This window comes from Cyrtonyx montezumae, unplaced genomic scaffold (assembly GCF_038088225.1).
Source record: "Cyrtonyx montezumae isolate F1298 unplaced genomic scaffold, pur_monq_1.0 scaffold_35, whole genome shotgun sequence".
Classification (NCBI taxonomy): Eukaryota; Metazoa; Chordata; class Aves; order Galliformes; family Odontophoridae; genus Cyrtonyx; species Cyrtonyx montezumae.
The window spans coordinates 329,245-451,140 of record NW_027072040.1 but is presented as its reverse complement, the minus strand read 5'-3'; the positions used below and the strand labels follow the sequence as shown (position 1 = coordinate 451,140).

The following is a 121,896-nucleotide window of genomic DNA, read 5'->3' as shown; positions in this document are numbered from 1 at the left end:
GGGAGTCATATGAGAGGTGGCCAAGAAGAGTAGTCTAAAGAATTAACTGGGATTTTCAGCATGTCTTGGAACAGTCACCAAGGGCAGCAGTGCGACGCAGGAAGGCCAGCACTGCGCCCACCAAGGATGCTGTCAGAATGGGCACCAAAGATCCCAAGGGTTTTATCCTGGGAGGGACCTTTGATAAGTGATGTGACCCAGCACTCAACCTGCTGGGTCAAGAATGAATGGGGGATAATGCAATGAATGGTGAAAAACGATGGTGGTAAACTAACTGAGAAGTTATGGGATTGTCAGAGAGAGACAGCTGTGCTGCTGCAATCCTTTCAGCTTTCTGATTGTTGGCATGTTGGTCACACCAATTGTTGGCTCCTTGCTGACACCGAGCGATGCCCACGTGCCCCCAAGGTCTGATGGCACTGGTTGGAATATGCAGCCTTGGAAATCCGCTTGATTTTCAGTTTTGCTTTCTGCTCATTTCCTCCTCCTCTTAATTGAATTCCACGAGTAAACCACCACTTGATGTTGCCCCCAAGTTTTCTCCTATCTGCTTGGTCTCTAGCTAAATTACCGCCAAACCAATTAAAGACCAGAATGATACTGCAGCAAGCAGGACTGCTGCTAATCTTCCGGTAGATTGCAGCTTATGAAAGTGATTGAAACGGCTGGAAATTACATTACTTGAAGGAGGTCAGCCTTCGAGTTGTAAGTAGCATTTTTCTTTTTTAATATGTGGCCGCTTCAGTGCTAATAATCTCTTGCAGGTCAACAAAAGTCAAGACCTGGGTGAACCAGAGAGAGAAACTCCTGAGTGTCCTTGGGTTTAATACCGGTCCGCAAAGAGCTTAGGAGAAAATGACGAAAGGTTTTGTGTCCTGCAGTAACTATGCTCACTGTCTCACAGGGGAAATTGGTTTGCAGAGAGAGGAAGGACAGAGATGGCTAATGGGCATGTTACAGGCATGTGGGCAATAAATTACCTTGATTGTCCTCTTTGTGCTGGCCATGGGCTAAGTGCATTTACTGGTCACCGAATGTATCGCATTAACCTGCTGCATACAGTATGTGGCTGTTTATCCTGCCAATTACTGCAAATCTAATCAGCTTTAGCCGAGTAAAAATAGAGCCAGTTTCCGTGTGGAAATCAAGAGGCACAAAAACAGCAGCAAAGAAGCTGATCCTGATCAACGAGCACATGGGTGGAGAGAACCTGAGTGCCGGCAGCACATCGTGGTGCGATGCCTTCACCCTGCTGCCAGATTGTCCTTCTTGGGGCTGATATCCTCCTCCATCACCCATGGGAGGAGCTGGGGAGTGGGGGGACTGCAGCCACAGTTTCTCCCCACACTGGTGTCCCACTTGTGGGAGTGGATCCCTAGTTTGAGTGCAGTGCTGTGCGGAAGGATGGAGACGGCTTTTGTCCACTGCCATCTTGGATGCTGAAAATAAACCCAAGGGAAAGCATTGCTGTTTCTTGTCTTCAAACCCAAAAGTCTCACTCGCTCTTTTATTTTACTGGATTGCTGTGCTATAAATGTCTGGGAGCTGCTTGCTCACTGAAAAACCGAAACCTTGCTCTAGGGCAGCCCTTTGCCTTGCCCTTCCCATCCCTCTGCCATCAGGGATGTAGCAGCAGCATCTACCCAAACGGACTCGACTTCCCCAGCCACCCACATCCCTCCCTGTTTTCACAGAATCCTAGGTTGGAAGAGACCCACGAGGCTCATTGAGGCCAACCCCTGGCACCATACATTACCACCCCAAATTCAAACCCTATTTCAGATTTCCACCCCTCTACTCTGCCTGACATCCACCTTGGCATAGCACAAACCCCAGGCTGACCCATTTTCTGCTGCTGAAAGGTGCTCATACAACCAAAGCAGCCTGCCTTAACTCAATGGAGCCCAACCCTATGTTTCAAACCTTTGAATTCTCTGTCTGAGACCAAGGAGAGGGAGCACTGCCGATAATTACGGGACAGCTGTCACCCGCGCCTTCCTGCTGGTTTTGTCAGGAAATGAGGCTGACATAATGTGATGAGAAGAAAGCTGCTTTGGGAAGCCATTCGGCGTGCTGGTTTCCATCTCCATCACCACAGTGTGCCCTGGCTGCTCTGCCCACTGCTGGTGGAAAGGCCGGGGAACCCATGGGAAACCCATGCCCACCACAGTCCTGAGCTAGGCTTTGACCTGCGTGAGGTATTTAAAAGATACACAACTGTGGGGATGTTTTCTAGAAAGAGTTTATTATTTTTTTCTTGCCTTTTCTTAATGGACACAAAAAGTCTATTTTTTCTTTAAGTGCTGGCACAGGTTGCCCAGAGGTGATGGATGCCCCATCCCTGCACCCATTGTCAGGATGGAGGGGCTCTGAGCACTGATGGAGCTGTGGGTGTCCCTGTTCATTGCAGGGAGTGGCACCAGGTGGCCTTGAGAGGCCCCTTTCAACTCAAACCATTCTATGGTTCTATACCTTGTGCAGCCAAAGGTTGCATGCATAGGCATTCTGTTTTTCTCATGCTCCACTGCGCTGAGAACCAAAATCGGATTTTGCCAGTGGGAAAACTGAGGCAGGGACCATGTCTTGCTCTTCACCACCTGCACCGTCCCTTCAGCATCTGTCAGCACTCAGATCCCCAGATTTTGCGGCAGTTTCTCCTCCCCACCTCTTGCCATCCTCAGCAAAGCCCAACACGAAACCAACTGACTCAGCTCTGAGGTAGTTTGGCACCAGATTAGACAGACGGGATTATGTTTTCAGTTTAATGGAGATGCTGATGTACTTATTTCTATGTGAATAATGAATGTTTGGAAATGCTTTGAGCACTGCGAATTGTAAGGACAGTGTATTTTACTGTGCTCAGAAAGCCAGTGGCAGTAGTTTCCCAGAATTGTTTGGACTGTAGCAATAGAGATTTATAATTCATAACAAAGAAGAAATGTCTTTCATTGAAGCAAGAAGACACAGCGATGTAGAAGAGCTGACGTTACTCATGCTCTGTTCTTATGAAATGCAGTCATGCAACAGCGAGGATATTTTTTTCTGAGTGGACAAACAGCCACGTAGGGATTTATCCCATGTTTGTGTAGGTTTTCAAACAAGATTTCCTTTTTTAAGTCCCGTTCTTTTTAGGGCATTTAAGCAGATGCAGCTTGCACTTTGCAATCTGGAATAGCACATCTAGACTGCATGAACACATGAAGCTCCTTTGCCTCCCAAAAGCTGGAGTGGAAAATAACACACATCGTGCAGAACAGCAAACCTCCAGGAAACTCCAAACTGGATTCGTGGGGTTTCAAGATCTGCTTAAGGAATCAGCAAGCAGCATTCAGGAGCAGTTAACAACTGGTGGTATTACATGGCACCTATTAACATGGGATAATCCAGGGACGAAAGAAAGGGTGAGGGATAAAGGAGTGTCACCCTAGGACGGCGAGACACGAAGAAATCAAGGCACAAGGACCTGAAAGCACCAGATTAATTCAGCCATCACTGTCACAGTACACAGGAGGCAGCAGGGATGGAGCAGAAAAGGATGTTTCAGTTTTCACTGCTTTGGAATGCACAGCTTGGTCCTGCTGACACAGCATCCCATCAGCACTGGTGCTGGGAAATCCTCTGGTGTGGGGGAAAATGCATCGTTGCTCATTGCAGACAGAAGGAGAGGTGGGAAACAGCTTGAAAGCTATGGAGCTGAGGGTCCATAGGATAATCCCGAGTTGGAAGGGACACGTAAGAATCAAGTCTGTTTCCCAAAGGACAGAAGTTAACTCCTCTGTCTGCTGTCCTGCTCACTCCTCATTAGCTTTCAATTTCCTTTGCTTTCCAAATGCTTTCCTCCCAACCATAGCTCCCATTCCCCAGCAAGGCATGACCCTGCCCTTCACCTTCCTTCAGGATGAAGAGATTTCTGGGAGCCTGTGCATTTCAGATGGAGAAGGGTCTCAGACTGAAAGACAACACTGAATGAAGATCAATTCAATTTCCTCTTTTTCTCCAGTGCCCCAGCCTGGCACCTTCCTTAGTGAGCTGAGCAGCACACAGGGAGCTGGATTTTGAAAGTAAGGGTGCAGTGGAAATGCTCAGTCACAGCGTGAAGCAGTGATGGAGCACCTGGTGGGAAGGCAGGGCCAACCCAGGGGAGCTCAGCTGCATGCAATGCAATGCACCTGGGTGACTGGAAGGGCTGGAGCCAGGATCCACCCCTTCCCAGCCCTCATTTAAGGATTGGTAGTGGAGGCAAGGGGATCTTGTTGGAGATCCCTGTGTGTTTGAGGCCCTTTGAAGGTAAGCAGCTTCTTTCCTTTGTTTCTGTGGCTGCTGCATTTGAATGTGCCCTCACCTGCTCCAGCCTTGGACTTCGCTCCTATGCTGTTATTGCTAAACTTTTCCTCGTGTTACAAAGGTGCTCAAGTTGGACTCTGGGGTGGAAGCCTCCAGGTTATTTCTTTAAAGTCACCTGCAGGCAACCAGCTGATTCCCAGAGCTGCCATGCCCTTAGTTTGAGTCTTTAGCTCTGGATTTATTGACCCATCACTCAGCATCTGAGTGCAGCAGAACATCATCTGCTCTCACTGGTGTTCTTCATCCCTATATCTGTATGTAAGTCTCCAATGCTGTTATGGCATGCAACGAGAGCAGCTGTGGGGCATATTCCAACCAGAAAAAAATCGTATCTGGGAATAAGTGGAACCTTCTGGAATGATGGGTTTGCACTGGTGTCTTGCTCTTGCTGTGCCAGCAACAGGTCCCAGTGTCTCAGAAATCCCTCTACAAAGCAGAGCAGGTAGCTGCATGTTGCCCAGGGTTTACTTCCATCTTGAGTGTTTCCTATGTTTGCTTTCCTGGCCAAGCCTCAGATTTGCCCCTTGCTGTGCAGCACACACTCCCATCCACAGGGATTTTCCCTTCCTGCTCCAGAGCGCTGAGCTGTGCTGCTTTGAGCCAGGCACCCCTGTGCTCCTCCCCGAATACCTGTGGTTTACATCTACACCATAAAATACATTGGGATCACTCTGGGCAGTGTAAGAGGACACCATCCTCAGGTGCCTAGTTCCACGAGTTGCTGTTCCCATGAGCTGCAGCCCAAAGATTTGCTATTCCTGTCCCATGAAACTGGAGTGCTGCAGAGGTGTGGAAGGGGCCCTCAGCACAGCAGGAAGGGAGCAGTAAGAGCTCCCTGTGGGCCCCAGCTAAATGGTTCCTCTCCTATTGATACTGTGACCAGAATGATGGCCTCAGCAAAATGCAGCCCTTGGCTGAGTGTACTTTTATTGCAGGATTGCTGTCCCAGACTGTCTCGCTTGCTCTTCTGTGACCTATTGCATCATGCATCAACCAGACATGATTCCTGGCATGAGATGCACCGGGAGGACCAGACTTGTCTCTTTCTGGAGCCCTGCCCTGTGGTCATTGCCAATAGTTTGGCAATGTCTTTGTTGAGAGGAGGAGACCATGTTCTCTCAGATGTTTGGGAGCCACTCTATCCAAACGTGGTGAGTGATAACCATACAACAATATTTTCTGGATCATCATCCACTAAGACTACACCCAATTTTTTTTAACTTTTTACAGTTAATACTGTGTATTTTTTTTAATAATGGTTTTCCCTTGACATTCAAACAGTACTCAGAATCCCAGACAGGGTAGGAAGCCCACACCTGGTTGAGCCACTTTTCAAAACCCATCTTCACGTGGATGCAGGAGAGGCACCTGGCACTTCCCAGGCTGCTAGGGATCGGTGATCCGAAGCACAGCTGAAGCATCAGCCCTTCCCTGTCTGCATTTCACTACAGCCATCCGGTAGCTGTGGATGGCTTGACTGGGCAGTCCAAGCACTGAGTCCCAGAAAGAACATGGATTTGTTGAGTCTCCAGATGTACTGGATAGAGTCACATTTCCCGTGATTTCTGGGGTCTGCAGCAACAGTAGGTTCCTGGCACCCTCTAATGGAAAAGACGAGTCACTGACTTGCTGTTCTGCCAGCCTGCCTTTCTATTTTTAATTTAATATCCCAGTAATCACTCCCAGCTGGGCAAGATACAGCCCACACCAGTGAGGACCCGCGGCATGAGCTGAGCAAATGTCAGGGCTGTGCAGGGGAGGAGTGACAGCCCTGAGCCCGGGGTTGCTGCTTTACTTATGGAAATGAGAGGCAAGACCTAATCAGCTCTGACATTTGTGCCTTGGTTGTGAATTTAAGACACGTGTTGGTGGGCTTGCCATGTGTCTGGTCCTTCCTATGGTGGCATTTTGGGGGTTATTGTTCCAAGCCTGGCTGCTAAATCTTTGCCTGTGTTAAACTGGATGCTGGAGCTGAACAGAATTACTGTTTTGATTGTATGTTTGTTTTATTTTTTTAAAGCTCAGTGCTTGTTAGGCAGTGAGAAAGGTGGTCCCATAAGCAGCCCTTTGGCAGAGGTCTTGCTGGCCATGTAGAGCTGCCTTCTTGGTGGAAGGATGTGATGGTTAAGGGATCAGGGTTTTGGTTTCAGCATGCAGATCCCAAGTTGGGCCCTGTAAGAACAATAGCTCCTAAAGCTCTGTCCCACGTACTGCCCTGACCAGACATTGCCCTGCAGGCTGTCCGTGGGGCTTGGCTGATCCACACCAGTCCCAAATCTCCGGGTTTGTTGCTGCATGTAAACTGATCAAATGTGGTGTTTCCCTTTGGCAAAGAGCTCCAGGAAAACAGTGACAACGTAAGGCAGCACAGTGCCCTGAGCCTGGCCAACATGCCATTGCTAACAGAGAGCAAAACTGGGGCTGCCAGGTGACAGAAACCCATCAGGGACTGCTGTCCTTCGGGCTCACTGGGTGTGGGGGATGCATTTTGTTGGGAAGTTTAAGGCAGAGCTGAACGCAGGGCTCTGGCTGGCGCTGGGATTCAGCAGCTCGTTTCTAAAATCCCGTTAAAATTCTTTCACTTTTAGACTCCCGGTTTCCACAGCAACAAGACACACAGCTCTCTGAGGAGTTTGGGGCTATAAATAAACCCTGGATCTATAGTTGTGATATTAGCTATGAGGGCTTTGAGGAATTGCGTGTGGAGACAAAGTGAAAGGCTCAGTGCTGAAAGGAAGCACGTTTAATGAGGAAATGATGGTTCCCAGCTCGGTTTGGATGGTGACTTTGAACAAAGGAAAACCACAAAGCACAGCACCTGGTAAGGTCCTGCCTTTTTTAGGGTGGCACTGATGTCAGTAGAATAATTGGAAATGGTGCCCTGCAATCTCTGCTTTGCACAGTGTTTGAAGCAGCTCTGTGTTTAAATGGATTTCTTACAAACAAGAGGTGGACTTTGGCCACTATTTTGCAGCCCCAATCCTTCTGGGGAAGCAATTAAGCAGGCAAGAGTGGGGCAGACCCTCATAGCCCCATTCTTATCGCACGTTGCTGCCTTACAGTGACCCCATGGCTCTGGTGTAGGTTCCATCCCTGTTTAGCAAAGGGCTTTCCATGTGCTAACTTGAAGCACAGCTCTCGATCCTAATTGCTTCCCTGAAGTGGGATCACTGTGGGTCACAGTCAGAGAGCAGGAATTCGGTCTGCAGGACCTAAAGGAGAGCTGCCCTCACCCTCAACATCAGCTCGTAAGCAGAGCTGCAGTCCCAGAAGGAAGGGTAAATATGAGCTGTGTTGGGAGCAGGGAGGAAATTAAATAGCTATCACATGGCATACAAACAAGCTTGTCAGGGAGAGGGAACTGGCGGCTTGGAGCTTGCAGAACAGATTTGTATACAGTAGTGAGGAGGAGGAGATGAGGAAGGAGAAGAAAGGAAACACAAATCAAAGAGTTATTTGGAGTTTCCTCTCTTGCAGACAGAAGGTCCGTGTTATTCAAACAGATGTACTGCGTGTCACTGGTTTTCTTCTGTTTGTTATTTTAGGGATGGTCTTAAGAAGAAAATAAATTCCACTTGAAGGCTCTTTTATATCCATTTCAGGCAGCCTCTGGAGAGAAGCCCAAGGAGTGGGGCTGGGGAGGTTTGTCCAGGCTGAGCAGTGCTGCAGCCCCTGCAATTATGGACCTGCTGGGAGTAACCCACTGCAGCACCCACTGCTGCTGCTCCACTGGCAGAGATCCGGGAGGATAAGGTCTGTTGGCACAGCAGTGGGCTTTAGAAAAACCTGTGCTGTGCTGACACGGGGCTGCTGGTCTGTCAGCCTCTCCTCTGTGCCCAGGGAGATCATGGAGCAGATCCTCCTGGATGCTATACATGTGGAAGAGAGGGAGGGGAGGTGGGGTAACCAGCATGGCTTCACCAGGCCCAGTGGCCTTCTACGATGGCATAACTGTGTCAGTGGACAAGGGAAGAGACACCAATGTCATCTATCTGGATTTCAGTGATGCAGTGCCCCTTAACATCCTGCTCTCATATGGATTTGATGGGTGGAGCTGTCTTACCCAGCGAGTGGTGGTCAGTGGCTCAATGGAGGTCAAGGAGGTGGGGCTGTGAGCACCTGATGGAGCTGTAGGTGTTGGACCTCCTCAATGCAGAGGAGTTGGACCAGGTAGCCTTTAAATTGGCCTTTAAAGGTCCCTTCCAAGACCGCTGGTGCTTGTCTTCTCCTGCAGTTAACCGATTATAGTAAGACACAAGAAGTTGGAATCAATAAATAATACTAAGAGAAAAAGACATTGCAGAGGAAGCAGGCATCGTGCCCAATCTCCGAGGGCTCCGTCCTGCTCCTGCTGAAATCAAAAGGAGCTTTGGAGTTGGCTGCAATGAGAACAGGAACAGTCCTTAAGGCACTAATTAGTACAGCTGGCTGAATAACGCATAACGAACGGTTCATTCAGCTAATTTCATCTTTTTTTTTTCTATTCATGAATTGCCTGTGAACCAACTCCAGTTTTCTCATTCTAGTTGTCGTTCTGAAGTTATTTGTGTGCTCCTTCAGGAAATAACCCCCAGTGTGCAATTCCAGCACACGTCGCAGCATGTCAATATTTGATGTTTGCACAGAAGGGTTTGATGTGAGGGGCAGGTAGCGGGGAGGGCATGCAGCATTATCTCACCAAGCTGATAGTTCTGTAGCTAGTGAGCATAGCATGGGTTTCAAACCTTGCAAAGGAAGGCTGAATGTTGTATTTATTTTCAGTATATATTTGTGCATGCTCCTGGACTGGTTAGTTGCAATTCCAACCGATTGCAACTGAGAGGGGAAGGATATGATATGAAAACACTCCAAGGAATGTCAGTGGAATATTTGAGTAAACGCTTCCAGACTTTATTTTCCAAATGTAAAACTATTTGGCCGCAGCAAAGACTAAATCAACGCTGTGGAAGGGCTGTTTCCAACATCAGATGAGCAATGCCAACTGTGCCCTGGGAGCTGCTCACCTGTCCTGAGCTGCTGGGAGGGCACCCATGGGGGACTGGATCCCAACGTGGCAAGGAGCTGTGCCATCTCTAGGACAAGGAAATGGAAAGTGATTGCAACGTGATCTTGTTTTGCCAACTCACCCAAATGGGACTTTCTGGGTTGGGGGGGGGGAAGATTAACGTAGGGGGGAATTTGGAGCTGGAGCCAAAGGGGAATATTAGGGCTGTGGTTGGGAAGGGGGAGGCAGGGATAACCAAGGATGTGGGTTTTTCTGCAGTGGTTTCTGGGATGAGTGCAAGGAGGAAGGAAGCCGGGGGCAGCATTTTGGCAGCTGGGGGCTGTGGGTTTTTTGTGCTGAAGCAAACCCCGTGAGGAGCCAGGCAAAACCAGAGGCTGCTGCTGGGGCCGAGGAGCCGCAACCCAGGGGGCAGCTTTATTTAGTGGGGCGCAGCCGTACCGGTGATGCCTTCAGCTGGAAAAACACCCTGAAAAATCCCACTGTCAGGAGGTGTGTGTGCCCGGCAGAGGGCAGTGTCACCCACCCGCACATCGCTGCCATGCCAGCACCCGCTTTGCTGCCGCTGCAGCCACCTCTGAGCCCAGACCCAACTGCACACGCTCATTTTATGACGTGAAAGACAAGGGATGCTGCCGGGCCCACATCTGGCCTCTTTTTTTTTCTTCACTACTCCTTTTTCTTCCTTTTCCCAAAGCTCACGTGATGTTTTTCTATGCTCTTCAAAGCCGGGGCTTGTTTGTTTTTTCAAAAGCAAGGCTTCCAACCCCAGCATCTGTGAGAAACCCTACAGGAAATAACCCGTGTGCACAGAAGTACTCGAGTGTCTACATGCCATAGCAATATTTTTCTTTCCCCTCCATATAACCACGCAGATGGCACGCAACCCCATTGCTTGCTGCTCATTGCATCCTGCCAGAAAAGAGAGCTTTGGGATCAGAAGACTGAGGCCCCATGGGGTTGGGGGGATGGTGGAAAAGGGCATCGGGCAGGTCAGAAGTGGGAGGTTTTGCTTTTGGGTACAGGGAGTGAGCTTTTGGAAGAAGGCAGCCAGGAGGGGACCGCGCTGAACCACGTTTAAGATGCCCAGAAATGCCAAACAGGCAAATATTTCTGCCCATTTAATGACAGGTGTTGAAGAGCTTCCTAAAACAACCAGGGAACTATGAAGAGCTCCCTATGAGGAGCCCCATGGGCTGAAAGCTCTGGGTATAAAGTAGAGCTAGGCAGTTAACAGCAGCCTACATGAAGTTCTCCCTCTCATTTCAACAGGTAGAGATTCTCGTCCCCTTTTCACACCGTGGATGGTTTATAATCCAAAATATCTTCTCTTACATAGGACCTGGTTACCTGCTTCACACAAAACAATATCATTTTCATACGCCTTTGGACATTCCAGCACTGCTGCACTGAGTCCAACACACACAAAGAAGAAATGATTATGGTGGATGTGGCTGAGGTTGCTTCGCTGTGCGGCTGAAGGGAAATGGAGTGATCCAGCTGGGCTCCTTGTGAAGCAAGATCAAGGAAATCTGAGACCAACTACACAGACCTTTCAGTTGACAGGTGAGAACTAAAGGAGACATGTCCAGTGTTGGAAAAAAAAAAAAGATGGGCCAGGACATTCAATAACAGCTTCTTCGTCTGCTGAAAGTGTGAAAAGAGGAAAATAACTGTACTCTCAGTTATTATTTACCAATTATTCTGGCAAAGAACGTTTCCCAGCTGCTTGTCTCAAGTTTGCAGAAGGGGAATTGACACAAAGAGAGACAATGGAGGGAACAGGATGGTTTTGGTGCCCAAAAAGCTGCTCTCCTCCAGGCATGTGGCTGCACACCAGCACGACCTTCACTCGCAACCTGCTGTAACGTGAGCTCCCACAAAGCTGATTTATTTTGCTGAGGGTGGTTCCCTTGCCTTGCCTGCTGGCTAGCCAGGAATTCTTGGTGGCTTGAGACAGATATATCATGCTCTCTTTGGTTTCCAAGGGCTTCATCCAACGCCGTTTTTGATCAGAGGAAAGGCTCCCAGTTCACACACTGCACTTCAGATTAGAGATTGCCTTACTGCTTGGCATCAAGATGGACAATTTCTGATGTCTATAAAACACAGATTTACTCTTTAGCAGCAAAACTTGCATCAGGCTTGCATTCAGGCTTAGACCTAGTTCCCAAGCAGAAAAGTTTACACCTTCAACTTCCTACTGACTGGGCAACCATCAGGTACCTGAATTTGAGCACACTGTGGAGCTTTCAGCATGGATTAATGCCGGGTTAAAGACAACAATATAGGCAAAAGAGCCACCAGAGGACTTGGCATCTTTACACTGACTGCCTGGCCCCTGCCTCATTGCAATGCAAACCTTTCCTAAAGGACTGAGAGCACTTCCTCTGCATATCCCTTCCTCCAAGGGACAATACCGAGCATGGCAGGAAAAGGAAGTGCATATGGTTTCCATTGCACGATGGATCACTTGCAAGGAAAGAACACAGAGAGGCTTTGGGATTTTTCAAGGGCCCTCTCACAGCAGGAGCCTGCCACACAGAAGCAGAGCTGTGTAGCTGCACAATATCTGACATTATGCAAGCCCAGCGAGCTTCCATCCACCGCTTACTCTCGCATTTCAACGGGACCTCAACGAACGCAGTTTGATAGCCCGTGCTATTCCAAAGGGAAATAAAAGAAGGATAAACGAGCAATATTTGGAATTTCTGTGGCGCAGTGATTCATCTTAGCAAGGTGTATAATGAGATTTCCGATAAGCCCTTGCCTGGAGGAGTAAGTCTTTCTCTCTTGTGTGATACCAACAAGAGCATTCACATGGCGCACGTAAAGCAAAACAACTTTCATTTGCACGTCCCACAAAGTTCACAGATGGTCGGCTCAAGACAACGCTTATAAAACTTATAAAAACATCAACGTTCGCTCTTTTATTTATCTCTGTTGCAGCAACGCTGCATGAAAGACACAGTCCCTCCTCCAAGAAGATTGCAATCTATGAAAATGAAGGCTGGCATCACGCTCTGCCTGCCTGGGGCTGCACTGACTAATGTTATCCCTGGCTGGCTCTGCTTTAAGATCCCCACCCGCATCGTTTGCATGATGCAGGTAAACCCAGCTATGGGTTATTGCAGCTCTGCTGCAACCGAGTCCTGGGGAAAAGCACGATGAGAAATGGAAATCGTGTCTCTGCCTGGGTGCAGGCAAACCCAGAGGGCAAGAAAGCCGCTTCAGGAAGAATATTGCATGCATGGATGCTGCCAGCCAGAACTGTGGTTTAGAAGGAAAAGCAGAAACCTGGGGAAAGGAATCACTGCTTTGGGGCCTTTACTATCTCTGTTGTTTCCGTGCTGTGTTTGGAGGCGACCTGAAATCAGCTGGCAGAGCTGACTCTGGGCGCAGAGCTGCTTGCTTGGTTGCGGGATGTGAAGGCTGGTGGCTTTGTTTGGGTTTGGCACCGTGCATCCTGCCCGTGCCGTACGGAAAAGAGCTCTGCAGGGAAGGACGTAGCGCAGCAGGGCGGCCCTGAGAGAGGGGATCCCCGAGGGGGAAGGTCAGATGATAAGTCAGTCAGGATGAGGAGCCCTGAGGGGACAGGAGCACAGGGACAACCCCGCTGCCATCACCACGGCCCAGTCGACGCCTCAGAACGCAGCACACCCCCCTCGCCACCCGACCGCCCGCCACACAAAAGCCGCCCGCTCCCGCCCCTCCCCTATTCAATCAGCGGAATGGGGCGGGGCTAAACGGAGAGATTGACAAGCTCCCGTCAGCCCCACAGATGGAGGGAGGGAGGCGGGGCGTAGCGCTCCGATAGCCAATCAACAGCCGCGAGTAGCCGTCCGGACCAATGAGCAGGGCGGTGGGCGGGGCCTCGCCGCGGGGTCGGGCCGGGAGTGGAGGCGCTCCGTCGCTCCTTCTCTTGGCTCCCCGCTCCGTGCCGGCTGGGACGCCTCACCGCGGGATCCCTCCGCCGCGGGTTGGTGTGCGTGCGCCGTCCGCCTCCGCTCTGCCTTCAACGAGAGGGATTCTTTACCGCGCGGTTGTGGCGCCGGGGCGGTTCCGGACAAAGCGACGTTGCGGGGCCCAGCGCTCCGGGACGGGCACGGACGGAGGAATGGAGCGGCTGAGAGAAGGAGCCGCCCCGTGAGGGAGCGCCGAGGCCTGCTCGGGGCCTGCCGGGCGGGGACCCCGCGGCCAGGCCGCGCCTCGGCGCTCGGGCCTGCACCCCCGGAGACCGCCCTCGGGGGGGGGGAGGGCCTCGGCCGGGCCGTGCCCGCCGCGGGGGTCTGCTCCGGAGCGCCGGACCCCCTCAGCCCCCGAGGGGGGGGGCCGGCAGCGCGGAGGGGGCCGCCCAGGGGGCGGTGCGAGGGGTCCCCCCGGGGCGCTGCCTCCCCAGGTGTGCTCCCCGCGGGCCGGGGGCGGGCGGAGCACCATGGTGGAAAAGCGCTGCCCGCGGTTGCAGCGGGACGGGGTGTACCGTTGGTTCTCGGAGCTGCCTTCCCCGCAGCGCGTGGAGTTTCTGTGCGGCCTGCTGGATCTGTGCATCCCGCTGGAGCTGCGTTTCCTGGGTGCCTGCTTGGAGGACCTGGCTCGGAAGGACTACCACTCTCTGCGAGACTCCGAGATCAAGGCCAACAATCCCGCCGACCTGGGCAGCCTCACCAACCTGACGGACGAGGTGGTGCGCAGCAAACTGCTGGTCTCGCTCGCCCTGCTGGGTTCTGCCCACCGTGAAGCTGCAGGGGTCCTTTTCCGGACCCTCACCCACATCGATTCCGTCATCAACAACTACGGGCTGCAGCTCAACGAGGGCCGCACCGGGGATGAGTTCCTGTTGCTCTTCACCATGGCTTCCAACCACCCCGCTTTCAGCTTCCACCAGAAGCAGGTGCTGAGGCAGGAGCTCACCCAGATCCAGAACATCATGGCCAGCACCAGCAAGAATCCCAGCACCTCTACCCTCAACTCCATGGCAACCTATCCGGGCTGCCATAAGGTGGGTCACACGCTGAGATGGCTTTGCTGCGGGGCACCGTGCTGTCACTTTCAACCTAGAAGCGTAAAATGGCTTAGGTTGTAAGGGACCTTAAAGATCATTGAGCTCCAACCTCCTGCTGGGGGCTGGCTGCCAGCCACTAGATCAGGCTGTCCAGGATCCTATCCATCCCATCCTTGGGCCCCTCCAGGGATGGGGCATCCCGAACTTCTCTGCACAACCTGTTCTAGTGCCTCACCACACCCTGAGGCACCTGAGTTTCCCCCTTTTTTGTTTAAAGCCATTCCCTCTTGTCTTACCATTGCTAGACCATGTAAAAAATTGATCCCCTTCCTGCTTACAAGCTTCCTTCAAGTACTTCTTTCTCTTATTACAGGCATTCTTATAGTAAATGGCAGTCTGAGGGGTTGACAGGTCATCATGGTTGATGCTGGGGGTGAGAAGAGGGGGTGTGAGGAGTTTTTACTCAGTGAGAAAGGGTTCACAAGCTGATCGAGAGGCTGCAGTATGAACTTCAGCTGTTTGTTCCTGGGAATGCTTCTGCTTCCCTGCTTCTGCCAGGTGCATGGAAATCCTGTGGTTTGGTAGGGGAGCATGTGTCATATCTCACGGGATCAAGCATCTGTCTAAAAGTATTTTCCTGGGAGAACTTGGAAGGGAAGGATCATCTTGGGAAGTAGATGTTCAGTGGCAAAGGCATCGTGGTGAGTCTGGGTTTGGGGCAGGCAAACGTTTGGATTTTCTGACGTTAAAGAAACATGGTGGTTGTTCATCACCCTGGACCATCTAGGCATCGATCCTTGTGTCGGAGGTTCGACATCATTAACTTGCTATGCACGTTCACTTGGTAGCAATTAAGCTAGGCAGTATCGTTTGAAAGCGTGCTGTCGGTAATGAGATCCGTTAGCGAGCACCGAAGTGCTCTCAGCCTGCCACCAGCTCGGGAGTCAGGCTGCCCCACTGACTGCGTTTAACCTGCTTGGAAGTTCAAACCGAGTACCAAGGAAGTGGGTGTGTGAGCAGTTAACAGCCTGCAGCTCCCGAGGCTGCACTGACTCAGCCAGCAAATAACCACCTTACCCTTCTGCTGGGAGAGGCTGTGTATACCTGAGGGCTACAAAAATCTCTGTATTGGAATAGTATCCTAAATAAAGCTGCTGCTCAGGGCTCAGCACGGGTTCCATTGAAGTTAAGCACTGAGTGTCAGTCTGAGACAAGAAGTGCATGCTTACTCTTCTGCTGGATGCAAATTTCCTTCTAATGTGGGGCTTTTTTAGATGCTGCTGTTTTTTTTTGTTTTTTTTCAACTTTCATTGAGAGTTCTGAAATTTATTTCTCTGTATCTTCCTTTTCTGTGTCTTTAAACAGTGCTTATTCCAGAACAGAGTAAGGGAATGCCCCTTTTATTAACTTGAAATGGCTGTGTGAATAAAATGGAGATGGAAACAGTCTTTCGCATAGAATGGGTGTTGTTGAAGCCAGGATGAGCTTCCTGACAGATAGTTACTCACATCTTCCCTTCTTCCAGTGAAGGACCCTGAGGTTGAAAGGCTGCAAAGTTTTCCCAAAATAAGATGAGCAGGGAAGGTGAAATTACATAGGCAGGAGTGTTTTTCTTAGGTGGTGCCTTCAGAGCTTCAGAAATAGTGCGTATTTCATGGAGGTGGAAAACTCCAGTGCTACTGAAGTCAGTTTAAGATGGATGGAGAATCCATCCCATTCCTCCTGCCAGCACTGAGCTGTACAGCACTGTCACTTGGCTCTTTTGCTTCTGTGAACACATTGAAGGATTATCTCTCTAAGAAAAAATAAATAAGGCACGTTTGTTTTAAGAAATGGGTTTTGAAGGAAGCTGGTAGCTAAATGTATCATGGGCTGAGAGGGGAATGGAAGAGGTGATTTACTTCTGCAGTCTCTGAAATGTGTGTTTTGCTTGAGCAGACACAGCTTTCCTTTTTTAAGGCTGCTGAACTCTTCAGATGTTGATAGCTCGGTCATTTTGCTACTTTTAGAGTGAGTAGCTGGCTTTGATCAACAGTTGGATGAAGTAAGTGGAGAAAAACTGCCTTTCTCCATTCAGCTCTGAATATGCACAAATAAATTCCAGCATGTTGGACTTGAATCTTATGATGCTACCAAGCTACATTGTGACAATACTTGTAACATCACCTAGAAAACGAATAACAAGGCAGATGTCAAGAGAAAGTGAGCTGCCCTGGGCTGCTGCCTGCCAAGTCCTGTGCTCCTCCAGCTCTTCAGACCTGGAGCACAATTCCTTCCTTGGAGCCAGCACTTCCTCATCACTCAGCTGCTTTACTACAGCCCGAGTGACACTAAGCTGGCACTTGGAGACAGTGCTGTGACATCACGTGCTCTGTGCAGCTTGGGGTCTGTTCGGATCCACGATGACCTGCACGTGACCTGCTTTTTCAGGGAGACGTGAGTAAGAAGGGTGTGTTGTTGGACACTACTTTTTGCAGTCAGTTCTACTGACATACAACCCAACTTGATACTAGCTACAACCTTTTCTGCAAGGATTTGGAGCTTGCAATCCATCTCCCATCCCTCTCAACTCCTACAGTGAAATAGCTCTGAAAAGGTTGCATATGATACAGTCAGTGGTGTAAACAATTGATACGTTACAGTAGAAATCATGGTGCTTGGAGTTGCTTTGGAGTGGGTAATCCCATTTCAGCCTGGCTCGTGATGCAGGTCTCTGCTTTTTTAGTTGCTGCCTGCAAGGAGGCACACAACAGCTCCTGATAACTTTTTGCTTAAAGTTTTGCACTTCAAGATTATTCTTGGTTTATATCCATCTTAAAAAGATGCAGAGGAGAAGGTGGCTGTGACTGGCTGTAAGTAGGTCAGTCATTATCAGCTATGTTGTTTCCGCTTGGTAGTACAAAGTGAACATTGAGTTTGTTTGCCCTAAGGAGGGAAGCACCATCCTTCTCTGTGGAGCAGACTGTAGTTTCAGTTTGTGAGGAATTTCTGTGCGTTGTCCTGTCCTGCATTCTCTTCTGCTTTGGGGTGGTGGCAATGCTTGCAGGACTTGAAGTGTGGGTTCCACAGACTTCTTGTTTGCATGTGTCCTGTGGGTTTTAAAAGTTGAAACAGCATAAATTGTCCTCGGATGAAGCCTGGGCATCTACTTAGAACCTTGCCTTTTAAAACTTCTGTTCCTGCAGGGTTTGTATTTTTAGATGAAAGTGATGCACCAGAGCTTTCAGGCTGTTTCTGCACATTGGAATATCTTCATCAGCGGTCTTTTTTTACCTGTGCTGTGAAGGAAGCAGGAAGGTACCTGAAGGCTCATTGCTGTGCTGAGAGCTGTGGCTGTAGCTCTTTTCATAGTGCAGGGGCTAGAAGCATCAGGGCGCAGCAAAACCGTGGCTGAATGTGTGACCTACAGGGAAATAAGCATCTCAAAGTGTCTCCAGGTGTCATGCAGATATCTGTCCTGTGTAACTTGCATCATTTTTTAACTATAGGTGAAAATGTAGTGCTTTTAATTCATCCTTGGTTGTTTTGGGGGGATTTAGGGATGCAGTCCTTACAGATCCCATTATACTTTTGTCTTGTACCTAATGAATCCAGGGACTTACTCAGACACTGGAACTCAATGTGATGTGAATCTCTGCACGGACTAATGTTTTCTATGAAGTTTTGTATCATCAGCACTGAGGAAGTTACTTCTAGAAGGAGAAGGGAAGTTGCTTGTGCTCCTGCTACCTTGTATTTCTGAAAGTTGCTTAATTTACAAACACCATTCTGTGAAACAAGGGAAGTAAGATGATGCTTTGGCTACTTAGCACCTGCTCTGATTGCTGGCTGTGATGAGAGCTGGCTGGGGCTTCGGCTGCAGAAGCAGGGTCATAAATAGGTCTGAGCACTGTTTGCAGCTGAAAGGAAATAAGTTGGTGACAGTGCAGTTCTGTGGCTGTTCCAGGTTGATAGCTTGTGAATGGGAAAAGAGCTCCTGCCCAGTTAGCTTCCAAATACTGCACCAGTGTCTATTTCCAGTTTATAGCATAAGGTGCTATTTTTTCAGCTGTGCTAATTCCATAGGCTTATCTAAAACTTAGAAATCACAAAAGGCCATTGGAGTTGTGAATTAGTCTGCTCAAAAAATGGACTGTGCATCCAAACACTGCGGGGAGAGCAGTCAAAAAGAAGGTCATGTTGAACTTGTGTTTTCCATGAGCTGTATTCCCTTTTCTTGTGCAGGCTGAATGAAGCTTCACTTTAGGGATGCATTCCAATTTACTCTTTTACCTATTGAGAACCTACTAAGCATAACATATTGGAGACCTCATCTCTTCTGGAGCAGAATGCCTGCCATAAGGTGCTGTACACGGTGAACTGTACCAGGTTTGTGTGCAGATCCAGCAGTAGGTGACCACACCTAACAAGCATTTCAGTGTCTGACTTCAAAGGTACTGAACAGCATCCTTGTTTGGAAGCATTTAGCCAGTTGGTTTAGTGTTGTTTGTTTGGGTGGGGTTTTTTTAGGAGTTTGAACTGGTGGAACTGAGATCTTGTAGTTCTTCATTGATCAGGTACAGGCACTGCTTGCTGGCAGGATGGAGCACTGATTTCCTCTTTGGACTCCTCTTAAATATGCAACAGTACAGAAGAGATTGGAGTGCCAGTTAACTTTTCCATTAGGGAAATGCTTAGGGTCTCATGGCTTGGATTACACCAGCAGTCTTCAGAGCTGGGTCTGACCATTCTTCTGCCTTCTGAAACTTCTGTGCACAGCTTTGCTTGTTTTGCTCGTGGGGTAAGTGCACATCTTTGTGCTAAGCAGTCTCCAGGCCTTGCAGATGGCATTCATGCACAGCACAGTGCAGTTGAAGTCCTGGTACTGTGCAGTTGGTGTATGTTCGTGGTGTTAATGAGTTACCTGCAATTCTTTAAAGGCTTTTTAGTGGAACTTAGTCTGTACAGTACGATCCAGGCTTCTTTGGTCCGTCTGTTCCAGTGAATTTGTGATGGAGCCTTGTAGCAAGTGGGTGATTATCCTGGAGTATTTAAGTACTGCACGCCTCATTTCATCCCAGTAATAGTCTCACAGGACAAAAGCAACCAATCTATTATTCTGCTTTACTATGAATTGCCTTCTCACCATCTTCCTACAAGAGCTGCTGTTGAGAAACATGGACACATCCCACCTGTGTCTGGTGCTGCTTTTTTGGTGGGCACTAAGTGTTGGAATTACGTGGGTTTCTAGCAGTAGCACCTTCAGCTTCATTTTGTTCCAACATTGCAACTAGGTGTGTGTAAATGTAAGTGTGGAGAAGTACTGAAGGCCTCAGTGGCTATGTGAGAAGTTGGGTGTGCCTGTGGGTGTTCCTGTAACCTTCTGGGGGAAGATCAGTAAGGCCCTTAATCTGCAGAAGGAGTAATTTTAGGTACTGGGAGGTCTTCTAAAAGATTTGGAAACCTGAGCTATGTGTCTGTTGACAAATAGCAGCTTATCAGAATAAGCATGCAGGGGCTGTATCAGTGCCATCAAGCTGCAGCACTTCTGCAAACGGGATTGCACTGTGTTGAAGACTCTGGTGTTAACCTCAAAATAAGCTGCTGTTAATGCTCCCTAATACCAAACTGGTGGGAGTGAATGGAGTTGACTGGCTTATTTTTTTCCCCCTGGACTTCAGTGTTCTGAGTCCTGAGTGCTCTGTTATGTGTTATCTGCACTGGCCTTAGATGTGGAGCTCAGCTTAAAACTGTGAAAAACCTTTGGGAAAGAGGACTTCTGAAGGCAAATAATAGCAGGGATGCTTCTGTTGGACTTTCCTGCAGCATCAGTTGGAAAATGTGTTCCTTTCAGCTGCAGCCATAGTATCTTGCCGAGCTGATTCTCAGATTTTGCTCGCTCTCTTTGTGTGTAGTGGATGACCTGAATTTCATGCCCTGATAGGTGTAGAAAACAATATTTTATCCCTCTTAATTGAATTTTATTTTTTTGAGCAAGTTCTTCCCTTAGATCTTGGATCATTGTTTCCTTAAATTATAGGTCATGCTACATTTTAGGTAGCAGGCATGTTCATTTGTTAGCATTGGCCCTATTTCAAGCTAAATCAGCAAACACTTTGTTATTAAACCATACATTTTTGCTGTTCCATTGAGTTATTCTTAAGGGAACGTGCAATGGTTGTCTTCATTTCTAAAAGGAAAATAACAACTCTCACCGCATTGTTTGACCTCAATCAGTCCTGGTATTTTCTTCTGAAAGACTTTCCTGTGTTAAATAGATGCTGTCCCTGGGGAGTGCAGCAAAGAGTGACTGCATGTGGGGCCGTGGATTTGCTGTGTTGTGCTCTGCCTTCAGCTGGCCTGCCTGGTGGCAGAGCTGTGCTGGGCAGCAGCTGCTGGAGGAGGCAGCACTTGTTGAGGGGACTGCTCCTGGTGAGTTTGCTGTGTGCTTCCTGATGAAAGAAGCTGAGAAAGCACTGCAGAATCCTAAAATAAATAAATAAGTAAAATCTGTGCCTGTTGGTACAGCTGATACTGAGATGGAAACTGTTGAGTTCTGAAAAAGATGCTTGAAGGCAGAAAAAGGGAAAGATGTGATAGTGGCTGAAGTTCTGGCAGTGGCTGCTGGTACCTTGATGTGTTTGATGCCCTCAGAGCAGCAGGGCTTGTTCCCATGCAGCTGTAGGGCTGCTGTCATGTCACCCAGGGGCCCTTGGGGAAGGTTGGAATGGCTTTGCTAATGTGGACAGCAGGAGTAGGAAAATTCCAACTGAATCTCAGCTTGTCACTAGTTAAGGTGAAGTTTTTGCTTTTCTCGATTATGGCAGCTGCTTTGAGATTTCAAGAGGCAAGCCTGCTTTTCATTTGGAAAACCCAGAGTGTAGCTGTGAACCAGGTGCTTTGGTATGAAAGGGAGCAGACACGAACTTGAAGTTAAGTAAAAACCATTTAACAATCTCTGCACCCGTGTGAGTGTGCAGGGGCCATTGCGTGAGCTGGAGCTGGTGTTACATGGCTAGTATCTTAATGATGCTATGGATGGTGTGTCACAGGCCTCTCCTGCTCTCTGGCCCTCAACAGATCCCTGTGCCAAGGGTGAAATGAGGTACAGTGAAGAACCTTTTAGTGCTTTATCTCTCCAGCATTGCTACTGAATTTGATTAGTCTTCGTGAGCTGTTTCTGCTGATGATCTCAAAAATAATGTTATTTGGAAATCCAGACCAGTCCCTAGGTCTGATTCTGTGCCCTCTTAGACCTTGAATGATCTGTGATTTTCCTTCTGTGTGCGTAAAGCATGCATGAAATGGCAGGTCTGCAGCTTGTTGTGATGCATAGCCTATTCCTGTTGCATTTGAAAGGTTACCACCTTTGCTGCTTACTCTTACTGCTGTCAGAAACCAACCTGTACCAGTTGCAGAGCAGCAGTCTTACTCTTTAATGGTGTACAGTGGTTTGTGCTGAACCCAAGCTGGGGATTGCAGAACTGTGCAGAACAATGAGTGTTCCTCCCAGCACATGCCTGAAGTTGAGTTTCTGCAGTTTGCTTTGGCCAAATCCTCACTGAGCAGCTACAGTTCATCTCTTACCAGTGCTTCTCCCCCCCCTCCAAGGACAGCTTCCTCTGCACTTCAGAGCTGATGGATTATTGCTCTGGTTTTGCTTGGCCTCAAGTAATTTGGGGAAAAGCACTGCTACATCTTTGGGAATAAAACTGCTCTGTGAAACGTTTTTCCTCATTCTACTTTTTGGAAACAAATCCAAGCCTTTGTGATATTGGTATGTTTTAAGTCAGTGGAAAAACTGATCTGAAGTTTGGGACAAAAGTTTTGAGCAGGCAGAGATTCAGTGGCTCTAACACCAGTCAGCTCGCTAACGAAGCCCCATTTGGAACTAATCAGAGCTCTGTGTTTGTTCCGGGCCAATTTGAAGCTGCTTTTGATGTGTGGCTGAATCAGATAGTGCATGAGCTCAGGCAGTAAGGACATATGGGCTGGATTATTCTTTACTGAGTGTATAAAAATTAAATGTTTATGGAAAGAGCTGGAGGTTATTTATAAACAAAATGCAAATTCTGAAGTGCACGCCACGCTTATTGTAGGAATACTGGACAGGAGGGAGTATGAGATAGGAGCTAACACATTGTGATGCAGACTGCTCGCTTAGGGATTTTTTTGGATCCGTGTGGCTATGCTTTCATTCCCTTTCAAGTGTTATTTTGATTTGCTGATCCCAATCTTTGGAACCTGGCTGTTTTGGGTAACGTGGTTTTGCCTGAATCTAAGGCTGCAGCTTACCATGTTATTTGGTTGCCCTTGGGAGTCCTTCCCCTGGCAGCGAGCTGCTGGGGTTGCTCAGCCCACTGCAGCGAGAGCTTAATGAGCTCCAGGAGAGGCACAGTGCAAGGAAAGCTCACTGGGGAAGGCTGCCATTGGCAGGGGGATCTGAATCATCTCCTCCTTCCTTCAGGCTTAGTTTAATGGCTCGTCTTGTCAATGTGAGAGCTTGGTGCTACGTTTTTCATGCTGGTGAAAGGCTGTGCTGGAGAGGTAGAGAATTAAACTTTTCAATCCAGAAGCAAAGTAAGAAAGGAAAGCGGGGATTGCAGTCCTGCTTTCCTGAGACGTTCTTCTGTCTTTCTGGTTGGCTTCTTTGCATGTGTAAGTTTTTATGTGTCTGTAGCTATAGCAAGTCTTCCACTTGTGTTACTGCCTTAAAACGCATGTGTAAATCTCTGAATGTCAGTAGTAGATGGGACCTGCAGTAGCTAACTGTAGAGTCAGGGTCGTGCTGGCTTTGACTTGTGTTGTCTTCTGGTTGCCGTCGATATGTAAAGCCAACAGCACGGTGAGCGTGTGCATCTCAGCGTGAGTCGTCCCAGCTCGTGGCACTCTGTGATGTGAGCAGGGTGTGAAGGAGCCTTGCTGCAGGGAGCAGGTCTGTGCTGCTAGTTATCCTGAGCTGGGGAAGCTGGTGTTGAGATGTGTGTTTTCTGCTTTGATTTGTCAAAGACCAAAATGGATGTCCAGTTCTAATTACAGCTCTCCGGGATTTCAAGCTCTGCAGTACTGTGGGATTTCACATGAACTCAGGATGTGGAATTGAAATTGAAGTAGTGCATTAGTTTGAGTGTCTTTGTTAGCCTTCACTACCTCTTCAAAACACATTTTCCTCTTTGAGATGCTTGCATCTTTGTGTTCAGTGCTGCTAATGTAACTGTTCATCCGCTTCTCATTACCTAAAGAACAAGAGAGTAATTGCCTTGCTTATGAGGCAGGCAACAGCTGACTGTTTTGCCAGGAGTAATAGATGTGTTTGTGTTGCTACATAACTGTGAATGGTCTTGTGGACTGCAGCTGAAGTGGGCAGTGCTCAGTTCTGCTTTTTTGAATATCTTCTGTTTGTTTATATACTTTTAAGTGATGCTGCAAATCGGTTTCTTATGCTAAATGTACACGTTAAGCCATGAAGCCTGCTCTGACAACGATGCAGCCTTCTGCTTAGGTGTTCTCAGCAGTCATTTCTCATCAAAAAGGCCATTCAAACAGCAGAGACAAGAATTAGTTTTTCCCTAAAGTGGGTTTTGTTCCTTGTAGTCCACGTGAAAGGAAATACTTGGAAATGCTGTCAAGTCTGCATCTGTATAGGTAGGTGATGTAGCATAAGGTGATGGATGTTTTCCAGGAGCCCTTTCTCTCTGTGTTCTCTCATTAAAAAGTGAAAGACTGCGGTGTGGAGAGCTTAATAGCCTCACAATGTCTGTGCGATTGACTGCTCTGTGACTATTCTTTAAAAAAGAATTATACTCTTAAGTAGCTTTGTAGATTATCTCGGCTAATCTAGATTTGCGAATAGCTGCTGACTACAACAACTTCCCTGGGCTGTTGCCTGTGGAATATCGTTGGCATTGCTGCTGGGTTTTGGAAGCTTCTACCTCCTGCCTGCCTTCAAAGCAGCACCTCTCGCTGGAGCAAGGTGCAGCGTTTGAGCACCTGAGTTTATTACATCAGATTTTTGTGTTTTTCTTTCCAGGTCACTGCAAGGTCCGAGACCCCCATAAACAGTGTCAGTAACAGTTTGGAAAATGTCCTACATACATCAACACATTCCATTGAGGAGTCATTACCCAAGAGGCCTTCAGGGAAACACTCCAAAGGTGTGTCCTTTTCTGCATGCCTACTTCCAGTCGGGGAAAGAACACTTGTATCTCTATGGCATTATTTTAATCTATAGGAGACTGGAGTTGTGCCACTTCAGTTCAGGGCTGGGTTGAGCACAGGACGTTGGAGAGGGGCTTTTTTAGAGAGTGTTATTCTATCAGTGAAGTATGGTCAGCAAGACATAAGTATGCTTATTCTGATGGGAAATAAGAACGTTTCCTAGGGGCTGAAAGACTCATGGAGCTCTCACCAAATACACTACGGAGCGAGTCTGATACTCCTCCTCTCATTCTCATAATAGAGATGATGTAGATTCATCAAATCTGTAATGAGACTCATCAAGATTCATATCTTGAATTAAGTATATGGCAACAAGTGTTACTTCATTGAAGACATCTATAACAGCAGCTGGGCTGCTGCTTGCTTCCACTTTGTTTCCCAAGAACGTTTAAGAAACGGGTGAAAGAAGAGGGGAGCACAGAAGAAGGAATTTGAATTTGCAGCTTTCTTGGTACTGGAGCATCCTTAGATCCAACCTCAGAACACCCAATATTGGTACAAAACAAGCCTTGTTGTATGCTGACCTGGCTGAGAACTGGGCTTGACGGATGTCAGTCAGCACGTTCAGTTTGCACCCTCTGGGCTGTGACTATAAATACTAAAGCACCTAGGTTAAAGTGTGACTAAGAGTATTCCTGTTTAACATGCACAAAAGGCACTGTTAAGCGAGCAAGGTCCTTGAACTGTGAGCTGCTGTTCACACAGAACAGTTTTTGTGAACTCTTTATGGTGTTCTTAAATACAGTTTAGTACAACTTAAGTCGAGATCAGGAATTTCTGAGTGTTTCTTCCACTGTGTGGAAAGAAGGGGTCTGATGTAGACTGGAAGTAGTTAACCATCCCAGGAGCTGTTGTCACCCTCCTTTTCTGTGACATACTCAGCTATAATCCCAACGGCTGTAAGTAGCAATCATTTTGTACAGCAGAGTCATGCTGTAAGTAGCTTCTTCTCCAGCTGTAAAAGCTATCAGGGTAGGGAAAAAAAATGCAGCACTAAGCAGAAGCGTGGCTAGGTCTGTGGCTTTCATCTGATATAAATAGGACAGGGTTCAACGCTGTTTTCATTTGTGCTCAGTGATTGCAGTTCAAGTACCATATATGCCAAGATTAGTCATGGTACACTGTGAAAGTTAATTGTCTTCCTCGGATCTGTTTTTTCCTTATAGGATACCTGCTTAGTTTTCAGAGAACATAGCTTGTTTTTAATGTAGAGCTTTCCTTACTGGTAGTTGGTAGAAGGAGCTGCGGAACAAATGAAGTTGTTTTTTACTGACTGATACTCTGCTTTCTGGTTCACTAGCAGCAAAAATTACATTGAATTCTCCATTCTCCGTGATACCCTGTATGGTATGGAGTTCTTCCTTCTGAGGTTGGAGTACAGTTGGTTATTGGCTAGCCTTGGGCCAGTACCATGCTCTACGAATTTCTGACTCTCTTAGCAAACGCCTCCTGTCTTAATTCAGGAAGATCTACTGACTTTTTAATCTGGAGTGCATGAAATTCAGTCTCAGGAGCAGAGGATGGACAAGTTGCTTGGCCAGTTGTGTAATTCTTGTCTGATGCAAGACTTGCTAGAAGAAATCAACACGTCTTGAGAGGACAACTTCTTGTTTGTGGTCAGAAATACTGAGCTGCTCAAGTTTGCATGTTTCCTTTGGCAAAGCACGAGAGCTGGAAGTGCCTCAGTTGAAAAGGCTGTAGCTGAAATGGAAGAAAAATGAGAGGTCTCACTGAAGATGTGGTACCATTGTGTTTAGTTGGATTAGAGGCAGCGTGTATTAATCTGATGAGTGTTCTACTTCTGACTTGTAGAAATGTCAGTAGTAGTGCATGATGTGTGGTAGAACAGTGGCTGGATTTGTAGTGGGCTGGGCTATGAGAGCTCTTAGTGGCTGTATTTCCCCGAATCCATGTTTTAAAGCGACCTGATAGCTTCACATTTCATGCTCTGCTATGAGAGAGTGCAGAGAAGAGTGGAGTTCATCTCCCAGTGAGCTGTTGTAGCCCATATGCAAGTTTAGGAAAAATGCATGTGGCCGTTGGCACTTGGCAGTGTAGATCTCTTAGGAAGTCCAACATCTGTAACATGCAGTGGGAAAACTGTGCTTTTCTTACTCCTGCTTGTTGTCAGTTATTTCAGATCTGTTTTCACAGATGTGGAAGTCATCTTAAATGGAGGTAACTTTGGGAAGCAGAGCCTGTCCTCTCAGGGGCAGTTATGCTTGTAGGCTGCAGGCAGACTGGCAAGGCTTTGAGGTATTGACAGATCTCACTGGTGAAGGAGAAGGGAGACAAACAGGCCAGGATCCGTGCAGCTGGAATTTCAGCAGGGGTGTGCTGCTGCATCTTGGTTTCTTTTCCACTGTTTCTAGAATGCAGTGTGATTTTTAATACGCCTTTAGCACTCATCCAAACAAAGCAATCCAATTCAAATGCAAGTGGAGCTTTTTCAGCACACTAGCTGAGTACTGTGATGCTGTCCTCCTCTTGTTGCTCTAGGCTTTTTTCCACTAGACTACAAGAATTGAAGCACTGCAAATATAACTGCAGTAGGTGTCAATGTCTGGTTGATTCCAGTTTCAGAGGTGCAATTTCGTGCTTGGAATTGCATGCCTGGTGGGGAAATACTTCCAGCAGCAGCATAGGGATGGCTCCTGCTATATGCAGGCCTGTGTTTCTGAGCACAGTGCCTGTGCAGTAAGCAGTGTCACTTGGAGGAGTTCTGATGAAGGTACCAAAGCTTGGTTTAAGGAGCTCACTGGTTATAGTATATTAACCAGCAAGTTTTGTTTTGCAGCCAGTCCTGCTGTGGTAGCTAAGGGAATTTCAGTCCTTAGGCTAAAGTCCAGAAGAAGATGTTTGAGCTATGGGAAGTCCCATTCACAGAGCTAATTAGTAACGAGTGTACAGAGCTCAAGTTCTGACCTTCTGTGGCCATTCCCAAACGAGAGTAGTTACAGTAATCAAATCTGAATGGAAAATTCAACTTGGGGGGAAAAAGGAAAAAGAAAAACAAGCACAAGATGGTAATTTCCTGTACAGCAGAGATGTTATGAGTTACTTACCGTAATGTTCCAAGGAGGATGATTTGGCCACTACATGGATAGCACTGTAGGCAAGTAATGCTTGGTGCATGTGACATTTTAGCAACATATTAAACGTGGTCAGTGACCACAGCATATTTTCCAAAAGCAGAGCGGAATAAAGTGCATCACGCCAGATGCCGAAGCGCAGAACAAAAGGATCTTTATAACAAGGCAGTGGAAGCTGCGAAACGTTGCAGTGTGATGACTGCCATCTAAGGGTGCCATTTCTCATCATACTCGGTGAGATTCTGATTCGTCACGGCCCGTTCTGTATTTTCAGCAGTGGAAGTTCAGGCTTGGTGTCTGTAAGATGCTCGTTACTATTATGAGGCTTTGCAGGTGGCACTTAACGCTGTTTTCTTCCACCAAGCAGTCTGGAAGATGGTCCAACTTCCTGCAAAGTGACAAAAATTCCCCTAGTCTTGCTTCCTGTGTACTTAAATCATCTTTCCTTTCTGCTGTTGCTGCCTCCGAGCCGGGCTGTTTTCAGATGAAGCAACTGTTGAAATGTGATCCTCACGCAGGGAAACTGAATCAAAATTCCTGCAACACATGCATCTAATGATAGGCACAAACTGCCTTCTGTGGCCAGAGGAGTGGAGCTTTTAGGTGTCGGGTGGGTACAGTCAGCCTTATTCCACAGTCTGTACTCCATTTAGTCGTTCTGCTGAGCACTGTAAAACTTCTGCCTTAATTGGAGTTACACTCTCAGTCCCCATGAGGGATCCTGCAGAGTCTCAGCGTGACCCAGGCTGGAATAATCACAGAGCAGCACGTGAGTGTAAGGACCAAAGGAGCCGCAATCTGTGGGCATGAGGAAAAACTCGAGAGGAGACTTATCTCAGCAATGTATTGATTTAATTTGGGATAAGTGCTAGGACGTGAAGCACATGCTTGTTGGCAGCAGTCCCACTGACCTCAGGTAAGGGACGGGTTGCAGGAGGTAGAGCTGGAAGTTGGCAGACGTGCGTGGTGCAAGCAATCCACTCCTAACCTCTGGTTTGCCTCCCAGTTTCCCCAGATTCATCCTTGAGATCCTTTGGGTTCAGGTCCAGACTTCACAGCTCCCTGTTCTGTGGCTGGGTCGTTCTATTTTTAGGTGAATACATCATCTCTCACAATACTGGGTCAACTACTGTTCGGGTAGGGCTTAAAGAAATATTTAGGCTATGGTAATCCTTCAGAAAAAATCTCTCCGTACCAACTGTATGTGATTTTTCAGCTGTTTGTGTGGGTCTTCGAAGCAGAACGAGCTCTATTTCTAAAGCCCAGCAGTGTCATGTAAGTGTTAAATTTAAGTGGTAAATCACACAAGGCGTTACATACCCGACTTACTGTCTCTAATACACAAGTTTGTGAGTCTCAAGTATTTGGAGTTAATTCTAGCAATCAAATCCAAGGATTAGTGTACTTTAAAAAAAAAAAAAAAAGCAAGATGTTTTGCTGTTGCATATTTTCCTCATTGCCTGAAGATGACTGCATATTAAGAAACTTCTTGAAGGCTGCGTGCTGCATAAATCATGGAGCCTGGGCTTCTGCCACTGGAGTTCAGCTAAGGTTGGAGGTGTAACTTTGGAATAAAGGAAGTATTAATGTTTGAGTTTTTAATTGGAGATGAAGTGCAGTCCTGGAGGTTTCTCTGGTTGTGTGGTTGCGTTCTGCCTCGTGTACACAGGCATGCAGACCCATGCTGTGTCCTCACACCGGAGCCTGAGCTGCAGAGCTCACTCCATGGCAGTGCCTGAGCTCCTGGGGGCAGCCTGTTGTGCATCCTAGGTGCTTGAGCACAGAGCTCCCACGTGGCATTGGTGTGCTTGAAAAATGAGGAGGTGGGGGGAGCAGAACATCTCACGAAATAGTTCACCTTGCCAGCAATTTGCTCTGCTTCCCTGCTATTACTGCAAATATTTCTCTGCTCTGCTTCCCTTCTTTCGAATACGAAAGGGACCTCATTCTGTAAATGACAACGCTCAGTTTCCACAGGAGTGACGATGATTTCTCACGTTCAGTGCTTGGCATGGAGGGAACAGATGGGCTACAGAAAAGAAACAGCAAATGGAATAATACTTAGACTGGTGAGAGACCTTTTGCAAATAGTAGCTCGTTATTCTGACTGAAGGACATACATGTGCAGTGAGGGGGAGGAAATTGGCAGTATTTAGTTGTTTTTTTTCTTTAAGTGTGTTCTGCACTTTGCCTACCAGCTGGTGCCAGGCCTGAGTCATAGGTCAGAAGGCAGTGGGGGGGCTCTCAGACTGGGGGTGAGCTGGTGGCTTGGGGGGGATCCTGTGCAGGAGCTGAGTTCTTAAGCTGCAGGTATGGCTTTGCTGGTGATTTGCTGTGGAGTCTCGTTTACCTATCCATCAAATCAGGGTGGTCCTTGTTCCACATCAGGGTTGGCTTAGTGCTTGTACAGCTCTTCAGGAGATAGCCCTTGGCTTTGTCACAGTGTTCAGGGTTTTCCCAATGGGCGATCCAAAAAGTTCTTTTGGATGTGTTTTATGGGCAAGAAGAAGTTCTCCTCTTTAGTTTTGCTTGAGTACTTAAATATTCCTTTCTTAAACGTGCTTCCAGCTCATGTCTTCCTTTGCTGATAACCAAAGGTGATATTAGCACTCGGGTTGTTATCGACAGAAACAAAACAAAGAGCAAAGCTGAGAATAATCAGAGGGAAATGTAGTGTGTTGGATTGTCAAAAGGAAGCTGAGTTCTTCAGTTTAAAACAGACATAATGCACATCTTTGTAAAGCTCATCTGTTGAAAAATGCCAGGGCAGAGCCAGATATTGAGGCCTGGATTGAGAGATTTGACAGCTGGATGGGTAACGGAGGCATCTAGAGTCATTTGAGGGTGGATGCTGAGAGGTAATTTGAGAACAGGATCTTCTGGAGGGATTGCAGATGGTGGAAATCGGGGCGACTTCCAGGGCTCACACCATCCTCAGCCTGCACTCCCCTGGAGCATTTGGTGCTAGCTCTGTGTTCTTGGAGCTGGAGGACCTGTGGCTCTGATCCCCGTGGTGTATCTGTTTCTGTGCCGCACGAGGAGTGGAGGAAACAAATGGTCAGCTTTGGCATTGCTGAGATGCTTTGTCAGATTTCACTTCTGATTCCATTGTTCTTGTTCTATGCAGGGAAATCCCAGGTTGTAATGACACAAAGCAACGATTTTGCTTAAAGTCAGCACGGTTTCTCAGATGTGAGGGGACTGTGGAAGGTTGATGCTTCATTTTCTTTCTTTTTCTTTTATCTCCCTGGAAGAAAACAAACAAAAAAAGAAAAGCAGTGGACTTGGTGCATTACTTCACCGCCTGGAGTGGATGCATTTCATCAGCGGATGGTGCAGATGCTATTTTTAACAGTAACTCAGAGGGGGTAGCCCTGCTAAAATTACATCATTAATATACACAGCTGAAAGGAAATGGCACAACAGTGCCTTAGAAGATTCTCTATTGTGTCTTCCACTCCTGTGGATGAATTATTCAACACACATCATTCAAGCAGAGGAGCAGTTGGGCTGCCATGCTTGCAAAGCATGCAGACTTCCTCTTATGAAGGAGTAGGTAGTAAATTACCTGCAGAAAAACATAGGTATGACACAGGTATGAGTGGCTTGGAGGGCTACAGGCTTGTGTTTCTTCCTTTTTCTGCTGTTAAATAGTTGAGGAGCTTGCTAGCTCCCCTGCTATTGCAAAGGGCAACAGGCAGCTAGGCCATAAACTGTACAGGAGATGAAACCCACTGTTCTGCAAATGGGAGAACACAGAGGCCAGCATGGACAGTCAAAGCTTCGAGATGTTGAGGCTTTAGTGATTGAGGGCTTTAGTTGTGTTTTTTTTTGTTGTTGTTCTTTCTTTCAGTTCCTGTGTGTTATCATTGGCTTGACAAATACTCATGAAATCTGCTTTGGTCTTCTGTTCCCTTTTGTATTTGCTTCGTAGATGTGTTAGAGGAACAGTTGTGTCACAGTTGTACGGTATCTCAAAATAAGTGCTGAATTATATCTTTATTCTGTTTCTTTGAATTACTGGTCAAATCTTGTCTGGGATCCAAAGCCAAGGAACAGTGTTTCGTAGAGAGGAGTGAAAGGGAAGCAGAATATTAAAACCTAAGAGCAGAGACCTGAAAACGTACAAGGCCATAATTGCCAACAGAAGGAGCCCCTCACAAAGGTGGCAGTGCAGAGGGGGATTTGTTTCTTGCTGAACTGAGCTCTTGAATGCATTTGTGGCTCTTGGCAAGACTGCCTGTACTGAAGGCTTTGTCTATTCCGGATTAGTTCCTGGGTCTGGTGTTTGTACATAGCATGCTTGCAATATATTTTTTCCATTAAGTTTTCATACTGTAATACATCTGAAAAATTAGTAGCTGATGCCAAATTACTTTGCCCTTGCTGCTCACACTGTCTTCTCATTGCAGCCTTGGTCATGAGCTTCGAGAAGCTGATACTGCCATCAGAAATGCAGAAGGGAGCACGTGCTTACGTGCACGAGCACCGAGCTGTGCTGCTGTGGAACAGCTGTTTCACATAAGATTTGCTGCATGTATTTGTCCGAGTTTGAACTGCACATTTCTGTGATGTGTACACAGCCAGAATCTCTGGGCAGAGTTGGAGCAGCCGCCATCTGATCTCGGTGCTGTTTTATCACCACGCTGCCCTTCAAGCCAGGGCATGCTGGCTGAGCAGCTGCTGCTGGGATCTCACTGACTGTGCCCCATCTATGTTGGATATATGGTTACATGCTGCAGCCCACAAAGTCTGTGTTCAGCTGTGCTGCAGGGGAAAAAACAAACCTTTATTATATACATGAAATATAGTTTTCTTCAACAAAAATTTTCTTTCCCATGTTCCCTATCCACCAAACCAGTTTTTTCATTAGCTCAGCTGTGCTCAGATGGCATCTGGGGTTAGTTCAGTGCTGTGCTGGGGCTGCTCCATTTGCCTGTCTGTATTCAGGGCATTGCTCCACACTTGAAGGCAGATAGCAGCTCCAAAAGGTTCCCAGCCATGCTGGCTACCTGAATGTGTCATGGTTCTCTCCATCTGCTTTCCTTTTTCTTCCTAAGCTCGGTCTGTATCTGTTCCACAGGCTTTGGCTGTGTTAGGGCTGTTTCCCTGGTGATGTCTGGGATCTAGTGAAGCACAGATTTTGGTACTTGGGTCCAAAACTGAGCAGGGAAAAGGTCTGTGTTACCAAAAAACGTTTTGCATGGGGAAAAAAAGACTTTGCACCTTTCATTTTATAGGTGAATATAGCATTCATATTCAGAATGCTGCCTGGCTTGTCTTCAGCTCACTGAAGCATCGTCAGACTGAAGAAAATCCTTTCTAGGGAAGAATAAACCAGCATGATGCTTCCCGAGAATGAGTAGAACTCCTTTTAAAAACTATGGAAAAAAGCCAAGATTGTGTTTAAAAGCAATCTATCGGGAACAGTAAGTAAAATAATCACTCAGGCAGATCAAACTAGACTAAATATACAACTGCAGATTATTTATCCAGTAAGTAAAAATATTTATATACCACACTGAACATCTCTCTCGATTGCAGAGATATTTTTACTAGAGTGGACGACATAATTAGATTTGGACAGTTTGTTTGTTTTAATTGCTTATGGTAGGATATATGCTAGTGGTTACTGAAGCTGCCTTCAAACACTGTTTGTGCTTATGGTCATTTTTGCAGATGTTCTTCTCAGGATGAGCTGCACGTTCCTCTGTGTGCTCTCGGTAAATCGCAGAAGGAAGATGAGTCACGAGGCCAGGCTTTAAGCAACTGAAGGGCATAGCTGCATCAGTCAGGAGATGCAGCTTCGCTTTTGGAGCTGCTCATTAAAACCAAGTTATGGTGTACGTTTTACCTGTTGTGAAATTGCTCTGAATTAACATTGCTTTTGCAGCCTGCCTTGGCTTTGCATCGTAGCTCTCTTCCTGCCCTGAGATTTATTGTATGTATTTCAACAGCATATCCTGGGTGAGTGTGTGCTTCAAGGAGCAGTACCTGCCCAGTGCTGTGCACTGGGGTTCAGACTTCGCAGCAGAGCTGTTACGGAGGTACATCCAGCACAGCAGCCCTCCCTGAGTCAGTCGTTCTGTAGCTTTATCTGGTGTTAGAAAGGAAAAGCCACTTTAAGGCAGCATCTCTTCAGTGCTGTGGAAGGCAGTTCAGCAGCAGGAAGGCAAAGGTACGTTTGGCCTGAAGTACTTGGTAAGAGAAGCCTTCCGGTTGGCGTCTGAAGCTGTGTCTTGCTTCTGAAAGCAGCTGGCTGATTCTTCTGGGCTCTGTGTTTTCCTGTCCAGATGGAAGCCTTCTCCAGACGGCCCTTAAACCTTTGAATGCCATGAAGTTGCAAAAGCATTCTTTAGGTTGATTGCTTTTTGTGGTTGGCTGAATGCTGACAGTACCGTTCAGCATTACCCGAAACAGTGCACAAATTCAGCTAAAAGCTGAGATGCACAGACTTGGTTTTTTTCTCCATGTCTCCTTTTTTGGAGGACAGAAGGTCGCTTAGCTGGATAAGCCCAGTTGAGGAAATAGCTGGCAGATGAAAACTACTGGTTAGGGGTGAGCTGTGCAGTCCCAGTGCAGCACGCTTCCTCGGCGCTGCCAAGTGTGGGCTCGTGTTCTTGATGTTTAAAAAAGCTGTGATTGTTTCCTGTGGAAAACTGCAGCTCATGGTCATCAGCCTGCAGAGTAACTTCTCAACTAAACTCAGTGCGTTGCTTTTGATTTCGGATGTTCTTTACGTTGGAAGCATTTCTTCCACTGATGTCCCCTGCGTGACATGGGTGCTGCTAACGAGCTTTGTTCTGTTCGTGAAGCTTTGATTTCCAATCTCTTCCTGCCTATTTTTGTACAGTTCTGAGTTTCCTTTTCCAGCAGGGACTGTGATTAGAGCAAGTCAGCCCTGGTGCTGACTTCTGAAGACTGTTTGTAGCCCTTAAACTCAGATCATCCTGATGAGGGTTGCTTCTGCTGCTCTGGAGGGAATGTTGCTTGCTGTGCTGTGGAGTGTCTTTATACCTGCTTGTCCTGATAAGAAATTAGCACAGGTTCACAAGACATCATCAAATTAAGTGAGCAAGGGGCGTGTGTTGCTGCATGGTGCTCATCAGCTTACTGTGAGATCACTTAGATAAAATGCTCTCAATGAAACTGTTTACCCCAAATTCCACTTGAAGGAAGTATTATGTTTATCTGCTGAAGTAGTTCTCCCAGTTCTTGATAACCAGGAAAGCCTTCAGATGGAGTTCTCAGGTAAATGTGTCACTCTCAAGAGGGTTTCAACAACGTTTGTGTTGCTGTGGTCGTTGCTAAGTGTCAGTGATACTGTGAATGTGCAAATCTTCTGCTGTAACAGTGTGATTTCCTGTGCAGCTCCGAGTGGTTTAAATGCAGGGAGAACCAACGAAGATCTTAATGCTTTTTGGTACCAACCACGACTTCGTGCTCTCTTCAGGGGAGAGCACATAAATCCTATGCAACTTGTGGCTCAGCTGATAGACTTCTTGGCAAAAAGCAGCTTTATATTTGCATGCAGGCTTTGGGATCACTTGAGTGATTATCTCTTCGCTTGTTTTCTTAGTCTACTGTGCTATGTGAGAACAGGTTAACCTCTTCCTAAATTCCCATCTCAAGTGTCCAGAGAATGAGATGCCTTGTTTCCCTCTTTGCTGATACAATAACAACAGGTCCCTCATACCTGGCACACCAGTGTAGTCAACTGCAGGGAGAATACTCTTCCAGATTTGATTTATTTTCCAGAAATAGTAAAACAAGATCATTCTTCAGAAGGAAGCTCTCATTTCCTTATCCATCCTCCCTCTCTTGTAAGGAACACTCGACCCAGCTCTCAGTGCTCTCGAATGGAGCAGACTTTCCCTCTGGATCAGCCATAAATAGCCGAGCTGGTAGCAGTATGTGTGCTTGTCACTTAGGCTAAACTCAACTCCCGACACTTGTTAATTGTTTAATACATTTGCATGTAAAGGACACAAGGCACAGCTTGCCTCTTCCTTCCTGAAAGCAGAGTGTCTGTAAGGGCAGGCGTTCCTTACCGGGCATCTCTAGGTATTGTTTGTACTCTGCCCTGTCAATATTTTGACGCACCTTGGATACCTTACAAGTAGTTGGTGTGTCTTGAAAGACTCCAGGGTGTGCTATTGCTGGCTGTGGAGCAGAGGGAAGTGCAAGCAGAATGTTTTCTGGGTTGTCCTGGTAGTGCCTGATGCTTCAGCACCTGCTCAGCCTGGCCTGGAAGTTTGGCTCAGGTTTGTGGGTGCAAGGCCTCAGGGGCACAAGCTTTTTCTTGGCTTCTGTGGCAGAACTGTGGCAAGTATCAGGGTGCTTTGACTTGCTGGAAGGGGTTGTAGGAAATACATGTCTGGTCCGATCTGAGGTCCTCAGATACTGATACGGAGCTCTCAGCAGCCTGAAGGATGCTCATCAGTTGCTGAGCTCAACTCCCACTGCTTCCAGCTTGCTGTCCATCTTGCAGATGATTGAGCAGCCATTTCTCTTTGTGCTTTGAGAATCTGGTTCCCTCTGGGCCTCCAGCATTACCCTTAATGAATAATGTAAGTGCAGAAAGGTGGGAGACAGAATGCAGCTAGGTGGTCAGGAAGCACGCTCTTGTATGTTTGTGACAGAAGAGGATATATTTGCTTGTGTGAGGGAGAATGTGTCTTGCTTCCTTCAATCTCCACCACAGCTGAGATAAAAAGCATTGCAAAAGATGAGATATGTGAATGCACGAGGCAGTCAGAACGCCCTCTCGAGTGTCTCAGCTCAAATTCAATTGAGCAGTTGATATTTGTCACCTTGTAATTTCCTTTGCTTTGTTGCTGTAATTGTTTTGAAACGACCAGATTAATTATTTTTCCCCGCATTGTTTTTTCTTGGTTGTTTTTTTTTTCTTTGCCTGTGTTTAAGTACTGATGGGTCTGAGAGCTGGGTGGGGAAGCTGTGTGGGTTAGATTCTGTGGCGTCACTCAACATTACCTTATGTCTAATGGACAGCAGCAATGTATAGCTTTTTGGGTTGCTTTTTTCCCTGTTTAAACTGTAGCCCTTCTCCTTTCTGTCGGGAGCTTTTGAGTAGTGCCTGAGCTCAGCACGATCTCTTGACAGCCAGATTGTTACCATCTGAATTCCAGAGAACAACACTGATCTTCACACCTACCTTGGGTGCTTTAAGAAAAGCTGTTCACATACGGAGTAGCACTTAGTTTCAGATGGTGTGGTAGGCTTGCTGGAAGTTGCAGTGCCTTCCACTTGAACCCAGTTACGCAGCTCTGTGATGTGCTGCTGGCTTGCAGCACCTCAGCTTTCATCCAGCGTGGTACAAAACAACCTGCAGACTTGTGATGTCTGTAAGTCAAAGGGAAAACATTGGGATGAATGGTATTGATGCACTGTTGGAAGATGGAGTGGGTATTTGGTTTTCAGGCAGCCCGTGTTAGTGCTGAAATACTGGATGTTATTAAATTGACACATGGTTCTCCTGAATTTGTCTTGTTCTTCAGAGAGGAACACAGATTCTTAATGTGGACTGAGACATTCATCCCTCTGGTCCTTCTACCAGTTCACAATGCCTTTCTCCAGAAGTTGAAGCTCAGGTAAAACACCTTCAGGGCCATATTAAAGCGCCTTCTGAAATGAATCGTTTTCCACCGTTGCCCACATTGCTGTATATTGCACCTGTCCTTGACCCACGAGGAGTGGCTGGCTCATCCTGAGGCATGAATCCCTTGGCGTGGCTGCTGATGCTGGGGAGGAGAAGGTTCAAGATCCCTTTGTGCAGAGGGAGAGGCCGGTAGGGGCTGTGTCACAAAGGCCAGAGGGCTTCACACCTTGTCTGGAGCAGGAAGGAGCTGCCTGGCTTTTTACCTTCTCAGAACATTGAACCAACCAGGTGACACTTGATGTCCTGTGCTTCAAGTTTTGTGACTGCTGTATAAGCCCTTGTGAGCTGGGAAGCTGCTGCCTGCTAATAGCCATGCTGGCAGCACATCTCAGAACGTGATCCCTGCTGTATTACAACAAACTGTAAAGGATATGAATTTAATTGTGTAGTGAAATTGCTTCGACCTCTGTCTGACAGTGTTTCAAATACAAGCCTCCATACTTGAGAGTCAATAGCTACGTGAAGAGGATTTCTCATTTGTGTTTGAAGGATAGCAGCAAATAAAGGAAAGCAAATACCTCCCCCCAGTAAAAGCCTTAGAGAACTTGCTTGTGGAAACTGGTTCACTTTACATACCATTAGGAATTATCTGGATAGTTGTACAGCCATAAGGTGTTTTTAGGGCCAATGAACTCCATTCATGCTCTAGAACAGTAATGGGGCAGGGTCACTGTGCACAGTGCACTGTATATCTGTCACCGGTTTGCGGGACAGTTCGACCCGGTACCGTGACAATTGAGGCAGGGGACCCACGGGCCCACACCCCGGGGAAGGGGAAGGGGAAAGGGAAAAAGGAGAAGGGAGATGGGCCCAGGAACAAAACAGTGGCAACGATCTGAGGAGGAAAGCTAATTTACTAAACAAGATATCAGAAAGGAAAATAACACAATATAATATAATATAATTGGAATTGAGGCAAATGAATCAAATAAAATGAGCAAGAGAGAGAGTGTCCGATAAACCGAAGGCCTTACGCTAACGCTGAAGGCGGACGGCTGCAACAAACACCCACTGCCGAGCTCGGTCCCGAAGGGAAGAGAGAGTCCCGTGACTGCAGACAGTTTTTATCTTTCCCTCTGAGCGTAAACACGTAAGAACGCAAAGCATCGCAAAGTCCTCTGGGGAATGGAGTTCTTCTTCTCTTCTGAGACAGGCATACCTGGAACTATCGATGGTCCACGGAGCTGGAACATTAACTCTTTAACTCTAAATGCACTACATGATGTTATGATGTGGAATACCAGTACCAAAAATCATAAAACCATGACATTCCACCCCTTATTCAACATCATTACATCATGCTTAATATATATATATACATAAACAATGATTAACAAGCATTAAATACAAACACATACAACATACATATATACATATATACATATATACATAGTAATAGAATTACTGAGGGCGCTCTCCCCACATCAAATTCCCTTGTGGTACACACTGAACATCCCCATTCTTCTGCATCACCCACCAGGTAGACCCAGGTCCCTGAGCAAAAACAGTCCCACGGAGAGGTTTGCCCTCTCCAGAAGCTGGAAGAACCCAAACCGCTTTTCCCAACATGTTCTTCACATGTACTACAGGAACCTTATCTCCTTCTACAGTGGGTAGAGAGCTGGATTGGGCAGGACCATCGCGATTGATGGATCCTCTGGTGTTGACCAACCAGGTGGCTTCTGACAAATTCTTCTCCCAGTGCTTAAATGTTCCACCACCCATTGCTTTCAACATTGTTTTTAACAACCCATTGTACCTTTCAATTTTACCAGAAGCTGGTGCATGATAGGGGATATGATAAATCCACTCGATGCCATGATCTTTGGCCCAAGTATTTACAAGAGAATTTTTGAAATGAGTTCCATTATCAGACTCAATTCTCTCTGGAGTGCCATGTCGCCATAGGACTTGTTTCTCGAGCCCTAAGATGGTGTTCCGGGCGGTAGCATGGGGTACTGCGTATGTTTCAAGCCACCCAGTAGTTGCCTCTACCATGGTGAGCACATAACGCTTACCACTGCGAGATCTTGGTAAGGTGATATAATCAACCTGCCACGCCTCTCCATATTTATACTTTTGCCATCGCCCTTCCTCCCAAAGAGGTTTCATCCTCTTGGCCTGTTTAATTGTGGCGCATGTGTCACAGTCATGGATAACCTGTGTAATAACATCCATAGTTAAGTCCACCCCTCGGTCTCTAGCCCACTTATATGTTGCATCTCTTCCTTGATGGCCTGAGGTCTCATGGGCCCACCGAGCTAGAAATAATTCACTTTTGTGTTGCCAGTCCAAGTCTACTTGAGCCACCTTAACTTTGGCAGCTCGATCTACCTGATGGTTATTTTGCTGCTCTTCAGTTGCCCGGCTCTTAGGAACATGAGCATCTACATGGCGCACCTTTACAACCATATTCTTTATTCGGGCAGCAATGTTTTTCCACAGTTCAGCAGCCCAAATAGGTTTACCTCTCCGTTGCCAACCATTTTGTTCCCACTGTTGTAACCACCCCCATAAAGCATTTGCCACCATCCATGAGTCAGTGTAAAGATAAAGCACTGGCCACCTCTCTCGTTCAGCAATATTTAAGGCCAGCTGGACAGCCTTTACCTCTGCAAATTGACTTGATTCTCCTTCTCCTTCAGTGGCCTCTGCAACTCGTCGTGTGGGGCTCCACACAGCAGATTTCCATCTGCGGTGCTTACCCACAATGCGACACGATCCATCTGTGAACAGGGCGTATCTCTTTTCATTGTCTGGTAGTTCATTATATGGTGGGGCCTCTTTAGCACGTGACACCTCCTCAGCTGGCGTTGTTCCAAACGTTTTACCTTCAGGCCAGTCCATGATCACCTCCAGGATTCCTGGACGGTTGAGGTTCCCCATCCGAGCTCGCTGTGTAATCAGTGCAGTCCACTTACTCCAAGTGGCATCAGTAGCATGATGGGTAGAGGGAGCTGTTCCTTTGAACATCCAGCTCAGCACTGGCAGTCGAGGTGCCAGGAGGAGCTGTGTTTCAGTACCGATTACTTCGGAAGCAGCTCGAACCCCCTCGTACGCGGCTAAGATCTCCTTCTCAGTTGGAGTGTAGCGCTCCTCAGACCCCCTGTACGCCCGACTCCAGAATCCAAGGGGTCGGCCTCGGGTCTCTCCAGGAGCTCTTTGCCACAAACTCCAAGTGGGACCTTCCTTTCCAGCAGCAGTGTAGAGGATGTTCTTTACATCCTGTCCCGTCCGCACTGGCCCCAGGGCCACGGCGCGGGCTATCTCCTGCTTAATTTGTTCAAAAGCCTGCTGCTGCTCAGGGCCCCACACAAAATCATTCTTCTTCCGCGTCACCCGATAGAGAGGGCTCACAATGAGACTGTAGTTTGGAACATGCATTCTCCAAAAGCCCACTACACCCAGAAAAGCTTGGGTTTCTGTCTTACTGGTGGGTGGAGACATGGCAGTAATTTTGTCAATCACATCTGTAGGGATGTGACGACGTCCATCTTGCCACTTTATACCTAGGAACTGAATTTCCTGTGCAGGCCCTTTCACTTTGCTTCGCTTGATAGCAAAGCCAGCTCGTAGGAGAATTTGGATAATCTGCTCTCCTTTCTCAAAGACTTCCTCTGCTGTATTGCCCCATACAACAATGTCATCAATGTATTGCAGATGCTCAGGAGCACCACCCTGCTCCAATGCAGTTTGGATCAACCCATGGCAAATGGTTGGACTGTGCTTCCACCCCTGGGGCAAACGGTTCCAGGTGTACTGAACGCCCCTCCAGGTGAAGGCAAACTGTGGCCTGCATTCTGTGGCCAGAGGAATTGAAAAGAAGGCATTAGCAATGTCAATGGTGGCATACCACTTGGCTGCTTTTGACTCCAGTTCATACTGGAGTTGTAACATGTCCGGTACAGCAGCACTCAGTGGAGGTGTGACTTCATTCAGGCCACGGTAATCTACCGTCAGCCTCCATTCTCCACTGGCTTTACGCACCGGCCATATGGGGCTGTTAAAAGGTGAGTGAGTTTTGCTGATCACTCCCTGTCTCTCTAGCTGACGGATCAGGTTATGAATGGGGAGCAAGGAATCCCTGTTGGTGCGGTACTGCCGTCTGTGGACTGTTTTTGTAGCAATTGGTACCTGTTGCTCCTCCACTTGGAGCAACCCCACAACAGACGGATCTTCTGATAGGCCAGGTAAAACAGATAGCTGCTTAATGTTGTCTGTGTCCACAGCAGCTATTCCAAAAGCCCATCGGTACCCCTTGGGATCCTTAAAGTGCCCCCTTCTGAGATAGTCTATACCGAGTATGCATGGAGCCCCCTGTCCGGTCACTATAGGATGCTTCTGCCAGTCTTTACCAGTGAGGCTTATTTCTGCCTCCAACACAGACAATTCCTGAGAGCCCCCAGTCACTCCAGAGATATAAATCAGTTCTGCCCCTTTATAACTTGAAGGCATTAGAGTACACTGTGCACCAGTATCCACCAGTGCCTCATATTTTTGTGGTTCTGATGTGCCAGGCCACCGAATCCACACAGTCCAATACACTCTATTATCCCTCTCCCTCCTCTGGCTGAGGGCAGGGCCCCTCTATTGGTTACCTGTAGTGACAGGAACAACTTCACTGGTCGTTGGTCTGTGTTGTAATTCTCTCACCCGTGCTCGCAGTGCAGGGGTGGGTTTTTGATGCCATTCCTTCATATCTTCTCCATTTTCACGTAAGTAACTCCACAGAGCCGCGCGTGACATGAAGTTAGTGCTGTCATTTGCTCGAGCAGGACGGCGTTTGCTTCTGAAAGCTGCAATCTTTTCAACCCTATCAATCAGTCGGGATACTTTCTCTAACACGTCTTCCATCTGTACTTCTAACCTTGATATGGCTGAAATGGAAGCGTGTGATGGTGGAAATTTTTGTTCAAAGTTTTGAAGTGTAAGAATCAGTTCAAAAACTGGGGGTTTTCTGTCTTGGTCCTCATATCTGTTGAACGTTGTCACTAGTGTACCGGCGTACCTTTCTGGTGCTGTTTTTGAAAGCTTCTGACATATTTCGGGTGTACTCCTTACTTTCTCTGGATCATGGTCCCGATCTTCAGGATCAAACGTGGGATCATACAGCATTTCCGCCACAGCTGTTTCTCTCAAATACTGGATGCCTTCCTCAATAGTTTTCCATCTTTTCACTTTAGGTGCCAGGTCACTCTTGTAGGGATATCTTTCCCTCACAGCTACTAACATTCGTTGCCAGAGGCTGGCGATTCCATCCATATACCGGCTGATCCCTCTGTCGACAGCTGGGTCACGGGCAATGTTTCCTAGTTGGCGAGCTTCATTACTGTCGAGGGACACACTGTTGGCCCCGTTGTCCCAACACCGAAGCAACCAAGTGACAATACTCTCATCCGGACGTCGAATAAACTCTTTTCTTGAGCCTTGAATCTCAGACATTTTCATGGGTCGACGAAACGTGGTAACTTTGACTCTCTCATCATCCTCATCATCACTATGTCCATGCCTCTCACTTTTCTTTGTTGCCTTTCTTGGTGGTGGTGGTGTTGAGGACCCCCCCTCGCCTGGATCTTCCTCTTCTTTCGCCACCTCTTCTTTGCGTTCTAGGCGTGAGGACACACGTTTCCATTTCTGGCCTTCTACCGGGGCAACTGACTTTGATACTGGTGCTTCCTTTGGCTGGTCAGATGTGCCTGGGAGGTTTTCCTCTTTGGCCTGAGCCTCAGTTTGGACACTCTCTCTCTCTCTCTCCCGAACAGTATATATGCCTCGGTAAGCATAAGCCAAGCCCCAGATAAGCTGTTCCACCTCAGATCTTTCTGAGCCACAACACCCATTACTCAGATACAGGCCTAGCTCCTCAGGATCCTGCAAGTGTTCAGGAGTAAAATCCCATGGCACCGGGGGACCCCATGCTTCTAATTTCTTTCCTAAAACTCTCCACTTTCCCTGCCATTCAGCATTCTCTGTTTCTGGGAAAAGCTTCCTCCACATGGTGTAAAGTGCCATTATAAGGGATACATTCAGGAGGACCGATATCCCAATCGTTAACATAGTCCCTAAGCTGTAATCTTGAAAATTCATAAGGAACTGAGAGGAGAACCTGGACACCCATTCAAATGTTGTTTGGTTTGTTAACACGGTATCGTTTGTTACATTAGCCGGGGTGCCCAGGTATTTGGCAGGTGCCTCCATCACTGCTTTTAGTTTGTCATATAGGGACCAGGCTCCATAGATCAGACTGGCAAGCTTAACCAAGTTCCAGTACGTTTTGAGCATTAAAAGGGAAAAAGCAATGAAATACAATCCCTGTAAGGGCAGTTTTAACAGAAACAGTAAAAACATTTTTTTTTTCTTTTACTCAAACAAGCTGGCAGCACCCGAAAAGTTTACAAATATTCCAGGAGAACTGGCAGTACGCCTGGACTTCAAGGTCGTGTTTTGCCGTACAGGACCTGCAGTACAGATAAGCTTCCGAACAAAAGACAGAGATTCACTCTAAAAATATGTCTCTGCCCGGCTAAGGTAGCTAGTCGTGCCCCACGTTGGGCGCCAAAATTGTCACCGGTTTGCGGGACAGTTCGACCCGGTACCGTGACAATTGAGGCAGGGGACCCACGGGCCCACACCCCGGGGAAGGGGAAGGGGAAAGGGAAAAAGGAGAAGGGAGATGGGCCCAGGAACAAAACAGTGGCAACGATCTGAGGAGGAAAGCTAATTTACTAAACAAGATATCAGAAAGGAAAATAACACAATATAATATAATATAATTGGAATTGAGGCAAATGAATCAAATAAAATGAGCAAGAGAGAGAGTGTCCGATAAACCGAAGGCCTTACGCTAACGCTGAAGGCGGACGGCTGCAACAAACACCCACTGCCGAGCTCGGTCCCGAAGGGAAGAGAGAGTCCCGTGACTGCAGACAGTTTTTATCTTTCCCTCTGAGCGTAAACACGTAAGAACGCAAAGCATCGCAAAGTCCTCTGGGGAATGGAGTTCTTCTTCTCTTCTGAGACAGGCATACCTGGAACTATCGATGGTCCACGGAGCTGGAACATTAACTCTTTAACTCTAAATGCACTACATGATGTTATGATGTGGAATACCAGTACCAAAAATCATAAAACCATGACAATATCTAATGGTTCCCTTGGCTCATGGCAATCATTTTCCAAAGGATGAACTCCCTGCAGCAGGTTATATTAACTGGTGAAGCTCAGACTAGATCTTTAGCCCAAACAGGTCATGCAGCTGTCAGCACAACATCCATGTGTAGATTTAAGTTGGTTATTAACCTGCACAGTAAAGCAGAAATGAGAAGAGAAATAGCTTTGTTTTATATTCATAGGTTAATCCTGTGTTGCTTAAATAGCAGCAGTGCTGCAGTTGACCCTGGACTGTGCAAGTTACCTATTTGCTCCTCACTGAGCTGTGTCACCCCCAGCATGCTGATACCCCGCACGACATCCATTCCACCAGGTCTTTCCAATTACAGACCTCAACTATGTATTCCAGTCAGCATTTGCTGCATTTCAGCTGCGATCACCATTACCGGTGTCCTGAATTCTCTTAAATAAGTATACCGAGGTGCACTTATTTTCTTAAACCATCAGGAAAACCTCTGAACTGTGTGCTTGCTTCGGCCTCCCCGCTGTTGGATGGCTCATGGACATCTGGCACACAGAAGGGTTCTTCCTGTGGTGCTCAGCATACAGCGTGGTGGCACTGAGGGCATTTCAGAACATTGCAGAGGAATGCTCTGAAGGCTTGAAATGGAGCAAGCCTCTGCTCACAAGATCCAGGAGGGAGCAGTAAGTCACGAGCTGACGTTCTTCGTGAGCTTAGGGATTTATGTTATTGTAATTGGGAGCTGCGTGAAGAACGAAGGGCTGAAGATCCTAAAGGGGATGTTAATTCTGTATTTTAAGGGCTAGCACAAACATCTGCAGATCTATTTAAAACTCGATAGTTCTAAAAATGTTGGCTGCAAACAAATAAAACTCGAAGAGGAGTTTTGTAAAACAGCCAAGTCCTGGGCTGTAATGCTTTCAAATGCCGGGGCACAGCAACAACAAAAAAGCATTAAAATGGAAAAGATAAAGGCTTCCTGCCGTGGTGGTTTTGTGTGGAGGAAAATCAAGCTCCATCGTGGTGATGGGGCACTCTGGTTGAAGTCCTGCTGTGGGGAATGGCAGCTGCAGGGCTGATGGGGCAGGTTGTCTGATAGAACGTCGTGGGGATTTGGTGGTGGCCCTGTTCCACTGCTCAGCTTGTGTTAGCAGGGAGGATGTACGTGATAGATGCACTCCTGAGGCATCAAAATGGTATAATGTACAGATAGTCGTGACAATGAATAAAAACACTGAGTGTCGTAGAGTCATTAAGGTTGGAAAAGAGCACTGAGATCATCTAGTCCAATTGTCGGCCCATCACCACTGTGCCCAGAAAGCATAGCTCCCCAGAATCTGTGTGTCAGGGCTCTGGGTTTTGCTTGTTTGAGCTGCTCTGTGAGCATCCCTCTGGGCACTTGCTGTGTGCTGCTGAGATTCCAGTGGCTTTCTTTTAGTGTAATTGCCTTTGAATTTATAAGCCAGCGCAAACGGGCATTTTATAGGCAAAATTCTGTGTGTCCCTGTGGGTGTAGTCAAGAGGCAGGAGAATATGCAGGGGAAATAGGAAGTCAATAAATAGTTGTCATGAAGTTTAGTATGGTGGGGTTTCTGATCTATGTGGGAAATGAGAATGGGATTTCGACTGCCTGGTGTGTCAGATCATGTGCTCGAAGGCTGCAGATCACCGGTGGACATGGAGGCAGTGGTCTGCTCTGGTAGTCAGTCCTCTCCCTGTGGGATACCTCTATGTGGAAGGGACCCGTAAGGATCATCAAGCCTGAGACCTTGGGTTTGCTTACAGCTGACCTAAACAGCAGTCATCAGAGCTGACATTTCCCATCACTCTGCAACCAAGGAGGAAACGTGATGTGAGGGCTAAGCACCAAACCCCCCTCAGAACCACACCCCAAAGAGAAAGAGGTTTTTGCCAGCTGTAGGCATGGTGTGCTTGTGTGTTCTTCATATGCTGACAGGCACCACCGTAAGGCCAGGAAGGAACGTAGAACTTTGCATTTAGCCTCTTGCCTGAGAGCTGCTGGGACAAAACCTTTCCACTCTGCAAAACCACAAGGAGCAGCTGCCAGCTGGGCAGGAATCCCCTTCCCCACCTGCCAAGCGTGGTGTGCCTGTGGCTGATGGCCATCGGGCACACGCCGAGCAAAGGAGTAATCCCTTTTGCATGCATTGAGGAACGTCCTCCTCACTCCTCTTCTCTCTTTGCTTTCTCACAGTGAGTGTTGAAAAAGTGGAACTAAAGGGACTGGCCCACAAGAAGAATGAGAGAAACATTGAATATTCGTTTGAGGTAAGTACTGGTGCTGGGCTGCTTTTGCCTTTGGAAGAAGGGAGGATAATACTAAGAAGGAGTTAAAGAAACGTGCTGGCGTTGGTAGGTCCCAGGGATGGGTCTCACGGAGCTCCCTGGGGATAGGTGCTAGTTTAAGATCAGTGATTGGTAAGTGGACATAAATTGCTGTTGGTTAACACGTGTAGATGATACAGAGATCGTCTGCTAAGTGGGACACAGAATAAATGATTGTAGCACAGCCAGTCGTGGCAGAGTGGGTATTTATGGGGAAAAGAACCGTGCCACAATTGCAGGAAATTGCATCTAGGGATGGAATGCAAAAGGTAAAAAGAATTTGAGGCTCAATGCTGACAAATGTGAATTTAGACTCTCAGTGGAGTACTGTGTGTGGGACAAGATCAGAACGGTCATTTATCGCTGTATTTATGGTCGTTTATCTCTGTATTCAGCAGTGAGGGGAGTGTGAGACTGTGGCATATGGTTCTGGCATTGCTGGTTTTAAAAGGGAGCTGAAGAGTACAGAAAATAGCTGTGGAAATTACTCAAGCTTTGAGGAAAATGCCACGCAGTGAGAGACTCAAAGCACTCCGCTGCAAGATGACTTGAGCATCCTAGAACAGCGTTCTCTCAAAGGGAAAAAAATATTTGATGGTGAAGGAGTCACTAGTGTGACAGAAAAAAAAAATAAGCATAACAGGAACTGTTGACTGCAAAATTGAAGCCAGACAGAGAGTGGAAATGAGAACAGTTCCGCTGGCAGGAGCGTGGTTAGCCACAGGCTGCTGGGGGGAGGCTGCCCCCACTTGGATGCCCAGTTTGGAGGCTCTGTGCTCACAGTGCTGCCCACGTGGGATTTTTGTCAGTGTTAGCAGTGGGGATGGATTGTGGAGCCAGCGAGAGGAACGACAGAGTGCCTTTCTCCCATCCAGTTCGAGCGGCGTATTCCAGCGCTCAGAATGCAGAGCCCAGGAAATGTCTCTGGTTTACTCAATGAGACATCGAAGCCAAACGGTGAGAAAACGAAACCCTGAAAGAAAATGGGCAGGAGAATTTCAATTATCCAACCCTTGTGCTAAAAAAAGAGAAGGTTTTCTTTATAACTGCCACCAGAGACAGCACCACCATCTCCTTGTGACGTTGGCAGCAGTGACCTCTGCATGTCTTGGTGCACAGTTCTAAATATCATCATGTTAGAAAAGTTACGGACGTTTCCTTAAATCCTAATGAGCTGTGCCACATCTGAACTCCAGAATACTCATGAGCCTCTCGTGAAGCATCTTTTCCTAGTATAAATTGTTCCATAAATACAAAAAACAATTACGCTTATCGTTGAAAACACTTCACAGCTTATAACTAAAAGAACAGCCTGTCGTTGAGCTGAGCTCGCCGATTGCTGCTTACTTGGTCAGAAAACTCATGGTTTTGGAGCTTGGGAAGTGAAGGTGAATAGATAGAGCAGTTTTCAGTGTGGCATTGCTGGATTTATGGCTCGTGTTATTGAGGATGGTAACACGTTAGCAAAGCGTATGCCATAACAAGTGCCAGGTTACTGCAGAACTAGAAAGGAGTCCAAAGCTTCTACAAATCCTCAAAAGGTGATAATTTATTATAAAATGTAAGAAGGGAAAGGAAGAAAGAAAAAGTTTTGTAAGACCAAAAACTGCGTAAGCTTTTCTTTCTTCTTTTCTTCTTTTCCCCCGTACCCTTCTGTGTGTCAGCTCCGCCGAAAGGAAATTCCTCCATTATGTCATCTGTTTTGAAATCCTCACCCCTCTGCAGTCTCTTTTGGTGCCTTCGGATGGCTGGAAAAAAAACTGTGTGTATGTTTTCAGTTGTCACTGGAACCGGTGTCATGCGGGAAGATGGCTTCCTGGTGGAAGCCCCACAAACCCAACTTCTTCCCAAACATAACTGCTGAAGGTTTCCCCAGTGCCAGGCACGTTGAGTTGAAGGGTCCTGCCATCTGCTAATGCTTCTAGCCAACATCTGAACCTCTGTGTGCCAAAACCCTTCAGCTTTTTGGCTCGGTTTAACTAATCATCCACCAACCCATGAATACCTCTGTTTGTAAGAATGTGATGACTTAATGCAGAAAGCGTACAGGAAGAGATAGTGAACTGTTCCCTTTTCTGGGGCATGTACAAGATGGTGGGGTGTAGTGGGATAACAGCGACCTCAACAACACATTTAATGTGGCAGTTTTGGGGTTTGGGGCAGTTTTTGCTGCCATCTCTGCATGGCATACGGAGCTGGTGAATTATAAACAGGCACTCCTGTGCTGTGATGAGTTGTTGGTATTGTGCCTCAGGCTCTACAAACCAGCTGTTTTCTTTAACAATCAGAAGAAAAGATTCAGTTCCTTAGCAGTCTGCCTCTTGGTTCTGGATGTCTGCAGCATGCCGTGGCTGTGAACGATGAAGAGCTTTTTTAAGAATCCAGAGTGCTTGTTAAGTACAATAACAGCAAGAGCCGGGCAGCAGGGAGGACTGACTAATAGTTATTTGCACACTGAAAGTTTTTCCTTCTTGATGTCACACGTTGCAGTGTTTCCTGCAATCCCTGGGAGTCATTTGATACCTGGGAGTGAGGTTCTGAGACCAGAGTTAAATCCCTGGCTGCTCCTCTCTAAACGGGGTGCTTTGTATTTTGGCAGGTCCTGTGGTCTGATTCTTCAGTGACGTTGGTAACTAAATCTTCCGTGGAAGTGACTGAATTTATTTCAAAGGTAAAGGGGCCCTTTGATAGCGGGGAGATGTGTTGTCCATTGGGTAGTGTCATTTAGAGACCTTTCTGAAAATGCACTGAGTTAAGAGAGGGACTGAACTCCTTAAAACGTTCAACTTGTAATTCACCGTGCCTCGAATTGCGTGTGAGTAACAAGTCTTCTTTTCAATTCCTGCTTGTAACGTTCTCCAGCTGTCTCAGCTGTATCCAGAAGAAAACTTGGAGAAATTCATTCCTTGCCTTGCTGGTCCAGATTCATTTTACCTAGAACGGAACCACATGGACCTGGAATCGGACCTTAGGTATGCTGCTTTGCTTTGCTTCCATCGTTAACTTTAGCATCTGCTAAACCCTATTTTCCCAAAGTCAGGACTTAAATCCAGCACTGACAGAGCTGCAGTGGGTATTTTTCCATAGTCAGAGCCAGCAGGTGCATGCCTAGATTATTTTTCATGGCAAACAGCATTAACATTTTGGAGAGTCCTCTCTGGGCTTCGAGAACCACAGCGTACCGATAGGAATTCAGCAGGGTAAGAGTGAAAGCATGTTGCTTTGCTGCTGCTGTTTAGCTAGCAACAGTCTCCACAAATGTAGGTTAATAGAGCAGCAATCTGCGTTTACACAGCAACGGCTGTGTCTTTGGAGGAGAAAAATAACTGTTTTGCTATGTGCTATGTAATTCCTACATGAACTGGGGGTTTCAGGGCACAGAGCACATCCACGTGTGTGTGGCTGCATTCACGTATTCCTCACGGACTTGAAGACCAGCCCGTATAAAGATGTGGTCAAAATGATCTCTGTTTTGATGACTTTTGTATATGTCTTCAAATAAAATCCTTTGTAGATTTGACATAATGCCATCAGTGAGGAGTCTGGTCCTGGACTGAAGACACATTACAGTTACAGAGCTATAGTAGAATGCTTTTCTTTCTCCCCAGAAGTTGGATGTAGTCTGAAGTTCGGTGTGGTTGACTGAAACATTTAAAACAGCCACGAAGCACTAACGTGAGATTAAGAAGTTTTAAGGCTAAGAGTAAATGGGTTTCACTTCTCCTTCCCCTGAGAATTTCATGGTGTTGTTAACTTTTAAAAGGGCTTTAGTATCACTTTCAAGATGTCACATAGGGTTTGCAGTCATGATCCGACAGACAGCTGTAACTTAGGGACAACCAGATTGGAGTTGTGTTTGTCTCTGATGAACCTGCAGGTACCTGGCGCCGTTGCCCTCCCATGTGGTGAAGAACGACCACGTTAGGAAGTTCTTCAGCACTTCATCCCCTTCACAGCAACTTCAGAGTTCAAGTAAGTTTAAGTGGAGTTCTTTATCAGTTAATTAATTAATTTTCAACCCACGTGCATTCCTTAACCTCAGCACTATTTCTAACTTCCGTTCCTTGTTTTTAGATCCTGGCAACCCCTCCCTTTATAAAGTAGGAACTACGCTGGGGACGTCTGGAAGGTGAAGTGTTTGTTCTGTTTACATCTGTTCTGGTTGTAAAACCCCGTTCTGTAGATGACTGTCTGCTTTGGAGATCTATTTGAATCTCATCTTTCATATTCAATTGTAAGGAAGCAAAGAAAAAGGAAATGCAGGAAGTTCTATCTTTAAACAGAGAGTGTAAGTAAGGTACTGGCATTTCTAAAGTCGTCATTTGTTTCTGAAGTGTCCCTAGAAAACACATCTCTGCAGCATGCTGAAATGTTTCATCGTACTGCAGTTTTTCTTCCAGTGTGAGGGAGGAAAGTGACCTCTTCTCAGTCAGCGTTGGGAAGAGAAGGAAGGAGATGCTCTCGCCTCCTGTTAGGATTTAACCTCAGAACCTCAGCTTGTCTCTGAGGAGACAGTTTTCATTTTTGCAGCAGAACTCTTCAAGGATCCAATGCTGTGGGTCATTTTACCACTTCCACGCGTGAACTTTTGTCACAGAGAGGTTGTAGAACATAGGGCTTTTGTGAATACGGAAGGAAACCTTCAGTTACGGTTTATTTGCCCTAAGCTGTGTCATTTCACTGTGCCTGCTTTGGCAGGGGGGTTGGACTCGGTGATCTCCAGAGGTCCCTTCCAACCCTTGCAGTGAACAGCACAGGTACGAAGGTGTACATTGAGTCAAACAGTGCAGGTTTCCCAGCAGTCCCACGGGTGGCGGATTTACATCACCACAGTGGCTGAACTCAACGTGACGCGGGTTTCCTGTGTGAACCCAAACCTTGTTCTGTTTTGCAGACCTATATGTGGAGTGGCTGGCATTCAGTCTTCTCAGAACCACGTCCAGCACTCGGCTGCTGCTCCCGTCGCGTTACCCCACTGCTCCCATTCAGGAGGCAGCAGCTCATCGCTGGCCTACCGCAACCAGATGGACACTACGTCGCCCATGTTGATGTCTTCCAGCCCACAGACCCCTCAGACACAGGAGCAAAACGGGATCTTAGACTGGCTCAGGAAACTGCGGTTGCACAAATACTATCCCGTCTTCAAGCAGCTCACCATGGAGAAGGTAGGGCAGAACTGGGAAGGAGCCTGCTTCAGTTTATCCTTGTATTCTGTAGTGCAGAGTTGCATGCATCTGCGTTTGGAATTGTGGCAGTTGCTGCTTCAGCAGTCATGTTCTGATGAAGTCCTTCTTAGAATGGTTTGAGTTGGAAGATCCTTTAAGATCTTCTGGTTCCAGCCTGCTGCTGTAGGCAAGGACACCTCCCTCTAGACCAGGTTGCTCACAGCCCATCCAGCCTTCTTATTTTCAAGTGTTGTGCCCAGGCCAGGGCTGTGAGGCAGCTGCTGCTTCAGATTCCTTACTGAGTGCTTAGAGATCTGACCTGGGAGCTGTGCTTTGGCTCCCTGGTCATAACTCACATCTATGGGATACTTTTTTGTGTGTTTCTGCTTCGCGATTGATTTTTTTCTCCCACAAAAATTTGGTTATCCCTTTTCATCAAAATAGATCCACAGAAACATCTTCCAGTGTGCAGAATAATGATTATGAAAATAGTACTAATGCCCGCTACGCTTTAACTGAATAGCTCTCAGTACTTGTCAGTGTTTCTCCAGCCTCCATCTGTGGAGCTGTTCCATGAAACCCACGTTCTGTTGCTGTGTTTGAGCTTTGAACGCCCTCCAGTGGATAAAGGGCTTCAGTTGAGTCAGGCCCAATCCAGGAAGGTTTTGTGATGGTGACAGCGTGGGGCATGCATGTAGCTGTTAACAGGTTTTTTTCTTACAAGAACCAGATCTATAATCCCATTTATAGCACTTAGTTCTATTTTCATAATAACAGAGATCACTTTGTCTTTATTGGGAATAGTTAATGTAAGAACACACCTAGTTAAATTTAATCTACAGCAGTTCTTTCATTTGAGGCCCCCACACTTCTGTGTGACACTGATTCAATGATTTAAGACCAGATTTGAGTTCCTTTGAATTAACATGTTAAAAAAAATGATTTTAAAGTTACCCTTGAGAATGGATCTTTACTGAAACTGTAAATGAGAGCACTGAAGGCTGTAGAACTCCCCGCATGTTTTCTCTTTCTAAGTTCCTGAGTCTAACGGAGGAAGATCTGAATAAGTTTGAATCCCTGACCATGGGAGCGAAGAAGAAGCTCAAGACCCAGCTGGAGCTGGAGAAGTAAGTGGAGGGGAAAGCTTTTATCAAGGTCGTAAGGGACCTAATCCAAGTTTGCTGTGCTTGTTTTTCCACACGGTGACCCTACCAGATCCCCACCTGTAGGTGAGGATAAGGGATCCCTGCTCTCCTGTAGCATTGGTTGCATGGTGAAGCTCCTGGAGCTGAGGAGTGTTCTGTGTGTATTGTGTTACTGCTGCCTGCTCAGGGCTGTGTAAGGATAACCATGTGCAAAGGGTCTGTGAGTGCTGTGGCAGCCCAGTCATAGCCTAAGTGCACCGTGGCAGCTCTTCTGAGGAGGCTCAGCATCACTGAGCAAGCAGACACTCTCTCACCTGCAGGAATGCCATAGAGTCCTAGAACAGTGGTATTTCTGTTCTGCTTCTTCCCTTCTGTTTCTCTGCCTGATTGTTTGCTTTCTCTGCCATATCTTGCTGTCTGAGTAATTAGCCAGTCTTTGTGCCCAAGGAACTTGCTCATGTTTTGTCAGATTAAGTTATTTGTGCGTAAATAATTCTTAGTAACAGCGCTGCAGCCGTGGGTGTACACACAAAGGCTGCGTGTGGGAGGGAGGCACTTCTATTGGGCTGCTGATATTAGTGAGAGGAACAGACAAGCTCACTGGGTGCATAAACCTTTCTTCAGTACTTGCTGGGTTTGTTCTTAATAAGAAGCTTGTGACGTCTTGAAACGTCTTCACTGAGGTCTTCTAAAAGGAAGGCAACTTCACTAGGTGACTTCCCACCTAGCTGAGCTCCCTGGGCTGGGGGGGAGTCAGCAAAGCAAGCCACTGGGCTGTTGGGCTTGCAAGCTCAGATGACACACACTCCAAATCAGGATGCCCAACAGGATTCTTTCTTCATAGGACCTCATCACAGTCAGCTTCCATTCAGTGTGGATGGAGCAAATTGTCCATACTATTGTTATCTCCTCTTAGAGGGAAATGTTTCTTCTTACTGTACTTAAAAAGCAACTAAAAATCCAACTCATTGCCCATTTACCAAAGCTTCTTGACAGCATTTCCCACCCATCATTGATTTTCCAATGTTTGCAACATGAAAACTTTAGATTTCGTTTGGCTTTGCTTTTGTTGGTGTGCGTGGCTGTGTTTGGGATGCCTACAGAGTGTGTGATAGAATGTAGCCACCATTTTGACATGTTTTACCTTAAATAAATAGAAGCATTACTATTGTAATCGTGGTGGCAGAAAGGCCCAAGTATGTGCTGCTAAGAAGCTAAGATCAGGACTGATGGAACTGCCAAATGTTTCCCTTTGCAAGGAGCTAACTTTCTGAGGTTATTTAGAGAGCTTTGTCTGCTTGAGTTTCATTCAGAAATTGATTTATCTGTCGCTGTGCTTTAGCCAGTTTTTGTGTGTTCACATGCTTCTCCGTTGCCCCCGTAGAGAAAAGTCAGAGAAACGGTGCCTCAACCCCACAACACCTTCTTCAGTGACCAGCAGCGGTGTGGCAAGGGTTCCCCCTACTACACATGTGGGGCCTCTCCAGAGCATTCGTGGCAACCACGCTGCAGGTAAGAAAGAGGAGAAGAGGACTGCTGAGCTCTCAGCTCTGAATATGTCCGTTCTTCTACTGCTTTTCCACCAATCTGTCATGAACTTTTATCTTCCAAAATGCCATCGGCTGAACACGAAGCAGTCAGCCTCGATTCCTGTGTATATGGAGTGCAATACAAAGTGGTTGCCTCTCTGTGGCTTCCATGGCTAGCTGCAACCATTGTGCCTCCAGAGTGCTGCTGCTCAGTCAGTGCCTGTCCCTGTAGAGCTCTGTGTCGCATCGCTGTTAAGTCAGCTGGTGTTGGCAGCTGTAAGGACTGGTGTCAGTGAGGTGCTACCCTTGTTGTCGTCCACAGAGCTGCGGGTGGATGTGGATCAGCCAGCCCACCCACTGCCCCGGGAGGGCAGCTCCTCCGAGTACTCCAGCTCTTCTTCCAGCCCCATGGGGATCCAGACGAGGGAGGAGAGCTCAGACAGCGCCGAGGAGAACGAGAGACGTAAGCAGACACAGCCAGGGAGGGGACTGGTGCAGGGCTGCTGTCTCGTGAGGTTTCTTGTGCTTACGGGTGTTTCTGTCCCTAGGTTTGGAGATTCACATAGATGGCTCTGAAAAGGAGAAGCCGGTGATGTTACTGAACCATTTCACTTCGAGTTCTGCCAGACCCACTGCTCAGGTCTTACCAGTGCAAAATGATGCAGGCTCCAATCCGTCCGGCCACCATACTCTGCCAATGCAAATGATGTCAGCGGCCTCTACTCATATCACCCCCATTCGGATGCTAAATTCAGTGCATAAATCAGAGCGTGGCAATGCAGACATGAAGCTACTTTCATCGTCTATGCATTCACTTTTATCTTTAGAAGAAAGAAATAAAGTCTCGCCTGGACCTAGAGGCAGCATAAAAATGGAAAAGAGCTTTGGGAATACAGTAGTGGATGTCATGTCTGCGCCATCTCCCCATCAGCCCTTGCAAGTGCTTTCGGGGGCTGCTGAGAACAGCTCTCCCACATCTACTATTAACTTTGGGCCTCGAACCAAAGTTGTCCACGCTTCAACTCTGGACAGAGTGATGAAAACAGCTCAGCAGCCAGGACTGATAGTAGAGACGAGTACTGCTGCCACTGTCACATCCAGCACGGTCTTCCACGTGGCTCGCCCACCCATCAAGCTCCTGGTGTCATCTTCTGTTCCTACCGATCCCGCCATTGCCGGACAGACTTCCTGCTCCAGTAATATGCAAATAACGGTGTCCCCCGCAATAATAAATCCCCGGACTGCTCTGTATACAGCCAACACCAAAGTTGCCTTTTCTGCAATGAGCAGCGTGCCCGTGGCACCCATGCAAGGCAGCTTCTGCGCCAACAGCAACGCGGCCTCGTCCAGCAGCCACCCTTCCACGTCGTTTGCGACCATGGCCAACCTGCCCAGCTGCCCCGCGCCCAGCTCCAGCCCCACGCTCTCATCCGTTGCCGAGAACAACTTCTACAGCAGCAGCAGCAGCAGTAGCAGCAGCAGCAGCAGCAGCAGCGGGTCTGCGGGGAGCGTCCCAGTGCCCAACCAGAACCACCACCATCACCACCACCAGCAGCAGCAGCAGCAGCAGCAGCCGCCCGGCTGCATGGTGTGCAGCTCCTGCGGGTGCAGCGGGAACTGTGGCTCCAGTGGGATGACCGTCAGCTACGCCAACTATTTCCAGCACCCGTTTTCAGGACCTTCAATGTTTACTTTCCCATTTCTGCCCTTCAACCCCTTGTGCAGTAATGGCTACATCAACACGCAGCAGTACAACAGCAGCACCACCTTCCCCGTGGTCCACACCGCCTACAACAGCGGCATCGCTCCGGACTCGGTGATGACGGGGCAGTCGACGTTTGCAGTACCGCCGATGCAGAACTTTATGGCAGGGACAGCAGGGGTCTATCAGGCACAGGGAATGATGGGAAACAGCAATGGTTCGAGTCACAAGAAAAATGGGAACCTCTCCTGTTACAACTGTGGGGCCAGTGGGCACAGAGCTCAGGACTGCAAACAGCCTCCAATGGACTTCAATCGACAAGGTAACGGTGGGCGTGGGGGCTGCAGGGGGGCCCAGCTCAGCTCAGAGCACTGGGCTGGGCTAAGAGGAGTCCCACCGAGGGGACAGTGCTCAGTCTTTTGGCTTTTGCTTACTTGCATGAGAAAAGACTCGTTCCTGGAAGGTGCTGGTGCTCTGTGTGAAGTGGTGAAACACACAGAAGGGGAGGGAGGTTCTGTTGGCAGATTGCAGCAGAACCGTGGCTGCTTATCCCCGTAATCCAGGCTATAGGTTCAGGTTCCCCTGCAAGTCTGCGTTCTATACGTATCTGCCGCCTCCTTCCCTTCTTCCCAAACCAGTTACATAAATGGAGGATTACTGTTCAAATCCTCTTGAAGGTCCCGTGTTGGAGTTTGCTGCTGTGCTAATTCTGCAGGACATGTTGCTTATACAGGTACAGCTCCATGAGGGGGCTGAAATCCTTCATTCTGGGCAGGAAACCACTGAGAGTGATGTCACTTTATCAAGAACAATCTGCAGTCCCGTTTTCCTTTGGTTTTTATCAGCTTGTTTCAGAATCATCCATGCGTGGCATGAGCTTAAAAATTCAGTAGGAACTTATGACTGGAGCAAGATGACTGAATTTGAGGCAGCAATTTTCAGCAGTGCTAACGTGTAAATAATGAGTGGGGTTTCTGCATCACGTCCTTCGGTGACGGCTGATAGGACAGCAGCAGTGCTGACCCCAGCAGTGCTCATTCAGAAGTGCAGCCTGCTGCCTTTCAGAGCAGAATGTTGGCAACCAGATTTCTACTTCAACTCTCCCAGTCTTATTTTTTCCAGCCCTAAAACTACACCCGAGCCTGTGAGTCCGGCCGTGTGAAGGTGTGCTTTGATTTTTGCTTCCATCGGCTGTAGGCACCCGTTAGGATTTTCTGCAGCTGGAGAGCAGTGCTGTGGGCTGTGTTAGGCTGTGACACATATTTAGGGGGTGGTTTGGGAGAGTTCTGAAGTGCAAGCAGTGTGAAATACCTTGTGTTGTCTGATTGTTCTGTTTCCTTTCCCCCAGGTACTTTTAGGCTGAAATACGCTCCTCCCTCTGAAAGCCTCGACTCCACAGACTGATCTTTTATCTGGCAAGAAGATACTGTAAGCCATGGAGATAGAAGGAGACTGAACTACAAAACTGAGACGTCCAGTTGCTGTTAAGCTTAATGTATTTTTTAATCCAAAGGTGCTTTACTTTATTAGACTAGGTAGGAAATCTAGCTTAGGGGTGCATCGAACCCATTTTTGATTGCCAAATTGAAGCTCGGGTCTTGCTGTTGGAGCTTCCGACCCCGTGTCATAGGACAGTGCGTACTGGATGGATGGTGGAGCTGGCCAGCAAGTACAACAATCAACTACAACATCCTACGTGCTTTTTTGCTGGAGAATGTTGCCATATGTGGACTTCCTAAGGGAAAGGTCTGACTCCAGGGCAGCTGGAGGGAGGTGGAAGCTGGAGGCAGAGGTGGGAGCGGCCGTTCGCCAGAAGGACTTTGGCACCCCTGGGCTAGGTAAAATGTCTACTTTTTTTCAAAAGTGATCAGGCACTAATCTCTGGGATTTTTAAGGATTGCACTACAGAAGAATGTAAAACTCTTCGAGCTTTCTGCACTTTTAGCAGACGGTGTCACTCTGAGAGCAGTGCAAGAGGCAAAGAAGTTCCGACCTTTACGAATTGGCACCAGCAGGCTACGTGACTTCACTACACAACAAAAGTCAGTCTCTCCTTTCCCTTCCAAATGAACACGTGCAGCAGTTTCGGTTCCTTCTGGAAACAGACTTGTGCTTCGTTGTCTTACCTGTCAGTGCTGGGTTCCCAGCCACGGAATGTGCTTAGTTTCCAAGGGTCCAAGTCCCAGAGACTCCAGAGTCATAAAGGCTTCGAGGATATGTTCCTGTAGTACACAAAACAACCTTTACGTCCTGTTACTGTACATAGGTCTCTTTCACAGAAACCTTATTATTCTGCTTTTGTAAATGAATTTTAAACCATCCTAAAAAAAAGAACTCTGGCAGCAGAGTTTGTAAGCTTTTGCTTTACTTTATATTAAAAATAAATCAACAAACCCAATCCCTCTGACTCCTACCCCACGGCTTTTGCAACGGGATTCAGAAGTGGTAGAAGTCACAACATGTAAAAGGTAGTAAACTTCATTATTCTCAAGACTTGGAAGGATTTATTGTCAGCCTCCTTCGTCGCAATAGATTGTAGATGACTAGCTTTGGTGTTAACTACTTAGCGTACATAATTTGTGGGTGATAAATCTTACATTAGGGCTTGAGAGGAAGCCAAACGAATCCTGAACTGCTCGTTTGAATCACTTTGGTCCTGACTCATTGAAGGGAGGTACGAACCTCGTGGCTCACCCCAGGAATTGACACCATTCAGCAGTTGGGGCGTCTGACAGAGAGGTATCTGCGCACTGTAACTCGGAAGATCTTCAAGTCTGAAGCCCTGTTTAAACTTGGAGGCATTTCAACCACAGCAGGACGTGTTGCAGCGGCGCAGCTAATTTTGCCCTGGGGTCACCGTTCACATTTGGCTGCGAAAGAAAAGATGATTTCTTCTTCCTATGCAATGACAACTGATGAGAGGGGCTGCTCTCGGCCCGGCTCGCACCTGAAACGCTCCTGTTGGCTCTGCCCACATTCCCAGGCCTTCTCGGAAGGAACGGCCTTCAGACCTACAACACTAACATGATGAAAACTGACAATGCAATTTACTTTGCCTTAATGAGCTTGGGACGATGGTAGGAACCATCGGCTGCGCCGCGTCACGCCGAAGGGAACGTCCAGTTTCTGCTGGGCACGTTTTACCATTTACAGCTTCGAGGGTCCCTCCAGTGGCCTGGGACATGTGCTGAAAGCCAAACCTGAACGTATTTTTCACTTTGTTTTTTAAAACAATATTTTAAAACGGAATGGTATTTTCAACAGGCTGTGTCTCGACGCCCGTACAAGTGTTCAACGCCCTCTCAAGATAGCAAAAATCCACGGGAAAAAAAGTTATCTATCTTCTGTACTGGTTGAGTTTTGTTTTTGCACCCAAGGCTGGGAACATCATCCTGTCTGATACTCATCACGGAGTCGAAACCATGACGAAAGGACTGCAGAACTCCTGTCCAGCGAGCTGTCTCATTCCTATCTTCAGAGCTTTGGTTGGGGTTGTCTCCTTTGTGTCAAGTGAAGGCCGCTGTTTCTTCGAGTGGCTCCCGTGTACTTTTAGGTAACGTTTAGAAATGGTGAAGTCTGATTTTAGAGTGAGCTCCGATTCAGAAGTCTCGAGTACCTTAAAGCAACGTGAATGTGATAGAGAAGTGGCTGATGAACCGGCGCCAGCGACAGAGCCTTCCCTGTGCCAGAGTGAGCTGTGGCTTCAGATCTGCTGTCTGCTTTGTACCAAGAACAGACAAACTTGGTAAGTCTGAACAGAGAGCACTTCAGTTCCATAAAATATCCCTCCATCTGTTTTTGAAAGGCCCAAACCCATCTCCCCGCCCCCTGAGAAGTGAGGCAGCTCATTTTAGAATGGTAGTTCCAGCTTCAGTGGCTGAGAGAACCAGTTCTTAAAACCTATTTTTGTACACTGAGAGGTGGAGATTGCACAGTACGCTGTTTATTCCTATCTTTGTCCCGAAAGTATGACCAGAATTATTTCTCAGCATGGATTTCACTGTGGAATAGAAATGAGTTTGATGTGTGAGGCAGAGGGAGGCTGTGTGGCGGTCAGTGCATTTCCAGGAGTGTTTTCCTTTTGGGAGCAGCAGTGATGGGGATTACTGAAACCAGGGGGGGGATTTCCAGCAAGCTCCAAGGTAAGCACCAACACATGCCCTGCACAGCAGGAGAGCGAGCGAGGAAGGCTCCTTTTTAGCAAGCAAGGTATTGATCACAGGTTTCCTTCATGTTTTTTTTTCCCTCAAATGACATCACGCTTTACTTTTCATGACACCTATTCAGCAGCGTGCATACCACGGCCCTTAAATCTTAGCACAGGAAGCGACGAATGTCTGGTAATGATGGTCGAACGCTCAGCCCTCACCATTACCCCACGCTGGGCTTTGTGCCTCTGCCAGCGGGCAGGCTGCGAGGGAAGGGACACAGAGCTGCTCGGTGGCGGTCGGCGTAGCAGCACTCCTCCCCAGAACACACGTGGCATCACCCAAAAGCCCCGCGTACGGGTTAGCTGTAGTGTCATCAGATCCAGGAAGGTTTTGGTGGAGGTCACGGACACTCAGAGCTGTGGATGTGGGGCGGTGTGGAACGCCCGTGTCACGCGATGGGTGTGGGCAGATCTGCACCGAAATCCACGCAAGGCAGCGGAGGATCTGGGAACATCAGCCACAGGTGGAGGCCACGGGACCCCCAGTGCTGCTGCCATCTGTTGTAAGACCCCCTGGATCTAGCTGGTTGCTCTCAAATCACGAGGAACGCGTCAGTAGTGATGCATAAAGCAAATCCCACGTGTTACTCAAGTGCAGATTAACAGCTTCTCTTGGACATAACTTTCCGTGAGGAATGAAGGAAACTCCTGCTCCCATTTGAGCCATTTCTTTTACTTCGGTCAATTCTAGTATTACAAATTGTGCATGTAACTTTATAAATATTTTAAATAGTTTTGTAAATATTTAATATTCAGCTAATTTGATTTTGAATTGTAAATGTCAAGTATTCTGGTATTGGGATTTTTATGTTTTATTATACTTTGTTAAAAGTAAAAATTGTACATTTTTAGAATGTTTTTATCTGAGTAAATTTAATGTATGGAAAATAAAGAGTTAAACAGAATCCCTCCCGTTCTCTTTTTCTTTAAAGGACTCCCCCTCTGGGGGCGGTGTAAGGTTAACACAGTGAACAATGTTGTTACAGCCAAGATATTTTATAGATATAGACAGATTATTGTGATGGAAAAGAGACAATCAAAGGGAAAAAAATATTCACACGTGTCCTAGGCTCACAGTAAGAAACTCCAAAGAAGGAGTCTCCAAAAAGAGAACCTTCCCCAGTGGTGCACAGCCCTTAAGTGGGGTTTAGGAGAGGTGGAGTCAGACTCCACCCCTTCTGGTCACACAGGTGCATTGCTTTCACCTGTGCTCCCACGGCTGACTCAGTGCTTCAGGTGATCCATCAGTGGTTCAGGCCATGATCCAACACTTCCCATACACGTGGTTGCCAGGGTCTTGCTGTATCCCCATTATTAGCGTGGCTGTTTCCCCCCCTGCAGACAGATGGCTGTGAATCATCACAGAGCTGCAGCCCTTCCCTGCAGGCAGAGCGGGAGGACGCTGCCCACAAATAACCACAGGAGCCGTCGTTCAGTTGGGATGTCATCCATCCCTATCAGCACTGTATTAAGTTTTAAAAAAGCAACATATTTGTACAGGAGTATCAGTCGATCACGTTGTAATTACAAGTCTGGCTGTCAGTCAGGAGTTAAACAATTCCTTACACAAACGGAACGAGAACGAGCTGCTTTTAAAAGTTCACGCTGGAGTAAAAACACAAAGGACATGAAAAAATCGTGACATAAGCACTGTGAATGAGATGCATGCAAAGAGGTGTGGGAAGGTACAAACTGTACAGCTTGCTGAGCTAGAGTGCCGAGGCGCAGTAGTATTGCTTCTTCTCCCGTTATAGTACGTTAGCTTCCAGTAACAGATGGAGTTAGATCACAGACACATCACATACAAGAGGAATCTCATCCTGCTACACTTCACGATGGCTCTAGGGGAAAAACACAGGGCCTAGCAGACAGCCTTCCCCAGCGCAGGCTGCTCCGTGCTCAGGACAGCAGTCACACTGAGGTTTCAGCTCCATGCAGTGGCAGGAGGCTTCGGCTGTGGAAAAATGCTTTGTTCACCGCATCCTGACAGCAGCTCCCGGACATGAGGAGCTGGCAGAGAACGGTTCTGCTCGACCTCACTAGTGGCAACATGCAACGCGTTTTCAATCCCAGCAGTGTGTCTGAGCCCCGCAGTCAGGATGGAGGTGTGTTAAGAAGCTGTTGGCCCATCACAGGGCTTACACACACTGGCTCGCTTCACGCCAGCCAGCAGCGGTGCCCTTCACCTCCTCCCGGGCTGGGGAACAGCTGCCCTGCAGCTCGGAGGATCTTTGGGAAGCAAGCCCCTACAAACAACAGCATTTCACTGAACACGCAGGCGTTGGGAATTCACGACAGACTGGAGTTTATTTCAGTGTTACCTGTCCAGGTGTGTATTTTACAGTCAACGCTTCCTAAAACTATTAATAAAGCTGTGGTGTTTGGTATGAGTGATTTCAGAAACTGGCACCATCCCTAAATCAGCGGTGCCAAAGGAAGAGGAGACCAAGAGCTGTGCTCCCCCAGCTCACCCCGAGCGCTCACCGTAACGGCTGCAGCACCGACACAGACCTCGAGCTGCAGGAAGCAAAGCTCTGCTTTGGAACATTAAAACACATTTGCTCTCATCAGAAGCCCTCCCATTAAAAAAAAAAAAAGAAAAAAGCTTTAAGAAATCATAGGTTCTCCAGAAAACTGTCACATGAAACACTTCAGCTCCTCCCTGGTGCCTGTTTGCTCGTTAAAATCAATCGAGTGTCCCTTAATTTGCAATAGTCACATGCACAACTGGGTTCCGTTCGTCAAGTCCAGCCATGTAAATGTGCCTGTGTGGAATATTACAGCAGGTTTCAAAGCTGGAGGCGCTCGTCTGTACTGTTTTAATAGTCACAAACAAGGCAAGGTAAGATAAGACACCTGCTAAAGCAAGACTACGCTAAGGGACCGAGAGCGGAGGTGACATCCGTTCCTTTCCCTGGGGTGCGTGTGGGGAAGAGTGGGGGTGATGGCCAAGGGTCAACTGAAATCCTAGGCTAGAAGCCGCCTGCGTGTCCTAGATGGAAGATTGCACTCCAAAAGTCTCCTGAGAGGCGTACACCATGTACAGGAACCCGTCCTCATCCTTCTCGCTCTCGTACACCTCGGAGATGGGCGTGGAGACGCTCACCATGCTGTGTCCGTTCACCAGGAGGAAGAAGGCCTGGTTGGAGTTCAGCTGCAGGCGCCGCCTGTGAGAAGTGGGGAAGCAGGGAAGGAGTCTCACAGAGAGGACAATGCGTTTCCACACACGTTAAGGAAGGCTCTAAGATGGGGGAGGGGGGTGGTAAAACAAAGTCCTCCACCAAGCACAGCAGTGGGATGTCCCCATGCAAAGCAGCCCTGCTGTAGGATGCCTCCAGCATCCCTGTGTTACAGAAGGCATTTGGTTCTCACCCCAAAGCTGTATGAAATTCATCTGCCGAGTGCTCTCAAGCACATCCAGAAACCCTGATCTCACAGGAACAACACGGGCTGTGCCCCCAAAGAGCGTTCAGCTGAAGTGAACAGGAAGAGGTGGTCCTTGCCAGGATGATGCTGGGGCAGCAGATCATCCTGTACAACCAGCAAACACTCAAGTCCCGTGGAACCTTTGGCTTGCTGCTGAGCTCCACAGCATCCCTCTGGAAATGTAAACCCGGGGAAGAAGGATTGGCAGAGCTTCCACCCAAAGCCTCCATTCCTTTTAAACTCTGTCACCAGCACTGTTAAAACCCCTGATGAGCCTTTCCCCTTCATCTTTCCTCCCATGAGAAGCACCGCAGGAAGACAGAGAACAGAACTTCCAGTCTGCGTGGCACAACAGACATCTACCCTGGGTGTGCCCCCCACATCACGTTTTTTTTCTGAGCCAGGGAAATAACAGATTTCTGCTAAACTCCCTCCTGGAAGCAGGTCTGCAGGGAGGAGCTAACTAATTGGGTCAGCAGCGGGAACACACGTACGAGGAGGTGCAACCGAGGAGAAAAGAACAGTGGATCAGAAAGGCTTCCCTGTCACTTCTGCTCATTGCTGAGCAGCGGCAGCTGTGCTGGAAACAAGCATTTCCTCAGCCACAGCCCTCCCACATCACGCTCTAATCACTCCAGAGAGAGACAACAGAGAAGGCAGCAGCTCTCTGAGGCTGGGCAAGGGCAGCCTGCATAGCACACTGGTTCTGCTGTGCACAAGAGGAGCCAGCTGAGGACCAAGTCCAGCCAGTACTAAGTCATCTATTAACAAAACCAAACAAAAGAGCTATGGAAAATCCTGCATCTTGCTGTTAAACTTCTTGCCCGAGCCCTGAATCAGAAATTCTGGATCATGTGGGGAATTGGGTTCCTACTTCCAAAACCCTATCTCATGTGGGAGCTGGAACTTGATCAAGGCTTTTGTCAAAGCCTCCAGGGCATGGAGTTGTTTGGACATGTGAGACAATACTCAGCTTTCACAGCCCCTGTCCTCCAAGAACCAGCTCCATGCTACACTGTGACTGCAGCAGAATTGCTGGGTCATATCCTGAACCCGTGGCTGAGCACTAGGTGAGAAGGTGTGGCTAAGCCAGGGAGCTCAGCTGCAAGCCATGCACCTGAATGACGGGAAGGGGTGTGGCCTGGATCCACCCTCCTCACCTCATTTAAGGGTTAGCAGCCAAGGGAGCAGTATCTCTGGATAGAGACTGCGTTTCCCTTGAGCTGTTCCTGGTCCTTGGAAGGGGGGTAAGTCCACTTTCCTTTTTATCTTTTAAACCTGCTATTGCTCTGTGCTGCCTGTATCCTGTTAGAGAGCACTGTCGTGGCCTTCTGTTGCTGTACAGTGACCAATGAAAAACACACTGGTTTGCTGCTAACCTCCAAACTTAACCACTTGAGAGCTCTTACTGATGAAATATTCCTGCTTGCAGTTACGCCAAGAGAACTGTGCCTTAAGCAGGATCTCTGGCTGCAGTTTAAAGCCACACAATTCCCATTTTGTGGTTATTTCCCCTTGGCCTTCTCTAGTAAGCAAAATTCAAGCACCAGCAAGAAGCAACACTCAAACCACAGCCTGTGCAGATCACTGTGTGAAGGTAGTGCTTGTCTGAATGTTTATTTTTTTCAGGCCTCAGCACTGTTATTGAGGGTAACCTCATTTCATGATCAAAGGATGCCAGCATCAACCCCAAGCAGCAGCTCAGAGCTCTGGCTAGGAGCCCCAGCTCCCCCTCCAGCAATGGGAGGAGGTAGGCACGCCAGAAAAGGACTCCCAGGCAGAACACTGTGAAGGCATCCCAAAATAGCCAGGCAGGAAGCACTGGGGCCCTAGGCCAGGAGCACCCATATCAGACAGGGATTCACAGCCCCAGACTCCCTCTTCTGTATCTAGGAAGTGGTTATTTCTCTCAAAAGCAAACAGAGCTCAGTCCTTTCCAAAGGTCTTTCCCTGAAGAGCCAAAGGAAGCGTGCGTTCTGGTGAGTCTGTCCTAGTAACAATACAAGTACTTGTTAGATGCCTTTTCCATTTAAAGGGCTCTCAAATTTATGCACTGGGTGTGCTGTACACTGCTGACGCAGTGCATGGTGTGAAATCACAGCATACTACCTGATAATTTTGATTAGCTCGCTCATGTTGACGTGATCTGGCACCAGGAACTTGGTCTTATCCAAAACTGGAAGCTGCTTCTCTCCCTTGTACCTTTCAATGATCACCTAAAGAGAAACAAAAGAAAGGAGCAGAAGATGTGAAAGGCAAAACAGTGCACAGAGCCCTCAGCCCCCCCTCCATCTTAAACGCAGCAAAGTAGGAGAATTCACACTAAACTCCCTTTCACTTAATTTGCAAATGGAAGTCTGGTTTGTAAACGTTACATCTGCGAAGGAGGAGTTACAGTCAGTGTCACCTGCCCCCTCTGTTTGCAGGGGTTAAGAACAAACAGGTTCAGCAGCACGCACTTGCAACTTCAGTGCAGTCTTAGCATGCCTGACTCCTTTAATCTAGCTCTGAACTACCCAGCAACAAGGAAACCAGGAAAAGATAAAGCAGGCTTCTCTCTAACACCTTGCAGTGGCTGCTACAGGAGCCTGCAGCCTCGTGCAGCTCTTGCCACAATTTCTCCAGGTTCTCTTGACTAATGGGCCATCTCTTTCTAAGAACTATAGCTTTGGATTAGCATGCTGGTCTGTTCTCCTGATGTGGTTTCTTTCATGCGTGGGGGGGGGGGAAGCGACTTTTGAAGGATCTAAAGCCTCAAAGGCAGAATTTTGTCCTTAATCTCAAGACAGCGTGCCTAGGAACCAGTAATTCCGTCAAGGTTGTTATGGAGTAACTGCTTAACTCATGAGGAAACCGACACTTTGCCAATTTAAGCAGCGCCCTGCCCAGCAACTGTATGTAGTTCCTGCTTTGAAGGAATGATCTCAGAATTGGTGTGCTCGTTTCCACAGCCGTGCAGGCTTTGTTGTTTCCAAACTCAACGGTAGCTACGTGACACCATTCACTTGGAAGGGACCTGGATCACGTCCATGCTCACGGGGTCTGGCTGTGTTGATATTCAGAAGCTGCACAGGTGAAGGGATATTAAGCCAATGTAATTACATCAGAGATGAACATTCTCACATCAGTTAAAATAAATGCTGGGTAATTCTGGAAGGGGGAAAAAATGTGCTGTTTTTAACGAGGTAGCAATGGATAATGTTGGCAACAGCAGAATGGAGGATGATAACCATACAGGAGGGATGCACCATCTAGCATGACATCACCATCTCAGCTCATCCAGAACTGCTAATGATGATAATGAGGCAATGACTCAAGCTAGAACATGGACCAGCAAGCAGAACAAGCCCCCGGGGATCCCATGCATGCCACTGCCATTGCCAGTCCTCGTCTCCATCTTTAACGAGTTGGTCAGGTATCTCTGAATCTTCCCCAGTAATATCTCCATGGCTGGCTTGAAATGAGAGCTTTGTTGTAAATCAGTGGTTTTCAATCTGTGGTCACAGAGCTCGGGGACTACTGCTCAGTGATCTGTGAAAGGTGGATGAAAAAGCAATCTTCTGTCAGGAAAAAGATCTGTTATGGAAGGGTCTTTTGGGAAAAGTGCAGATTCCAGAAAAGTCTGAAAATTATGGCTATAAATTATTACTTGTTCCCATGTCCAGCCACAGTGGCTTCAAGAGACAGCTTAACATGAAAGTGAAGCTGGAAGCTTTTCAGTTTATTTCACGTGGAGGCAGTGACTGCTTCTGCTAAAAAGCTTGCACCACAACTGCTGTTTCCAAGCAGTTTGTTCCCTCTGAGCGCAAATTCTTCTGTGCCCGTCAGCACTCATTGCTGAGAACCAAAGTTAAGGCATCTGGCTGACTTCTCATCTCTGCAAAACTTCCCAGTTCCCCTCATCCATGACTGTGAGTGTCTGAGGGGAGGAGGCAGACGATGGAGGGAGTTCTTTTCAGAGGTTTTCAGTGCCAGGACAAGAGGCAATGGGCACAAAGCTTTGTACAGGAGGTTCCCTCTGACCTCCAGGAAGTTGCAACCTCTCCCATGGAGATCTTCTATAGTCCCCTGGATGTGGTGCTGGGCATGCTGCTCTGCACAGGGCCTGGGCTCAATGGCCTCCAGAGGTCCCTTAAAACCTCAACCATTCCAGGGTTCTGTGATCCCTGCCTTTTGCTTCCTACCATGCTTTATTTGCACTGAGGATGCCATAAAAAACAAAAGCAAAGTTGAATCAGAGTTCGGGGGCGATGAGATAAAGTTAAGTGAAAAAGGGGAGTCTGATCTCCTCCTTGAGGTGACCCAATGCTAGATGGAGGGGTTTGACAACAAGTACTGCTCCTGGAGATTTCAGAGCTGCAGCCCATTTCTCTGCAGACAAGGGTTTCTGTCTTTCTCAGCACAGATTTGTGATGAAAACCACATCTGTCTCCAAATTACTGTGCCTTCTTCTTGATTAGTCTCTGCAGATTCTTCTTTCAGGAAGAAAAATAAGTCCACTTCTCAGACGAGAAGAGCCAAATGCTCTGGGGACTCAGAGCTCTCAGCCTGGGTGTGGCTTTGAAGCTGCAACAGGCAGCACAGGAAGCTCTGCTTCCTCTGCCCCCAGCCAGCACCTTGCTGTGGCAGCTGCCTGCTGGGAGATAGTCTGAGAACGCTTCTGCAATCCAGCCTTAATGACCCTGAACAGCCAAAGCAGGATTTGGACACACGAGGACAGCTCTCTTACAGGTTCCTTACAACAAACACGAGACCAGAAATTGAGATGACAGGAAGAAGACTCACCGGTATTTTAGTTGGATGCTGATCTCGGATCAGTCGTACATCTTCGACCCTTTGCTCTGCAAGAGATTACAAAAATGGCTGTTCAAACATCTGCCTTCAGTGCTGCACTGAAGGGAGGGAGGACATTCAGGTTGGTAAAAGACACAGAAGTGAATTCAGGCACCACAAAAAGCAGAAAGTCTCCTTTGACAGGAGGTACTTGGCTCTTTAACCCCTGGGTGACAATAGCTGCGTGCATGCTGGCTGAGACTCTTAGGAAATGTAAGGGGAGATGAGCCCCACAGCCCACCTCATTTTCTGCCCACTACAACAGACACATCTCATAAATGTACAGCACCAAATTACACCACCCAAGCTAAAGACTAAAGGCCAAGACTAAGTGCCCTGCAGCGTTTCTGTGAGATCCCTGAAGAGGAAGTTGTCAACAATTAAAATGTGAGACCTAAGCCCAGCAGCATCAGCTTACACTGTACGTTCTTGTATTACCGAGTTACAGTTTTCTATTTTGATTCTGCTGCACGCATTGTTGCAGAAGCTGTTGGGAGATTCTCCTACCTAGACCTTGCACTGCTCTCTGTGCCAGTTTTTGGGATAAAGTTCACCTCTCCTCAGACATAAATATTAATAGTACAGATATTACGGGCCAGGCTAAAGTACAACTGGGAGCCAAAGTAAACAGACACAGTTGCTTTTAGAGGTGCTTGCATCTGCTCCCAGCCTGCCTACTTGCAGATTCAGTGAACTCAATTTTAACCTCTCCTGTTCTTCTCAGTGTGCTGGGGCTTTCCGGGCTGTCCTCATCTCATAAACACTTGTGATGGTGAAGACTGAGTGTTGCATCACAGCCTGACCACAGCTTCAGGAGGCACTGAGCTACGGAGAGGTGCTGCTGGCGGCAGAAGGGCTTAGATCAGCACCATCAACCCCTCGCTGGCATGTTAACGCACAGCACGCATCACCTGCCGTCACTGAGCAACATCACTCAGCTCTCCATGAACCCACATTAAGCCTGCGTGCACCAAGCACATCCGTGTGCCTTTTATGAGCCCGATGAGGAAACGCAACTCACGTGAATCACGGCTTGAAGCTGAATCAAGCAGAGAACTAAGGCGGCTAATATGCAAAGCCTTCAGCCAGCTGCTCGGCCGAGGCCTGAGCGTTACTGCTTCCAGGGCAGCGCCAGCAGCTGATTCAAACGCTTAAGGTTTAAACATAGCAGCGACACGGGGAGCGAACGTGGGGGAGTTCGCTTCACTTCTCAAGCGGAGCGGCTCTGCCGGCGGCGGTGCCATCCAGCACGGCTCCCTGAAGTGGGGGAAATACAAACCTGGACGTAACGCTGCGCTCCGTGCCAGCCCTCCTGCAGCCGGGCTCTGACGACACCAGTCGCAGTGGCAACTGCTTGGCTGCCATCCTAGCTGAACTTAATACCCGGGGCTGCTGACAGGCACCAGCGGCTTGGGAAGAAGGGGCAGCGAGAAGGGGAGCTCGGGGAGGCTGAAATCCCATCAGCTCTATGGCACGGGGCAGCGAAGGGAGGGGATCGGGGTGGGGGGGCGGGGGGGAGGGGAGGGAAAGCTGCGTCGGATCTTTCCATCAGCAGGCCCCGCTCCCCGCGCAGCGTCGAGACCGCGGCAGCCGCCGCCTCCGCCGGGTCCGTCCCTCCCTCTGTCCCACCCCGCTCACCGAAGGTGCGGCGCTGCTTGAAGCTCTTCTCCGAGGGCATGGCGGCGGCGGCTCGGCCTCGGGCCCGGCGGACGCTGTGCGCGGCGCTGCGCCCAACCCCGAGTGCCGGCGCCCGCCCCCCGCCGCCACCCCCAGCGGCGGCGGCGACGTCAGCTGACGCGTGCGTCACGGCCGGGGCGGGCACGGCGCCGCCGCCATCTTGAGTGTGGCGCCCGCGCAGTGCCGCGCTATAATCCTCCGCAGGGACGCACAGCCGCGATTGTCGGCGTGTTTCTGCCTGGGGGTGTAGATGTTGCTGCCTTAGTGTGCCCCGCCATGGTCTTTCATAGGGATACAGACGCTTTATCTCCTCGGTGTGCCCCACCGTGGTCCTCTAGAGGGACGTAGTGCCTTTACTACCTCAGTGTGCCCCGCTATGGTCCTCATGGGGATACTCCACCTTTTACTACCTCATTGTGACCCACCATGGTCCTCCAAAGGGACACAGTGCCTTTTCTGCCTACGTGTGCCCTGCTATGGTCCTCCATAGTGACACAGACTCTTTACTGCCTCACCGTGCCCTGCCATGGTCCTCTGTAGGGACACTCCACCTTTGTTGCTTCATTGTGCCCTGCCATAGTCCTCCACAGGGGCACAGACCCTTTATCTCCTCAGTTTGCCACACCAGGGTCCTCCATAGGGACACAGACCCTTTATCTCCTCATTGTGCCCCACCATGGTCCTCATAGGGATACTCCACCTTTACTGCCTCACTGTGCCCCATCATGGTCCTCCCCAGGGACACACCACCGCCTTTGCTGCCCCAGAACGTCCCCTGCGGGCCTAATCAGTCCCCTAATGCAGTCTGTGCTTTCCTTTATCAGAGCAGGCACATCTGGGGACGTGCCCCGATGGCTGCGGCCTTTCGGAGGTGTTGGGAGCCATCAGGCCGGGATGAGCAGCTGTTGGGCTGCGGGGCAGCACGCAGCAGTTCAGGCTGAGGAAGCCATTGCGAAGTGGGTGTGAAAATCGCAGGGCACAGTTTTAGAGGCAGGTGTTTCGGTTCGCTCGGCTTCCAAGCCTGCTGCCCCGTCACGTGCTGTTTGTCAGGCATCGATTAGATTGCAAACAGCGTCAGCCTCCAGCCAAGTTTACTCGCATTCATCCTGCAGACATTATGTCTCCATTAGAAGGGCCCAACTGTTCCCTCCCGTAGCAGCTTTCTGACACAAGCTGTTGGCTGTAGACTTTCAGCTGCCTTCCTTTCCCCTTCGCTCACATATGTTCTAAGCGCTGTGTTTTGAAATATGGCAGTGATTTTGCAGCAATAGGACCACACAGTCTCACCGCACAGTCCAACTTGTGCTGCTGAAGGTACTTCAGCTGGAGGTGTGTTGCAGCCGGCACTGTCCTTATCAAAATGGGACTGCAGGGAGGAGAACTGGTTTCCCACCAGCTTAGAGCTGGTCAGGGTTTCTACATTTGTTGAGATGCGACAGTACACCAAAGTTACAGCGATGCTGCACTCTGAGTCTGGAATGAAGGTTCATTACCTAATGTTATGATTCAGGGTCAAACATTTCCGGTGTCAAGCTAATTATAGGATGGGACCATTAAGGATGTGACTAATCAGCAGGAAAAAAAACAGCCCTAAGGTGTATGAGTGCTCACACTGTTGTCCAGAGACAGCAGGTGATGGATGACCATCAATAATTTGATGCATCTAAAATGAACCATCCCAAGTTTCTCTTTTGATGCAATATTATTCTTTCTTATTTAAATGACTGCCTTTAAAAAAAACACAAAAACAATCTCTTGTTGAGGACATCCCACCGTGCTCTCAGAGCTGTCCCATCTCCCAGGTGGACAAGCACTGATGAAATCACTAATTGTGCTGAGTGCCAGGTGAGTCTGAACAATACTGAGCGCTACGCATCGCATCGTGCAGTCCTCATCCATGCTACCAACTGTTAGTAGGGCTGCAGCCCAGACTGAAAGCATCCATATGGTGCTTGGGGAGAGCCACAATCAGAGTATCTGCTGACAGGCTGGGCTATCACATGTTCAGCTCATGAATAATCTGCAGAGACTGTGAGAAGGAAAACTTAGATCTGCACCGTGACTCACTTGACCTTTCCCTCTTCATCTCAGCCTTAGCCTATGTCTGCATTTCAACAGCACAGACAGTTGGCGAGTCTGGATTTGAGGAAGGTGTTAGGCGCAGTTGGAACGACAGCATGGACGTAGCCTTTGGGACCAGTGCTGCCGAAGCACAATTTTACAATGAGAAAATGTTGCTTTTGAACTGCAGTGGCCTCAGATTTGGTGACTGCGCCGGAGCAGATCCCTTTGAAAAAAATTAGCCCACAGAGCGTGTTTATTATAGGCTTAGAACATTTTACAAAGCACTTAGCGTGAAGAGAAGATGTAACTGAAAGCAGACATTATTTAGTCTTCAAATATGCAGAAGGTTGCTGCAGAGCAGAAGGGAATTAGCAGTTCTCTGCGGGCAGCGAGTTCGGACAAGAAGTAATGAGCTTATGTCTTGGAAAAGGCAATTCGAGTTGTACGTGGGGTTAGGGGTGAGAATAGTTGAGCACCAGAACAAATTGCCTAGGAAAGCAGTGGGATGGTCACCATCAGACAATAAAAGAAAAGAAAAAAGGAAAGAAAAATTAGTAAAGCATCTGTACTGAAGAGCTTAGGGAAAATTGATCTTTGGGAGAAGGAGGGAGTACATGATCTCTTACAATACTGTCAGCACTGTTTTCTCATGGAGAAAGAGATGTGATTTGCCCGGGCTTACAAAGCAGGTCAGAACACAAGGTGGGATGAACTGCAGCTCTGATCCTCCTGCCTGCTCCCTATCCAGCAGGCTACACTACATTTTCAGTCTGAATTAAAGACTTCAGTGTTTCCCAGCTGCCATCTCTTCCAGCAGGCCGTTGGCTTTTTCTATTTGTTTGTATGCTTTGTTTTTCTTCTTTTTTTTTGCCCTGTTGCTAAAAAGCCTGTATGAGCTGTGACTCACTCTCTGAACCCCAGCTGATATTTACAGTGCTTCCCTGGGGAAAAACTCCCACACCCCCTTAGCCCCGGAGAAAACGGAGTTTCCATTTCAGCTGCTTCGCAACCGAGTGGATGTGAATTGTGAGCTGACAATCAGAATCAGAAAACATCCCCTCGTTTGTCTAGCAAAACTGTACTGAAAAGGTTTCTTACAGTGCTTAGATGAAGCAATTTCCCTGCAGTGCTGTACCCTTCTGGAAGACAGCGCTTGAACGTCCAGGGCTGTGAACGCAGCAGCTGTCAGAAGTATTAAATTCACCAGGCATATGGATGAGAAAAAAAGTCACAGAACGAAAGCAAGGACGCCGTGATCAGAGTAACTTGAATTCGCACCCGAATCAAAATACCTTCCCTCAGTTATTTTCTCATTAATTGTGCTTATTGATCTAGCTCAGCTAAAGGTTAGCGTGGGACTTTGTTGAGTACAGTGTGCAGCCATTACCCAGCTGCCATGGGAGACCGTCAGGCAGGACTGGATTGTACTGAATTGTTTGCGATGACTTAAAATAAATCCTCCGAGAAGTTTTAATCTTAATTTTTTCCCTAAGATGGGGACTATTCAAAATTCTTAACCTTCAGGTTTCTCCGTGGAAGTCACCTTCTAATGTAGAAGAACTCCAGTGAGAAGTGATGAGAATGACAAAATCTCTCTCTCCTTTTGCGGGGCTGTAAAAGTGTAACGTTAGAAATGTGAGACTGCAGAAACCACTCGCAGACCATTTTCCTGTGTGGTTTCTCTCTGAGGTTTAAAAACAGATGCTCCCATTCCTTTGTGGGAGCACTGATGCTGCTTCCCTCTTCCATCTGACCACGTATTTCACAAGGCTTTCAGAATATGGCACTTCTGAGATTATTAGCCAGATGCTTTTCTTTTCAAAGGTAAACCCAAACTAATATATAGGTGTATGGATTGCCATTGCAAGAACTGGGCTAAAAACTTATTGCATTCCCCTGCTAGTATTGCCCATGATGTCATTGCCATTTGCCATAACCCTGACATCAGTTACTTGCTGTTCCAGCAAGCATTTCTTGGCTTTGGGATCAAGTGTTCAGTGGGAGCCGTTGGTTTCACAAGGGAACGCAGTCAATCAGTTGGTGGAAGCAACAGTAACTTATGTTTCTGCAGTGCCTTTCACTCATTAATATCCATAAGCTCCTGACTGACAGTGAGAGGGCAGAAGAATAGCTGGGAATGTATAGAATGATACAGCACGCAGCAAAACCTTCCACTGCTGTTTAGGACACCTAGAATTAAAGGAACTCCACACATTATCAATTAACTGAGTGCTGCGTAGCCCGTGGCTTCAGTAAACATCCTCCTTCCTTACATCATGGGAAACTGAAGTTGGTTCAACTGCCAACAATTGCACAGCAGCTGACCTCATAATAGCACTGAACACCTGACTGCTCGTCCCATGCCCCATCCTCAGGTAATGCTTCTGAGAACGGAGCTGCTACAAGCGTTGGGCGCAATGAAATCATTCAGGCTGAACCGTGGCCAAAGCAGAGAGAACAACAACTGCTTCTTGTGAAAGTGCCACGGAGTTTTTGCTGTCTACATGCACTCGTGGCCTCAGCTGGGCATTAGATCGGATAATGCTTCATTACAGGGACAGCTTGCTGAAGAAATGCCATGGCCCCGTTCATAAAGAGAAGGCAGAGCTCTGAGCAATAAAGCAGGAGGATGCAGAACAGTTCCTGAGTCATTGCCATCAGCATTTTCTGCAGTGCTCTGGATCTTCCCGGAAGAGCCGCACAGTTCAGCTTGTCCTGCAATCCTGATGCGATCAGAGCCCACACAGAAAGGGAGAAGATGGGGAATTCTAAAATCAGGACAAGAAAAACCTATTTTCCAGCTTAAAAATCCAAGGAAATAATATCTGGGAGGCAAAAAATATTTACATCATGTACAAAGGAAGCAGAATTCTTTGGTCTTTCCATTGAGATATTCCCTCTCTCAAGCATCCTGCCTCCAAGAATGCTTATTACAAAGCAGAAATCCCACGGCAGGCTCATGCCAAATAAACACGCTGCAAATATCCTCCCGTGTTGCAAACAGGATTTGTTCATCTGTCTCAGCCTGTCTCGCCACAGTTTTCCATTGCCAAATGGAAAAGAAATAATTCTCTCCGAGCTGATCAGGTTATAATGGGCTGCGTATGCCATCAGCTGGCACAGCCTGCTCGGAGCCTGGGAAGGCACAAACACTTCAGGATTACAGAAAATGAGGACGCTGACTCTGGGAATCCAAAGCCCTTCAGAGCGAGCGTGAAGGCTCTAATTGACTGCAGAGAGAGCCGCATCAGCTCCTTAATTGCTGAAGAGGAATGGAACAATGACTTTTCCCTCTCGGTACATCCTGTCTGAGAGCCCAGGTCTGCGAGCTGCCTGGAGCAGCAGTGCCAGGGAGCTCCGGGCTCTGCCGCTGTTGACAAAGAAGGGCGCTCAGATGTCTGATTGTGCCAGCAGATGTGAGATGATGATAACGCACTTCTGTATTCCCTCCGGTAACAAATAAAGCTGGTGAATTCAGATAATGGATTCGGTGACACAGAGGAGGAAGTGCCAGAGGTAGATGCTGAAGTTTTAAGCTGTGCTCGGATAGAACCAGCCCACTGCTGCAGCTCTCTGCCCTGAAGACCTCTGCTTCCCCCTCCAAATCTGGAGGGAGTGGGTGTGGGCAATGGAGTGCTGTAGGAGTTGGCGTGGATTTGCCATGGGAAAGGGGTCAGCGGGTCAGAGGGAAAGCAATCACGGAGGGATGGAGGAGACAGAGCCCACAGAGCTGTGGGATAAGAGTGGACGGGGCGTGTAGGTGTGGGAAGGGAGAGGAGGCAGCGAGGCACAGAGCTCCGTTCAGATGAAGAGGAGAGCAAATACATTCCTGATAAAAATAGAAAATCCAAAAGAGGAAAAGAAGCAGGGAGGAAAGCTGTATGTGCTGTAGACTGCTGAGTTTCTGCTTCAGGCAATGTCATCAAGGACATCTTTTGTTTCATTTCCATGTAAATCCATCACGACTTCTGCCGTCCTCTCCGTGAATCCGCCAGTTCCTGAGCAGACAGACAAGGCAGAAAGTTTGAATAACGGGCTGCCTGCAGTGGGAAGGGGAAAACCCACGAGGATCAGCACAGGTGGAAAACAGCTCCAGACATGTTTCCAAGCAGCTGTGGTTGGAGGTGCCTCGCTGCAAACTCTTTGGCACCCCATGCCCAACGTTCCTCCTCCTTCTGTGCCGGCGGTCACGCCGCAGGCAGACAGGCTCCCTGCAGCAATGCTTGTGGGCAAAGTTTGCAGACTTTCGGCATCAATTAAAGGTCTGCTTTCCCTTTGCTGTCCAATTTACGTATCTGCAGTCAGGCTGTCATGGTGACAGCTCCTCTGAGCCTCTCTACTAGGATTCAGAAGGGCAGTGCTGCTGCTGGCATCGCAGGGACCTCTCCTGCCAAATGCTTCAGTGAATGCAGAGCTCACTTTATTAAAAATCCCAGCTGAACTGAGAATCTTCAGGGCAGGGAGGCAAGAGAGGCTTGATTTAATTTTTGTAATTATCTGGAAACAGCTTAATTTCCTTGCAGGCCTGCTGGTGCAGCTCTCACAGCCATTCCTGTGAGCAAGAGGGTGCTCAGCACAGCCAAGGGTTCGGGATGCAGCTGTTTTGCAGAACAGCACGGCAAAACAGAGCTATTTACAGAAATGTCCAGCTTCCTCTTGCAGGAAAAGGGGGATCCTCAGGAGTGAGGTGCGTCAAGCAGAAGCACAAGGATCTCTCAGGGAGGAAGGCTTTTCGAGGAGCCTCGTTAGCGCAGTAGGTAGCGCGTCAGTCTCATAATCTGAAGGTCGTGAGTTCGATCCTCACACGGGGCAAATCGGGTTTCCTCCTTGTTTTCCTTTTCTTTTTTTTTAATTCCGCTATGAGGGAGGGAAATCATTTTCTCGCCTCCCGCAGCACAGCGGGGCGGAGGGCTCCGTGACGGACACTCGCGGAGCCCACCCCGGCGGCCTCCGCTCCCTGCGGGGCTAACGGCGGCGAAACATCCATTACCCGACGAGGGGGCGGGGCCAAGCAGAGAACGCGGCTCCGATTGGCCGCGCTCGGCGGTGGGCGGGTCCCGCGGCGCCGCGCCACGCCGCGCCCCGCCCCGCGGCGCAGATCGCCGGCGGCCATGGCGGTGTGTGCGCGGCTGTGCGGGGTGGGCCCGGCGCGGGGCTGCCGCCGGCGCGGGGCGGCACGGGAACAACGGCGGGGCGGCGGGGGGGACAGCGAGCCCGACACCGACACGGACCCCGAGGAGGCGGGAGGCGGCGGCGGGGGCGACTCCGTTGAAGACGACGAAGTGATGGAGCGCATCGAGTGCGCCGGGCCCGCCCCGCTCCCCGCCGAGGTGGGCCCGAACGGGCGGGCCCCGATGTCCCTCCTGGAGCTGCCCCCCGAGCTGCTTGTGCAGATCTTCGGCTCTCTGCCGGGCACCGATCTGCCCAGCCTGGCCAGCGTCTGCACCACCTTCCGCCGCATCCTCCGCACCGACACCATCTGGAGGCGGCGCTGCCGCGAAGGTAACGCCCGCCCGGGGTGGGGGGTGGCCGGGGAGGAGATGGTGGGTCCGTCGGCACCGGGAACCGAGCTGGGACGGCGGCTGTAGAGGAGGGATGGGGGCAGAGCCGCAGCCTTGGGGGGCGATACCGTCACGCGGCGATACCCACGCGAGTTCAGGAGGTTGGGAGAGCGGTCACTGCGCTGGGGGAGGAGGGGGTCCCTGGGGGCCTGGAGGTAGCGGGGAGCACCGCGTTGGGCTGCCTGCGCACGGGCTCTGTGCTGCAGTAGTGCCGAGGCCTTGGGCAGTGTTGCTGTGGCCCAGGACTGCGGTTTTGCTCCTCACCTTTCCCTGATATCAGCGTGTGTGTGTCTGCGAGTCCCCTGTTGTTAACACTGTCCAAGAACCCTTGGACGGTACAAAGGCTGTGCCTGGAAACCGTACACCAAAGCATTCTTCTTTCTCTGCTCAGCAGGGAGTGATCCCAATAACTTAACGCTGTCTCTTGGTGACAGACTCATCAAATAACAGCCATTCTTTCCCTGCGGAAACAGAGAGTCCCTATGCAGGTCTGTGTGTGTGTCACGAGCAGGGTTTCAAAGCTCCACCGGCAGCACCTGTGTTATTTTGATAGGTTGTATTGCATTGACAAAACGCTCACGTGGGATTTTTTTAAGTCTAGTGTTGCCACTGGGAAGGAGTCACTGAAATTGTGATAGGAAAATGTGTTTATTACATTCGTGACCACTCCTGGGGTTTTCTGTCCAGTGGACGAAGCAATGTTTAAAAGCTTACCCAAAAATTGAGGAGGTGCTGGGCTTTGTGTGGCTCATTAGATGGGAAGGGAGTGCTTTGCAATTGGATTCTGTCCCAGGACCCCTCACTAGCTACAAGGTGAGAGATGCTTAAAACCATATTTCTCTTTCCCAACGCTGTTTCCTGTATTCCTTCTGACGTATCAGTCCCAATTGTGCTCACAGTGCATATTGGTGGGCTGCAGGGTTGCTGGAGCTAATTCTGGTACCAAAGGCATGATGTGCGAGCTGTGTGCACAGGTAAGGGTCAGGTTCCTGGCTGAAAACCGGACGTTTGTGGACCTGTTCCTGTGGCCTCTTAACCCACCATGGTTCTCTGAGCTGCTCTCAGTTTGGGCTTTCACATGCACAGTTCTGCACATGAGCGTTGATTGCCTTTGTGGTAGTGCTGCAATGCTGAATATATGCATTTGTGTCCTGTGGGGAAAGCTGCAAGTCCTGGAAATAGAGCAAGGATATGTGCGCCCTTATATTGGTGGCTTGTTCGCTCTGAGTCCTATGGGTGAGTCTCCAGAGCTGGGACCTGAGGAATTAACCAGTAAACTTTGACTTCGTGGCAGTCCTGTATGTAAAACTGGGATAAGAAAAGAAAGCCCCGTCCTGAAAGTGCAGGAGTGGCTTCTCCTGATGGCTGTACACTGGGAGAGTGCAGGGGTTAACCAGAAGTGGTTGTGTAATGCTGTTAGGGCTGCTGTCCTTTTATCATCCCAACTGTTTGGGGTAAACGATGTCTTTGAAATGCTTCTTTGGCAAGAAGGGGATTGCAGTTGCCTTCGTGTTTTCTATAAATAGGAGATTGCTGATCTCTGCAGCGGGAGCTGAATTAAAGCACCATTGCTCGTGGCTTGACCTACCTTGATTAGCACTGGATAGGCCACAACTTTCACCTTAAAGCAGCGCAGGCACAGCAGAACGTGCCTGAAAAGGCTTTGGGTTGTAACAGCAACCTTCATTAGTGTCAGCTGAGGTGCTGAGGGCACTCAACTTGAGCAAAGCTTCGAGGGTTTTCCTGGGGAGGAGCGTGGAGGTCTGCTCTGTGTGCTCAGTGGGTGTGGAATTGGGCTCTGTTGGGACTGGGGGATTCATGCTCACACAGTGGGAGCTGTTTCCTGAAGTACGTCGCCTTAGTGAATGAGAATGTGGTTTTAATATGTCACAAGGCTCTAAACTGAGATGCTACAGGACTGTACAGAGTGCTTCTTTGGTGGACCATGGTGGATTTAACATATTTAACCGTGCTCTTGGTCCAGGTGCTGTCTGAAGTGGCCATTCTTCAGGGGGTCTTCCTCAGGTGTGTTTGCAGGTTGCAGGTGTGAAACCACCCATCCTCTTGCTTCAAGGTTTCCACTGATGTCCTCACTCGTTGCAGATCACGGCTCCTTCTGCTTGGTGGTCACTTCTGCTGGGAGAAGTGTTTGGAAACAAGAAGCTGGTTCCAAATCAGTCCTCCTGGTACTTCAGTGGTGCTGACCCGTGTTCACAGCGTCTGAAAGAATCCAATAAGCTTAGCTTTAAAATATCCAATAAGCAATTCATTATACCTTCCCAAGTCCTTTCGATTCCAGTCCGTGTGGCCATGGAAACAGCACCGTGTCACTGTGCTTGGCACGTTTTCCAAGCACTCATTCTAAACCTAATGAAACAGACTTTGCAGCTGGTCAGGGAAGAGCTTCTAAACCAATTTCCATCCTTACTTCTGAAGCAGGATTATTTCCAACTGCCTGCGTTTCCGTGGCTGTTAACTCTTTAAGGTGCTTGGCTCAGTGAGCTGCAGCACTGAGATAGGTTCCCTTAGAATGGACTTAATTGCAGAGCACTGGGGTTTCTCAGGAAGCTTTTAGGAAAAAGGCTTTCTGTTCCTCACTGATCACTCTCTCAAAGCAATATTTACTATAAATTTAATGTCCCTCTTGTCTTTTGAGTTCAAAGAAAGGAGCAGCTTTCTTGCTTATGATCTTCAGGATTTTTGTGTGTGCTGGGAGCCAAGGGATTTCTCCTCCTCGAGCAGCTATCATGGTGGATGCAGCTCCTGAGTCAGAAGTGATGCACTTAGCAGAGCAAAGCTGTCAGTCTGGGGGTTTGGTTGGGCAGTCTGTCCTGGGGCTGCACTTAGCATCTACAAACCACTCTGCCTGGGGAGAAATGAGGGCTTGTGGAGGAGGGCAGGATGTCACAGTGCTGCTATCGCTGTTGGCAGCGTGGAGAAGTGCAATTTGGGCAGGATCCTCTGCGTGTCTCCTCCCTTTCTGATGCAGTATGAATATCTTCAAGGAGGCTGAACGTAGCCTAGCTGCAATGCCTGCTGCACAAAGCGTGCATCCTGCTGATGCTGTGGCCGGGTGAATATTTGTGTACATGGAAGGAGCAGGCATAACCACCCTGCTTCTGTCATCTTGCAAAGCCTCTTTCTGATCAGCTGAGGAAACATACCGTTCCCTGCACCCCTTTGATGTAGTTACTGGGCACAAATCCACTTGTGCACGCAGTATTGAGAGCCTCCTGGAGCCTGGCAGGAGGAGCAGCCCTGGGATGGCTGCAGGGTGCTTGGTGTCAGGCTTCCAGCTCAGCTCTGGTTTCACAGATGGGCAGTTGGGCTGTGTGGGGTCAGCTGGCCGCAGCCCAGCACTGTGTAGCTTGTTTGTGCTGGGCTGGATGTGCATCCCTGCGAGCTCATCTGTCTGCTCTCTGACTAATTGAGCTTCCTCGTCCCACCTTGTGTTTGAAGCATAGAGCTTCCTCTGGCTTTCACCGTGGAAATCAGCAGGAGTTTTGCCACAGGCTTCTGCATCTTCTAATGAAGGGCAGTGCCTTCTGACCTCGATTGAACTTGCTGTTTACCCAAAGCAGTGCAATGCAGTGTGTTCCCCACGGCAGGCTGACAGTAAGCTTTGTGGTTGCTTTATCATCATGTATGTGTGCCACAAGGGCCGTGTTTATAGACTGAACAAGGTTGGATTCATTCAGGCTTCTGCTTTTCTCCTGCGTGACAAATGGGCTCTGTTTGCAGCAGGTTAGCTCCATCAGGCAGTGCTGCTTGGCAGCCCTGGGGTTTGGTGTGGCTAGGGGAAGCTGTGTTTGATCTGCAGCGTGGAGGTCTTTGATGGCAAGGAGGATGGCTTTCCATATGAGATCTAGCAGGACTCTGCAGCAGCATGCTTGTTGCTGCTGCTGGTTTTTTTGGGATCTCCCTCCTCTCATTTCCTCCCTCTGCTCTCCTAAGGATTTCTCGTTAGTGCTTGCTTTCATTTTATCCTTTTAGAGTTTCTTAGAAGTTCGGCGTTGACTTCCTGCAAACAAAATGAGATGATCTCATTTTCCTCTTCAAAGCTGCCTTTAAGGTCTCTGGCTTGCTTTGTTTTCAGGGTGCTCTGTGAGCAATCAAAGGCATTTGGGTGTACAGCAGCCCCGTCTCCATCTCGTTCTCTTTCAAGTGTAACCATATTTGTACGTGCTGATGTCTGTTTTATGTCTCCATTTCATTCTTTTTTTAAGTCTGTGACCTTTTCTTCAGATCCTAATAAGCAGTTTTCTCTGTTGGGTGGCTCAGTGGGAGTAAATAATTACTACTCACTATCATGATCTGATCTAAACGGGCATGCATTGGGAGCTGTAATGAGGATGTCTCTCACATTTCACACCCTTTGCAGTGTAGATTTGCTGTGTGTTTGTTGCAAGCATCGCTTGGAAAGTGCTGGATCCCCAAACTGCTATGAAATTACCTCCAGTTTTTCATTTTCTCTGCAGAAGAGCAGTAAGATCCTCAGATTAACAGCCCAGCTTGCAGGAGTGCACCTCAGACCTCACTTTCAAGATACCTGCGTAGCAAAGGCCTCAGTGCCAGAGCTGACAATGTTTTCTGTGTCATTGCAGAGTACGGTGTGTGTGAGAACCTGAGGAAGCTGGAGATCACGGGCGTGTCCTGCCGGGATGTGTATGCCAAACGTAAGTGATGGAGCTGCTGCAGATCTGGATGTCTGTGCTTCGTGCCAACTTTGAAAGCATATACATGTTGAATATTTATTGTGCTTTCGCAGTCAGAGTTATTCAGACTCGCTTTCTAATAGCAGAGGCATCTGTGAAGCTGACACATTTGGGGTTTTATTTCATGCTAGGCAGGTAGAAAGAACTGGGACGTCTGTCCTCCAATCCTCTGGTAGGAAAAGGCACAGAATTTAAGTTTCTTATGGAGCTTAGTGAAGGTTTCTCATCTTTTCCCATTTGTTTTACCCTGTTCAGATCTTGCTGAGGTATTAACTGATATTTTCTGTAGGTAGAGGCTGCCAGGACCACAAAGTGATTAAGTTAAGGTTGGTCTTGGTGAAAGGATGCTGTTCTACGCTGGCAGGGGGAAAGAGCTGTTGGTGGAGTCCTTTGTGCTGCTCCTATAGCAGCACTGTGAGGCCATGTTCCACCACCACGCATTTTGTAAGGGTTTGTGGTCCTTATAAAGGTCCTATATAAAGAGCAAGATTTAACCAGTGGCACCTGGGCTGCAGCTTTTGACTGTTCAGATAAGGCCACGTGTTATACAGCAAAAGCAGTAACTGTCCCAAGCTGCAGTCGTGAGAGGTCTCTCTAGGGTTTGCAGAGGCAAAAACCAGCTCAACTGCTGCATCTGCTTTATTTGCTGAGCCCTGAAACAGTGATTACCTCGAGTACTGATCTTCATGCTGAAAAGAAAGAGCTTCTGGGTTTTAATTCCATCTGTTAGACTTGCTGGACATCCTCAGTTGCTTCATCACCCACTGCCTCTGTTAGTGCACGTGAAATGGAAGCACTAAGCTTGTCTGGGTGGGAAGGCTGGTGATGCTGAGCCAGCCCTTGGAGTCACGGTGAGCACTGGGGGCTTTCTTGCCATTCTGCAGGTTTCCAGGGTCTGATAAGACTTGTGAGACAGGTCTGTTGAGGGCTATGAAATCAACAACTATTTTGCCAGTCTTCCTTTGCACCGTGGTAGTTTCTGCATCCACAGCATCCATTGCACCCAACGTGTGAGGACTACCTCTGCATTCCTGAGGGAAGGACTGTGCCCTTATCCATTCAGCAATCCTAACCTGACTGCTAGCCAGGATTAGCCAAGCAGTGGTCAGGGTGCTTGGCAGCCTTCTTTGGCTTCAGAGGGTGTGCTGTCCTAGCTCTCCTGCTCAGATTTAATGAACAGTTATTGGGTTTGGAAGTTTCCTGGTGGTGTGACCCCATTTTCACTGCCGTCCTGTTAAGCTCCTTAATGACAGAAGAGTTAATGTGGAGCTGCTGGTGGAATTCACCAAAGCTTTTCTGTGCACTCAATGTGCTTCTGTAGGAGATAATGTAGGAAGCTGGGAACTGAGGTCCAGTGTTGGAGAGCAGTGCTAACCCAAGAGTGGGGCCACCTTGGCTGCAGTTACTGGGTGCAGCGGTGCCCGTTGCTGTCACACCACAGGTCCGAGGGCTCCACTTTCACATCCCTGGATGCCATTTGTAAATGCAACTGTGGGAAATGCTGAACGTGCCACATGCTGTGCCCGAGGGAACCAATTGCAGACCACAGATGAGTGCCCCACAGCTGGAAGTGAAATCAGGAGGGAGCTGCTCCATCCAAAGGTGACGGTGGAGCTGAGTTCTCTGGCACTTAACCCTGCTGTGTCTGTTCAGGTATAAACCCACGGGTGAAGTCGGGGCGTTTTATGAAAATCCTTCCCGACTACGAGCACATGGAGTACAGAGATGTTTACACCTGCCGTACGTACCCTGCTGGTCCATGCTTCCTGCACTGAGCACACCCGAGGCGCTGCATGGAGTGTGACGTTGCTTTGAGCAGAAGGTTTTGGGGTGGATCCCGGGGCAGTGTGGAGGGCATCACGAGGAGTTCTCGTAGTCTGAGCCTTCAGAGCGATGTGTCAGTGGGTGTAAGGGCTGCTGGGTTGGTTTTGAGTTGAAGTGCTTTGAAATGTCGAGGGAAGAACAGCAAAATGCTTCAGCTCTGATGCTCAGCCTTCTGCAGGGAGTGCTGATCACGTGAAGCCAGCGAGGGAAGCCTGTGCTGCCCCTCGTGCTCCTTAGGGGAAGGGGAATTAGGGTCTTTGCAAACTCAGGTCACTAATTCACGAGTGCTTGGGAATGGGGCTCTTCCACACCCAGAGCTCCACAGCAGGCTGTGGTGGCAGTGCCTTCGGTGTGAGTCACAGCAGAGGGGTTTCAGCTCCTGCAGGTTGCTGTCTGGGTGCCTGCCTTGAAAAAGCTGTTTGTGGAGGCTCTGCAATGGTGTTTTGTGCTGTTCCCTCAGGTGTGGGTTCTTCAGCTGCAGCCCCAAACATCTGAAGTCTTGAGCCTGTTTTCTGTGGGGGCATGGCATGTCACTTGGAGATCAGGCAGCGTGGTTTACGATGCCACTGCTTGTTTCCCCTTTTTCCCCTCCCTGCTGTTAAGCCTTATTACCAGGATGGATCCTGACTGCTCCCTAACTTACACAGCATGAGCCAGGTCAGCTCAGATCGCTTCCTCCAGGTTTTCAGCTCACCTTGGAGATACTTGGAACATTTCACTGGCTGAGGGCTGCTTACATTTTCCAGCTCAGTTTGGCTGTAGGCATCTCGCTTTGTCCTGAGAGGCTGAAGGAGCTCCAGGTCCCTTCCAGTCAAAGTTTTACAGTTAAACTTTAAGGGCTGCAGGTCTCACTGAGAGCTCTCGTGTTGGGTTTCTGCATTTGTTTCTGCCTTTGTCCTCAGAGCAGACGCAGGCAGTGTAATGGGATTTGGCTAAAACAGAGGTGTATGGAAGCATCTGCTGTGCTCCTGATTTAATAACCCGTTCTGGGATTGTGTGTGCCTTCCCACACTGATGTGATGTGCCAGCCCTGCTGCACCTGCTTGAATTGCTGTGAACTGCTCAGTGTCACTTCTTGTCCTGCGTGTCCTGTCACCCAGGCAAAGAGCACAGGCATTGGACCTTCCCCAGGCAGCCCCTGCGATGGGAGCTGGGGCATTCCCTGCCTGAGCCCTTCCCCAGCTGGGTCCAAGCTGCTCTTCCATCTCAAGGGCTTGCAGGGCTGCGTGTGGCAGCATGGGTAATAGTCCATCCAGGTAGGAGTGCTGCTGAAGCTTCTCGTGGGTGTATTTCTTGTTCCACTTGGCAGCATGCGGGCTCAGAAGTTTGGATAGGCAAGAAACTTCTTCAGGGCTGGGAAGATTTGGAGGTCTCACACGTAGCAGAGGAAAGCAAGCCATGGGGAGAGGCCCAAGTGCTGCTGTGTTCTGAGGAGCAGGGAGGGAAGCAGCTGTCGGATCCATCCGCCTCCTGCCATGGGGAGGCCGAGGCTGGGACTCAGCAGTGGGCTTAACTGTGACCCTGAGACTTTGTAGAAGGGAAAAACGATCACCCCCAGGCCTGGAAAAGGGAGTTAAGGTTTTGATGTGAGCCTGAAAGAGCAGGAGGAGGTGGAGGAGGAAAGAAACCCTCCTCGCTTTTGGGTAGCTCAGCATGAAGTTTTTTGTCCTGATAAAATCTGGGTTTTGTCAGCTCCGTGGCAGACAGGGTGAGGAGGGCAGATGGTGGCAGGTGAAATGGCTTATGCACATAGCATTCATTAACACATAATTACAGCAGTGAGACAAGCAGACGGGGAATATGGTTTGCTTGCTCCCCTCTGTGCTGTTTGTGCTGCACTCTGCTGAGTGAAAGCAGAACATCAGTCCCAAATTCGGTGCTGGGAAAAGGCTCCTCTGGTCCAGCTGGCTGCAGCTCTGTGCTGTTCTCACCCACTGTGAATTTCTCTGCTTTGCTGTACTAAAAACACCCCTACAGTCTTCCCTGTCCCAACTACTTAAAGGAACAAAGCTGCACCGAAACTCAGTTCTTCAAGTGAAACAAAAGCCATTGCTCATTCATGCTGGTTTGCAGGTTGTGGCTTTCCAGGCTGGCCAGGAGCATCCCTGTAAGACAGAGGTCCTCGAAATAACCCGTGTCCTGTTGTTCCCACACCAGGTGCTGCACTGTGTGTGTCATGTGCACGTGGAGGTTATAGGTCATATCTGAAAGGCGTACAGACAAAAAGCGTCGCTGGGAGAGGGGGCACGGGGTTTTCGTGTCTGCCCTTTCATTTTGGCGTGGTTGGAAGTGCAGCCAACTCTGAGACGAGGAGCAGAAGCTGCCTGTGCTGCAGCAGGCTGTGCGAGGGGCTGGGCAGCAGCTTGTGGGCACTGCTGAGATGTAGCAGCTTGCTTCGAGTTGTGCAGCTCCCGAGCTGGCATGGTCTGTGTGCTTTGCCCCGCTGTTTATTGGCTGCTTTGAAGAAGGATGCTTAACTCTGGGGACGGCTTCATCTCTGCCAGGAGGGGAAATACTTTCAAGACACCCAAATTCCCCTATTCGTTACTGCCTCTGTGTCTTTATTTTCTGTTGCTTTGCAGTGTGAGGCATCAGGTGTGTTTTCGGTAGCTGGAGGTGGCGGATCCTTGATTTGTTTTTAGCTCTGGATATGTTGTGTGATTTGCACCAACAGGGCCGTGTTGCAGAGGTCTCCCACTTTGTGTAAGGTCCTGGGAACAAACTCCTGCCCCTGCAGTGCAGCAGAGCTTCAGAGGACGAGCCAAACCCTCGTGAACTCATGGGAGGCCTCAGAGCTGCCTCGCTGTGGTTGGGTGCAGCCACTTCCCTATAACACTGTTGTGGGTGGCATTGGTCAGCGTGGTGTGCGGTTTGGTGGTAGTCTTTTATTCCTTTTTTCATTCTTTTCCCCCTCAAATTCCAGTTCCTCAGTAATGCTCACATCAGTGTCTCACTGTTCCCCAGTGCTGCACCGATACCGACACATCCTGGGGCTGTGGCAGCCAGACATTGGGCCCTATGGGGGACTGCTGAACGTGGTGGTGAGTACCTCGTCCTGGGGGCTGTGGTGGGTGACTGAACAGAGCCTTTTAATGCCCCTTTGCCACCTGTGTGGTGTTGAGAACTCTAAACAGCCAGAGCAGGGGCACTCGGATTGCTCCTTGGATCATTCAGTCATCACCATCCTTTTCCAGATGGTTTTTCAGCTGCACTCCACGTAGCTGCAGGAACACACACAGCAAGATGTGAGGGGTGTTTTAGGGCAAGGCTTCATTGAGAGTCTGTTGCTGATGTTCTGGTGGCTGGCATGGGAACCTTGTGCTTGGATACTGCAGAGACTTTAGTACTAGTGTTTAACTTCTGCCTGCATCTGAGCACTTAGCACAGGGTTTTGCCCTGGTGTTTGTGCACCTCACCTTTCTGTACTTTGCCATCCTTTACTGATGCAAGACTGCTGGAGCCTGCCAGCTCTCGTGCTGCTGGGGAGTGAAGTTAATGAACAACCTTGATGCTGTACTACTGAGACTGGGCAAGAAGCTTGCCAGGGCCCTTATTCTTTGCACCAGGGTGCAATAGGTGGCAGGCTGATCCGTGACAAATGAGCAGGGCCAGTGCTGCTCTGTCCTTAGAGTTTTGCAGTGTTGTATTGCATGAACTGACATAAGAGTACATCCAGGTGCTTTCACGATGTCATGACCTTACAAAAACAAATGTGCCCCCATGGCAGTACTCTGCTTTCCTCTCAAATCCCTGTTCAGAAAATATCCTTTCTCTGGAGTTGTGAGGCTGGAAGGGAAGGATTTTTTAGGCGTGCAGGGGGAGAGCTGGCACTTGTACTTCTCCAGTGAGGGGATTGTTGCTTCCTGTGCTGCCTGCGAGTAACAGAGCCAAGTAATTCCTCATCCAAGAGGAGCAGATAATCACGAGAAGCAGAACTCTGAGAATCTGCCAGCAGGAGCTCTCAAACTAATTAGAGCTTGACTTGCTGTGTGGTCTCTCCCTCCGGATCCTGTGCGCCGAGCATCCGTCGCAAAGTCCTTTGCAACAATAAAAGCCTGATGATTTTCCGGTGGTGCAGAAAAACCTCATAAAGAAACCCTCTCCCTCTTCACCAGGGGTGTGCTGCGAGTGCATATGGTCTGGTTTAATTGCTGGAAAGCAGTTTGGAAATGCAGCAAGCTGTTCTGCAGCTCTTGCCCTGTTGTAGGATTGGCCCCAGAGCTGTTTGCCATGAACTCTGCAGGATGTGGGCATGGCTGATGCTGTGTGCTTTATTTCCCATCCCTCTGCAGGTGGATGGTCTGTTCATCATTGGGTGGATGTACTTGCCACCTCACGACCCTCACGTTGATGACCCGATGAGATTCAAACCTCTCTTCAGGATCCATCTCATGGAGAGGAAATCTGCCACGGTGGAGTGTATGTATGGCCATAAGGGACCTCATAACGGCCACATCCAGGTGAGCTCCTCCAGTGTTTGCAGCAGTGTGAGTCCTAGGGTTGATGTGTGTACATGTCAGTGCAGCTTGGCTGTAGAAGCAGGTTCAACAAAAAAAATAGGTTTTTGAAAGGATGTGGCCCTGGGATGGATGCCAGCTTTACCCTCATTATGTTTTTCTGTCTTAAAAGTTATGCGTGCTGCTCCCTGCACAGAGGATTTGTTCACTTTGTTTTCCTGGAGCAGGGTGGGAACACCAGTGTGTCCAGGCTGAGATAAAGGATACACGAAGCAGCCTTGTTCAGTGCTGGATGCATCCATCCACACAAGCACACAGACCTGCTTGCTTTTCCAGTGCTTAATGAGACTGTAGAAAGGCAATTTAGCATCATCCTTTCATCTGAGTACTTGGAAAAGCTTCTTGAGGGGCTGCTACCTCAACTAGAGAGGCAACATGATAAGATCTTTCATTAGAATGCATTGGGTTTCTGTGGCTTTTAGTTCTTTATCCTATAGCTGATGCGTTGAGAATCTCTTAATGATATCTGTCCCGTGCCTAATTCAGGAACACTTGTTGTGCAAAGCATTAACTCTGAGCAGTCGTAGTGAGGTCATCTCAGGCATCTCTCATCAGGTCTGTAACCTGTTCAATTCTCCTCCATGGTAACTGCAGATTGTGAAGAAGGACGAGTTCTCCACCAAATGCAACCAGACAGATCACCACCGGATGTCGGGGGGAAGGCAGGAGGTAAGCTTGGCCAAGCTTAAGGCTGCTGTTTGTCCCTTCTCTGAAGATAAAGAGAAGATAAAGGCACTGCTGCCTTATCTAAGCTCGTAGCTAATATTGAGGTCTGTGTATCTGAGCCTACTTGAAAGCACAAGCTGGTAACCCGAGGCTGATGTACTCTGATCTTTCCTTGAGTGTGTGGAATTGATCCTCACTTGAATCAAAATGTAAAGTGGACCTGCAGGATCGTGGGGAGCATGTGCCAGAGCTTGATGCGGGGATTCAGTGGATGGGATCAGCTCAGCACTGCACTCACAGAGCACCTGTGTGGGCAGCTGGCCCTGCCTCAGTGCACAGCAGGCTGTCTGTCCATCCCATCCACGAACAAAGCAGAGCTTTAGGCAGTTTCCAAGCAAGGTGCTGTTTTCCCCACTACTGTGTGATCCTGAGCACCTGAGCTGTGGTGCTGGTCTGTTTGGTAGTGGGGCTGCCTGAAGAAAGGCAGCAGTGTGCACTGCACGCCGTGCCACTCTCACCAGACATTGCTCTCTGCACCACTGCTGTCTGTGTAATGAAGGTCTTTCAGTCGCAGCCCTAACGTGGAGTACCAGCTGCATTAGAATACCAGCCTGTCAGCAGGGCACCTTTCTGCTGCTTGTTGTCTTTGTTGAGGGATTAAAGCTCCATTTGTGACTGTGTAAGGCGTACCCAGCGAGGCAGATTCCTGCTCCACACTGCAGGTGTGACTGTCAGGATGGGAACCTTCATCTCGTAGCTGCTCCAGGTAGTGGCATTGCTGCCTGGAGCCCAGCTCACTCAGCATGACAGCAAAGGATCAGGTCTTGTTTCCAACGTGTGCCTTAAGATGTCTGTCTGCTAATAGGAAGCAGCTGGGTGAAAGGTTTCATTAAGTGTTTTCTGGTTCTGCAGCAGATGAGAAATGCTTTAATGCTTTCAAAGCACCATGTTAAGGATGCGTGGCATTATGGTAATTATGGGATCTGGCTTGAGAAGATAAAGCAGGTTGGGAATGTCACTTGGTAGGCTGCTATCTCAGCATGCTAGCAGCTTACACCAACTCGTGTGAGGGTATTAACTTGTCAGAGCTGGTGTGGAGGGACTTCAGGAGATTTTTATTTTCAAAGGACCCTCCAGATTTTGATGCATCAGTATTAAATGAGCAGGATTTAACCCCTTAAATCCTCAGTGCTTTTCAGGAGCTTTCCCTTCTGTGTTTAACGTGTCAGGATAGGGCCCAGGAGCGGGCTGTTCTGGGTACACAGATGGGTTACTGCAGGATAAATCAGGGCAGTGCAGTAGAGCAGCTGATCTGCAGTAACAGGTGACACTTTTGTTCTGTCTAGAGTCACATTGGTTCACTCAGGATTTATTTGGAGGGAAGCATATCTTTATGGTGCAGAGCTTTGCTGCTACTGCAGTCACCGTGATGGCAGTTAAATGCTTTTCTAAGCCTGCTCTGCAGCAGCATGTGCTTGCTCCCAACCCCACCCATAATCAGCGTGTGCCCTCTCTGTGCTCAGCTGGGGAGCTGTACCCACGTGGCACAGTGGTGCTGCAGTGCTGTCCCTGTTGCAGATGAAATCTCTCTGTCTCCCTGCAGGAATTCCGGACGTGGCTACGGGAGGAGTGGGGTCGCACCCTGGAAGACATCTTCCATGAGCACATGCAGGAGCTCATCCTGATGAAGTTCATCTACACCAGCCAATATGAGTAAGGGCACCAGCTCTTTCTAGGTGTTAAGGCTGCTGCAACCAGCAGACCACATCAGAACATTTCTTCTGAAAACGAGGTGCTTTGTGAAGACCTTTCTGCTTCTGCAGGCTCTGTGCAGGGCTGTGGGGAAGCACGGTCCTTTCTGTTGGCTGTGGGAGAGGTGGAGGTCTTGACTGTCACTCCAAGGTTTTGTAGCAGTTGTTGAGATAGGCATTGCTCCTTAGGTCCTGTAGAAGTGCCAGGGAGTGTTTCTGAGGCCTGGAGGAGCATCCTGGTGTGCCAGCAAGGGCCAGTAGAGGGAAGTGGAGGGAGGTGTTTGTAACGCTGGGAACATGCATCCTGCCTCTGGCGTGGTGATGACCCAAAGCTGTCTCGAGGAGCTGACTGCAAACACATTCTTGTGTCTGGGAGTCCTCTTTTAACCTCTCTGTCCTTTCCTTTTGCACAGCAACTGCTTGACATACCGACGCATCTACCTCCCTCCGAGCAGCCCTGACGACCTCATCAAGCCAGGACTCTTCAAGGGAACGTATGGGAGCCACGGGCTGGAGATTGTCATGTTGAGCTTTCATGGAAGGAAAGCCAAGGGGACTAAAATCACCGTGAGTGTGCTTTCCCTTCTCTCAGCTGTTTGTTAAATTACTCTTTCACTGATGCCATGGATCCACAGGAGAAAGAAGAAGGTAATCAGGTGCTGCCACACCGAAGCTTATTTCTTCGTGGGTGTTGGTGACATCAGTGGGTCTGAACATGTGCCAGTGTAGCTAGAACTTGCTCTGCACAGTTTTTCCACGGTGCTCCCTGGCTCTCCCTCCCTTTTCTGTCTCTATGAGCTACTTTCTGTGAGCAGCTGGTAGCAGATATTGGAGATCACTTGTGTGCATCAGAGGAGCAGGTACCAAACAGCAGCAGCTCTTTGCTGGTGCCAGGTTAGTGAGCTCCATCCTCTGCAGGGAGCAGTTCTGATGCAACGCAGATGCAGTTCTGACTTCCTTTCATCCTTCAGCATTCCTCTTTCTGGGTGACGTGGAGAGTTCAGTGAACAAAATCTGCTGTCTTTTGTTACCAACTCTGTGGGTGTAGAGTAGGGCGAACTCCATAGGAGGAGGATCCCGCCCTGCAGCCACCCTAATCCTTCCCATCTCCAGGGGGATCCCAACATCCCAGCTGGGCAGCAGACTGTGGAGATCGACCTGGCACACCCCCTGCAGCTACCCGACGTCGAGAACCTTCGTGATTTCAGTGAGCTCTCACGCATTGTCCTCGAGGTGCAGGAGCAGGTGCGACGGGAGGAGCAGCAGCAGCAGGAGGAAGAGGACCGCTCCCAGCAGGCTGCCTCCTCTCCTGCTGCACAGCCCCAGGCAGGAGAAGGTGCTGAGGGGCAAGAGACTGCAGCAGGGGCAGAGCAGGCAGCCCAGGACAAGGCTCCAGCATCACAGCCCTTCGTGCTGCCCATGGGGGTCATATCGAGGAACGAGGACTACCCCCGGACCTGCCGGATTTGGTAATGGGGTCGAGTTGTTTTGTCTTATTCCCCCCCCCCCCCCACTTCAGCTTGTATATTTGGAGATCTGTTGGAGCTGCTTCCTGTTCCTGTGTGTTGTTTGTGTTCCTTGTCTGTGGGAACACGCTGCTCCCTCCCACCCCTCGCTGGCATCTGGTGCCTCGGCAGCAGCTCTGCCAGGTGCTGAGCACCGTAAGCAGGAGGTGCAGGTACACAGAGAGCCTCGTGGAGTGGGGCCTGGGCTCACTGAAGCAGCATGCTAAATGAGGTGTGGAAACAGAGCCCAGAAGCTGAGGCTTAGGCAGGTGACCTTCAGCCAAACATCTGTGCTCATGGAAAAGCTTACCAGTAGCTGCTTAATCCCAGAAGGCCCCTGCTGTCACACGCAAGCTGTGTTTGAATAAAACCCTGCTCCACCTGCTGCTTGCTTGGAGGTTAGACTGACCTTTACTCCTCCCCAGCTCCTGTTAAGATTCCCCTTTCTCGCCTTTCCCTGGCTTTGTCACAAGGTTTGCCTCTCTGGTCACCCTCTCCACGTGTGTTTTCTTTTCTTTGAGGGTTGTGTGCACCTGGCATGATCTTTGAGTTGCGGAAATAAATAAACTCAGCTGGATTGCTGAGCTGAGCTACAGAAAAACTCATCCTTGCTTTGCAGGTGCTAATTAGAAGCCGAGAGCCTCCAGGAGGGCTCAGATAAATATACATAGCAATGGATGGCTTTCTGGTTTTGCAGTGGTGTCAGTGGTGTTTTGTGATGAGAACCAAGCGAATTAAAACCTCCCTGCTCCGTAGCACCGGGCAGCGTGCGTGGCAGTGCCTTGATCACAGCATTATCATGATTTCTGTTAAATATTGGGCAGCTGTGGCCGTTCCCAAACCTTTCTTTTGCTCTTCTCTCCCTGCAGTTTTTATGGGACGGGGCTCATTGCTGGCCATGGCTTCACCAGCCCCGAGCGGACGCCCGGCGTCTTCGTTCTTTTCGACGACGATCGCTTTGGGTTCATCTGGCTGGAGCTCAAATCCTTCAGTCTGTACAGTCGGATCAAGGTCTCCTTCCAGAACGCCGAAGCACCTTCCCGTGAGGCTTTTGATGAAATGCTGAAGAATATCCAGTCGTTGGCCACCTGATGGGTGATTGGGGATGGACAGGGCTAGGGGCTGCAAAGGCTGCTGCGCTCCCCGACCAGAGATAGGCTGGGGATTCCTTGCTCTTGGTACCTCAGAAGAAAAGCATGCACTTTTAATAAAGCCTTTTTACCCCCGATGTACACATCCCTGTTAAAATATCCATGACTGCCCTTTCCTCCCTGCTGCCCCTCCCTGCTCCCCTAGCAGTCCTTGGTAGCTGGTCTGTAACATAGCTTTGTACAGCTGGAGGGATCCTGCAGAGGAGGACACGGAGCTTTCTTATTGCAAAAAAAAAAGAGTGTACTGAAACAACTGAGAGTTGGATTAGAGAACATCTAATTAACTGGATGGACATGAACCCTCTGCTGTGGCCATTAGGTGTCTCTGTGGAACGAGCTCTCCTTCAGGGAGGGGATTCATTTAAGCCTTTGCTGTGCTCTGGGCCTATCTGTCCTCTTGAGAGAGAGCTGCTTTACCCTCCTGCAAACTGTTCAATCCCCTGCTGCAGGCTGGCTGGCTGCTTCAGGTTAATTGCATCGGTGCTGAGCGAGCACGTCCTCCTCTCCAGAAACCTTTCTCTGGGTGCAGCATCATCAAGGGGCTGGTGTCGTATACCTGCATCTTTGGCTGAGTAATGAGAATGGGCTGTTTCCTCCTGAGAAATCCCGTTTGGCAGCGAGGGGAGGGTTCCCACTGTGATTGGTTTTGATGGCTGTGCTGTCCCTGGGGCTCCCCATAGGCTGTAGTTCTGCTCAGCAACGCACTGTAGGAAAATCCTGCCCCGTGCTGATCCTCAAACTGAGCTGTGCTGTAAGCCATCCCAGCTCGTTTCATTGTTAATCCCCGCTCTGTAGGAAGAGATAGTTGGGATCCTTGTGTGAAGAAGAGAGCAGTTGGTAAGGAAGGTCTTGCTCACAGGCGAAATGTGTCCTTTGTTGCAGTTCCTCCGCAGCGATGAGATCAGTTTGGCTAGCAAAGGTCTGCAGATTTTGGTTTGTAAATGTGTCTGTACGTGTGTTGTTCAGGAAGGATTCGAGCCCTTGGAGCAGCTTTTCATTCTCCCTTCTCGAAGGGCTTTTTGCCATTTCTGGCTGTGCTGAGTTCCCTCAGGCTGTGTGAGAGCTGAGTCTCCAGCAGAGATTTAGAGCAGAAGGTCACGTCCATCACAGGATTAACTCCTGTCTCTTTGGATTGAGTTTCACAGCCCTCTGGGAACGTGAAGGTGATTTGGGACACTTTTTTTCCTTTGCTTCCTACTGCCTCGTCAGCAGTGGAAAAGCTGCCTGTGTGTTAGAGTGAGGATCTGAAGTGCTGTTAGCATCCTGGTGAAGAAGCTGAAACGAGAGCAGCCTGAGAGAGGTCCCCTTGGGCAGCTGGATTAACCACGTGTCCCTAAAACCACCTCTCACCATCGGATCTGTGGTTCTCATTCTGCATTCCTCCTTCTCACAGCATCCCCCCTCACCTGGTGAAGAAAAGGAAGAAGACAGCCCTGAAGTTTTGCACACCTGCCTTAATGGCTTTGGCTTTTCTAAGATTGCTGCAAGCTTGGCCTGGGACCCAAAGCACTGTCACGTGAGCACAGGTGTGGACTTTGTCGGGTCTGCTGCTGTAAGCTGCTGCGTTGGCTTGGTGAATACGTACAGGCAGCGTAGGTTGGATTCTCAGAGTGCTTTTAGAAGTTGTTACCTGCAGCTCAGCTTCCCATTGCTGCCAGAGCCTGCTTTGGGCAGCAGATGGCAGGAGAGCTTTGCAAGCTCTGCTGCTTGCACAAGGACTCTGGCTGGCTGCTGTGCCTCTGCCTGGGGCTGCTGCTGTCTGAGCAGCCTGTCACTGCACGGCCCTTCAGTGGCAGGGTAGGGGTCTCTCCCCTCTGAAGGTGAGAGCTGGGAGTGCTGCAGGAGCCTTCCACGTGTCAGCCCTGCTGCTGTGTGTTGATGGTGTACCTGCGTGGCCTCAAAGTGTCAGAGGGTGCCAGTCCTGATGAAAGGCAAACCTGCTGCAGCTTTATTCTGTCTGCAGCAGAGGAATTTGATGGAAAATAGTGAGATGTGTGTCCGTGCTGCTCATTTTCCCCCTCTGTTCACCTTCTGATCCTTGAAGCCTGGCAAGCTGTTGGGATATTTTGGGAACTAATTCCTCCTGCTTTTGCTTTGAGTGAGGAAAGCTGGTGAGAGGGGAGATTGGAGAGGTGGGCAGAGCTCTGGGTGCTGCTTTGTGTCCAGTTGTGTCTGCATCTGGTTGTATCAGTGCGTTCAGAGAAGAGCAGAGTAAGGCCGTGGGGATTTTCAGCTCACTGCTCTGAAGCCTTTGGGGGAAAGGGGTGAAAAAGAGGAGAAATTCACACACTGTGGCATCTGCAGAAATGGAAAGGTGTGGCAGTGCTTGGCAGGGGCTGGCAGACCACTGCTGCCAACGTGTCCTGCTCCTGTTTGCACAGGAACTTGGGGAGAGCTGGCTCTGTGTTTGGCTCCAGATGCTGAGAAAGATGGAAATAAACACAGTGCTTGCAATTAGATTGCAGAGCAGCGCTGCCCCAATAGCCACAGCATCCAATTAATTCTAATTTAGGAACATGAGGCAAGTGACTTACGTGCTCGAGCTGTGTTGTGCTCCTGGATTGCTCCTTCTATTGTCAAAACACACAGCTTTGGCCAGCTGGAAAACAGAGATCCTCCTCCAGCCTGTTTGTTTGTGTTGGGCCTGATACCCATCGCTATAAATGCACTGTGACCCGGCGTTGTGGTTGTGCTATTTCAGTCCACTCTGCCTTGTCAGGTGCTTGTTTTGTGGCAGGAGGAGCCAGAAGGATGGAAGCAGCATAACTCGGGCTGCCAGCTTTCCTCCACGGCCACATGGAGCCGTGGATGGCAAAGAAACAGGGAAGTGGGACTGGGGAGAGAGCAAAAAGCACGTGTAAGCTTGCTTGGAGGTGTAAACTGCAGGAAAAGGCTGCAGCTGGCTCAGTGTTTGCTTTCAGAGGATGGCCTCTTATTGCTTTCTTTATTAATTAAAAACTAGTGGAACTTAATGGGAGTGTCGGGTGGGAATATGGGGTGTGTGATCTCAGCTAGCTAGTTTAGGAAACGATCCTACATGAACTGTGGCTCGTGGCTGCTGTGCTCAGCTGCCAGAGGACTGCAGGCCAGGTGGGCAGCAGTGTGCTGGAGATGTGAGTGCCCTGACTTGGTGCCCAGTTAACCTGCCCTGCTCTGGGTTTTCCTTCGGATCACTTCCCAGAGGAGCACTCAGTGTTCGTCAGCTTCGTGAAAGCAATCTGCCCTTTATTTCATTGCCTAACGTTCCCACTTCCCCTGAGCAGGAGTGCCCTGTGTGTTTTGCACTCTCCACTTTATTTGACGGGCTCTGAGTCTCTCTAAAGCTGTTCTTAGAGCACGGGTGGAGCAGCAGAACCCTGCTCCACGCAGACCACAGAGCAGAGGGACAAGGTGAGCTTTCCTTTCTGGACATCAGCACCTCCCTGTCGTGCCACGTTGGTAGCTGTGGCTTGAGCAGTGCAGCTGCTCTGCCTGCATCCCCAGCTGTGGGTTGGGGCTCTGTTCTGCCCATGCTTTGGTTCGTGGCTCGGGCTGTACAGAAGCCAGATGTGACCTTGCAATGCTTCGCCTGCTTCATCGCGGCGGAGTTTGTGTGGTACTTCTACACCCGACCACTGTTACCCGAAGGAGCCTTTTCCAATTTCAAATAATAAAAAATAAATAAATAAGAGGAGGCTTTGTCCACTTCTTTCTGTTCCCTCCTCTCGTTTCGTGCCGGAGATGAGCTGTGAGCTCTCAGAGCTCGTGAGCTTTGGATCTGGAGCTGCCTCTGCCTCAGTGCTGGGGTGGGGTGCTCTGTTATGGGTCCCTGAGTGCAGTCAGCTCTGAATGTCACCTTCTGATGCCAAATGTTCATTTCCCAGGGGCACATCTGTCCCCATCCTTCACGTGAGGTGTTCTGCATACGGCCACGCACAGAAAAGCAGTCAAACCTTCGAAGGGAGCGCACGGTTATGTGACACAAAGGCTCTCACTGCTCCTCTTCCATGCCGTGGGGGCTGGGGAAAGAGAGGGGGTCCCGGTGGCTGCTGTGTCCTGGTTCCCCTCGCTTGGAGCCGCCTGAATGGGGAATTGCTCATCTGTCCAAGCGCAGCGCTGTTTTCTCTGCATCACTCCCTGCCGCCGCGAGGACGATGAGTAATTCGCTGCGTGTTTGCTCACCCCGCTTCCCAGCAGGGCTTTTTTGCTTTTTTTTTTTTTTCCTCCTCATCCTGACGGGCAAGGTTAATGAGCGGCAAGCTCTACGCGCGGCTAATTAAAGACGCGCGCCTTCTCTCTTCGGCTCCCTCGCAGCGGTCAGCCTGTCGCTCGCACACCGCCGTCCCCTCTGACTCATTGGTGCTTTAATTAACTCGTACGAGCCCGATCTGCGGGGACGGGGCTGAAAGCCGCAGCGTGTCCCTGTCACCCCCCCCCCCCCATCACCCACCCACCCACCCGGCCCTGTGGGGGGGGGGGGGCGGAGCGGGGCTGTGTCGCGGTGCGTCCGCAAGGGGGCGCTATAGGACAGCGCAGCGCCGCCCGTGGGGTGCGGGACACGAACGCCCCACGAGCACCCACGGATGTGGCACCCTAAGGACCCAACGCACAGCTCTGTGCTACTGGGACCTGAATATCGCAATCCTGGGACCTCTCACCCCTTGGGAAGAGGGCATCCGTGTGTGTCCGGTCACCCCCCCCACAGACATCTGTGGCGCTGAGGGCGGATGGAGCATCCCTGGAATGAGTTGAACCCTCTGGGCCACCGCTGGGGTCCATCCACCCCCAGCTGTTCCTGCACCATGGGGTGTGAGGGTGGGGGCATCTGGGGAGCCCAGCGTGTGGGTTTGCCAACCGTCACACCTGGAGGATGCTGCTCGGGGCGATGGAGGGCAGTGCGTTCCCTGCGCTAAAGACGGCGCCTCTGGGAGGGGAAACAAAACACTGACAGCGAAGGTCAAAGAGGTGCTGCGTTTGCTGCCGCCAGCTGCTCTGAATTATTCAGCAAGCATCTCGTTTGCCAGCCTGATGCAATTCCTTCTCCGCAGCCCCGGTGTGGAGGGGAGACGCCTGCTCCCCCCTCACGCTGTGTGCCACCATCCCCTCCCCACCATCAATCTCAGTCTGTCACTCCGGTACCCGGGGATGACACCCCCCCCCCCCGCTACAAACTCTTCGTGTCTCCTCTGAGCCAGGCGGGCTGCAAACTGCCCTGCATTTATATCTCACATCACCCTCCTCCCTCTCTCCCTTCTCGTCTCGCCTCTCCTCGAGGTGCTGCCCTCCACTTCGGCTTCTCCTCCTCATCCTTCACCTCGAGGAGAGGGAATCATTCCCCGCAGCCTTCTCTGCTCGCTGCCTGCATCCCTCCACCCCATCCCATTACCCATCCCTCTCGCAGTGACCCCGTTCCCTACCCGTGTTCCCACCCCCCCCAGCTCCTATCACGCGGGGGTGAGGTGTGACATCCCACGCAGCTCTGCCTTCACCACCTAATTAAAAACAAACCTGTGCAGCACGGTTCCCTCCCTCTTTGTTTCCTCTAATTGCACGGCCTGCAGGGCACGGCCCGTCCTTGGGACGCTGCCTGGTGAGAGGGGTGGGGTGACCGGGAACGGGAACGCGACCTCAGAAATGGGACTGCGGGGTTGGGGTGGGGATGCCGTCTCCCGTTGCGGCTGCAGCTGGGTTTGTTTCGGGAGGAAAAGGTGAAATTACAGCTCTGCAGACAAAGCCTTGGTGTAATCTTCCCTGCGTGAATGGCATCGGGTGGGGGGAGGGGGGGGGGTTAAAGGAGAACGGGAGCAGTAATGCTCCCCGAACTGAGGGTGGGTGATGCGTCGCTGCAGCCCCACGGGCAGATGTTTTGTGCCCTCTGCACCTTTCTGCATTGCCCCGGGCTGCTGGTGGTGGGGATGTGCTCAGGGCAAAGCTCTGCCAGCAGAGGTGGGATTTGGGGGGGGGGGGGGGGGAAGGGGTTGGGAAGCCCCCGAACAGCACGTGCCCTCTGCCACGAGGTCCTTTGCTTCCACCAAAGAGGCAGCGTGAGTCAGAGCGCACTGCAGGGCCCTGGCATGGCACACGGGGCCGAAAATAGAAACCTTCACATGGGAACAGTGCTCCCCTCGAGGCCGGCGCCTTGAGGCACTGATAAGCGGTTGTTTGCCTGCGCTCTGCGGCGGGAGGGGTTTATCTCTTCCTTGTTCCAGCCCTGGGCTTGGCTGGGATCCGACCTCTGAGTTTTGTTCTGTTTCTCTGCTCCTGCAGCAGCTGCAGAGCTCGCAGACGCTCGGGGATGCTCCGTGCAGCTGGAAGGGTCCCAGCAGTTATAACCCTGCCCCAAACCCCGCTGCCACCCCACAGCAGGCTCACGCTGCAGGATCCAGATGTGGGGCTGCTTCCAGCTGTTTCACAGTGAGGTGATGACAGCTGTGAGCTCCGCTCGGCTGCAGCACCAGCGCCGTGCTATTGATTTTGCACATGGCATTTGTGATGGCACGGGGGCAGCACCCGCTGTCCTCACCCCCCTTGGTGACACAAGGACGGCACCAGGGCTCTGCAGCTCCTTGGTGGCACGGGGCTGGCAGAGAGGTGGCCGTGTCCCTGAGCTCCTAGCAGCGATGTGCAGCAGGGCTGGCACCTGCAGAGGTGGAAAAGAGCCACCGGCGGCTGCGTCAGTGCCCGCCCTGTTTGCTTTCTTTCGGTTCTTTCTTCAGTCCCTCTCTGCAGTGGTGGCAGGAGTGGCCCTGTGACGTGGGCTCTGCACAGCCTGGGACGTCGGGGACACCGCTTTGTGCCCGCAGGAGGGAGCAGCTCAGGGATGTGCTTCCAGGTAAAGAGCAGATCCCGGTGTGGGGCTCTGGGGGCAGTCCTGGGGTGGGGGCTTTTCTCTTCTTGTCGGGTATGGAGCTCACAACCTCGGACGTTCAGTTAGGGATGCAGCTCTGTGCTGATGGAGCTATTTCCTGTTTGTCTTCATCTTTTATTGGGTATCCAACACCGGAGCTCTGCGTGCACCTCGTGCTGATGGCAGGGCTCCCCGCGCTCCTCAGGGATGGGCATTTCACAGACACACACAGCCCGGCTTTGTGGACCCCGCCAGCACCCGTGGCACGTCCCAGCGTCGGGTTTGCTCAGCAGAGGCGTATCCCACTGCTGGGATCCTCCCTGCTGCCGTCACACGGTGAGAGCAGAGTGCTGAACTCAGACCTTTGTGCTCTGCGTTTGCTCCTCGTCCATCCCAGCAGGACGGATCCTGCGCACTGTTGCATCGCAACGGTGCAAATGCAGCTCATGCACAGACCTCCTGCTTTCGTGCAGGCACAGTGCAGCTCAGCCATCTGCAGCCCTGCACCAAGGCAATACGAGCAGCTGCTCTGCTCCTCCTTGCATGCACAGATTGCAGTGCCCAGGGGCAATGCTGCACGGCCGTGCTGCGCTCAGCTGCGGGTTGAGCTCCCCAGGAATAAGGAACCTAGAGGATTTTCCCAACTGTTTTGCCATTAGAGGGCTTGGGAAGGTGTGGCTTAATGCCACTAAATAGATTGGATTAGGAGGGATTTGCAGAGGGCCCGTCTGGAAGGACAGCTTGCGGAGGTGGCTCGAGTGTCACAAGGACGCGTGGTTTTGCAATGCAGTGTTGCATTGCATTGGGGCGGAGGGCTCTGCTGGGAGGTGCTGAGTGCCTGGGGACAGAGGGGACAGAGGGCAGAGACAGCTCTGCAGGATCAGGTCCCTACCTGGATGAGCACACAGAGGCCTGGCCCCACGCAGTTTGCAGCTCTGGGGCATTTTGGCAGCACAGATGCTGTCGGTGCTGGCACGCTGTCTGTGTTCCTCCCGTGTTCACTCTGTCCCAGTCCCTGCAGAAGGATTTTGCATCACATCCTCCTGCCCCTGAGACCTTGGCTGCTTTCTGGAGCTGTCACCACCTTCCCTTGTACACTGCACAGCCCTGCTGCCCCGTGCTGTGTTTTGCTTGTGGGCGTGGAGTAAAAATTGCTCAATAACCCCTTCCACAAAAGAAATGGGAGGAAAATAGGGCACTTCTGGTGGGTGACAGCCACAGCACCCCCCCCCAGGGCCTTCATCTGCAAAACATGGGGGTGGAGTGGTTCACTGCACCCAAACCTGTGAGCACCCCAGGGTCTGTGGGTACCCATAGGATCCCTACAGGAGCCCCAAAGTCTCTGGGTACCCATGGGATCCATACAGACATCCTTCAGTCTATAGGTACCCATGGGATCCATACAAGGTTTGTGGATTCCCATAGGATCCCTGTAAGCACACTGAGGTTTTTAGGTACCTGTAGGATCCCTGCAGGCACCCCTGGGTCTCTGAGTGCCCATGGGATCCCTATAAGCACCCCATGGAAAGCAATGCAGCAGGAGCAGGCAGGGGGGCAGGCAGTAAAGCCCCCCCTGATGCCGTTATATAAAGAATTCGGGAACTGGGCTGTGCTTTTACATGTCACTTGCAGTTCCTGACATCGGAGTTAATTACAACAATCATCCTCAGCACACCGTCAATTAGAGATGCTCTCGGCTTCCCGCTGAGCCCGGATTTTGTCACAGCCACAGCGTTGCCCCTCCCCCCTCCGTGGGTCCCTGCTGCGGGAATGGGGGGCTCTGCTTTGGCCTTGGGTAGGTCTGATGCAGGAGTGGGGTTGGGGGGGTTAAATGGGACCCCGGGTGCTGTGCAGGTGCATAGGGCTTTATAAATTCCCCAAATCCCCCCCACACACACCTCGGGTATGCAACATCCCATTGGAGCCAGTCCTCCCTGGGGTCTCATGTTCCCCCCCCACCCCCCTCGGGGCTTTGCTCTTTTGCACTCCAACTGCTCTTTTATTATTGCAGGTAACGCAATCAGGTCTCCCAAAATTACCAAAAGCAGCAGAAGAAAGCTGGGAAAACCCCCCTGGAGGGACGGGGAGGGATTTTGCATCACGCTTTGCAAGGGGGGGGGGAGGAGGGGAGCGCGGGGAGGGGGTGCTCGCAGCGATTGTGCGCGGCGGGGGAGGAGGGGGGAGCGGGGGGGGGGGGGGGGGGGAGAGCCGCCAACCGTGGCGAAATTGCACAAAGGCCTTTTTTCCTTCCTCTTCCTCCCAGCGCCGCAGCTGCTGCGCACCGCCTGCGTGGGCAGCGAGGGGGGGGTTGGGGGGGGACGTGAGCTCCGGAGGGAGGGATCGCGTTGTCCCCGCGCTGTCACCCATCCCTGCTCCCTCCTTCCTTTCCTCCCTCCCTCCATCCATCAATCCATCCCCCTTTGCCGTTCCCCCCCCCCCCTCCCCCCCTCCCTTTCCAGAGCGAAACGACGCGGCGTGACGGCCGCTGGGTGCAGGTAAAGCGCTGGGGATGCAAAGTGGAGGTGGGAATGGAGAGGAGGAGGGGGAAAGCCGCCCCGTGACCCCACGCGAGGGCGGTAGGGCTCGGGTGGGGGCTCCATCCATCCTCCTCCCCCTCCCTGGGCTCCGTGGGTGCGCTCCTCCATCGGCACGACGCGTTGCCGGGCTACAAACACGGGGCTGCGGGATGAAGGGGGGGGGGGGGGGGGATGGGGGGGGAGGACCTCTCTCTGTGCAAAGCAGCGGAGTTGGGATCTGGGCCGCAGTTCTCCCGCAGCCTCTCCGGTCCTCGTGCTCTGCGGTGGCCCCAAAACGCCGGTGCCGCTGACGTGCGATGAGTGCGGGAGGTCTCAGCATTTCACATTGCAGCGCTTTGGAGAGGGGAAGGGAGGAGGGGGGGGGTTGGGGGGGGGGGGGGGGATGAAGCAGACAGCCACAGCTTGCTTTTGTTAGGCTGGGAGGGTTGGGACGTCCCAGCACTGGGGCACGCCGTCGTCAGCGAGGACACGGCTGGGTTAAACCCGGATAGAGCAGAGCGCGTCCCTGCGGGGTCGAGGACGCTGGGAGCAGCTCTCGTCATTCCCAGCTCTGAGGCAGCAAGGAGCTCAGGGTGCTGAAAGACGCTCCGGGAGGAGAGCTGGGTGCAGGGCTGCGGTGCCGGATGGAGGTGAGCGTCCCCACTCGGAGCTGAGGGGGGGGGGGGGAGGGGGGGGGGGGACAGCGGGGACAGGACCGACCAGTTCCCACGGAGCAAACAGGCCGTTCCCTGCGGTGCACGGAGCAATCCCTTGGCAGGAGCACAGCTTTGTGCCCTCGGTGCTTTTGTGCACCTTTGGGACAGCCCCGTGCAGGGCGATGCGGGCTGGGGGCCAGGAGGTTTCGTTTCGCCTTTCCCTTCCCCACAGCAGCATCCCCACGGCTGGCTCTCTGTGCTCTGTTCCCCATCCCTTTCCCATTTCCCAAAGCTGTAACCCCCCCCCCCCAACCCCCCTTGAACAGGGGCAGGGCTTCCTCTCCTCTCAGGAAAGCTCCTCCTTTTCCTTCCCCTCCTGAAAGCTCTCACTGCCGAGCAGTCCGTGCGAGGTCCCCCCCCCACGCAGACATCCTATTTTCCTACTGAAAGAGCAGCAGGTCTGGCAGGTTCCCACCCTGAGTTTCAGGGTCTCGCACCCCAAAGTCTCTCCCTTGGAGGGATCGCTGCGTGTACGTGGATGGTGACACGAGGGATGCTGGCACGCAGCTGGATTGCTGCGTCGTAGAGCAAAGCACGTGGGACAGGGCTTGGGGACCCCCCTCTGCGTGGCAGTGCAGGGGATGAGCAAGGCAAGGCTGCAGGAGGAGCCCGTGCCGCATAGCGCGGCTGGCTGCGGGTCCGTGCTGTGCATCCTGGCTTGCCTCCAGCCCCAGCACTGCCTGGGATGCTCGGGGATGAGCTGGGTTGGGATGGATGGAGCCCCGCAGAGGGCACACAGCCAGCTGGGAGCGTTCAGCAGTCCCTCTGCACTGCAGGGCACTGAGCTGCCTGGTGATCCCGGTGGCTGCAGCAGCGTCCTTGGGGCTCTCCTCGGGACCTGGGTCCAGGTGAATGCATGGGGACACGGTGCTGGTGCCAGGGAGGGGATGCTTCTCCAGAAATGAGGTTTTGGGGATGGTCACCCGTCAGCCTGGGTGGTGTCACACCCCGAATGTGGCACACGGAGCTCTTCTGGGCTATAAGGGGCCAGAAACCCTCTCGAAGGACACAGACAGTGTGCCAGCTCTGCGTGGCTTTGCGTACTGACGTGTCTGACGGGGAGCAGCAACTGCTGCTGGCCACCATGCGGGCGCTGATGTCACCCTGTCCTTCCTCTTGTCTTCCAGATGCCCTATGACAGCCGGTCCCCCAGCACACAGCCCCACCTGCCGTAGCCATCCCCTTCCCCCTGGTTCCTCATCGGGAATGGCCCCGATGCCGCACTGAGAGACGAGCACCCATCAGGACCCTGCACGCCCCACAGAGCCATGGAGGCCCCCCCGGATGTCCCCGTTGGGAACCTCATCGATTTTGGCACTGAAGAGCCCACCCGTGCCCCCTCGGAGCCCTCTCCTCCATCCATCCCCAGCGACAACGGGCACTCGGAGGAGGTGGCAGCGGAGGAGAGCGATGTCACCGAGTCAGCGGACAGCGAGAACGACATGGGCGAGTCCCCCGCGCACTGGGGTCACCGCCGCTCCTCCTCGGGCGAATCCTTCTCCTCCAATCACAGCACCGGCTCGGCCAGGGATCAGGCAGCATCCGAGCGCCGGGACTTCGTGCGGCACTACGTGGAGAAGATCTTCACTGGGGGGTGAGAAGCCCGGGCATGACGGATGCTGTCGGGGCTCGGATGCTGCCGGGGCTCAGTGTCTGCCTCTGCCACTCAGCTGCTGCTTCTTCTCCCTTCTCCCTCCCCCTTTCTGAGGAACAAAAACAGCGGTGGGAGCTGGAGGAGGGCTGAAAGGATGCGACCGCAGCATCCCTGCGTGGAGCTGGGGCCGGCACCGCATCGCCCGGGATCTGGAGGGGATTCCTCAGCTTTAATGGTGTTTTGTTTCCCAATTCCTCCACTGCAGGGAGGATCTGGAGCAGGAGGAGAAGGCGAGGTTCGGGGAGCTGTGCAGCGGTGAGGATGGGAAGGGCAGGGAGTGGTTCGCCAGATACGTGAGCGCACAGGTGAGCGTCTGCTCTGGGGATGGAGGGTGGGATGGAGCATTGGGCACTGGGGTGTGTGGGAAGAGAGCACACAGGGCATCTGAGGGCAGATATACACTGTGATAAGGGAGAGAATTCCCCCAATAACCCGACCCCTGGGTTTGTGCCTGCAGCGCTGCAACTCCAAGTGTGTGTCGGAGCAGACCTTCTACCGCCTGATGCAGTCCTTTGCCCTGGTGCTGTTTGAGTAAGTGTCGGAGGGTTTGGCTTGCTGCTGCAGTGAGCATGAGGCTGCTGCTTCGCTGGGGTCCTCACTGAGCCCTCCCCCCATCAGGTGTCACCAGATGGATGACTTCAGCCCTGCCAAGAACCTCATGACCATGTGTTTCACGTACTACTACATCGGTAAGGGGCACCTGCAGCTTTGGGCTCTGATTGTGCTGGGGGTGAAGTGCTCTGCGTGCAGATGTTGTGCACGGGAATGGCTCTGAGCTTGGTGCTGTCCGTGCTGACTGCATGGGTGATATTTGGGGTCCTGAGCTGAGTTTAAACTTGGCTGACCCTGACACCAACTAGAAAAGAACCTCTGTGGTTCCAGAGCCATGCTGGGTTGGGTTGTCCTTGCTTCTTGCTGCGGGTATGCAGTGACCTCCAGATGTTCCCCAGCCCTGGGGACATCAGAAATACCTCGCTCCCTGTTGTGTGGAGGCCACTCCCCCACAGCAAGCTGGATTTCCTATCCAAAACCCACAAGAATTAGAACGGGGAGGGTTTCTCTCTGGTTCCTTGTCTTGGTAACACTGCTCAGAGCTGGTTCCCGGAGCCATGGGGCCGGCTGAGCTCTGGGGGTGTCACCCACAGGGAAGACCCACGCGCTGCCCCTGGAGGCCAAGGAGAAGCCCACGGGCAGCATCGACTCGTACCTGAAGTCGGCCAACAGCTGGCTGGCAGAGAAGAAGGACATTGCAGAGCGGCTGCTGAAAAACACATCGGCCAAGACAGAGAACGTCAAGGGCTTCTTTGGGGGCCTGGAGACCAAACTGAAGGGTCCTGCAGCCAAAAGGAGCGAGTGGGTACCGCTGTGTCGGGTGGGCAGGGAGAGCTGATGGTGCCAGATCCACCTGGCGTAGGGATGGAGGAGAGGTGGGGTTGTCATGGCCATGGGAAGATGGCTCCTGGCCTGTCCCTGTGCTCTGTGCTGCAGGCTCCTATGACTCTAACCCGTGTAACCCTGGGGGTGGAGATAACGGTACCAGGAGGTGCTGCCACCACTCTGTGGTCTTCTGAGTGGGTCCAGCCCATGGGATGGGCACTGCCATCTCCTGTCTGCTTTTCTGGCTCTGGGGATGGCTCTGGGAGCAACATTTCATATGGGAATTCCGTTGCCAAGGGGTCTGGATGGTGTTGTTCTGGCTGTCACCGCTCTTCTCGGGAGCTAACGCTGATTTCCATGCCACAGTGAAGGTGAGGACAAGCCAAAGGAGAAGCTGAAGAAGACAGGTGAGTGGAGCCAGCATTGCTAATTCAGGCAAAGGTGACCGTGGGGAAGGAGCTCGGGGTGGAAGCAGTGCTGGAGCTGTGAGGTTGGGGGGAGCAGTGGGAGCTCCCAGTGTCACTGTGTGTCCCCGCAGTTTCCGTGCAGAGCCCGGAGGAGGAGAAGAAAGGAGAGAAGATCTACCTGTACATGCACCTCAAGCAGCAGCCCATCTGGTAACGCCGGGCTGATGGGGTTTGCCCACTTGCCCACGCACTGCGTGGGGCTGGGAGTGGGGTGGGGGGCAGCGTAGGATCCCCGCAGCGTAGCAGCAATTTAACACGAAGCCCTCATTTACCCCCACTGGACCACCTCCCAGCTGCAGGTGGGGGGGGGGGGGAGGGGACACGGGATGGGGACCACCTCTGAGCCACATCCCTGCCCCATAGGCACAACCTGCGCTTCTGGAACGCCGCCTTCTTCGACGCCGTGCACTGCGAGCGCAGGAAGCGCTCCCCCCCCACCAGGTAGGACCCTCCTCCTCCTCAGTTTGGGGAGCACGACCGTTTCCCCTCTCGTTTCGCCTCTTCAGGCCACCGTAACCACGTTTGCTTTGTTTAAGCCCCAAATGAGCAGCAGCAAATGTCTCGCAAGGACATACGCCATGGGCAGCTGCTCTCTGCTCCGGGTGCCGTTCCCAATTACTCTGATGGCTGAGCCCGACTAACGAACGCTCCCAGCATCTCGGAGGGGGAGGGTGGAGAGGGGGGGGGAGGTGGTGTCACTAAATTCCTCTTTTTCTCTCTCTTTTTCCCTCTCTCTGCCTCTAACATCCTCCTCCTGTCCGTCCTTCTCCCCCTCTCCCTCCATCCACCTCTCTTGCATGATCTGTCCCGTGTGACTTTTGTCGGCCCCGTGTCTGCTGCCGCTCCAGAGGGAACGCTGGGGAGGAAGAGGAGAAGAGGTGTGTGTCTGTCCGCATCCCTCCCTCGCATCACCTGCCAGGGGCTCCCTTCAGCCCCAAACTCTGCCTGTGGGGCCCCACGTGTGCTTTTTCCACACCGGGGAGCAGTGGATGCATGAGATTTGTGCATCACGCAGAGCTCCTGCAAAGGAACAGATTGCTTTTCCCATTAATGCTGCTTTGCTGAAAGAGTCCTGGCCCTCTGCAGCATGGTGTGGTGGGAATGGGACACGGAGCTGCTGGGGGATGGGGCTGTGTCCTGGGCAGGTTTGGGACATGAACTGGGTCTGTGTGTGCAGAATGCATCACCCTCTGCTGTCCTTCCTGCTTGCTGCTGCTGCTGGTTGCTGCTTTGGGGAGTGGAAGGAACATTTGCAGTCGGAAGATCTGCTCCTTTATTTTGTTGCACCTCTGTGCTATATCAAAAGCAAGCTGCAAACAGGGGCTGCATCATTATAACTGCCAGTGCATCCTCCCTGGATGCAAAGCCCCAGATGGGTCAGTGGTGCTGGGATTTGGGCGTGCTCCCTCCTGCAGGAGCGTGGCATGTCCAACCGGGGAGCAAAGCTCTCCAGCTGAGGCTCAGACCAAGAGGTGAGGGCTCTTGGAGTCTTGGCCATAAATCATTCTCGTGGGTAAGGAGAACTTTGTTTTGCTCGGGTGGAGCATCAGCCTGCAGCAGGAGGAAAGGGAGGAGCCCTGCCTCTGCCCCCACTGAGCCTGAGGGTCTGGGCAGAGCACCCAGCCACAAGCATCGAATTTCTCATGATCAGTGGGCTCCTTCCCACGGAGCTCTCATCCTCATCACGTTTCAGCTCTCTGGGTCTGAGCTAACCACCCCGAGCTCTGCCCAGCACCACATCCCGCTGCAACCCTGCTCTTCTCCTCTTCCTTCTCCTCCATATGGATATTTCTCTTCTTCCTGTCCCTTTCTCCTTGCCTTTCCTCTCACCTTTGGCTGTGACCTCTCAGAAGGGGGCTGGCTTCATCCTGGAGCTGCACTTCTCCCCGGTGTGCATGCACTGAGCTCCCCCAGCACTGCTCACTGCTGCAGTGACACTCCTGTCCTGCCCAGCGTGACTTTATTCCTGAAGTCCCACGGGTGGGACTCGTGCCACCACCTAGAGCTGGTTGCAGAGCTCTTGAGCTTTGAGCCCCATCCTGCCACAGCTGTGCTCCGGTTGCATTGCCGGGGTATGGGGTGGGGGGAGCTGGGGCATCCTTGAGCACAGTGCTGTGGTTTGGGGTTGGGAAGGGGAAGGAGAACCCTCACGCACTGCTGGGGGGGGGGCTCCAGGAGCTGCGGGCCCTCATGCAGCAGGCAGGGAGGTGCTTGGAGGTGGGGATGCTCCAGCACAGCCCCATCGGGATGGGGCAGCCCTGGGAGAGGCAAGCTTATTCCAAAAGGAGGGCTCCGAAGGTGAGGTGTGAGATGAGGGCAGTTTTTTGGTGGTAGAAGGCTTTTTCCCAGGGTATCTCTTGCTGGGAGGGTTTGGTGATGCCATGTGGGCTCGTGCCTTGCAGGGAGAAGTGGTGCCACATGACACAGGAGGAGCGGGACGACAGCCTGCGCTTCAATGAGAACATCACCTTCGGGCAGCTGGGGTGAGCCAGGCGTGCTGGGACCCCACGTGCCATACTGGAGATGTCCCCTCTGCTGGGGAAACAGGCAGAGGACCCCCAGGGCTTGCTTCTGCCCTTTTCATTGCAAATACCAGCACTGCTGCATCCCAGTGCAGTCCCACATCCGAGCATCGCCTGCCACAAAGGGGGAGGAAGAGGGGGGGGCGGGAGGGGAGGAGGAATAGGAGGAGAAGGGGGGGGGGCGTCTTTTCCTGCCTTCACCAAGAGCCCCTCTGTCCTTCCTCAGCACCTTCATCCACAACATGCTGGCATTCGGCCTCACCAAGAAGCTCTGCAGCGACTTCCTCAAGAAGCAGGCGACCATTGGCAATTTGGATGAAGGTGGGGCCAGAGGGGGGGGTGGGATGGGGTGGGGATGCGATGCTCACCCCCTTCACCACCTTCACGCCCAAGCATTGCTTCCCCCTCTCCCTTTGCAGAGCAATACAAGCTGCTCAGTGACCACATCGAGCAGATGGCCACCGAGTAACGGCACGGCGAGACGGCGACCCCAGAGCAGGTGGGGAGGGCAAGCTGCCCCCCAGAACTAAGCTGGGCTGCTCAAAACCACCTGAACACACACACACACACACACACACACACACACACACACACACACACACACACACACACACGTGTGGAGCTGCCTTACACCCGCATGACCATCTGCCAAACTTCAGAGCTGAGCCGTGGAGCAGCCCATAGAAATAGGAGCCAACAGCCCCATCCCTCACCGGAGCATCCTGGCTGTACTTCCAGGGCAGACAGACCTGGCAGTGTGTTCTGCCACTTTAAAGCAACAAGAAAATGCAAGAAAAAAAAAAGCGAGCTGAAAAATCAGAGCAGTCGCTGCTGCTGCTCCCCCTGTGTTTGCAGGCTGGCTGGGGAGGGGGGGGAATGTGGGATGGGGATGCAGGGCACAGTGGGATGCTCTGCTTTCACTGGGCTGTGGGTTGTGTATTGGGGTGGCACTGGGTGGCTTTGCCTCCAGGGGGGGAACTGCCCTGTGCTCGTTGTTGGGCCTTGTGTGTGGGGAGGAAGCACCGTTTGTGTCCCCACCTCCTCCCTTCAACCTAAAGAATATATTATTTGCATGTGTATTTTTCTAAAAAATAAATGACAAAATATTCTCCCTACAGTTCCCCCCTCCTCCCCCAGTGTTCATTGCTCTCTGTGTTCCTCCATCTGAGACTGAGGGGATTAGGAGCTCACATCCCTGGGGTCCGTATGGCCACACTGTGTCCCTGCCCAGTGTTACTCCCTCTAGGGCACACAGCTCTTAGGAGCACTCATGGGGGGCCCATCTGGGCCCAATTCCTGCAGTAATGGGGCACAGGAATGCACAAATTCAGTCCCTGGGTCACTGGGTGCTGAGAGGTCTTATCTGGAGTTCTCCTTAGGAAAACATGGGTGTGGGCTGATTAGCTCTGAAAAAGCAGAGGGCATGGCATGGCCTGTGACAGCTGCTCCTGCTCAGTGATAAACCCCTGATAGGGAAAAATGTGGGGCTAGGGCAGTGCAGGTGCACCCTAACACCTCCAGGCTGCTGTGTGCACAATGGGATGGAGACCTATAAGGGATGGAGACCTATAGCACCCTTAATCAGCGTGGTGAGGGGCAGCTGCTGGGGCTGGTTCCCTGTGTTGGAGGAGCAATGGCTTAAACTGGAGCACCAGCTCTCAGTGGCATGGGATGCTCTGACCCCAGCTGGAGGGCTTAGTGCCCTACCCCCAAAATATAAAGGGCTCCACCCCCTGCCGCAACGGGGCTGCCCGTCCCCTGGGGGGGATGCTGGGCTCCTCCTGGGGATGCTGATGGGCATGGCAATGCGTTCTCCGACGTTGGGGGATCTTTGCAGGGTCGGCACCCCAAAGTTACACCCGGAACGAGGTCGGCGGGACCCGGGCGCGATGGTACTCGGTTTCGAGGCCCCACCGTGTGTCTGCAGAGCGAACTGCAGCGCTGGCAGCTCCTGCCCGCTGCTGTGCACGGAGAAATCCTGGCAGAGGCGCTCCCGTTTATTCTTCCGTTGGGGCAGAGTGCTCAGGTCGGGCTGGTGCAGCCCTGGAGCTGCGGTGGGCCCCGAGCATCCCCGCAAACCGCCCTATTAGAGGGTTACGGGTGAGTCCCCGTGCTTTCCCTGTCAGCATCCCTCTGCAGACACAGCTTCTGAGGCTCAGAAGGCTGAACTCCAGCACTGGCCCTTCTGGGAAGGGTTTGCAATTGAAACTGGGAAGTTCTCATACAGGAAAATGGCTTATTTTAGAAGAAGTGTGTATGTATTATAATCTTTATTTTCCCTTTCTGACCCACATCCCTGCCCTACAGGGGTACTGCAGGGAACCAGCACTCCTGCTTTGGGGTGGCTGGGAGACAAGCTGGAGCCACAGCGTGCAGAGACAGAGCCCTGGACAGTGAGACAACACATCTGTCCTTCGTGGCCGCATCCCAGACGTGAGTCACATCCTCTAGCTCTGCTCTCCCAGCCCAAGCCTCTGCGTTCAGGCAAGGTCGCTGCTGGGGATGCTTTCCAGCTCGCTTTCAGCAGGGTTTCACCATGCCCATCGCTCCTGGCTCCCTGGTGGCTGTCGGGCTCAGCTGTGAGCGGAGCAGGACGTGCTCTGCGGGGGCCGGATCAGCTGGAAAATCCCTGTCTGCTCCTGCCAGGGCTGCGTGCTGCTCCCCCCAGCAGACCCTGCTGTGTGCAGGGATGGCTTATTCTCATGCGTGGACGTAGCAGAGCTTCCACTGCACAGCCCCACCGGGACTGGGGGTCCATGGGGTGCGTTCTCTCCCCTCCAGTAGCACCATACAGCCACCCCAGGGAGAGGGGTGGGATGTAGGATCTTGTGCTGCTTCTGCACCAGGGCATCTTCTCCATCCTCTGCCTGTGAAATGCCAACAAGACAACTCCTCTTTCCCACCCGCAGGGAGTGGGTGGGGGCATGAACAGAGGAGGGCTGCTGGTGGGGCGGGCACAGCTTCACTGAAGAAGGGAAAAGGGGAGATGGATGCTGGCATCCAGCCCCTCCTGGGTCCCCCAGGCCTCGCAGAGGGGATGCTCGAGGGTCTTTGCACCAGAGGGCACTCAGCTGTGAGCAGAGGGGTGAACTGCCCTGGGTGGCACTGCAGCTCTTTGTGCTTTTTTTTTTTTTTTTGTCGTTTCCTCCTTGTTTTCCTCTCTCTCTGTCTGCTGGCAGTGACGGCAGCTAAAACGCTCCGAGCGATGAGTGCGCAGGGCAGCGATGTGACGCGGGGAGCGGGAGGGGGCAGCTCCCTGCAGGCGGCTGCACACATCCTCGTCCCAGCGTGTCCCCACCTCTGCTCCCAGCAGGGATGCCAGATCCCAGCCCGGGTGGGGGGAGGGGAGGGGTCCAGCGGTGCTGGAGAGGAGGGGGTTCAGGTTTTTTGGCCCCTTTATTTGCTGGGGATGCTGAACCTGCTTGCACCCACCTCCCAGCGATCTGCGTGTGTGTGCACTCGCCTCTCGGCTCCAATCGACAGCATCCTGCCGTGCCCCCTCCCCTCAATGTGCATTCTCAGCCCGTGCTAAAACAGCCGTGTTTTTCTGGCTGGTTACTCGTGCTCGCCCAGGTGGAAAGCTCGCTCATGCAGCAGGAGCGAAGCATTTAAGCAGAGCGCGGTGCTTTCCTGCCTGCTCTCCTCTTGCAGCTGCAAGGGAAAACCAGAAGCTCTCGACCTCCGCTGCTCTGAAGCTCTCATTTCCCAGCGGGGCACGAAAACCTCCTCTCAGGGCACGGAACCACGTGTGCTCGTGCTGCAGAGGTCGGGGACAGCCTGTCCCAGCCTGGTGGCACCCGCTGCCTGCAGGGACAGCCTGTGCCACCGAGAACACAAAGCGCCGTGCTCAGTGTGCCTACAAAACGTGTCCCTCCTCCCCCCACCTCCACTCCGCCATGCACACACATCAAATGCATCCTGAGGTTTGCGGTACTGAAAGTCGATGCGCTTCTTTCTTCTCTTTAATTGCTGTCATTCGTCCGAGCTCTTGAGCAGCTCCGGGTTCCCTCGGTGGATGCGTTTTGGTGCTGATGCTGAGCGGATGGAGCGGTGCGGAGGACGCGTGCTGTGCCCTGCGTGGGTAGCTCTGCCTCCCCCCACGCCCTGCGTGCCGTGGGGGTGTGCACGGGAGCTGGTAGGGGCTTGGATGGGGCTCAGAGCCCGGCTCCTGGGATGGGATGGATCCCAACTGGATCCCAGGAGGTGCCTCGTGGCCGGGCTCTGCCTGCACCCACCCCGCAGCTTTGAGCATCGCACGCCCCGCTGTGTCCCCAGTGTCCCCGTTCCCATCCGGGTGGCCTTGTTTTGCTCAGGGAAGGCGGATGGGAGCCACCACCATCCGAGCACTGAGCGTTTTTAATCTCCTGCTCCCGCTCCGTGCAATTAACTTGATTCCCTCCCCTCGTTTCCTGCAGAGGTTTAATTAAAATGCATTGTTCGCCTCGCCAATTATTTGCTCTGTCCCCCGGATAACCTCTGTGCAGTTGCTGGCTTTGTGGGTCTTTTTTTTTTTAACCTTATTGCTGGCAAGCTTGCTCCCTGCCCTATGGCTCCTGCAGCGTTTACCTGCCCGGCCCCAGCGCTCGGTGGGGTGGGGGTGGGGGTGGGGGTGGGGGCAAGCAAGGCGTGCCCCGAGCAGCTGAAACAACAAGCTCTTGTTGACTTTGCTTTGAGTTCCCTACACTCGGCAGCTGCTGCTCCAGCAGGTGATAATTGAAACCGGGAGTGACCTGCATGGTGGAGGGGCTGGGGGTTGTGCTCGGATGTCAGCTCCTGCTGGTGGAGAGGGGAAGGCTGTGGGGCTGTGCGTGGGGGATATGGGGCCACGGGGTTATGTGGATGTGGGGGCACGAGGGGGTGGGGTTACATGGACGTGAGGATATGGGGACAAGGAGCAATGGGGTTGTGGGGGTGTAGGGCCATGGGAATATGTGACCACAAGGATATAGGGCCATGAGGATATGTGGCTGTGGAGACAGAGTAATGGGGATATGGGGCCGTGGGGGCATTGTCTGGAGCAGCACAGCATCCCTTGGCTCTGCACCAAAGACCAGGACTCACGTGGCTGCAGCCCCCAGGGTGCTGCAAGGTCATGCATCAAAGATGCTTTCCTCGAGCCCTGTATTTCAGGGACGGGGTGCTCAGCTTCCTAAAAATAGCTGAACTGAAATGCCACGCTGCTTGAAGCAGAGCCAAGGCAGCTGCTCGTGGGCTGGCAGTGTCCCCTCAGCACGGTGTGCAGGTGGCTGCATGAGGGACTATGGCACTGAGCAGTCCCCATAGCAGAGCACAGCCAGGGAGGGGTGGGCCTGGGGGTAGGAGGGCTTGGAGAGGTGCTTGATGCTTAAGGAAGGGAAGGAAACGGGAGTGAGAGCAGGCAACTGGGGGTCTGTTTCTCTGTCTGTCTGCCACTTGAGGTCAGAGAGCCATTCTTCAGGTGCAAAGCTAGATGCCAAGCTTTCAGGCAGGCGAAGTGATGCTGTGTGGTTCTGGTGGCCTTGAATTTGGACTGAGCACGTGGACAGTCCCCATATCCCTGTCTGCTCTGCACTAGGGCAGAGGAGGTGGTTCAGAGGACCCCTCGGATTGGGGTTTTTTAGGTTGACATCTGTACTCCTGGCTGTTAGTGTTTCATAATTGAAAGCTCTCTGTTGCTTGCTCCTCTCATGCAAAGCAGAGCTCGGAAGCAGCAGGCGGTAATTGAGCCAAGCTCCGTGCCACCAAAGTGAAAATTTGAGTGGAAATGCAATTTTTCTCCCGCAAAGAGGGTAAAGGGGGATCCTGGGGACATGGCCATGAGGCCAACGTGCCCCGGCCCTGAGGGGACCCCGCTTCGGGGTGCCCACATCCCCAGCCCAAGTGGGATGTGGGGGCTCTGCTCACCCATTTTGGGGCTCTGATCTCTGCTCCATCGCTTTGCAGGAGCCGCAGGGGGGTCAGGGATGGGGGCTTTGCTGCAGCTTCCCCCCACCCCCCATCCAGGGACAATTTTCCACAGTGGCTGCCAAGCCGCAGGAGCAGCCCACCCCGGAGCAGGGGGTGTCTATTTATGGGCTGAAAAAGAAAAAAAAAAAAAAAGGAAAATTGTCCAACTGCTGAAATTGGCAGCGCATCCCGCGTCTATAATAAACAGCTTCCCTTCCAATGTCCCTGGCTATTTTCTCTCTGTTTTGGCGTGGGTAGGAAGATTTATTTTGTTTGCTGTTTGGGATTTTTTTTCTCTCTCTTTTCTTTCCCCAACATCTCTCTCCCCCCCCCCCCCCACTCCTGCCATTTTTCTATTTTTTTAATTTATAGGCACTTAACACGAAACCCCCAACCCTGAGCTATTGTGGCCTGAGCCCACGGAGCTACCAGTGCTGCCCACTGCTGCTCTGGAGACACACAACCTGCACCCTGTGGCACGCAGCAAGCCTCACTCGCACCGTTACACCCCAGCAATGCCTCTGCAGTGTGTTCCCTGACACCAACAAGAGCTGAAGTGGGGTTAATCTCTAATCCCCTGCATGGTGTAGTGATTACCCCGCTATAAAACTATGGACCACAGGTGGTTACACCCCCACGAGCTGAGGTGCTGCCCCATCCTGTCCCCTATTGCAGGGGATGGGGGGGGGGGATGCTTGTGCCATGCAACCCCAGGGATGCTGTGGTTCAGCTGCAGCCCAGGAGCTGGGAGTACAGCATGGGAGCTGGTGGGGCTGTGTTGGCAGAGTGGGCTGGGAGCAGCTTGCAGCCTCACTCCCCCCCGCAGGCGCCTGCTGGGGTGCATTCCCCAACCTTTCTGCCTCCGTTCCACTCCTGCCTTTCTCTCTCTCTCCTCTCCTCTTTTTTTTTTTTTCCTTCCTTTTTCCCTAACTGTAAATGCGCCATAAAAATGGATCAAATTGCTTAAATCACTGTCATTAAATCAGTGTGAGTCCCCCCTCCGCCCCTGTGCTCGAAGCCTGGCAGAGAACATTTGTTCCAAAGGCTGAACAGCCGTCTTATTGCTCTGAAAGCATATTTGCTGCTTGATGGAAGGAGGAGAGGGGGAGAAAAACAGCCTGTAAGGGGAGAAAGAGGGGGGCAGAAGCACTGGGCTCTGATTCTCTTGGAGAGAGCGGGGCAGTGCTGGGGTGGGGATGCTCACCATGAGAATCCATGCTGAGCACATGGCAGTGTTGAGGCTGAAAGTGACTCCCCCCCCATCCGCCGTCCTCTGCCCTATGGGGGTGGGATGGAGTGATGGGAGCTGCCACAACCATCGCCCAGACAACGTGGGTGGGAGTGGGGTTTCCCTCCAGGATCCTGAGTCTGACCTCAGGGATGCAATGGGCCGTGGGGTGGAGGAGCAGAGCTGCTACGGATCACGGCATCCCTGGTGCTGCGGGGATCCTGAGCAGCCCGCAAAGCCTGGGTGTGATGCAGCAGGGGCAGAGCCGCTGGGGACGGGGAGCACGGCTCCTGCCTCTGCCCTGGATGCGGTAGCTAAAAGCCAGCAAAGCCTAAATGCAAAACAGCTCCGAGGGCTGGAGCGCTGCCCGGTTTGTGCATCGCCAGATTACAAAGCACCAGCTTGCAAAAAGCTGCCTGGGGTGAGTGCAGCCTTCCGAGGCACGGCTCGGCGTCGGGAGGAGCTGCTGGGGCCTGGGGGGGGCGGGGGAAGGGGGGGGGAACGAAGACCTCCAGGCTCAGGAAAAAGGGAGTCCGCCCCATTTGCCCCCATGGGGCTGCTGAGCCTGGCCGAGCACTCTCCCATTCGGATGTTGTCCAGCTTCTCTCGTTCCCATGGGGGCGAGCGAGGAGCTCGCGGTGCAGCATCACAGGACCACATACACGTGGGAAAGCGGCGGTGCTGGGGGTAATCTGCACTCATTTAAATGCAGCGGACAGCTCCAGGTACCACGCACCGAAAGATGCTGCGAGTGAGAGGCTGAGATTCCCCACTTCCTCCCTCCCCCCCCGAAGGGCATTGAGAAGCAGAGAAGAGTCACTGTCTCAGGCAAGATCCAACCGCAGCCTCAAAGGGCACAGGGGTGCATGGCACAAATGGGGCATCTCTGCCTCAGGATGCTGAGGGCAGCGGGAGCTCAGCCCCCTCCCCCTGCACACAGGCACTACGGGGAGCACTTGCAGCCCTCTTTATTGCGACTGCGTGTTTATTGCTTCCTGATGGGAAGGCCCTACATCTGGCTTGAATTTGCTCAGGACCTTGTTAGGGGGTTGTGGTCTCGGCCGCTCTTTACCTCGCTCTTTGCCTGAGCTTTGGGTAACTCCTTGCAGCCTGCAAGGGTTGGGTTCAGCCATCAGAGATGGCCAAGGGACCTCTCTGTGAGCTTCTGCTTGTCCTTGGGGCTGGAGAAATGGGGAGGGGTGATGGAGTGTGCTCACACTGCAGTGTCCAAAACTGGGCTGGGAATTGCCTGCTGCCATAGGCAATGGGGATGGGGATGGCAGGAGTGATTACTGCGCTCATTTCCAATTAAAAGCTGATTTGCTGCAGACCTCTGCTGACCTTCAGGCTGGCAGACTGATGTTTTCCAGGGGAAAGCAGCCCTCCCTCCCTCCCAGCTCTCATTTCCTTCCACTGTGCCCAAGATAACACCCTGCCTCACTCTGTCATCATGTCTTTATCTTAACCCTACAGATTTTTTCCTTCCCTAGTGAGCTGAATGCTTTCTTAATGCTTATTGACAGGGTTGTGCAAGCATGATACAGGAGCTGGGTGCAGGAAGCCACCGTGTCTCTCCCAGTACCCCACAGCCACCACTGCACAAGCAGGGTCCCTCCCACCATCCTGGGGGGGGTTCTCTCCTCACCAGCACGTCCCCCTCCACTTTGGAGGCTTCCAGGCCTTTCAGCCCAAAATTGCAGCCTGCAGGTTACTCTTTTCTGGCTGAGATGGGCAAATCTGAGGGCGGAGGGTCAGCTCCCAGCACTGCAGCTGCAGTGACAGCCTCAGATGTAGCAAGCCACAGCCTTTGCCTTTGCAAAGACATCGGTCTGTGTGCAAGAGGGAAAAGACTGAGCTAGCTGGGAGCTGGGGAGGAATGGGGGGAGACAGGGCAGGGAGCTTGTGCTATTTGTTCTATGTTTTCTGCTCATTTCTGTCCCCATTTCCCACCTTCTGTGCTCCCCTCCCCTGCTCCTCGTTGGGTGGCCGGAGGGATCCCCACCGGCTCCGTGTCACAGCACGGCTGTCCACGTGTCCCTGAGCCACCAGAGGGCAACAGTGACTTTTCTGCAACCGGCTGTCCCCAACGCGTGGAGAGAGCAGAGTGGGTGGGCTCCCGTGGGTCCCTCCCACGAAAGGGGGCCTCTCATCGATCGCTGCGCAGAGTGGGGGGGGGCTGTGCGCTTGACCCAGCATGGTAACCCCCTCCATGGCATCCCAGGTGAGGATTGTTGTCCCTATCGAGAGGATGCAAGGTGGGTGTCATTGTCCCACCGATAGGATCCAAGGTGGGCGTTGTTACCCCATCAATTGGATGAAAAGTGGGCACTGTTATCCCATCACAATAGGACCCGAGATGTTCAGCATTACCCCATGGGAAGGATCCCACCTGGGCACTGCTACCCCATCAATAGGATCAATAGGACCTAAGGTGGGCACCATTAGCTCATCAAGAGGCTCCAAGGTGGGCATCATTACATCAGCAGCAGGTAGGCAGCAGGCTCTTGGGCAGCTATATGGCAGGGAGAGCTGCTCTGTGCCCCTGCCCCATGTTGGCTCTGCTCCTGGCACTGCTTTGCGAGGTGATGGTTTTGCTGTTAGCATCCTGTGCTATCCCAGAGCCACGCTTTCAGGTGAGTACCAGCAGCTCGTTCCTCACAGCACAGCTCAGTGCTTGGCCCTGCTTTTGAAGGTCGACACCAGCGAGGTCGTTAGCGGCTGCATCGACTTCCCATTAATGCCACGGCGGTGCTGGGGGGAGGCTGTCCCCCAATCCTGGCAGGGAGGGGTCCCTTCGATCTTCCAGCAGTGGTGGGAGCCCAATCCATTTTCTGAAATGAATGGGAAATGGTTGAAAGGCGAAACCTCAAATGAGGTATTGACTATCTGCTGAGCGGGGCCTTGCTTCCCATCGCCTCACACGCGCGTGTGAGCGTGCACGGTGCTGGGGGTGCCCTGGCTTGCTGATAGTTCTGCTGTTTCATCTCAGAGCTGGTGTTGTTGGAGTGGTGTTGGGTTTTCTACGGGGGTCTGGAGCCCTCGGTGCTCCTGCTGAAGCCCCAGCAGTGGGGTGCAGCCCTGCTGTCACGCTTTGGTTAATATTAAACCACTAAATGAGCTCAGTTCTTGCTAGAGGGGCTGGGGCTTAACCCCTTGCTTGCTGGCTGAGTGCATCACCCAGGTTGGGCATCCCTGCAGCTGAGCTGTGCCGGGTGGGCATGGCAGTGGTGAGCTGATGGTCGGACTTGATAACCCACAGGGGTCTCTCCAACCTTTGTGACCTTATGCTTTGTGAAATCTCCCTCCCCTCCCCACCTGTATTATTTTTCCCCCGGCACCAAATATCACTCGAAACCAAGTGATGCCCCACAGAACAAACCCTGCACGGTCCTTTAAGGCAATCACAGCTGTTTAATTACAGCCCCAGCTCAAGGCAGCCTCCATCATGTGAGCAGTAGGAGCTGGGTGCTGACTGTGTGCTTGGCCTCTGATCCCCTTTAATCTCTGCAGTCAAAGGGTTTTGGTTTGATTTGCTTTTTATTTCCCCACCCGGCCCGGAATCTGCAATCAATTTGTTGTTGTTTGGGAACCAAACCCCAGAGAGCAGGGCTGGAGCCGGCACAGCCCGGGTTGGGCTCGCACCACGGCGTGGCCGCCTCCTGCTTCCCCAGAGCCAAAAATCTGCTTTCCCTTCACCCATCCCTCTGCTTTTTGGCCGCTCTCTCCCCAGCCCGGGAGGAGCCGATGACTTTCGCATCTGCTGCCGCATCTGTTTTACCCATCGGGCCGAGCTTCAGCTGGGTTTGGAGAGCAGAGCTTTCCTCTGTCAGCCCCTCTCCATGGGAAGAATGAAGTGCGAGGAGCTGCGTGTGAGCAGCTGGGGACTCACTTTGGGCACAGAGGGATGCTCGGCTCAAGCCAACCCTATAGGGTACGCCCGGTGCGGGATGGAGAGACCCGCAGTGATTTGCTTTGGATGGAGACCACGTGCTGAGGCCTCCGGGCTGCTTGGCTCGTGGTGTTGTTACAGCTGAAAGCCGCAGGTTCATCTCTGGTACAAATCCATCACTTCCAGCCCTCGGTTCAGCTCTGTCGGTGGATTTGGCCGGAGGGGATCCAGGAGCAATAAGGCGAACAGAAACCTGGCCCTGGGAGAGAAAGGGATGCTGGCGGGCTGGCGTGGGTCTGTGCTGCTCTCGGGGGAGGGGCTGTGGGCTGTCCCCAGCTCTGGGGGCACTGCCAGCATGCTGTCACCCCAATGGGATGCAGCAAGAGTGACCCCGTGCTGTTGGGGCATGGTGGCCTGCCTGTCCCACGTGTGCTCCTCAGGCACTCGGACCTGCTGGATTTCCCTATGGGGGCTGCACCAGCTTTGCATTTTTCTCCCCTCCGTGCCTGCAGTGCCTGTGCTGTGAGGCTCTTCAGGCAAA

At 50.8% G+C, this 121,896-nt stretch overlaps 4 protein-coding genes and 1 non-coding gene across 9 annotated transcripts; 4 read left to right on the top strand and 1 right to left on the bottom strand.

Moving 5' to 3' along the window:
• Positions 1-13,781: 13,781 nt before the first annotated feature.
• ZCCHC14 (zinc finger CCHC-type containing 14) lies at positions 13,782-57,996 on the top strand. The gene is made up of 13 exons (XM_065745383.1): positions 13,782-14,345; positions 24,358-24,481; positions 46,664-46,737; positions 49,394-49,465; positions 49,657-49,766; positions 50,672-50,766; positions 50,869-50,923; positions 51,689-51,959; positions 52,995-53,086; positions 54,489-54,616; positions 54,956-55,096; positions 55,182-56,657; positions 57,684-57,996. The coding sequence occupies exons 1-13, from the start codon at positions 13,782-13,784 to the stop codon at positions 57,737-57,739; spliced, it is 3,258 nt and encodes a 1,085-aa protein (XP_065601455.1). The 3' UTR covers positions 57,740-57,996.
• Positions 57,997-62,826: 4,830 nt separating this feature from the next.
• MAP1LC3B (microtubule associated protein 1 light chain 3 beta) lies at positions 62,827-70,568 on the bottom strand. The gene is made up of 4 exons (XM_065745405.1): positions 70,443-70,568; positions 68,757-68,812; positions 66,081-66,187; positions 62,827-63,712 (listed from the first exon to the last, which is right to left on the bottom strand). The coding sequence occupies exons 1-4, from the start codon at positions 70,480-70,482 to the stop codon at positions 63,538-63,540; spliced, it is 378 nt and encodes a 125-aa protein (XP_065601477.1). The 5' UTR covers positions 70,483-70,568; the 3' UTR covers positions 62,827-63,537.
• A 6,716-nt stretch (positions 70,569-77,284) lies between these two features.
• Positions 77,285-77,357, top strand: TRNAM-CAU (transfer RNA methionine (anticodon CAU)). The gene has a single exon. It is a non-coding gene; the product is annotated as a tRNA-Met (tRNA).
• Positions 77,358-77,656: 299 nt separating this feature from the next.
• Positions 77,657-94,314, top strand: FBXO31 (F-box protein 31). 2 transcript variants are annotated; one of them, XM_065745386.1, is made up of 10 exons: positions 77,657-78,047; positions 82,711-82,782; positions 84,475-84,561; positions 87,610-87,686; positions 88,938-89,105; positions 89,757-89,831; positions 91,432-91,541; positions 91,993-92,146; positions 92,693-93,048; positions 93,954-94,314. In XM_065745386.1, the coding sequence occupies exons 1-10, from the start codon at positions 77,657-77,659 to the stop codon at positions 94,174-94,176; spliced, it is 1,713 nt and encodes a 570-aa protein (XP_065601458.1). In that variant the 3' UTR covers positions 94,177-94,314. The 2 variants fall into 2 exon arrangements, with proteins under 2 accessions (XP_065601458.1, XP_065601459.1); XM_065745387.1 differs by lacking the exon at positions 84,475-84,561.
• A 6,651-nt stretch (positions 94,315-100,965) lies between these two features.
• KIAA0513 (KIAA0513 ortholog) lies at positions 100,966-110,809 on the top strand. 4 transcript variants are annotated; one of them, XM_065745397.1, is made up of 13 exons: positions 100,966-101,046; positions 105,421-105,887; positions 106,153-106,252; positions 106,405-106,478; positions 106,566-106,636; positions 107,093-107,300; positions 107,691-107,731; positions 107,863-107,941; positions 108,155-108,232; positions 108,640-108,669; positions 110,194-110,274; positions 110,540-110,634; positions 110,733-110,809. In XM_065745397.1, exons 2-13 carry the CDS (start codon positions 105,562-105,564, stop codon positions 110,780-110,782), a joined length of 1,233 nt encoding a protein of 410 aa, XP_065601469.1. In that variant the 5' UTR covers positions 100,966-101,046; positions 105,421-105,561; the 3' UTR covers positions 110,783-110,809. The 4 variants fall into 4 exon arrangements, with proteins under 4 accessions (XP_065601469.1, XP_065601468.1, XP_065601467.1 ...); XM_065745396.1 differs by lacking the exon at positions 100,966-101,046 and adding an exon at positions 103,528-103,556; XM_065745395.1 differs by lacking the exon at positions 100,966-101,046 and adding an exon at positions 104,034-104,227.
• The last annotated feature ends 11,087 nt before the right edge of the window (positions 110,810-121,896 follow it).

Bases quoted from the DNA above. Each gene is read 5' to 3' on its own strand.
- ZCCHC14 (XM_065745383.1), top strand. From the start codon at position 13,782: ATGGTGGAAAAGCGCTGCCCGCGGTTGCAGCGGGACGGGGTGTACCGT. The intron at 50,767-50,868 runs GTAAGTTTAAGT...CCTTGTTTTTAG, and splicing joins ACAGCAACTTCAGAGTTCAA to ATCCTGGCAACCCCTCCCTT. The intron at 54,617-54,955 runs GTAAGAAAGAGG...TGTCGTCCACAG, and splicing joins TCGTGGCAACCACGCTGCAG to AGCTGCGGGTGGATGTGGAT.
- FBXO31 (XM_065745386.1), top strand. From the start codon at position 77,657: ATGGCGGTGTGTGCGCGGCTGTGCGGGGTGGGCCCGGCGCGGGGCTGC. The intron at 89,106-89,756 runs GTGAGCTCCTCC...TGGTAACTGCAG, and splicing joins CTCATAACGGCCACATCCAG to ATTGTGAAGAAGGACGAGTT. The intron at 93,049-93,953 runs GTAATGGGGTCG...CTCTCCCTGCAG, and splicing joins CCCCGGACCTGCCGGATTTG to TTTTTATGGGACGGGGCTCA.
- MAP1LC3B (XM_065745405.1), bottom strand. From the start codon at position 70,482: ATGCCCTCGGAGAAGAGCTTCAAGCAGCGCCGCACCTTCG. The intron at 68,813-70,442 runs GTGAGCGGGGTG...AATCTCTTGCAG, and splicing joins CAAGCAGCGCCGCACCTTCG to AGCAAAGGGTCGAAGATGTA. The intron at 63,713-66,080 runs GTAGTATGCTGT...CACTTCTCACAG, and splicing joins GAGCTAATCAAAATTATCAG to GCGGCGCCTGCAGCTGAACT.
- KIAA0513 (XM_065745397.1), top strand. From the start codon at position 105,562: ATGGAGGCCCCCCCGGATGTCCCCGTTGGGAACCTCATCGATTTTGGC. The intron at 107,301-107,690 runs GTGGGTACCGCT...TCCATGCCACAG, and splicing joins CCTGCAGCCAAAAGGAGCGA to TGAAGGTGAGGACAAGCCAA. The intron at 110,275-110,539 runs GTGAGCCAGGCG...GTCCTTCCTCAG, and splicing joins ATCACCTTCGGGCAGCTGGG to CACCTTCATCCACAACATGC.